Source organism: Drosophila willistoni (genome assembly GCF_018902025.1).
Source record: "Drosophila willistoni isolate 14030-0811.24 chromosome XR unlocalized genomic scaffold, UCI_dwil_1.1 Seg105, whole genome shotgun sequence".
Classification (NCBI taxonomy): Eukaryota; Metazoa; Arthropoda; class Insecta; order Diptera; family Drosophilidae; genus Drosophila; species Drosophila willistoni.
The window spans coordinates 698,151-835,316 of record NW_025814054.1 but is presented as its reverse complement, the minus strand read 5'-3'; the positions used below and the strand labels follow the sequence as shown (position 1 = coordinate 835,316).

Here is a 137,166-nt window from a genome sequence, read left to right as displayed (position 1 = left end):
TGTCGATATGTACCGTATGTCATGGATTGTTTGACTTTGGGATTGCCTGCAACACTGCTTGCATTTGATTTAAATTCGTGGCAAACCAATAATATTCGGTGGCCCCTGTTAAGAGGTTTCCATCGCAAGTGCAACATTGAAATGGATAATCATTTCAATGCCAGAATTTTCTTAGGAAACCAATAATGGTCGGTGGCCCCTGTTAAGCGGTTTTACATTTTTCCCTGTAGTCGGGTGCGAATGGCTTCGACAGACCCAGCAATATTTATGTTTTGTTCAAAGTAAGTTGCCGGCTTAATTGTGTCCTTTTTGTCTCTGAAAAAACCCAATCCCGACACTACTTTTGCTTGCTGATAAACCCTTTACAGTTCATCATTTGATGGAAACTTTTAGCAAAGCAATAATGTTCGGTGGCGCCTGTTAAGCGGGTCTTTTTTTTCCCTGTAGTCGGGTGCGAATGGTTTCGACAGATCCAGCAATATTTAAGTCTTTTTCGAACCAAGTTGCTGGCTTAATTGGGCCCTTTTTTCTCCGAAAAACCCCATCCCGACACTACTTTTGCTTGCATTTTACCTGATATGGAAATTTTTAGCAAACCAATAATATTCGATGGCCCCTGTTAAGCGGGTTCCATCCCATGTGTATTTTTTATGTCAGTATTTTTAAATGCGTTTATTTTGGCAAACCAATAATATTCGGTGGCCCCTGTTAAGCGGGTTTAAATTTTTCCCTGTAGTCGGGTGCGAATGGTTTCCTTTTTGCTTTGACTAACTAATCGCTAGACTAGCATCTTTACTTGTCACTTTTGACATTAACCCTTAACAGTTTTTCATTTGATGGAAATTCTTAGCAAACTAATAATATTCGGTAGCCCCTGTTAAGCGGGTTGAAAATATTTCCCTGTAGTCGGGTGCGAATGGCTTCGACAGACCCAGCAATATTTAAGTCTTTTTCAAAGTAAGTTGCCGGCTTAATTGTGTCCTTTTTTTCTCTGAAAAAACCCATTGGGTTGGGATCCCGACACTACTTTTGCTGATATGGAAATTCTTAGCAAAGCAATAATATTCGGTGGCCCCTGTTAAGCAAGTCTTAATTTTTCCCTGTAGTCGGGTGCTAATGGTTTCGACAGACACAGCAATATTTAAGTCTTTTTCAAGCTGATTTGCTGGTTTAATTAGGTTCTTTTTGCTCTGACTTACTAATCGCTAGACTATTAAAACCCAATTAATTACCCGATTCCGATACTACTTTTGGAACAAATTACTTCGCATTACCTATCATTTTGTCAAATGTTTTGCCTATAGCTAAATATTTGAAAAAGTCAGTATTCATTCTTTTTATCGAAAAAAAAACGAAATTAATAATATTTCCATCAAACACGTTTTAAAAACGGCACTAGCTGTTGGACGACTTAACCCTGTGTTGGATCAAAATGGAGGTCTTACCAACCATTAAATGTATTAAAATTAGACTTAATTTTGAATTTATTTATAATAAACAAATAATAATATATAACATTATTAGTGGATTATTATTAAAAACTAATTATGCAAATAGTTTACTATTTTTAAGCAGTTGCGATGATGTAGGTAAGTGATGATACATGAGAAAGAGATTGCATCGCCAGTCAGCAGCGGCTCTTCAGGATTTCGACAGAATTCGGATTCGAGCAACGAATCGCTGGACAAATCTCAGCTCTGAAGAGGAAGATGGATAGTGATATTCCTTTGCAGAGCAAAAGATGGCTGTATGAGGCCAAAAATTTACCATCTATGGTCGATGATTGTGATTAGATAAAGCGGCGTGCATGTTCTCATGCCACATGTCGTACATGTACATGACATGACTAGACAAAAAATTCTGTAGGTAGAGACATAAATAGTTTGTAAAAAAAAAAAAAGAGACTCTAAAAGAGACGCACATTAAAATCTGTAAGTTAGAGCCAATAATGCACCAAATTTAAATTAGGTTATGAGCATAAACGTTTTATTCGGAAAGATGTTTTAGTCCAATTATTTGTAGTCTTTAATTAGAAAATCCATCTCCGGCACAACCACTTATCTCCGGTCTTGCCGCTGATATGACATGTGCTTTAACTTGCAAAGGTGCTGTGGCTAGTGATGACAGCGAAGGATAGTTATCGATTATTCAATCATTTCAATCGATTTATCGGTGAATCGAATAAAAATGATAGCAATCGATTATTTAATCATTACAATTGATTTATCGATGAATCAAATAAATGATAGATGATAGTAATCGATTATTCCAACAATTGTTTTAAATTTGGTCCGTTTTTTAATATCTTTAAACTTATCTGTAAAGTAAACGATATTTGAAAGCAACAGCAAAACTATAAATTTTTATTTACGCACAACATTTATCTGCAGGTCTCCCCTTTTTTTATAAATAACTTGACAATTTTAAGTTAACAACAAATTTTTATTTTAATTTGAATTTTCAAATTAAATTTCATTGGCAATTCCAATTTAAAACATAGAAAATTTAATTGGCGTATGAAAAAACTAAAACAATTAAGAAACCAACTATTCGGTTATTGTTTTTTCGTAGTTTTAATGTTACTTTTGCCTTAAAATTGCATTTAGAAAATTTCAGTGACTTGTTGATAAAGCTCATTTCATTGTTCATTGCTTAATTCAAAATTACATATATGTACATATGTACACTGAGATTTGTCTGCAAACACACAATTTTCATAGAAGACCCAAAATAGGCCTTATGTTTTGTACTCTGCTGGAAGATTTCTTTTCCAACTTCGGCGATTTCAGGAACGTTGCATGCATAGAATTTAATGAAGTCACTCCAGTGACGGAGTACAATGGACGGCTCTTTAATAACACGAGATCAGAAAAAGAAGATGGATAGTGATTTTCCAGAGTTGCGTGGCCAAAGGTCGAGTCTAGTTTGCAGCGCATTTTCAAGTTTCTGAAACACAAAAATTCTGACATTGAGACAATAAAGGGGAATCGTGAGCCGATTAAATTTGTAATCTATGGCCAATCGCAATCGTTTAAAATACTATTTTTGGATGATCCAATTTGATCAGACTTTTATATATGATTGTTATGGAATTTATATGTAACAAAAAAAAATCAGATCCAGCATTGTCCTAAATGAGAAAACTTGTGTGAAATTAATTAAATGATAAACTAATTGTCGAAAATTCAAAGAAAATACCATCCATTTCGATGGGATGGAAACCGCTTAACAGGGGCCACCGAATATTATTGGTTTTACTGGATAAACGAATTTCAAACCACCGAATATTATTGGTTTGGCATTATAAATAAAAAAAAAAATAAACTTCTCATTAGTTTTTAATCGATACAGGGACTCGTAAAACTTGAATTGTTTTCTGAATATTTAGATAATGGGAAACAAAGTTTTTATTTACAATTTAAACAAAACAAGAAGAAAATAATAAACGCTGAAACCAAACATTAATTCAATGCTACAGCTTATTTGACCCACGCTGTTTAAATCGCGTAGATGGGAAAGACTTTCTTGAGCTGAAGCATAGAAACACGCGTTTGCGATAATAGCAAGGCAACCATAGAGCAGGTGTAGTTGGTGCTAAACCACTTTAAAAATACGAAAGACAAGCACCTAAAACCCACAGTTAAGCATGGTGGAGGGCCTTGAATGTTATTAAAAATTTGTATGCCAGTATTATGTCCCGGAATATTTCCAATAAAAGCGATTTCAAAACGCCACTAGTCGGGGGATTTGAGTAAATTGGGCCGGAAACAACCAAGCATTTACAGAAAAGGAGGTATTACCAACCATTAAAGGTATTAAAACTAGCCTTAATTTTGAATTATTAGTGGGATATTAATAGAAATTAAATTAAAATGAAATGAAATTTAAATAATTTACTATTTTTAAGCAGTTGCGCTTTAAAGCATATGAATAATGGAAACCAGCAGAAACATTGAATACGTTGCTATTGTGCTCGTAGACATCTGTTGGCTTTCTTGTCATAAAAATGTACAGAAATGAAAAGTATTAGTCTGCGATGCGCATCAGGTATTAATAAGGAATAAGGAATCGCTGCGCTCAGAGTACGATATCCAGATAAAGATGAAATCTTAGAAAAAGAAATAAAGAAATCTTAGGTGATGATACATGAGAAAGAGATTGCATCGCCAGTCAGCAGCGGCTCTTCAGGATTTCGACAGAATTCGGATTCGAGCAACGAATCGCTGGACAAATCTCAGCTCTGAAGAGGAAGATGGATAGTGATATTCCTTTGCAGAGCAAAAGATGGCTGTATGAGGCCAAAAATTTACCATCTATGGTCGATGATTGTGATTAGATAAAGCGGCGTGCATGTTCTCATGCCACATGTCGTACATGTACATGACATGACTAGACAACAAATTCTGTAGGTAGAGACATAAATAGTTTGTAAAAAAAAAAAAAAGAGACTCTAAAAGAGACGCACATTAAAATCTGTAAGTTAGAGCCAATAATGCACCAAATTTAAATTAGGCTATGAGCATAAACGTTTTATTCGGAAAGATGTTTTAGTCCAATTATTTGTAGTCTTTAATTAGAAAATCCATCTCCGGCACAACCACTTATCTCCGGTCTTGCCGCTGATATGACATGTGCTTTAACTTGCAAAGGTGCTGTGGCTAGTGATGACAGCGAAGGATAGTTATCGATTATTCAATCATTTCAATCGATTTATCGGTGAATCGAATAAAAATGATAGCAATCGATTATTTAATCATTACAATTGATTTATCGATGAATCAAATAAATGATAGATGATAGTAATCGATTATTCCAACAATTGTTTTAAATTTGGTCCGTTTTTTAATATCTTTAAACTTATCTGTAAAGTAAACGATATTTGAAAGCAACAGCAAAACTATAAATTTTTATTTACGCACAACATTTAGTCAACATTTATCTGCAGGTCTCCCCTTTTTTTATAAATAACTTGACAATTTTAAGTTAACAACAAATTTTTATTTTAATTTGAATTTTCAAATTAAATTTCATTGGCAATTCCAATTTAAAACATAGAAAATTTAATTGGCGTATGAAAAAACTAAAACAATTAAGAAACCAACTATTCGGTTATTGTTTTTTCGTAGTTTTAATGTTACTTTTGCCTTAAAATTGCATTTAGAAAATTTCAGTGACTTGTTGATAAAGCTCATTTCATTGTTCATTGCTTAATTCAAAATTACATATATGTACATATGTACACTGAGATTTGTCTGCAAACACACAATTTTCATAGAAGACCCAAAATAGGCCTTATGTTTTGTACTCTGCTGGAAGATTTCTTTTCCAACTTCGGCGATTTCAGGAACGTTGCATGCATAGAATTTAATGAAGTCACTCCAGTGACGGAGTACAATGGACGGCTCTTTAATAACACGAGATCAGAAAAAGAAGATGGATAGTGATTTTCCAGAGTTGCGTGGCCAAAGGTCGAGTCTAGTTTGCAGCGCATTTTCAAGTTTCTGAAACACAAAAATTCTGACATTGAGACAATAAAGGGGAATCGTGAGCCGATTAAATTTGTAATCTATGGCCAATCGCAATCGTTTAAAATACTATTTTTGGATGATCCAATTTGATCAGACTTTTATATATGATTGTTATGGAATTTATATGTAACAAAAAAAAATCAGATCCAGCATTGTCCTAAATGAGAAAACTTGTGTGAAATTAATTAAATGATAAACTAATTGTCGAAAATTCAAAGAAAATACCATCCATTTCGATGGGATGGAAACCGCTTAACAGGAGCCACCGAATATTATTGGTTTTACTGGATAAACGAATTTCAAACCACCGAATATTATTGGTTTGGCATTATAAATAAAAAAAAAAATAAACTTCTCATTAGTTTTTAATCGATACAGGGACTCGTAAAACTTGAATTGTTTTCTGAATATTTAGATAATGGGAAACAAAGTTTTTATTTACAATTTAAACAAAACAAGAAGAAAATAATAAACGCTGAAACCAAACATTAATTCAATGCTACAGCTTATTTGACCCACGCTGTTTAAATCGCGTAGATGGGAAAGACTTTCTTGAGCTGAAGCATAGAAACACGCGTTTGCGATAATAGCAAGGCAACCATAGAGCAGGTGTAGTTGGTGCTAAACCACTTTAAAAATACGAAAGACAAGCACCTAAAACCCACAGTTAAGCATGGTGGAGGGCCTTGAATGTTATTAAAAATTTGTATGCCAGTATTATGTCCCGGAATATTTCCAATAAAAGCGATTTCAAAACGCCACTAGTCGGGGGATTTGAGTAAATTGGGCCGGAAACAACCAAGCATTTACAGAAAAGGAGGTATTACCAACCATTAAATGTATTAAAACTAGCCTTAATTTTGAATTATTAGTGGGATATTAATAGAAATTAAATTAAAATGAAATGAAATTTAAATAATTTACTATTTTTAAGCAGTTGCGCTTTAAAGCATATGAATAATGGAAACCAGCAGAAACATTGAATACGTTGCTATTGTGCTCGTAGACATCTGTTGGCTTTCTTGTCATAAAAATGTACAGAAATGAAAAGTATTAGTCTGCGATGCGCATCAGGTATTAATAAGGAATAAGGAATCGCTGCGCTCAGAGTACGATATCCAGATAAAGATGAAATCTTAGAAAAGAAATAAAGAAATCTTAGGTGATGATACATGAGAAAGAGATTGCATCGCCAGTCAGCAGCGGCTCTTCAGGATTTCGACAGAATTCGGATTCGAGCAACGAATCGCTGGACAAATCTCAGCTCTGAAGAGGAAGATGGATAGTGATATTCCTTTGCAGAGCAAAAGATGGCTGTATGAGGCCAAAAATTTACCATCTATGGTCGATGATTGTGATTAGATAAAGCGGCGTGCATGTTCTCATGCCACATGTCATACATGTACATGACATGACTAGACAACAAATTCTGTAGGTAGAGACATAAATAGTTTGTAAAAAAAAAAAAAGAGACTCTAAAAGAGACGCACATTAAAATCTGTAAGTTAGAGCCAATAATGCACCAAATTTAAATTAGGCTATGAGCATAAACGTTTTATTCGGAAAGATGTTTTAGTCCAATTATTTGTAGTCTTTAATTAGAAAATCCATCTCCGGCACAACCACTTATCTCCGGTCTTGCCGCTGATATGACATGTGCTTTAACTAGCAAAGGTGCTGTGGCTAGTGATGACAGCGAAGGATAGTTATCGATTATTCAATCATTTCAATCGATTTATCGGTGAATCGAATAAAAATGATAGCAATCGATTATTTAATCATTACAATCGATTTATCGATGAGTCAAATAAATGATAGATGATAGTAATCGATTATTCGAACAATTGTTTTAAATTTGGTCCGTTTTTTTTTATATCTTTAAACTTATCTGTAAAGTAAACGATATTTGAAAGCAACAGCAAACCATCAATTTGTATTTACACACAACATTTATTCGTACATCCGCAGGATTCCCCTTTTTATACCCTTACAGAGGGTATTATAAAATTGGTCAGATGTTTGTAACGCACAGAAAGAGACCTTTCCGACCCCATAAAGTGTATATATTCTCGATCAGCATAAACAGCTGAGTCGATGTAGCCAATTTCGTCTGTCCGTCCGTCCGTCGGTGCGTATGCGTTTTACTCAGCCATCTTAAGAGCCTATTAGGGTAAGATAAAGTATGAAAATTGTCAGGATCGGTGTATCCACAGTCGAATTTGTTTTAAGTTCGAACTTCGGATGTGGATAGCGGTGTTCGCCGACCGTGTTCGCGCAAAAAGTCAGAACGTGCTCGTGCAAACATGTTCGACAATGGATTCGACTCTTCGCACGAACATGTTCGCGTAACAAATTCAACTGTATGTTCACCACTTAAAACAAAGACTGTTAAATGATCTATCAATGAAAACGTGAGTTTATCCTAAAAAATTTATACGCTTGCAGAAGGTATTATAAAATTGGTCGGATGTTTGTAACGCACAGAAGGAGACGTTTCCGACCCCATAAAGTATATATATTCTTGATCAGTATGAGAAGCTGAGTCGATATAGCCATGTCCGTCTGTCCGTCCGTGTGTATGTGTTTTACTCAGCCATCTTAAGAGCTATCGGGCTGAAATTTTTTTGTGCTTGTTATTATCTGGAGCAGATCAAGTAAGAAAATTATCAGGATCGGACCAGAAACAGAAGAAACATTTGCATAAAAAATGGAGTATCCCCATGAAATTTCTTAATGTGATAGTATTGGATATAAAACATCAGATCCAAAAATTTCAATCCGATCGGATAAATAGAACATAAGTTACAGACAATAAAAATCGGCTAAAGCGCTGCTTGCTGCCTACTACGTCCGCATCAAATCAACAGAGCACATGCATACACACACAGACGCAACGCTACATGTGCTACAGGTGCTTTGCTTAGGGAATGATGGAAGAAGAAAAAATGTAGTAAATAGAGTAATAATTTGAATGTTTTGTTTGCGTATTGATGAATTGAGTTGCAGGGAAAGAAATTTCAAAAAGTAAAAATATTATTGCCAAGGACTGCAAGGGTATGTAAACTTCGGCATAGCCAAAGTTAGCTTCTTTGATATTTTTCTTTTTATTTTTCTATTCTCTTTTGTATAACGGTTTTTTTTTTGTTGTTATTATTGTTTCGGACTACGGTTGTTGTTGTTGTTATTTTTGTAGTGGGTACACAGCAGTAGCACGTCTTATCTCCAAGAGGTTCAGAGTAAAATATTTACTACTATTAGAAGAAAAAAATTATAATAATATCTAACGTATTCAAAGTTTTTTTTAAGGATTTTCTTGAAATTCTCAAAAAATACTCGAAACTGAAAATAGCACCACTTGCAGTATTTTGCAAAATACCGTCATATTTCGCAGGATTGCATTGTAAAAAACACATGTTTAACAGTACCTGGATCGAAGTCAATAATAGAAGCACTGAAATTGAAATGAAAAAAAATCGCATGTAGGCGTGTATTTACTGCAGGGATTGTATATCTCGGATTCAGCCGGATCGGACCACTATATCATATAGCTCCCATACAAACGCCAAAGTCACGAACAGAAATTTAATATTGATGAGTTTATTATACATATAAACGACTATGCCAAATTTGATCAAGATCGGGTGACTATATCATATAGCTCCCATAGGAACGGTCGGTCGAAAACAGTGACTTTTGTCAATAACTTCGTTATTTTTAACGTGATTGCTTTCAAATTAAATATTTGTTAGTTTAATATATCTATTATTGTCTGTGCCGAATTTGATAAAGATTGGGTAACTATATCATATACCTCCCATAGAAACGATCGGTGGAAAACAGTGACTTTGATCAATATCTTCGTTATTTCCTATGCTAAGATTGAAAGCCGTTCTTTCGCAAACAATAACCTTTTTAGATAAAACGTTTTTCCACTTTGATGGCTATATATAAGAAAAAAGTTACAAAACATGTTGCAAGGGTATACAAACTTTGACTCGGTCGAAGTTAGCCCCGGCCCTCTGGTTATTAATAAGATGTCGGTCTAAAATAGTGCGTCAAGTCGATTATGGATCAGCATGTTTATGTAGATAACTTGGAGATGGTGATGCTACCGTACGCTGAAGATAATATGCCACGTATATGGGTCTTTCAACCACTAAGAAAGCCAAGCAGTGTTTCTCAGAGAATTCTTTAAATATAATAGTGTCCGGCACGGTCACCAGGCCTAAACTCTATTGAAAATCTTTGGTCTGACATTATCAAAGCAGTTACTGTTGCAGAACCGTTTAAAAATAAGACGTTTTGGGAAGTAATCCAGGAGTCCTGGAAGAAAATACCGGTCAAACGCTGTCAAGGCCTGGTTGACTCAATGGCAAGACGTTGTGAACCGAATTTTGCCACTAAGGGCAACGCAACGAAGTATTGAGTTTATAATGTATTAATATTTTGAATAGCTTATCATAACTTATTAATGAATTTTCTTTTATTTTCATTTTTAATAAATATTTAAAAAAAGCACCACTTTTTTTATTTTCGAGTATTTTTTTTAAATTTGCAACTATACATACATATGTTTCGTGTTTGTTAAAAAAAGTCTTTATTTAAAAGAAACTATAGTTTCCATATCAACGAATATTCGAGCAACGAATCGCTGGAAAAATCTCAGCTCAGAAAAGAAAGATGGATAATGATTTTCCTTTGGAGAGGAAAAGATATAAGATGGCTATATAAGGCCATCGGTCCCATAAAATTCATATACCTAACCGCGTCCAGAGTTGCGTGGCCAAAGGTCGAGTCTATCGCGCCAAAATTCTGACATTGAGATAGAGAAATGGGGAGTCGTGAGCCGATAAAATTTGTAATCTATGGCCTATGAAGAGGTGGATATCTGAATGGATGCCGATAGTGCGGATGTCTTCAAGAAGAGGTGCAATCGTTTAAAATACTATTTTTGGATCATTTAATTTGAAGTTTGCGATTAGACGTTTATTTATTATTGTTATGGAATTTATATTTAACAAAAAAAAAAACAGTTCCAGCATTGTCCTAAATGAAAAAACTTCTGTGAAATTAATTAAATGATGAACTAATTGTCGAAAATTCAAAGAAAATAACATCCATTTTGATGGAATGGAAACCGCTTAACAGGGGCCAACGAACATTATTGGCTTGCTAAAGATCTCGAAATATCAAAGAAATGACTATTTCTATGGCCCGTGGTAAATTATTTACGAATAATTACGACGAAAGATGAATTGATCGTCAATAATTCAAAGAAATTACCATTTGATAGAGTTCATCGAATATAATTGGTTTGCCAAACGAATACTGACATTAATGCCAAGGTTTGAGGGAAGAGTTAGGCAATAGTTTTTGTTGTATGTGCTGAAACAAATGTTAGTAGAATGAGTACGATGAATGTGATAAAACAGTCATCTCTTTCACTCCTTAGTTTCTACCGTAAGATATTTTGGCAACTTCCTTAACTAAAATTAAACACTAAATAAAACTTTGTTTTATTAAGATAAATAAATGATGAATCGTCGAAAAATCAAAGAAATAACCATCCATTTCAATGTTTTCTAATACATCATTTGCGAATCGACCACGTAATTGGGATGGAAACCAATTAACAGAGTTCACCGAATATTATCAGTCTGCAAGAAGCGTAAGAAGCAATCCCAAAGTCAAAGGAATGTTTGGCCAAATGTGCATTCTCTGTTCTTACAGTCGTCTGACGGTAGCCAGTCTTCTGGCATCGAGCTTTCTCTTTCCTGGACTAAGCCGTGCGTTTTTTGGAATTAAGGTTCAGACAGGCCCTCGAATCCAATGAGGAGAGCTTGCAGAGCACCTCGTCTGGAGCTATGGTGGAAACCATTTACTTCAATGATCCAAGGAAAATCATTTATGAATGGACCATGTAATTGGGAGGGAAACCATTTAACAGAGTTCACCGAATATTATTGGTCTGCCAAGAATTTGCATCAAATGATAAACTGTTAAGGGTTTATCAAGTAAAATACAAGCAGTGTTGCAGGCAATGCCAAAGTCAAAGGAATATAATATAATGCAAATCAATGCTTTCACTAAATTTGTGAAAAAAGTTATAAAAAATGCTTGACGCACAATATTTTAAGAAATATAAGTTGTGCAAAAAAATCTGCATCTGTCGAAACCATGCGCACCCGAGTACGAAAAATGCCTTAAATGGTCATGCGCAAAAGTTAAGCGCTTTAAAGGTACTCTTTAAAAACCTTTTATCCGCGGTCGAATAATTAGTAGAGGCATGTTCTCTTTATAATGTTTTAAAAGGTTTTTTGGACTTAAAGCCTTACCTTTCCGAAAATGTTGACGGGTCTGAATTTAAAATCATTCTGATTATTGCCGGCTGCGCTTTGCTCTTTTATTCAGCTCAGTTCGATGCGGTTGTTCGGAGATGTTGCGTAAGGTTTGACTGAGGTTTGAAGGAAGAGTTAGGCAATAGTTTTTGTTGTATGTGCTGAAACGAATGTTAGTAGAATGAGTACGAGGAATGTGATAAAACAGTCATCTCTTTCACTCCTTAGTTTCTACCGTAAGATATTTTGGCAACTTCCTTAACTAAAATTAAACACTAAATAAAACTTTGTTTTGATTTTTTTTAGGAAGTTGAATGTATACCCAAACTAATGAGAATAGATGCGATGGTCAAAAATGAATCCGCATTTGAAATATATGTATCCGTACAAATGTATGGAGCGTGTATGCGTCTGGCCAGACCCATGTTTGCAAAGGTTTTAAAACGGTTTACCACGGAGAGTTCAAAAGAATTCACCTTTAAAGTAAATGAATTCGCCGCACATGCCATGATGAAATAACATGACGTGGTCCCGTCTGCAAGCGACATATGTACATTTAACGTATGCTTGCATTAAGTGCGAGTGAAAGGAATAGTATACTGACATGAGTGTTGTAGTATGAGTGAGATGGTAATGTGAAAGCTTCGGCTTTCGACAAGACCTCCCAATGTTCGTGTGGTTCGTATAAAAGTTTGGTTCGCGAATAGCGACGAACACTTTTTTCCGTTCTCTTTTGCTCTGCTCATTACACATCGTAACGACGTTTTTTTTTTTTGCGTATGGTGTGTGTATGTGAAGCTTCGTGGAACAAAAAGAGACAAATTATTGAAAAGACCGTTTGAGTTGACTTTTTCAGTCAATCAGAGACTTGTTACTCTGTGCGCGAATCACTCAAATCTCTGCTTGTGCGATGTACGGTACGAGATTATTTCACGAACAGCTCAATGTAAAGCGCTCAAAACATGATGAAATAACATTGGCTGGTCTCGTCGGAAGCCGAAGCCTTCCGAAGCCTTCAACTTCAGTGCTCGTTTGCTCACTCACATCACTATCTCACTCACACTCAATACACCACCCATGCAGTATACTATTTCTTTCACTCGCACTTATTGCAAGAATAAGTTAAGTGCATGTCGCTTGCCGACGGTCCTATGCATGATAAAATAAGTAAAGCGACAACTGACGACAAAGTCGAACGACAACTGAAATAAGACCTCGTCGTGAGCAGCGCTGGGACCACCTTATGCTTATTTCACCATGATACGAACAATGTAATCGGTTGCTCTTGGAAGTTTCAGTAAAGAACATTTATTCTGTGACCGCACGAATAGGTCAACACTTATTTGCCAGCTATAACAAAAACCATTATACGGCAGTAAATAATTTTTTAAAATGTATTATAAATAGAAATTGAGCGACAGCTCTTAAAATCAATTTGCAGAGGGTATTATAAAATTAGTCAGATGTTTGTAACGCATAGAAGATGACGTTTCCGACCCCATAAAATACATATATACAGTTTGGCAAGAAAGTGTTTACACACAGGGAAAACATTAAAATTTTTAGCTTTGAAGCGAAAAAAAAGCAGTTAAAATATGATTGTCCAAACTTTTTTTTAATGAAAATAGGTAAACTAAACTATAAACTTATTAATAAGTGAAAAAAAATTAACAATATGTTTCAATTAACAAAAGAAAATAACAAAAAACAAAAAAAGGAACAAAAAGTAACTGCCAAGTAACTGTACATATGTATGTAGTATATGTATTCTTGATCAGCATGAGAAGCTGATATAGCCATGTCCGTCCGTCGGTGCGAATGTGTTTGCCTCAGCCATCTTCAGAGCTATTGGGATAAAACTTGATATTTGAGCTACTTATAACCCGGGTAATATAAAGTATGAAAATTGTCGGGATCAAACAACAATATAATATAGGTTTTATAGAATATCCTATCAAATTTACTTATAAGATAGTTTTTTATTTAAAACATCAGATCCGAAATTTTAATCAGATCGGATAAATAGAACATAGGTAACAGTCAATATAAATTGGCTCTGCTTAAGCGCTTCCAGCAGCGCTACGTCATTGGTCGAAATGAGCAGAGCAGCAGACCACACACACAGACGCAACGCTGTATAAGCTCTATGTGCATGCGTGGCGAATGCTGGCATATGTACATATGTATGCATAGGAATGCAAACATACAAGTGTCTTAATATTTAAAAAAATCTTTTATGAAACCTGATATTATGGTGGGACACCACCTAATCTAAAACTAGAAAGTTTGAAATTAATTTAACCGAAATGTCAAGACAAACGCAAAGTAGTACCGACTATAATGTATGTAATGTATTAGAGTTAAGTAAAAGAGTTTGTAAATGAAAAATTAGTACCCTTAGTAGTGACCAAAAATTTAAAGGTAATTATTTTAAATGGTAAATTTAAAATTAAGACTTGTTTTAATACATTTAATGGTTGGTAAGACCTCCTTTTTAATCCAACGCGGTCTTGAGTCTTGCATTGAAGCCACCAACTGTCTTGTTGGTTTCGGCTGAATTTCCCCAAATCCCCCTACTAGTGCCGTTTTTAAATAGTTTTTGTTGGAAATATTCTTGCTGGCGTAGCATACGAATCCGGATACTGTGCTGACGGTTTGAGGTTATGGGCGCAGTGCCATACCAGCTTTGGGTCGCTGTCCTGATAAGTAAAATTTTTTTTTTATTGTCAGTTTTTTAGCACTTTGCCTAAGCTTTTCTTTTAAAATGTTTAGGTACATATTTATATCTATGATACTTTTGAGAGAATGCATCTTTATGCGTAAATTCAAAATTAAGGCAAGTTTTAATACATTTAATGGTTGGTAATACCTCCTTTTCTGTAAATGTTTTGTCGTTTCCGGCCCAATTTACCCATATCCCTCGACTAGTACCGTTTTGACGCCGCTTTTGTTGGAAATATTCCGGGACATAATACTGGCATACAAATTTTTAAACATTCAAATCCGGGGTCTCTGCTGACGGTTTGAGGTTATTGGCGCAGTGCCATACCAGCTTCGGGTCGCTGTCCTGAAAAAAGTGTAAAGTTTTTTAAATGGTCAGCTTTTCAGCACTTTGCCTAAGTTTTTCTTTTAAAATGTTTAAGTTCATATTTATATCTATGATACTTTTGATAAAAGCCAGTCTTCCAACTCCAAAAATAGATATTCAGGGCTTTTTTCGATGGCTGCCTGTTACTGTTGCCAATTCTTGTGCAAATTGACCAGGGAGTAGCTGGTGTCCACCGCCGGAGAATACATCTTTATACGGCTATTATACTGTGAGCGCAGCGATTTCTTATGTAATACCTGATAGGCATCGCAGTCTCTCATAAACTCCTCCGAATTGCCAGTTCTTGCATTAGAATCTGAATGATATTTTTTGGATAGCTCAATGAAGGCCCGTTTGATCTCCTGGTTATTACTATTTTTTGGTATTTTCAGCACATCATACAAGTTTTCCTTGTAGAGTCTCCCATGGCGCATATGGGCAAGAATTTTCCGCATTTTACTTGAATTTGGTGAACACCGAAAAAAAATTGTTACGAAAATATTAGAATTCTTTTCATTTTTTTTTTTCATTTCATAATATGCTTTATTTTCTTATTATTAAATTTAGCTTAAAGAATATATTCAGAGAAAATAAAAAAAATGCTTGTGCAAATTGAGAACAGTAACTGAACTGAATTTGACTTGTTTGAGCTTTATGTCGAAACCACCCATACCGCTAGCTTCCACCATAGCTTCAGACGAGGTGCTCTGCAAGCTCTCCTCATGGGATTCGAGGGTCTGGCTGAAGCTTAATTTCAAAAAACTCACTGCTTGATCCAGGAGAGAGAAAGCTCAATGTCAGAAGACTGGCTACCGTCAGACGACTGTGAGAACAGGGAATGCACATTTGGCCAAACAACTTGCAGTGGAACGGAAGTTACTGTAACTCTTCTTGGAACTACCTGCTTCAACACGATGTCGCAACCCCAAGAGATCCTGTTTGAATCTTAATTCTATTGCAGTTTGACAAAAAAAATTAAAGTGAAAAATTTAAGTATAAAATTGAAATGAGAACAATGGGTGTAGAGAAAAAAGAGACAATTTGCATTAGTTAGTATATTGTAGAGGTTTCCTTCCCTATGTTCGTGATTTTGCGGAATTATATTTATTTATTACAAAACATTCACTAAAAGTGTGAATAGCTAAATTCTGACATTATGATGGGACACCACTTAATTTAAAACTGGAAATTTTAAAATTGAACTAAAATGTGAAGCCAAACGCAAAGTATTACCGACTATAATGTATGGAAAAACTATAATGTAATTGGAAAACTTTTGATAGATTTTTATAACGAAAATCTCAAGTTAAGTAAATATTTTCAAAATAATAAAAATAAATGCAATACAATTTACAAATATTTAAATTGAAGGAAAACAGGATTTGTAAATTTTTGTATCATACCATGGCATTAAATTTAATGCTAATGTTTTATTTGTAATGACGTACAAGGTATTTCTGAGGATATATGCATCTATGTGCAATGCATTGTGCATTGTGCATATTTTCCCATTCAAATATTTTTGTCCTCAATTCTATACAAGTTATTGAACACATTTGGATCAAGTAATTGAGCGGGTGAAGTCATCTCGTATGGGCAATTGTAAATGCTCCAGTTTAAACCGACGTATGTTTGTGGTAGTTTTCTTGATAATATCTTAATCCGCTTCTAATTCCATGCCGTTAAAATCATCTCACCGACCACGTGCCCCAAAAACCAATCTTACAACTAAAAGGCCTTACTGCGCTCTCCTTACATTTGATTGCAAATTAAAGTACCTTAACTGTGGTCCAATTATCTTGAGTTGAATATTTACAAAATATATTTTTGTAATTTCAAAATAATGTAACGTCTTTGACTTTTGGCGCCCTCTATTTTTATGCCATTCCAACCAATAGGTGGCGTGTGCACGAAAAACAGACTCGAATTTTCTCGTTATTAACAGACTCAAAATAGTAGACGCTGTTAAGAAAAGACTCAAAATAGCTGAAACTGGTAAAAGCAAACAGCCCTGGCAAATCTTCAAGTTATAAAAAGCTAAATTAACATCTCAAGCCGGCAAAACCTACAAATAGCAATATAATCATCATCATATTATTGTAGTTGAATTAAATAATTTTACCTGAATAGGCTTTAAGGAATGCTTGTTTACACAGTAGTTTGACCCAAATACAAATGTAAATATTTTGTTTACATAAAACATAAAACATTTACAACATTTATTTCACCCATCTTCAATTCTTCAATATGCCATATCCAAGTACTCAACTTCTGTTTTTTTTTTTTTTTCACCGATATTTAAAAAGAAAATATGTTAGCATTTATTAAAGCTGAAATTCCCGTCATCTGCGTCCGGCATTACCAGAACACGCGGTTAAATAGCTAAATGGGCTGCACTGATAACAGTCAGTAGATTGTTGACTTTTCATACGCGCGGTTGTCGCGGCCGCTTAGCTTAAATTTTTTTTTTTAGGATTTAAAAAAACCAAAATTAAATAATATCAAAACAAGTGAAAATTAAAAACTAACGCAGCAAAATAAAATTGAATAAAAATTATACGTAATTGAGTCGTGTGTGCTTGTGTGTGTGAGTACTAGTGGGTGGTCAGTTGTATAGAAATGTTGCAAAAAGTTTGACAAGCCGAATTTGGATAGTGATAGAGAGATAGAGAAGGAGACAGACAGAGAGAGAGAAAGAGTGAAAAAAGCCGCTTGCTTTAAAATGTATTTCCATTATAATTATTATTATTAATTATCGACCAAAAGTCACAAATTAAAAATTCAAGTGCCCAAAGTTGACTTTATATATTTGTGCTTATTTGATGATTAACTCTTTATTTTAAATCGAGTTCAAGTTCGATTTAGTGAGTCTGAGAACCGGTAATTCATTCGGTATCTCATATCTCCGTTTTGGCGGTCTGCCTCCCTTCTCACACCATCCCTCCACCATTACACGTGCTCGAAAGTCTTGTTGTTGTTGCAGCTTGTTGCTTTTGTGCTTTTCTTTAGATGGAAAACAAATAACATTTGTAACTAAATTCAAATTTTTTGGGTTCTAACCTAATTTTACCTGTAAATGGCTTAAAGTAAATCTTAACGGTAAACCTATAGCTCAAAGATTGTCGCCGGTGGGAGGAGTAGGACATGCGGAGTTGGAAAGGTCTACGAAAAGCAAAACAACAAAATAACTTCAATCCTATTTTCATAACAGAATAAAGAGGACCCTCCGTTCCGTTAAAATGGGTCGTAATTTGGCAAAGTTCTGAAATCTGCAAAACTCAACTTACCGGGTGGACACAAACTGAAATTCACTTGCTCGCCACTCACTTGCCTCTCTCTCTTTCTCTCTTTCTTTTTTTGGTATTTAACCCCACAGTGGTGCGTGCGTGTGTCGTCTTCGTCGGCGTAGCGTCTATATTTTTCCCCCAACACGTTTGTGTTTTTGTTTTTGTTTTGTTTTTTTTTTGAGTTTTCTGGTGTTCTCTCAGTGTGTTGCAGTTGCACCTTGCTCTATTTATCCTCCTATTCCGCAACGTCCGCTGCCAAATCATGTCCAGAACAGGCGCCGCTGCGGTCAGCACATTTCGCATACTCCTGCGCCATTCGTATCAGCGGCAGCGTTTCGGACGCTGTGGATTCCGTTTAGCGCCAACGCCAACGCCAATGGTCACGACCTTTGCTCTGGTAAGTGAAAATCAATCTTAACCCATAACCAGCTCCAGGAGGCCAAAATCTTAATACATATATGTATAAGGTCTTAACTATGTATATAAATATATGTATATGTACATATAAATAGAGAAGAGAGCGAGAGATAAGCATGGAACACACTCACACACACATACCCCCACATGTGGGTAAAAAGTGCGTACGTCTGTCTGTCTCCCCCTCACTGTCGTCCAGCGACTGTCAAGGGGGAGTAAACGAGGGGAATTTTTTTCTCAAATTATTAAAATTTATGCAAAGAACTGAACCAGTCAAGAATATACACCAAAAATGCCTACGTATGTATGTGAGCATATAACACACACACACACACACATGTACAATATATACATATATAATACGCACATATAGCACGTCGGTGTATCTTGTGTGATATTCCAAGTGTTGCCAAGAGTTGCTTTCTTTCTGACATCTGCCGCAAAGAGGCGTAGGCAAGGAGTCGGATAAAAGGGGGACTAAAAGGTCTAAAGTGTATTTTTAAATTCTGTATTTAAATAAAGAAATCTGGCGATAAAAAATCTTTATTGATTTTTTGTTTGTCCCGTGCATTTATTATAATTTTTATCAATTTACTTTGGAAAAAGTCTCCAACTTTAAATACTGCAAACTTTAATTTGAGATGTATATGTATACATATACACACAATATAGCGATTTTATACTTGCATTTGTCGTATTTTGAAACGATAGATCCAATAGATATTCAGTTCATTAAAAAGTGTTAAAAGTTTCACTTTACTTTCAAGAAAAGGTGAACTTAATCCAAGTATGTATATTGGCGAATTATTCAGTTCTTTAAAAGTTTTGATGCATTTTAGTTAGTTTCTTTCGATAACAGTTTAAATTGAAACATTTAATAAGTGTATTATTCTTCAACCTGGAACGCATTCATTGATTTTACATTGATTCATATGGGAAAACAAGACAAGTTGCTGGAACGAATTGTGTTCGTCAACCGGGGGTCCACTGTATGATGTTTGTAATACATAGACGCCATTGAATGAGAATCGTTTTAGTTTCTTATAATGTATGCATACTTTGCTTAAAACATATGGTTACGAAAATCATTTTGTCGAATCAAACAAAAATATATCAGAGAGTAATCACAATTTAATAATGTACTCTCTATTATGTACAAAAGAATTTCCTTACCTGATGTACTTAACGATTAGATCGTATTAGATATGACATTATTTTTCACAATTCAACCGAATGTGGCGACGTTCTGCAAAAAATACAGCGAAATAATGCTAAAAATTTTGAAATGTATGTATTTATCAGAATTAGCTGCTTATTCTCATGTGATATTGAAATAGAAAGGGAGATATTTGTATTGGCCTCGGCAAGAGCTCCGAAAAAGCTATCGAAGAACTGTGGGGAACCTTCCGAAGATATTTTAGACGACGGGCAGGACAGCAAAATGAAGATATGTCAGCACTTAGCGTTTCGGAGGCAATTTAGTTTGCAGAAATTCTGGATGAAGCTCTAATGAGCTTAACGTACAGCATGTTCCGTCTCTTAAAATAAGATCTCGTGATCTATTACTGAAAATTTAAACTTAGTTTTTTCATTTTAAAGAGTTTAGTACCTTAAAAGTGCAGGTTGTTGTTAAATTTTTGTGCGCTCTAGTTTCTAACCTTCTATGCTACTGTAGTTTATTTATTTGTTCAATTGTGAAAATAAATAATTGGCCAAAATGTGTTTTTTTTGAAGCACAAACACACACACACATATATATATATATATATGTATATGTGTGCATAAGTGTCCAAATGCATTATGTGTCCGTTATCGAGCCATTTATTTCTGTTCAGAGGTCAGATACACTCATGGCCAGATTAATAAGTGTGAGCCTGAGGGTTTGAGAACAATTGATATTAAAATTATGTGGCAAGTTCTGCGAAATTTTACCTATTTTATTTAATTTTTTCAATAAAATCTAAAACATAGTTTTTATTATCTCCACAAACAAATTGTATATGGCTTACACTTATTAATCTGGCCATGAGTGTATACGCTAAATTTGAAAATTGAAAAGAAATTTTGTGTTTTAAATACATATTACATTATAGAGCCTGACTTTGTATCGCATGCAAGTATTGACACAAATTGAATTTAATGTATTTCTAAAGGCAATTTTAAAATTATACCTATTAATAATATGTCTATAATAATAAAAGGATATAAATTTTATTTACATTTACATACCTACCGTATACGCCCCTGACTTTTGGCCAAAAACCAAGGTTCTCCGTTCCTCTCTCTCTGTCTTTCTTTGTCTCTCCCCCGTTTTTTCGCTTTTGGAGTGTGCAAAACTCAAGTTAAAGTTCTGCTTTTATCCTCTCTCTCTCTCTCTCTCTCTCTCTCTTTCTCTCTCTCTCTCTCTTTCTCTCTCTCTCTCTCTCTCTCTCTTCGGCTTGCTTTCACTCTCTGTTTTCTCCCCTTAAGCTCCATTTTTGCACCTGTATGGGTGTGTCGGTGTGTGTGTGTGTCCGTGCTTCAACTTGTTGTTGAATTTGGCACCTGCGCGTCTCCAAACAGAAAACCAAATTTACTAAATCCAAAAAAAAAAACAAGAAAAACAAAACAAACAGCTGTCTGAAATTAATTCACATTGCAATATACATGACAGACACTGCAGCGGGTTAACGGACAGATTGATTGGTGGCTGACAGTTTGAAGAGCACTGAGAAAGGCTAAATTGATGAGTCATACTCTGTTCGCTGGTTGGCTATGATTACTGATTGCAAGTTCGGTTTATTCATTCTCATCAAAACAACAATGAATACAATATAGAGAAATATAATAACAGGTTGAAGGGGAGAGAGAAAGCAAAATAGAATCATTTTGTTTTATTTGTTTGTCTTGGCTAAAGGCAAATAAAATTTGCATATAAAATGATTAGAATCGCCGTTATCTAAAGAGCGTATTTTTTTTCTCGGCGAGAATGTCGCCGACGTTCCAGAAGTGGTGGTTGGTGGGTGGTCGGGTTGGGTTTGGGTGGTGTTGAAAGAAGAGAGTGAAAGAGAAGCAGAAGCTTAACAAACAAAAGTGTCAAAAGCAGCAACACCAAATGCAAACAAAATGTTGATATTATCAGTGGCGTTAGGCCTTAGGCCAAGTAGCAATAGCCGGCCCTTTCTTCTCCCATCTCATAACGTATACGCACGGTGTGACAGCTAACTAACTAATAATATTCACGACAAAATTCGATTCATTTGAATGTGTATAATGTTTATGTCAAACTACGTAAATGATGATGGAAATGATTCAATATTGCTTACCGCAATTGCGTGAGCTTCGAATACAGAAGGGAATATTGAAGATTCTAACATTAGGTGATACTAAATTTGGTAAATGATTGTCCATTAAACCGCAGAGTAGTTCATGTGACACTTAGCAGTTATCCCATATATCTGGATGCCTTATTTCCGCACTGAGCCAAAGTAATCTTGTCATTTTTGACTTTGTTGGTCAGAGAGAGCTTCTCTGGGTACGAAGCTAATAATATTGTGAGGCCTTGGACATCAATTCTTTCATCTCGGTTAAAAGTGGGACGACGATCTAAAATGAGTCCAGAATAATACAGGGAATCACCTGGACAGTTGGATGGACGATTGGCAAAAGTGACATTGACACTCTTGTAAATATTTAGTCCAATGTTCCAGTTTTGGCTTAGCTTAAAAATTTGTTCAGGGCTTGCGAGATGAAAGGAAGAAAAAAGGGTGTACAACGTTCTCTAGTACCCTGACTTGAGGGACTCCCGCCTTTATAGTTCTGGACTGCGAAGATAAACTATCAACAACAATTTAAAAAGAACGATCTTGCAGGAAGTTTATGATTATTGGAAAGAGCTGCTGAGGGAGCAGACAGACCAGGGAGCCAAACTCTGTTGAAAGCTTGCTGGATATCCAGGTCGAAGTTCACAAACCGGTTAAGGCGTTCTGGAGTACGATGTTGCTTTCTAAAGCCAAATTCGTTTACAAGGTTTAGCGTCCTGTACTGTTGGAAAGTTGATAGCACCATGTAGTATAAACTGTACCATTCCTTTGGCCAGAGCCGGAAGTAGATTAAGGCCTGCCTGTAGATTAAGGCCTGCCTCAGTATCCCGTTTTTCAGCCTTTTGTAGCATGGTGACTATGAAATAAGAATACGAATAAACTAACGTACTGAGCTGTTTTAACGTCTTCTTTTCGATTTCATCTTCACCAGAAGCTTTTCGGTTGTTGGATTTGTCAACAAGATCTTTGAGCTAAAGAGGTTATTTCAAGGTATTTTTCACTCGATTACGAATGGCTCCAGAAAAAAGGCTCTCTTGCATTCTTTCACTCTCCTCATAAGATTTAGTATTCCCAAAGATAGTTGCAACAATTGCAATGTGATCACATAATTGTCACAGAGGTTTTCCAGCGGTGAAGGGGTCATTTGGATGTTGTATGAATAAAAGGTGGGATTTCCCGCAGATAGCATCATGCAAGTTTCAGCTAAAGTTGCCCCCCCCCCCCCCCCAGGGGTGCTTAGCATTGAAGTCGACACTTAGAATAAATTTATTGGCAAGCTGTTGAAAAAGCTGTTTATAGTCGATTTCCAGAGAAGTTTGCGGGAAAATCCTTGATGTAGAGTAACATTTGCGAGCTGGATGTCATTTGAAGAATTGTCATTCAACTTAAAATGCTCCATGCTATTTTAATTGCTATGGCAACTTAACCACACAGAATGATACACCTTATAACACACAAATCCAAGAAAACAAATTTTGCGGCGACCTTGTAAATGGGTCATAGTAATAAGCATCACATCAATGTTAATGAATCCTGCTTTCATTCGCTCCATTTCGTTCTTATGAAATACATGACTAAATTTTTCCACTAATTGTAGTGCTCTTAGGTTCCAAATTTATAGGTTTAACATGTCTTGTAGCATTCGAAATGAAAATTAATATTTATATGCAACTTTCGTCCTCTTTTAAGAGGACATCGAGATGTTGTAATGGGGCATCTTTGGCAATTGTGTCCCCTTCTTCCTTTATCGTAAAAGTCAGTCGAAAGTTCAGCGGACTTCCTTCGACCGCAAAAGAGTGTCATAAATATTATTATCCCTTTTGGCCACTTTTTTTGTGCTCTTCGTTGCCAATTTCGTTTGAGTTTTTTTTGTTTTATTTACCATTTTTAATGCACTTTCTAATAGAATCCGTAGCTCTAGTCCGTCGAAGCCCGGCCTCTACCCGAAAATCTATTATATTTGCTTTCTTTTTGTTTTATTTTTATGTTGTTATTGGCAAAAACTTTTCGGCGCCATTCGGTCTACCGCACAATACCCAACATGTGCTCCCATCCTTCGTGCTCTCGGACTGCCTACAATAGCCACGTTTGCTTTTTTATCCTCAATTCCTTTTCTACGTTGTTATACCATGCAGCCAGAGAGTGTGATGTGGTATATAATCGTCGGCAAAATGTACGTAACAGACGAGTCACCGTCTGTCTATATGAACACCTAGATCTCGGAGACTACAAGAGCTAAAGCTAGCAAATTTGGTATGTAGACTCGACTAGTGGGTAGGCACAGCAAGTTTCTTAAAAATTTTTACCACGTCCCCTTTCGCCGCCAATTTTATTTCATTTTCTCAAAGACTACCAAGTTCGGTCTGTAAATTCGTTCAGTATGTTTATTATGTCACTATGTGAACCGAAATCGCGGAATTTGGCGGTTGCATGCAAATTTTAAATTATTCTCTTGGTGCATGGTACACAGAATTCGGCTCGATGACTTAACTTTTGGTTGTATTTTTGCTACGGCCATTTTTGGCCTTGGATATATTTTGTATGCATTTTATTTTTCGGATTCTGTGCAGATTTTGTGTCTTCTCTTGCATATATATATGTATATATAAGTACATATGTGTTTTTTTTTTGTGTGAAAAGGCATTGGACCATGGTGCGTATATTTTTTCTCCTCTCTCTCTTCCTTGCTCTCTCTCTCTCTCTTTCTGTCTTTTGGATCAGCAATTATTGAGAGCTCTATGCGAATATTGGTTCAATTGATATTTAATTAAACTGGATGCATTGAATGAGTCTAGTTTTGATTTCCGGCATCGGGCTTAATTTTTTGTACTATTGTACTCGTCATGCTGTTGCTTAAACAAATACATACATACGTACGTACATACATACATACATACATACATACATCAGCAAAGGCGAGAAGAAGAGATAAATTAATGAGGAAAAGCGAAAGTCGGACAATTATGTACATAAATGTCCCTGCTATAGATTGACTTTAAAGCAAATATATTTTTCCAGTTCTCAACACATTAAACATTTCCGATTGCATATTGAAAGTACATCTTTTGAATGGGCAGGTTCAAGGTCATGTATTGTCCATACAGCATAGAAATTTCAACATCGTTAAGTCAAAAATTTCAGTCACAGAATTTTTTTTCAGGATACTACGTATTCCTGACAGTGAATATATAAAGGATATAAATCTGGGATCTTCTGAGTTTTATTGTATTTTTCGCCCTCGACAAGGAGCAAATTAATCTAATTTTTTCCTTGAACCAAATTGAGTCCTCCTTGGTCCATTAAAGTTTCTGCCCCGAAAAAAAGAAAAGTCGACCAACAAATTTCTACTAAAGTACTCTTTCTCTTGAACTACGAAAAAAAGTGAATTAAAACTGAATCAGATACAAATGAGATGGTTTTCATCGCCATTCAACTAGTTTCTTTATATCTCTTTGACAATGCCTTGTTCATTGTTCTGGGAGATTTGAATATATACATGTCAATTTTTATTAATTATTATAAATGTTTATTGAAAATATATTATTTAAGTGGACCTGAGTGATTAGATTACAGTACTTGAATGAACGATAGGACAACAGGAAAAGATAACAACTAATATACGACATAACTAAGACAACCTTTAGGCTGACGACTGATCCAATCTCTTTGTGTTCTCTCAAATACCAATGACAGTGATAGGCATCCAGATCTGAATACATATATTTTATGTATTTGTTTATGCATTGAGACTAGAGAGCATGAATGATAGACAAATCCATTTGAGTTAGCAATGTTCAAAACGAAATGAATGAATTAAAATAGACTTCAAGTGAATGAGTACGCTGACGTAAAAACTAATTGAATAAGTTAGAATGTGAGACAATAAGTTACCATGTTTCAAATGCATTCCAATCCCAATTCTGATTTAAGTAGTCCGTATTTATTTGTGATTAATGTATGACTGAATTAATCAGTGGTCTGTGGCCCCTTGGGGACCTACTCAGACTACAATCATGTTGTTATCGGGTTCTTAAACCAAACAACTAGTGAAGTAATACTAAAAGGTATATGATGGATTAGCGAAAAATATTTTGGTTTGTATACTAGATAGACTTATTTATGTTTTCTTAATTAGTTTTCCCAAGATTTGTTTCAAAATGTCAAATTTGAATAGTCCTTTATTTCTTGTATCGCTTCACTTCATTTCACCAATTATTTTTCTTACATTTTTGATCAAATTATGTGGTTGTTGCTTCAAAATGTCCCAATCAAAATAAGACAATTCGCTCATTTATACTCAATTCACTGCTCTTTATTAAACAGAGTTTCGTATTTTTTTGTGATTTGGCAAGTACTTACATTCACACTCATTCATTTCATTGTGTAATTTGAATTCAATTCGAAAGGATTTATTCTTTATTATATATGCATTAATTAAGACACACATAAGGAATTGAATGTAGACATTGAATAATCTTTTGCCAAAGGCTGCAAGGGTGTATAATCGTCGCCATAGCCGATGTTAGCTTTTTTAATGTTTAATATTTATCAAGGTAACTACAACATGGTAAGCTTATCAGTCAAGTGTCGGTTAGAGTATGCATTAGACTTTTATTTCAAAAGTTTAAGTTATAATTATGAAAAAAAATATAGATTATTCACTAGAAGGCAAAAACCGTGCGATTTGCCACAGCTGACTTGTGTTCTGTCTTCCCTCTCCCTCCCTCGTTGGTTCAGGTCAGAGCTAAGCAAGTGTTTTGTTGTTGATATCGCAATTTCTTATAATCGTGCCGTCGACTTTTCTCAAAACTCAAAACACGCCTATGACTATGTTCTTTATATATTTATGTGTTTATATACACTCATAGCTTGAATTTAATCTGATGAATCATGGAAATGGAATATATTTGCTGGGTTCATGACAAAGGGGGGGAGAAAAAATTCACATTCCTAAAAAGTAGTTTGAGATTGTGCCTATTGGAATGTTTATTTGCTTTATTTATGAACAAATTTTCAACCTGAAAGCTTTAAATTGCCCCCAAAAACTCGGCTGTCGCTCTCCGTTGTTGAAACACGAACGCCCAAAAGCTTTCGACTTAACCCATTTCATAAAAAAACACAAAGAAAACCACAGCAAATCTGCATATTATGCGGAGGAGCTTGTCTTCTCAGACCCAGCCGCAGCCTTAGAAACTCCATTACATCTAACTCTTGCGCCCTTTGCTATCTCTGGGGTTTTTCGTTTCGTTTTCAGAGAAAACTTGTGCACGTTTTCTCACACACACACATCGGCGTTAAAGGAAAATCTTTCGCTAGCTAAAAGTAAACATTCATTCTGAAGCAGGGAAAATATTTAGGCAAATGCGGAATAAAATCGCAAGGATATGCGTAATTAATGCTACTTAAATTCTGCGAATGTATGCCAAAAAGGATGAAGGATTATAAACAATGTGCTGGGAGAAGAGGGTTGGAACGGGTTGGCGGAAGACATGAAGTTGCGAGTCTAGATGGAAGCTGGCAAAGATTCGCCATTAGGCCTTTTTGGCCTCATCGTCATAGTTGCTTTGCTTCATCAGCAGAAAACTTTCAAAATTGCCAGAGTAATTTTGCTTGTTGTATTAATATTTGTGGCTCGAAGGCAAATATGTAAGAGCATCGCGTGAATTTATGTAGGAGAAGGGAATGTTAATGATGGTAGATGGCAAAACAGTACACTCCAAGACTTTAAAACTAATATCACTAATAATTTAAGACAAAAGCATTTCGGTTTCATTGTCTGAAATAGAAATGAAAAGACCAATCGAAGTTTCAATTACAGTCGACTAAACTTTTTGACTATTTCAAATTCATGGAAATTTTGTTCCGGTTTTGAAAACATATAAAAATGAATATTCCGTGGATAAAAAAAATATCCTTAAAGCAAGTATACGAAAAGGTATATAGTTTTTTATACTCAGAGGGGAATGAGGAAGTGGTGATTATAAATCAAAGATTTATAATGTAAACACTTGTCAAAGGTCCCAACGCCGCCACCATTTTAAGTGACATCGCTTTCTGAGTTGCCAGTTTCATTTCATTTGTAGACTATGCAACGTTTTCAATTGCAAATATACCTAAAACCAATTGATTGATATAGAATGGCCTACGATCAATTCGAGTTTTTCCCAACTAAGGAGGGACTCAATGATCTCTTAAATCAATTATCTACTGTCGATTGCCATCGCACAGTAGACCGAATTAAAATTTACCTAGCAAAAACCAGAGAGTCATTCCAAAATGGAAATCCAAATCTTCAAATATGTATGTATAAATACACTTACTGTACGTCGTTTATTCTTACCTACTATACATATGAAGATGTGCCACTAAGATGAGCTTGCTAATAATTTGACATTATAAGTTAGCTGTATATAATAGTAATAATTATAAACTGTTCCCGCAATGTTTTCTAGATACTTATCAACTGCACTTGAAATAATAAGCGTCTAAGCCAACAATAATAATGGAAACAAAATATATAATTTTGCATTATATTTTGAATTCTATAAGCTTAAGCGGCAGGTCAAAAAAATTTCAAATAATAATAGTGGTTTTTTCGCCTAAAATAAACAACGGTAAAAGTGTCTTGAAGAGCACTTGGGATCAGCGTAGAGGGTTAAACAAAAAGTATCATTTCGGTTAAGACCCCAAATATCTTGTTTACTTTATTAAATCAGCGCATTTCAATTTATAACCACGAAGAGAAGAGAGGAAAATACGGTTTTTGGGGTCATTTTGTTTATGTTTCTGATTTTAAGTAAATTTATTGACCGAAGTTCTTGGCTAATGTGTTGCAGGGTCAACAATCTTTTAAGCACAAAAAGCAGCTAGTAATTTATACAGTTAATATTTGTACTGGAAACCCAAATCCCTTTCAAAAAGGGTATATTCATTTTGGCAAGAAATGTGCAACGAATATAAGGAAGTGAATATTATCTTAATTAGCATGACTTCTGCTGTTAAAAGTATGAATTAGATAGTTAAATAGTGAAATAGTTAACTAATGCACAGAATAATCCATAATTCTGTAAAATGTTATCAAAATTGATAACACATTCACACATTTGCCGTATAAACAGAATGAATTAATTGTTTGTTTTGGCAGAAAGGGTATACAAATTTTGGCAATGCCAAATTAGCCCTGCCCCCTGGTTTTGCATAAATTTGTACGCTTTTTCCTGAGCTTATTATTCAATGGGAGGAAATGCTGGGAAACGCGAAGGAATTGGTAAACACCGATGGGGACCCTTGACATCCCTCAACCAAAAGTTAACTGCATAAGAGTCTAGTTAATAATTCAGTTCAGGTTCGCTTCACAAAAAAAGAACGTATAGGGAAGAGAGCTGGGAAGCATCTTCCCGACGACAGCACACGGCCTGCTGTGGCACTCAGAAGCAAATTTTCCTATTATATGCAAACTTGCCACAAAACAAGCTACATAAATTTACAAAGAACTGTTGTCCTTTTTTTATTCTTGGTAAAGGGCTTTGTGATAAGGTTTCTATAGAAAGGGGTGACTGAAAAGGATTTATATTTAGACGCCTTTTGCAACAAAGTGAAAGGCTTCGACTTTGTAATACCCTCTGCGAATTCAATCGACAATTTGACATGAAAATGCACTCTTTTGAAGTTAAGTATTTTAGAAGAAAAATCGTTCCAAGCTGTCAGCTTTGCATTTTAATAGCCAAAGGGACTCTGTTGTGATTCCCTTTTCCGCTGTAAGTGCTGCGCTTTAGAGCGTATAATTAGCGGTCTTCTTCTAGGACCGGTCATTACTCTGATTACTTCTGCGACCAAGTTGCGAATTTTCTCTCTTTTTTGCTCCATAGTTGATAAGGTTGCCACTAACAATAAGTCTATACTAGATACCGACCTGAAAATAATGCTTTAAAATGCCTGATTCTTAGATATATGTATACGTAGAATCTACAAATTTTTAGTAGGTATAGGCCAACCTTTAACATGGAACACTCACAGGGCGCATTGGGTGCTTAGGGCACGTGGCGAGTAGGAAGAAGGAGCCACCTGAATTATGTCGTTTGCATGTCGTTTCGAGTGGCAACACTTGCACAGCTTGTGGGCGCACTTCAACACTTGGCCGCGTTTTGTTGCCCGGGCTAATTGAGAACACGCCGTTGCCCTTGGGTGTGTCCCGCTTCTTTTTCTTCCTGCCTGTTTTTGGGCTGAAAAGTAAGCAAATTAAAATTTGGTCGCTCATGTTACCGAAAAGAAGGTCGTATTTTGAGAAATTGCTCATGCATGGGCCACTAGAAAGTAGGATAGGAATCAAAAAGAGATCTGGCTGAGAGAGCAAAAGGAAAACAAAAACAAAAGAGATGGAGCGCTTAAGAATTTTACGAAAGACCAACAAGAAGCTGTAAAAGGATAAGGATTGGCTGGTTTCTTGATGTTCTCCCTTCGCTCTCGGGTTCGGCCATTTTATGAATTTAACATCAAGTGGCGCCTGCCTACCTTGCTCCATTTGCTCCGTTTACAATCAAATAAATTCCAACTGAGTCTAGACACAAAAGTATTTTGCTAATTAAAGCCACCCTCACTCGTATCTCCTTTGCTGTCCTTGGTCTTGTCCTGGTTTGTTAATGAGCCATTATTTTGAGTGAGTAACGCAATTACTCTGATGTCGGTTTAATTCCCCCCACCCTTCCGCATGTCATATCATGCACCACTTCTTTCAATTTCTCTCATTCGGGGTTCATTTGAGTTATTTACCATCCGTAAGGCGACTCTTTACACTTGCACAGAGTAGTAGCCAGTTTCCGAAGATCAACCAACCTCACCGCTTCTGATATTTGGCATGAATATATGTTTAAATTGATTGGAAAAACATTTTCGGAGCGGGGGTTGAAGAGACATCCAATTTCACTAGTAGTTTTTATCTATCTAATTACTAAGCAAGTAAGTCCCAAAATTAATGGTTTTTTATAATTTTAATTGTCGAAAATTATTTTCTATTTTTATTGGCACGGTTCACGTGAGTTATCAACAAATAAACAGAGAAATGCTAAACATTTTCCTCTTCCACATTTCTAATGCATTTTCATTTTCGAAATTGACTTAAACACATACTTGCATATGTACATCAAAGCAAACGGATAGGGATATACCGCACACATGACGTATACGTAACATACACATTACGCATACGAAATGCAAATACAAAATGTATGCCAAACTACCAAACTGCCATCGAAACCAGACAGACCTACAGACAAACAGGCAATTCCCCAAACATGTTCCGAACAAGAACGGATAGAAACGGATAAATGTATTGCCAAAAATGAGACCATAAAACATATTTAACAAACTGCTTGCATAAATAGCCCATCCAACCTCCAAAGAAAACGTTCAAATAAGTCCAATAAGCCCAAAGTTTGTCTCATGTGTGTAAGATGAAAATTCCTTGGTCATACTTAACTTTTGTGCGTGCTCTCTCTCTTTGTGTGTGTGTGTGTGTGTGCGTGTGCATGTGTATGGCTACATTTTATGACTTTCAGACAATCAAATGGGCAATATGTCTACGAGTGTAGTGTGTAGAAAGATAGTGGAAGTTAGAGAGAAAAAGAGCAAGACAGTAAGATATCTCGTCTATTAAATGAATAACGAAAACCGAGGCAAGAGCAAAATATTAAAGATTATTTCTATTTTCATTTTGCTGAAAACTTTTCTCACTCAACATTTGATTTTGTATATGTATGTATTTATCTATGTGAATGTATAGTACATACAAACATTTCTATGTGTACGTGCATATATCGTATATTGTACACGACTAATTTTAGTCTGTCTGCTTTCAATTCATTTCATTTTATCTTGAATTTTTGATGTTTGTCGTTGACGTTTTTGTTTTTATTTACCCGTTTTCTTTTTATACCCTTACCGAAAAAAAACCCAAATACTCTAATTCAGTTAGAGTTCACAATGATCCGATATCTTTAATTTAAAATCCATCTTTCATCTCTTACTTTTATCTGTACTCAGTGCATTAAAAATTTGTTAGTTTATTCATATTAAATTACTGTTATTAAAAAGCGACCTATAAGAAATGGGTTCAAATTCGCTCACAATTCGATATAATTTTTGTTTATTAATTTTACGCTTTCATTGTTTTAATAAGGGTATGCAAACTTCGGTGTAGAAACAAATGTTTCCTTGTATTTGATTTGGTAGCTTGTGTTCTTTTTTCCTTGCTAAATATTTACTTGCAGAAAAATTCACAAAAAATTGTTATTCACTTTGAACGAAAAGAAGCAAAAATAAACAAAAGAAAAAAAAAGATTTTGGTACAAGTGTACATATATATGTCTATCTGATCTACATGTATATACATATGTGGTGTGCGTGTGTGTGTGTGTGCGCGGTTTTGTTTCGACATTTTCAGCATGTGGCTAATTTATTAGCTTTTCCACTTCCACTTTCTAACTAAATATTTATAGAAATTTATCGACATTCATAAACATAGATAAATGTATTCTGGTTTATTTTCGAGCTCTTCTCTGGGTAATCTTAGGTTTATAATAATTTTAAATTTAATCCCCATTATTGAATAAAAATTTACAGAGATGTGTATGATTTGATTTATTATTACAATATCGCAGTGGAAATTTCCCAACATGTTTAAGCTGTCGAGTTGAAAATAATTTGTTATGCCATTTAGACACTTTGTTTTTGTTGGCAAAATGTGCAATGAAAAAGAGAACTTTGGCTATACCGAAGCTTAAAAACTCTTTCAGCCTTTTACGATTATATTGTAATATGTTTCAAAAAATCTATAAGGTTTAGTTTACACAACCGTCAAACTCTCAAAATCCCTCTTTCTCTTTATATTTCGCTAGGCCCTCAAATATTTTTTTCTTCCGCATACCGTTTTTTCATTTCAGGGAATAGATTTTTCAGTGTATTATTCTGTCTTTTTTCGGATCTTCATGACCCTCTATAGAATTTCTTCTTCATTATATTTGACAAATACTTTAGGTATATAGACGAAATTTGGAAACACAACGCAAAATAACGAACAAATAATTAAAAGGACTGGGCTAACCTCGGCAAGTTTTTCTGTCACGCTTTTTTTCTCCCGAAGGCGTCAAAGCGAAAAAAACTTTCTCTTACAAATCGAATTTCAGCCAAAAGAACGGCTTACATGAAGCTGCGGCCCAAATAATATGCTATTTTATCGAAGATAGCGGTGTCTCAGACCGATAACGGCCTGGAACCAACCCAAAAGCAATTGTAGCGTTTCACAGATTTGTCTTTTTGACAGTTTCGAAAATGTCAATTAACGTTAACCCGGCCTTCTGGCTTTTTCTTGCTTTTGGTGGAAATTAATTTCTAAACGCCTGAAGGTACCTGCCCATAAGTATGCTACACATACTTCATATTGTGTATTTTTCAATTTATCTGGTATTTACTCTAATTAAATATTCCAATCAACAATCGCTTGAGAAATAACGAAGTTATTGAGAAAAAGCACTGTTTTCGACCGATTGTTTCTTTGAGAGCTACATATATAAAATAGTAGACCGATCCCACATTGGGGCAGATTTTGTTTCTATTAGCATAAACTACAATTTAAATGCTAGAAATTTCGAGAATTTTTTGTACTTTTAAAATATTATGTAAATTTTCTAACAACACAAATATATATTACTTCAAAATTTAGCTTTAACGTTAATCCAATGCGTTTTAACAACAATCCGGTCCAAAATTGATAAAAATCTGCCTAACCTATCGTCAATATTGTAAGGTTGTTACATCAGCTCTACCACAGCTTTCGTAAACACTAATGAAAATGCTTCTGCCATATTGCAAATATTATAAGTTTTAATGAATGTCTTCCTGCTTTTCAGTCAGAAATCTATGAGACTGGAAACGTGCTGTGTAAATAGTAAGGCTTACGTAAGCGATTACTTCATATACAAAATAACTCCAGGGTAGTGACTAAAATATTCAAGAAATTCGTCAATTTTTGCAAAATGAGTTCTTATGCATATAAACAAGCGTGCCTTCTCTAGTCCTCCTTGTCTCTTTCTGTGCTATTCGGTTCTTTTTTATACCCTTGCAGAGGGTATTATAAAATTGGTCAGATGTTTGTAACGCACAGAAGGAGACGTTTCCGACCCCATAAAGTATATATATTCTTGATCAGCATGAGAAGCTAAGTCGATATAGCCATGTCCGTCTGTCCGTCTGTCCGTCGGTGCGTACGCGTTTTACTCAGCCATCTTAAGAGCTATCGGGATGAAATTTTTTTTGGAAGCTTTTTTTTACCCGGGTGAGATAAAGTATGAAAATCTTTGGGATCGGACCACTATATCATATAGCTCTAGAAGAAACATTTTTGCAAAAATTGGAGTATCCCCATGAAATTTACCAATATGATAGTAATAGATATAAAATCTCAGATCCCAAAATTTGAATCTGATCCGATAAATAGAACACAAGTTACAGTCAATATAAATCGGTTCAAACGCTGCCGGCAGCGCTGCTTGCTGCCTACTACTGCCATCATCAAATCAACAGAGCACACGCATACACACACAGACGCAACGCTACTTGAACTGTATGTGTATGCGTGCCGTGCTTTGCTTAGAAAATGATGGAAGAAGAAAAACTTGTGGTAAAAAGAGAAATAATATTTTGTTTGTGTATTGATGAATTGAGTTGCAGGGAAAGAAATTTCAAAAAGGAAAAATATTATTGCCAAGTATACTGCAAGGGTATATAAACTTCGGCATAGCCGAAGTTAGCTTCTTTGATATTTATTACCTGGAATGATGCTCAGCCGACTGCTCCTGCTGTTACATCCCCTTCCTGGCCCCTTCCCCACCGACCTGCGCCTCTCTCGAGTATCTTTTGTCAAGTCAGCTTGGTTTTTGCCTTTCAGCTTTCTGTTATTGTTTTTGTGAAAAGAATTATCCCAGACAACGACCACCACGTGCGGCCGCATTGTCAGAGGCTGATTATGAAGCAATTCCTGGCAACATATCCGTGAGAGTATAGTATAAAGGTAGGTGAAATGAAAATGAAGACAGAGATGAGGATGATGATGATGGTGATATTTTCTGATGTTTGTTGTCGGGTGGGTGGGGGACAACATGTTTAAAGTTGTTGGCCCCACAACACAGATTAAATTTAACTTGATTTGACTCGAGTTGCTGCTGCTTGATAGCACCAGGTGTAATTTTATAAAATAACATTTTCATTTCCGACAGCGAAGTATCCGAGCTGCGATTCCTATTTACTTTGACGATCATAAAAACAAAACAAAGCGGACATCAAAAAACTTTTGTGCAGCATACTTTTGGGCTCATCTTGACTTGGTTGAGCTGTCTGAGCTTGTTAAATTTATGCCTTAGCTAATGTTTCATCTGCTTCGCTTCAGCGTGTAAATGCCTTTTGGGTATACTTTTCTGCCACTTCTTTCATTTATTTTCTTCCTTTTTTGCTTTTTCTATACCCTTACAAAAAGCGTGTATGAATTTTGGTCAGAAGTGTGCAACGCACACTTTTATAAACTTCCAAGGGTATAAAAATTTCGGCAGTGCCGAGATTTTAACCCCGGTCCTCTGTTTTTTTTTTTTATAGCATTTGATCACGAGGCCAGAAAGTTGCTGCTAAAAGGCAGCAAGTTGTTTGTCTTGTAGTTGACCAGAAATGTTCATCAATAATTCGCTCTGGCAAATCACAAAAAAGAGACGGAAAAAAAGGAGAAAAGTTTTGTGAATGTGATTTATGGGTAAGACTGGCAGCCTGGCCGTATGTCGGGGGTTTTGCAAACAAAACTTCGCGTCATTTATTTGCCATTTAAATTTCAATTACCTTGGGGATGCATTTTCTTCTTTGTACTATTCTGTTTTTTCATGGGTTTTTTTGTTTTTTTTTTTTTTTGTAGAGTTTCAAATTGCTATTGAATTATTGAAACGGTTGATTGAAGTCAAGCGCAAAATCCAATCAGCAGAAGTTGAAAATGGCATGTACACAGTGGTGGCTCTGAATTTAGCAATCTTGGTTTTTCTTTTTATAAAAAAGATTTTATGCGATGTCAATACAATGATATCAAACAGTTTTAATCGGAGGTGTCACCAAAATCTTTAAAGATTTTGTGGCAGTTTGTTTTGGGAATCTCTCAAATTAAATGTTGCTGAGTCGAAAACTAACCGTCCGTTCGTATGAACACCTATACTTCAAAATATATTTTATGTAGATGAAGATCAAGTTAATTTCACATATTTTGCCACGCCCCTACGCGATATACAATGTTTGTTTCATAAAAATCAGGCAAAAAATAGCTACGTCAAATTTAAATAATTTTTCAAATAGACGAAATTGGTCTCTTAAATTTAAAACAGCTATTTGACTTGGTGCATGGTATAGCAAAGTCGCGAAGACGACTTACTTACATAACTTTCTTTCAAAAGCCCTGTGCTATTTGCCAAACGCTTTGCCCCGCACGACCCTTGTGTAAATTTGAGTGTGATTGCTCATACGGAATGTGGGCTGAATAAGATGTTTGCTGCAGTTGAGGGTGAGTTAACCTCAGGCACTTGTTTCTTTACATCTTCTACTCAACTCCACTGGAGCTCATCCATTTCCATCTCACCTCCACTCCAGCGCACCTTCAACTCACTTCCAACTTAACAATAACTGTATTTACGCCCGTTTTGCTTCGTTCGTTTATGGCGAGCACGTGATTTCACTGGGGAGCATTTTAACTTAATTAGGTAGGGCTCGGCACATGCTAGGAACAAGATAGCAACCTGAGAATATGAATGAGAAGGGTATGCAGATGGGTGAAGGGGATGCGAAATGCGGAGATGCTGCGGTTGTTTAACGTTTTGTAATATATTTATTTTGTTTTGCCCCAACTGGTCTTCATGAAAAAGATCTTTGGCTAATTTATGGCACAATCAATAAGACTGAAAATGGAGTCTCATTAATGTTAATTGACACATTTTCTATTTTTTCCTTGCAGCACTTGCAACAACAATCACACAGAACATTTTCATCATCAGCATCATCGACAACATCGCATGATGACGAGCCAAATGGAAGGAAAAACCTTGACAAGCATAAAAAGCAACTGGATATGGGAGGTGAGTAAACAGGAGGAAAGGAATGTTCAAAAGAAGGAAAAAGAGGGAAGACACGTAGGAGAAAACACATTTTTGTAATACTTGAATTTAATATGGAAATTTATTGAGATTGACGTTGAGAGATATGGCAGATGAGGACAATGATAATTTAATTATATCTGTCACACAAAATAAAATGGGCAACCGAAACAAGCCGAATCAGGAAAAAATCAAAACACAGTCATCGAATTGTTTAGTAGCATCTAACACAATAAAAAAGAAAAAAGATGAAGCGAGTGGGGAAAAAGTGAATAATGGCGAAAGCCATGTAGAAGAATCTCTAGGAAAATCATTTGACAAAATTTTATACTTTGTGTTTAGGAGTCTGACAGACCCAGAAGCCCAAATGTAAGGCGTAAGTAAATCTTGATATTGGTCCTGTTCTAAGACCTTTCTTAATGGGTTTTTTTTTCTGAAATCGATAGAGAGTTATATTATAGGAAACTGGCTGGAAACACAAGGCGCAATCTATGGTAGAAATATGTTAAAATAGCTTTCAAAGTCGGAAAGTTGGCTAGAGCCAATGAAGCAGAAAATATGCGAATTGACTACAAATTAAACTTGGTGGGCCCCCATTTTCTCGATCGTAGTGGGCTGGAAGCTTGGGCGTCGGTGTCGATCGGGGCGTGACGTTGGCTGTGGTCTTAGACTTTGGACCGTAGGACTTGGGCGTGGCCTGAGCGAGGCTTGATCATGGCCTTGGATTTCGGATTTGGGGCATTGTGTGTGTCTTGATAAGAGAAGACTAAAACAAAAGTGATAAGTTTTTATATATATTCATAATGTTCTATCTCTTGCTGTTGTCTGTACTTTACTTCTAATTGAAGGGTTTGCTTTTGGTTTATAATTTTAAAGGCTTTATGTTACTGGAGCTGTTGCTTGATTGTCCTTGGAAAAGATTTATAGTTTTAGGTGTTTTGTGTTGAATAGGATTTGTTTTCTTTAGGGAAGGTGTTACCGGCAGTTTCCACTTTTCTATTACAGATTGATGTTGTTGTATGTTTTGGTTGCGGTATTTGTGTTGGGTCTGATGATGTGTGGTGCCGAGTAGGATATGTCCAGGTAGTGCAGCCGTCGTTGGGGAGTTTCGTTGCTGCAGTGGCGCTTACAATGTGTTGTAGTAGTATTCAGCTGTGAATATACAAGGGTATTGGATTGTGTGTTGTTCGATTTTTGTTGCTGTCCAGCGTGGAAGATACCAAGTGCGGTTTTGTGGTCGACTCTTTCGGTGGTTTCTATTGCCTTTAGTTCTTGTTACATGAGGAATGTGTGTGGTTGAGTGGGCTGTGTTCGTGGTCAATTTCGGAATGGTTTATCCAGATTATCCAGTTAAGTGTATTTTGGCAAAGTTATCCTTTGAAAAGCAGTTTTTGCACGTTTCTGTGGTATTCTTGCAAATGATTGTCGGATGTCCAAAGCAAAGACTTTTTTTTATCGATGTGGCATTTAAGATCGAACGCAAACTGTTTCATCACCAATGACTCAAGTAGTGTATGTGTTCAAATGTTTTTGCAATGTTTTGCAAGTCCAGTTTCTACTAATGTATTGGTTGGCGTTTCAAAGTTTTTCTTACTTGTCTTAAGTTCTGTGTTTGTAATTCTTGGGCTTCACTTATATTACGTAGTTAATTGACCCCTTTGGTAAAGTTATATGTTTTGTTTGTCATTATCTTAAACTTAAGTATCTCTAAGATTGCAGTTTGTTTCTTAGATTCGATGAGAAGGGTGCCGTCTCTTGATTTTTTACATGTTTTGACTTCTCCTCCATATAGTCTTTATTTCTTTAATGATAAACGGTATTATATTTTCCAATAAGTTGATCTCGCTTCGTTTTAAGCCAAAAAAGTTTGGTTCGCATAGCTGTCTGTTGTTGTGTTCTGAGTTCTATGAGCTTATATAGGGTTGTTCTAGCATATTAGCGTTTGCGTCGCAGCTTTAAACATAGTTTTAGCACGTTTTATTACCAGAGGGGTTAAAGTTGTACTGACTTACTTCATTATTAATTGGATTTTACTGCTGTAAACCAACAAGCACGAATTTAGCCACGTCAATACCGATTTCAATTAGTTTTCGCATACAAAATACAAAAACTTTGCTTTTATGTCTCTCATTAAAAATATCGTTTGCAATTATTTATTAAGGAAACTTAGTTGATTTAAGGTTGTCGTTTCCATAAATAACGTTGTCAAAGACGAATCTGATAAATGAATGTCAGTCAGTCGTGGTGCTTATTATTCAGGCAGGCTCGAGATGATATATTGAAACAGTTGAAAATTGAACTTGATATGGGCCCATACCACACAACACTCCTTATAGAGTCCGACATCTAGGCGTTCATGGAGACTAACAGTTCGGAAAGGTTTCTTCTGTCAGTTATATACGTTTTGGTAACATTAATATAGCAAATACATGGTACAATGGTTTTACTGCACTCGACATGATCAACTTCTATATACTTCCTGTTAACAATTGAAGTTCTTTATTAAAACGAAAGGAAGAAATTCTTCCCTTGCTCATAAGTTTTGAATTTAATTACAGGTTAGTTTTGCCTAATTTGCGTTTTGTATGGATTTTTCTGACACTGACAGATGCTAGCGGTATTCAGAACTCTATGTTTGTATTTAATATGCTCCTGCCCTCACTTTTTCCTGTGACCAGCGTGTGCCAAGTAGCCGGATAAGTCCGATGGATTTTGGCGCCATTTAATTAGCTTTCTGGTTTGACTTTAATTATATGTATAACAGCGACACATGCTGTCACAGTTTGTTAAATAAATTGCGTATTTATTTTACGATCATAAAATATTTAATTTACAATTTATTAATGTTTAAATTTTGCACACTTTGGATAATTGTTTTTCATTTCATCTTGATTTTTTTTTGGCTTGAAGTAATAGTACTAAGATTAACTTAAAATACCCAAAACCCGAGAGAAAATATATCGTTGATTTCTGTTGTGTATGTATGCATTTTATTACACCTACATTCTGTCGTCCAGGCTATCGTAGGGTTCATTATCAACTGTAGGTTTCTCCTGTCCCTGGACCTGTTGCTGTTCCTGCTCATCCTCCAGCTGCTGATCCTTGCTAGGATCATAAACCTCAAACTCTTCAAACTCAATGTCATCGTATTTGCGTCTCTCATATATGGTTTTATCGTTGGCTACGTAATGACGCACCACCACAGCTTTGTCCACAATGGAAGCGGTGGAAGTTGAGGCTGCGCTGCTGCTGGCATTACTCAAACGTCTTTCAGGAATAGGAGCAGGAGCAGGAGTAGGAGTAGAAATGGGAATAACCTGCTGCTGTTGCTGCTGATGATGAATCTCTACGGGAACAATGATTTGTGGTCTGGTAACCTTTGTTGTGTCATATTTCGGCTCTTTTGCACTGCAGCTGATATATTGTTTTCCGATTTTCTGACTCTCCTGGTTGTCATGGCTCGTGAAGTGGCGACTTGCCTGAGCTCCCTGCACACTCTGGGCAGATAGTCCTGTTGGTTGCTGCTGCTTCACCAAAGTGTAGGCCAAGTCCACATTTTTATTGCGACAAACTTTGCCATTGCTGGAAGGCTGCTGCTGCTTATCAAGATGAATGTTCATGGCCTGGCTTTGATATGTGACTGATGATGATGATAGAATCTCATCGGCCTTGGGCGTATTCTCCTTATCATGTTGGCTAAATGCCTCTGGCAATTGCATTGCCTTTGTCACCAACGTTTCCGTGGTCGCCTTCTCCTCTTTGAACACATTGATGTGATTATTTACTGTCACTTGACGACGATTTGCTGCTGTGGGTAAAACTGTCTCTTGGTTGGTTGTGCTGTGACTGTTAATGGTCAAATCGTTAAACGTTGTTGGTTGAGTGCCTCCTTCAAAATGATGAACCATTTTGCGTACAACTTCGGTTTCCAAATATCCAGTTAAAGCATCGTCGGTGCCAGCTAGTTCCAGCCGACTACTGCAGCTATTCGATTTAACCAATTTAAATTTAATGCCTGAAAAGAGTGAATCCCCGTTCAATTCCTAGGTAACTTCAACTTAAATTTAAAACACAAACCTTGATATATATCCTCATCTACTCCTCCTTCGTGCTTTGTTTGTAGTTGATGCTGGCATCTTTCAATTGGTAGGCACACATTGCAGGCCTCAATCTGCCGTATTCTCGAGCGGGTTCCATTCTGTATCTGACTTAAATGCGATGACCTTTGTGATTGGTGCTGCTGTTGCTGATATTGCGGTTGAGTCCCCTTCTCCAATACACGTCCTCCATAATAGGTGACGGTTGAACCGCATTCCCTTATCTTAGCCAGCACGTCCTGGGTGAGAGAAAGAGAAGATTAGTGAAGGGCTGATTTAGGCAGCATTAGGGCCACACCCAAGTGTGAGGCTACTTACATTGCTGACATAATAGTTCTCGCACATATCCTCTTCCTCATCCTGCTCGTCCAAATCCTCCGTCACGTTTTTGCCGTCCGCCTCGTCATCATCATCCTTATGCTCAGCATGGCTAAGTTTATTCTCATAAATTTGACGATACAGCGAGTCACTGGCTCCACCGGCTCCCCCACCCATGCACCAAGTTCTTCTGACCTTGGCGTTGGCATTGGCGGCATTGCTATTATGACGTCTTATCACATCTTGGACGTGGACGCCTTTGCAGGCTTGCACGGGCGTATCCTCCTGGTGTTGATGATGCGGATGATGATGATGTTGAAGATACTCCCCGCAGGGTGAGCTGAGATCTCCGCTAGAAATGCCGCTCGATAAGCTAGCATTATCCCAATGCTTGGGCATGCCCTTATGCTGGTCTCTTTCTTCTTGTAACAACAAGTCCATGCCCTTGGGTTGCTCCACTGCTTCTCCAAAGCTGGTGTCTATGGTTAAGTAACGATAGCCACGTACTACGCCTCCTGCCTTTCGGGTCTCTCGGGGACTCAATTGATAGGCCGACCCACCGAATTTTTGCTGCGATTGGATTAATAAACCTCGTCCAGGAGTGGGTATAATATTTTGCTCAAAGAACTGACGCACATTGCGCACTGTATCGGGATCAGGGAGCTCGTCTTCATAGAGTTCACGATTGACTCTTACAGGCTGATAGAAGAAATGTCGTTTGGCTGCGGCCGAATTACCAGACCGGGATTTACGGATAGGCTTAGTACCTGATGCATGGATCTCTTTTGGTGGTTTTGGTGGTACATTGGCAGTGGTTTGCCCATGGCCATTGGAAGTGACTGTTAGTGGTCTTTCTATTTTGGTTCGCACTGGCTCCACAATTACCACATTATTGTTACTCAATAACTCCTGGAAACTATAATCCTGCAGATATTGAATCAGTCCGTCGAATTGAGCTTCCTTTTTGTTGCGCGAACTTAAAATATTGCTGCGTATCAATTGTTGCGACTTAAGGACCTTATATCTAATGTGATCAAATTTCTCTTCCTCGGTATCGTCATTCTGATTCTGAACTCCTCCCGCAGCACTTACAATAGTGGCCTTCTGTGAGCCTTCGCCAAGCTCAACAATCTCAATAGATGGGGGCATTAACATGCTGCAGTAATCTGTAGAATTAACAGATGGTTTTGTGGGGTTAATCAATTGGGTTGTAGTCTCACCCCCCAACTGAAAGCTCAAGCCAGTGGAAGGGGATTCCTTTTCCGTTTTCTTGGCTGGCCCTTCATCAGATCCGGCCAGCTTGTTCCAATAACAACGTACTGCATCCACTTTCTGTAAATATTCACTGGCCATCTCACCATTGGCATGGCTCACATTACTTGCCATGCTGCGACGTCTGAGGGTAGCTTCGCCTCCACCCCTACCATCAACCACATGCAAAATCTGTGGACGAGACATCATGCGAAATGAATCGACCAATTTAACGGGTCTAGCCTTATAGATGGCTGTTCTGCCAGTACTTAAAATACGTCTTTCGGTAGGTTTCTGTTGTTTGCCACTGAAAGAGCCGGCACCTCCACTCCCACTACCACTTGAGCTTACTGAACGACGGAGTGGCGAACGTTGCCCACATTTTGGGTTAATAATGTGTTTTGTGGGCTCCGACGGCTTGTGCTGATTGGCTTCCGTTTGTATATTATTCTGAATGTCTTTAAATTTAGATACGAATTCGCATTGAAATTGCGGTTGTACTCCTCGGATTTCCTGGGCTCGACGTTCGATTAGTTTACTAAAGTTGGCCACCTCAATAACGGGCGCTTCTTTGGGTAGTTCGGGTTGGCCAATTGATGACTCTACCTCCTCTTGCTCCTCCTCCTGCTCTTCGGCTTCTTCTTTTGTCAAGGGCGGCGGAGGTGGTGGTAGGGGTTCGTCTTCTATTTCCACTTCATTAGGTTTCACCTGCTGGTTGTTATTTGTCTTTGGTATTTCCGTTATCTCTATGGGTGGGGGTTTTGTTTCCGCTGGCTTTTCGGATTCCTTTTCTTGTTCCCGTTCCCTTTCACGCTCTTGCTCACGTTTTCGTTCTTTTTGTCTAGCCTTTTGATGGGCGCGTCCAAAGCGTCTAATCGAATCGTAAGTTTCTGCTCGGGTCACCACCTGCTGGTGATGATGACTCTGACTCCGTTTCGTTTCCTGCTGCTTGCGTTGCTGTAGCTTCTGTTGATTGTACGAGGATCGCAGCTCCTTGTCAATACTTTCGCAGACCTTCAGACTAACTCCAATATTGACATCTGGTAGACTGTGATATTGGTTCTCTTGCAGATTGGAATTCGATTTCGTCGTCAAATGTAAGTCTGTAACTTGTCGCTTTAATTCCAAGTCCTGGGCAGGAAAACTATTGGCTGGTTTGAATTTTCTTTTCTCCACCACACTCAAGATATTCGGCTTACTGGCAGCACCAGAGCTCACGCCGAGATTGGATTCTACTTTTAGAACTTGCGTAAAGATCTGAGAAGCTTCAACTGTGGTTGTGGTGCTACTGAGAAGTGTTTGCTCCTGCTCCTCCTCTGACTCCTTCTTATATTGTTTGGCTTTTGTTGGCTCATAGACGGAATCATCTATTGATATATGCAAAAGGCTTCGCGACTCCAAATCACCCGTGGTTTCTAGGCAGCTGGTAAAAGATTCACAGCAACTCTCACCGATAAGTGTGCACTCGGAGCTGTCTTCAGAGGACAGATAAACCGAATCGTATGCTATTATTTTGTCCAAATGTGACTCGTTATCGGCGACAGAGACTCTCAATTGACTTTCCTCGTCTCCAGTGGGTGTGGCCAGACTGTCTCCTTCTTCTCGGCCCTCTTGCTGCTGCTGCTCCTGCTGTTCTTCTTCGCTGGTGTCAAAACGTGTCCTTGTTGTTGTCGTTGTTGTAGTTAAGCTTATCAATTCGTAACTCTTTTCAATATCAAGTTCAAGATCCTGATGTGAATTTCCTTCCTGCTTGAATATCTCCTCGATGTGTGTTAGATCGTATTCCTGTTCCGATAAAGAGGGGCTCTCATCGGTTTGTTCATCTGCCGAGTTGCTGGTGGTCGTCGTCTCTGGGAATAGACTACTCTGGCTTTGGCTATGTTCTGGACAAGATTCCAAGCCCCCCGTATCGATGTGTCGAATGCAATGATATGACTGATGGTGATTTCGTTGTTGTTGCTGCTGTTGTCGCCGCGACTGATACAATCTAGGACGAACTTCCTTCAATAACGTTGATACCTCCTCCAAAGAGGATGGCAGCTGCTGATCTCCCAAATGCTGATGCTGACTTAGATTCTGATGCAGCGAGTTCTTAAAATAATCAGAATTAAGACTTTCCAAGTCGCTTTTGTCGTTATGCCAGGGATGCTGCAGATGTTGCTGCTCCAGATGATGGTGATGATGTTGCAGTTGTAATTTTTGTTCACTCAAACCCAAGCCCAAACCCAATGCCAAGGCATCCAAGCGTTTTAAATTATCATAATAGATATCAAAATCACGCGGTTGACGTTGCTGCTGCTGCTGCCTTTGAATCGCATCTGCTGCTGCTGTTGCTGCCACTGGCAGTGTTGTCTGCTCCACTGGTTGCTCCTCAGTTGTCGAGGTTGTCGTCTGTTGATGTTTGTTATTTAAGCTGTAAGATAGAGGAGGGGAAACAGATGGTGATAGAGAACATAGAAATGTTGGTAATGGTGCTATTGTTTGCATTTGTTTTCGTCGCCGTCATTGTTGTTGCATATCAAAATTGAATTATAGCTTAAAAGTCAATTTGTTGGCCTTGTTTGACTTTTGATTTTAATTGAGTTACCTCGAGATTGAAGAACAAATACACACGCAACTGATGTTGATTAAGTTGTCATGTGATGTGATCAATCCATTGGAACAATAAAAAAAAAACCAAGAGCTATTTTATTTGCTTGTCAAGAACAAAAATATGTGCATTTCAACTTAAGCTCATACGTCAAAATGGTTCCAGACTCGGCTTTTCAGAGTCTCTTCTCTGTCTTTTCTCTTCCCTCCACACTTTCTTAACCCATTGTTCTACTCAAGGATGGGATCAAAGTATTAGCCGTTCAAATGCTGCTGCCTGTCATTGTCAACATATAAGCAGGATAATGTCTGTGATTCTCTCCAAGCTAAAAGCTTTTCCATCTTATGTTTCACTTTTTCCCTGCAGACCATAAATCACTCACAACAAAAATGAGCAGAACCCAAAACATTAAATGTGCGTTGCACAATTTTAAAATTTCCTAAAAAAGTATGCGAAAAATTGTAAGCTTCTCACCTCAAACATTTTAACAATAACCTTGACCATTGCCACAAACAACTTTGCCACAATTGCCGGCGGAAATGACAAAGTAAAAGAAAGCGAAATGCAACAAAATAGAAGGGAAAAAATGTCGACTGCAAATTGCTACCACAGGGCGATAGCGAGACCTGTTGAGTTTACTTAGACCGTCACGTAAAAACTAACTACAAAAGCAAGTCGGAAAGCCAACAAAAGCCAACTCGTCTATGGGGCGTATACGTATTGTTAAGCACTAAAATCAACATATTACGACTACCTACCTCACAACATTCACGCATGGTTAAAAGTAGGGAGGGGAATCTAAGTCCAAAAAAACAACAAGAAATAATTACAAACAATAGAGAGCTTTCAAGCTCGAGAATTGAATTGCCCTTTTGGCGCTGTCACTCTTTAGTTGTCGTCGTACCAAGTAGAAGTCTTGAGTGTGGTTTGAGTCTCTCTTATCACTTACTTACCGTGGCGATTCACGGAAAAAACCTCGATTAACTAGCCGAGCACGCGGTATTAACTGTGAACGACGACGTCGACTACTGTTGCTCTTATTGTTGTTGATATTGCTGTTTACCGAACCAATTTGCAGATCGCTAAATGTCTCCTCACGTATCACAGCCAAGCTGCGCGATCGCCTCAAACTGCACGACTCTCCGCTGCCCAAAATATCAAGAAGAGTCGCTGTAGCTGTAGCTTTACTGGTAGTCTGAACAATGGCTTCCTCAACAGTTTCAGTGGGCTCTGCTAGTGCTGGATCATAGTCGTCATTAACTGAAAATCAATTTCAATTTAATTAGTATTCTTCAAGCTTCGGTGGTTCTTTTTGAACTTACCCGCTGCAACTTGATCATGCGAACCTGCTTCCGCATCAAAACGCCAATAGAACTCGGCTATATCTAAGGCAGAATTCTCCTCACACTGCTGTTGCTGCTCCTCCAATTGGGTGTAGTCCAAAGAGCGTGCGTTTCTTAGCTGACCTCCGCCCACATGACATTGGGTCCAATGTGGCTGAGAGTGGGCATGAATATGATGATGTTGATGATAAGTTTGTTGATGCTGGTGCAATCGCTGATGATGATGGTGATTTAAACCATTGCCAGCTGCTGCCGGACAGCTGGTGGCTAAATCAAGATGGTTAACCGATTTATGCGAATGACGCCAGCCGGCGTTTGTGGCACGCAACTGTTTCTGGGGACAGCCCAAATCGTGCTGGTGATGGACAGTGGTGTCCTCTAAGCGGACACGATCCACGTAATTATGTTGATAACTGTATATCGCTTTATCACTAAGAGAAAACAGAAAGGGGGGGGTGAAAAAAAAAACAACATGTAAGAAAAACTTTCTTTGCAAATTTATCTGTATTTTGGTCCCTATTCAATTATACAAAAGCATTTATGATTTAATATCCTGGCAAACTGCCTGACAGTCAGTCATTCAAGCATGTTAAGTTGTAAGCCCTCAATACAGTTAGAAACATCCATCAAAGAAAAATAGAAAGGTGAAATCTATTTGTTTTGACTGAACTTGCAGAAATTCACACACAATACAGACTCTAGAGTACACACTGGGTGTTTTCTTACTTCACTTTTAACGAGTCTGTGGAACTTTTACTTATCGAAGCATTTAAGCCAAAAGCAATTTCTTATTGCCCTGCAACCTTTTGGCATTGGCCATTGACAGCACCAGCAAAAGCACGGGTAACAAATGAAGCGTGTGATTCGCCGCAATTTTTCATACCTGAGTGGCAGTGGAAAAACTATTGAAGTTGAAGTATTTGGACAACTGCAATTTGTAAATGGAACCACCTCTAAAGTAAACAAAAATGAAAAAGTTGCAAACTCTGCCTGGTTCATTCTTGTTTTTTTTTCAAAATGTGTCGAATAGATGTTCGAATTAGAATACAATATTGGAATAATCAAACAATTATATCATTGCACAATGATACTATCTAAAATATATAACAATGAAAATTCAATGCACAAACTAAAAATGCCTTTTGAATAATCACTCTCTTAGCCAGTTGTTGCAACAAGCAGTTATTTGACAGTTTTAGTTTAAAAAACAACAGCAAAACTATTACATGGTCAGATGGAAATGATTCGTAACCAGGACACTTAAATTAGTAAAAAAAAAAAAAGAGTATAACAGTGCAACAGATACATATATTTATTCTTTTCCTGTGTATTATATGTAAAAACTGACTGTATTTTATCTGCCAAGCGATTGTTCGAATTGATTGATTAATTCCGTTATACCTATGTATGTATATAGCGTAAAACCACGTTGTCATGGGCAATGCAAACTTAATCTTCTATTTTTTCTGTTTGTTTTTTTTTTTTTTTGTGGAAAATCTCTACAAACATTTCTTTAACTGGATAACAAACTATCTCGCTCGTATCATTTTACATCTCATACACACACCCATATACATACATACATGCATGCCTTCAGCTTAAAAGTGTTTCCGTCCATTTAGTGCCGACTAATCTCCATATAATTTGCTTTTTATTCTACTTTGGCCACAATAAAAATACCTTTTTCTAATACAAACAAAGCATATATGTACATACATAGTTTCAACTTCATTTTCATTCACACTTTTTCTCTATTTCTATCTCCTTCTTATTCTATTTCGATCCCTCTCTTTGTGGTGATGTTAATGCAGCACTTCCACTGTCCCCTGCATATATGATGGCGATAGCAAAGCCAAACTGGGTGCATAAGTGAAAGGGTGAAATATAAGGGAAGGTCGTGGGTGTAGAGGAGGTGGGAGCAACCCACTCGTCTACCTTAACACATTTTACCAGTTGGTTGCATTTTAGAAAGCAGCAGCAGCCATTACAATTGCAAATGTTGCCAACTAATGCTTAACTACGTGGAGAGGATGCCATGAAAAATCCTGGCGCGCCATCGAGGCGACTGCAGTCAGACGAGTCTCTTTTCCACTCGCTCTTTGCCGATCCCTTTCTAATTATACCCTTGCAAAAAAAGGGTATATTGATTTGGGGTATATTCTTGATCGGCACAACGAGACGAGTTCACTCCTCCGAGACGGTTAAAGCTACAGCGCTAAAATTTTAAATGTAGGCCTATATACTGCAGGTAGCTTGGATTCGGATCGAACCACTTTATAGTTTAGATCTCACAGAAAAGGCAAAAGAACTAGTAGTGACTTTTCTCAATAACTTTGTTATTTTCTAAGCTATTGTTAAAATAGTGTGAAATTGTGCGAAATTTCATAAAGATCGAATACCATATCATAGAAAAACTTTTTGCCTCTAATGCGACAAAGCTAGGTAATTAACTTACGCACATAATGCATAATTCTAGCAATTTTCTGGCAAATCAAAAGACAATATGATAAAGCTGTTCTAGGGAATTAGCGTATTGCTACAGATTGAGTTTTTAGGGTATACAGACTTCGACATGACCGAAGTGAACCCCGGCCCTTTGGTTGTGTGCTTGTTTTTGCATAGTTTAGCTTAGTTTGAGAATATTCCGACGTTGCCTAACTTGGCTCTTTGTGTTCTATTTATGGAGCGAACTGCTTAACATTGGTCTAACCTGACCTGGCCTGGACTGGCCTCATTTGCCTGGGCTTTGGTTATATGAATATATACATTACTATATAAACATAGAATGCTGCTTTTTGGTTCGAACTTACACATATCATTAAGCGTTTCAGCACGATAAATATAAAAGTTACGCATTTTGTATGTTGCGTTATGTAATTCAATTAAAAAAGTTAATTAAACGACAGTGGTCGGTCTCTTAATATTTGTGTGATTATCTAGCTGATTACACTGGACGACAAAAAATTAAACAAAAATATGTTTTTTTTTTTTCAACATCACCGGTTTAAATAGGATAATGTTAATCCAATACATGAAAAATTTACAAATTGCCTTTCAAATTGGTTTGAAATGTGATGTTGCACTCTGACTCTTGCTCCCTTCCTTTCATCCACCTGTACGTACCATAGATCAGCCAGCAAAAGCAAAAGGGTAATAGGCAGATCCGTCAGAAGCTATTTTGGGGTCTCCACTAAATTCCAACTAAATTAATAAATATCTTTTGAAAACTATTAAATATAAAGTTGAGAAACCTATGAAAACTGCTGATTTATCTATACTCTAGATTCAAAAGTATTGTACTTGCATGTACTGAAAGCATTATCTTTTAATTTTAAAGTTCACTAGTACGTGAATCTTTTGAATTGAAGGGAAAGTATCCGGTTGTGGACCGGGGACCACTCAATTGTTATACCATGCACCCATGCTGTGAAATTGTACATTGAAGGCGCCAAAAGGCAGCAGAAAACTTTTTTACCCTCAAAAGTATATATGTACATATATTCTTGATTAGCATAAACAGCCAAGTCTGCCAAGATTGAGCCATATCCGTCTGGTGTGTCCGTCCGTCTGTCCCAATGAGACTTAGATCTTAGAAACTATAACAGCTAGAACCACCAAACCTGGTATAATCCTTAAGAGCGGAGTTGGCCGTTGGCGCTAGAGTGCCCTTTCGCTTGTAAGAGTTAACGAAATAGCATGTGTTTGCTATGTTTAAAGAATTTTATTTACATATCGTCCTATAAACAGTTGTTTCAATTGGTACATGGTATACCGAAGTCGTCGAGACGTCATTCTAACTTCGTTTTAATTGTTGTCGGCAACTTGTTAATTACCTTTAAAGCCAATTTTGATGGCATTTCTCCACTTGTCTGTTTCATTTAGAAACATTTCGCTCTCAGGTCATGTGCTTAGTTTTAATTGTTGTTGATTTTATTATTACGACTAAAAAACATCTGCATAATATAACACAGCCCAAGGGCAGCTATAAAACGAACAACAACAGAAATAAAATTCAAAATAAATAAAAAACGAAATAGAGCGATTTGCGTGCAATTAATCAGCGAATTAAAACGCATCAGAATGTTGAAATGGAAAAGTTTAACAAACAATCAAAAAAAAGAAATCCAAGACAATTGTATCAACTAATTAAATTAGACTCAAAAGATATAGCAAAAACAAATTTTTAAGATTTCATGCGAAAAGTGGAAAATGACTAATTCGCATGACCGCGCGAAATTAATTAACACAGAAAACTATTGAATGAAAAAACACAGCAACCACGATGATTTACATGAAAAGTGAACAAACCAAGCATAAATTTAACCAAAAAGCAAAAAAAAAAAACCATTTGCCATTGGCGTTTTTGTTTTTCTTTGTTCACACAATATTTTTAAATGCATAAAAAAGAATTAATATCGGACAAAAATGAAAACCATACATATGAGAGAAAAACACAAAGAGAGAGAGAGTGGGAGAGGAAGACCGCCCTCCTTCGCTACCTCACCTTGTCGCTTCAAGAGCTACTGAATAAATTGGCAAATGCCAACGGCCAAAAACCTGTCGACATCATCCCAATTACTGGCATCAGCAACAACAACAATTACTACCAGCGACTTTTAAAGTGACATTTTAGGAAAATTTGGCAATATTGCGCGAGACGGTGATGATGATGGCGCTAGCAGCTATGGGACATACTAAGGGAAAACGGCAGAAGTTGGACAAAAAGATGCTCAATCAATTTATTGCCCTTTGGCTAATGCTTCTGCAGTGGCCACCACTTTTATTGCATATCTACTATTGCGGTTTTCCGTATATTGGATTGCCATTTGCCAGTCTCTGTAGATGGTATACATACACAAACGTATTCTTTGACAGTCCATTGAATAGTGCAATAGTATAAATCATGTTAAGAGCTTGCGGTTTGTCGCAGAGTATTCAATCAACTCCACACTTAAAAAAAAAGATTCAACCATTGGACGATTGTAGTATATAATCCCCTGAATGCAAGTTTATATATACATATAGGTTTGCAGTATTTTATGGAAGCTATATGCCAATAATTCATTTTGGCTTTTGTGACGGTTTCCTTTTGCTATTAATATCATGTATAGAACATGCACGAAACATATTGTCGCCTGTTTCTGGGTCACGTGATTATAGTTTCGCTGAAGTAACTTAAGACTAATTCTAAGTAGTACAGGAACATTACAAGATATTTTTTGAAAACAAATTGTTCTCCATCATGACAAATGCGAGTTCTTACACATCTCAACAAAGAGTCGAATTTTTAAGAAGTCAAAATATCGAGTTGATGACTTATGTGCCCTGTAGTTTTGAATTGACACCTAATAACTTCTTTTTATTACCTAACTTCGGCTTAGCCAAACTCTTCTTCGATGGCTAAAACTCTTGTTCTGTCACTTTCTATTTCGCTATTGCCGCTATTTCTTTATCTTCCCCCGTCCCACATCCCCATTGCCAAGACTTTTACTAATTACCAAGTTTAATAAAGATACTTCAACTCTTCCACCGATGTTAGATATATCATTGATGATAAAGTGCCAAAAACGAAATTGGAGGTGTGAAGTGCATTCACACCGATGGATAGACGGGTATGGCTATATCAACTCAGCTTCCCATGTTCATCAAGAATATATATATATATACTTTATGGAACCGAAAAAGTTTCCTTCTTAGTGTTACGTATGTGTGGTGACTTGAATATACCATTTCACCATATGGGTGCATGGTATAGAATAGGTTTTTCTCTATTCGCTCACGTTTTGTCTCTCTGATTCGAGTCTATCCATTGACTTTGACTGAAGTGGCGCCTCTTTTTTTATGGTTATAGTTTTTGCACAGTTTGTTGATTTTTGTGGTTAATGAAAAATGATGAGTTTATTGTCCATGAAAATTACGGGCGTTTTTCTCTACATTATCGTTGCCTTTTCGTGTCGTTTTGTGTTGTGTTGTTGGCGGCTTTGCGTCTCGCGGCGGACTAAAAACTAGCATTCAGCGCAAGCGCTGCTAGCTGAGCCCACCTGTTACCATGACTTCGCTGCCACTGCTTCTGCCTCAGTTGACGTCGCTAGTTTGTGTGGTGCTGCTCTTGTCAATCTGGCCAATATTTTTAATCAGCAAGTTTCAAGCAGATCGGATAAACAGAACGCTTCCATAAGACTATAAAAATCGGCAGTTATAGCTCTGCTGAAATGCTGAAAAATGGTCGTCGGAGCTCGATTGAGCTCAGCAAATGCAACCAGAAAGAGAGAGGAGAGAGCAACAAGAGACATAACAAAGATGAGACTTGCATTGATCACCCTATGAGTTTATGGTATAAAAACCTTTTTTTATTAGTTTCGCTTGCACATAATAATAAAATTATTGGACATGTAAACGTTAAAAAAACTAAAACTACTTTGAGATAAACACATTAAGAGAATTTACTAAGCAACAAGTGAAAAAGATACAGATTTGAAATTTGCACGAGATATTTTTAAAGGCTATAAATTATCGACTTTAACTATATAACCCTATAAATACATTAGGTGAGAAATTTGGATGTTCTAAAACAAATTCTTAAAACAGGTAAATAAATTTAAGCTTAGTTTTTATTAAAATCCCCCATTGTCTTTACTAAAGTATTTGCTAGAGTATTCTTTCCTCACAAACAATTCGTATCATTATGGATTGGTAGATTAAAAAAGCAAAATTTGTTAATTGTTGTATTTATGTATAGCTTCAGAATGTAAGAACAAAAAATAGCAGCAAAAGTCATATTTATGTTGGATTTGAATCCGCCATCGAAACATTGTGCTATCTACGAATTAGTGTAGTGTACGAATGTTTGTGACAACGTTTGTGAATGAATAATGCACAGGCAACAATACCCTTTGGTATTGGTCGACAACAATGATGATGATGATAATAGGTCCCAGCAATGAACCCAAGTAAACTATGGGAAAGGCACGAGTGCTTCCACTTACTGACTTACTTACGACTGACTGTCACATTCCTCTGACACTCTCTCACCCTTTGTATGCCCTTTCAAAAAAGGGTATATTCATTTTTGCCAAAAGTGTACAAAGCATAGAAGAAAGCATATCCGACCATACAAAATGTATATATGATCAGCACGACGGGAGAAGTTTCATCTCTCTGTCCGTCCGTTTGGAGCTGAGATTACTGCAGGCATTCTATATTACGGATGTGTACATATATATAGTTGGAAGTCTGTTAAATATATAGTTCGTAAGCCATTTATCGTGGATTTTCAACATTTTAGATTTAAAGTTTTGTTCGCTTTAACGCCTTTGGACAATGAAATTGTAGCCGAAAAACATGCAAGGGTATTCAAACTTCGGTACGGCCGAGGTTACTCCCGGCCCTTTCGTGTTTTTTTGTCTTTTTTGACCGCGTTAATTGAACTTTTGGTGTATGTACACACATATGAACATGTGTGAGTGTGTCTGTCTGATGGCAAGCCGTTTCATCATCATTTGCTAAAGTTACCTACTTGTTTAACTGTCATGCCGAGGCGAACAATAACAAAAGCAGCAACCAACGGAAATGCGTTGGGCACAGTTGCCGGAAGTCAGTCAGTTGTTGTACATCATATAAAAACCCAGAAGACTGGGCTAACTTGTCGCAGCTTCTATACTCTACCTATTGAAGTGAAAATAAAAAGTCAAAATTCTAAAAAGACCTACAAATTTAAGCCGAAGTCAGGCGGCCCGATATAATAAGTAGTTATACCATGCATCTATATGGCGAATGAAGGTTGTATACTTTATGTGGTCGGAAATGCTTTCTTTTATGTGGTGCATATTTCTGACCAAAGTTAATGTACCCATTTTGCAAGGTTATAAAAACAAAACCAAATTTTAGCTTGCAACATACGAAATTTTGTCACCAAAAACACAGTCTGAGTCAAAGGTGGAGTTGGAGTCGGAGTCGGAGCCCCAAGCCAGTGAAGCGCCAAAAAGCGAATTTACTAAAAGCCACATAAAGAAACTGCTCCCAATAGACGTAAATGTCGTCACTCTTTAACTTTATACCCTTGCATAAGAGGTATATTCATTTTGGTTAGAGGAGTGTCCCGCATAGAAGGAAGCATCTCTGACCTTTTAAAGTATATATTCGTGATCAGCACGATGAGTCGAGGATCTCGATCAACGCAAACTTCTAGACTGCTAAAGTTATAGTCCTGAAACTTTCCATGTGCGCTTCTACAAATATATTGCAGACACTGTATATTTTAGACCACTATAAAAATTAATATTGTGTGAAATTTCATTAAGATCGGGTGACTATATCATATGTATGTACATACATATATGTAGATCTCACAGGAATAATCAAACAAACTAGATAATTAAACGAAAGCATGTGCTCTCTACCAAATCTGATCAAAATCGGACAACTATATAATAAAGTTTTTATAGAAACATGCGATAAACTAGCAGGCTATATGCGTTTTTAACTTTAACATCTATTTACAGTTGGGGAAATCCAGCAAGGGTATACAAATTTCGGGTTTTGAAATGATCTGTAAGGTTTTTCCCAACAACGTGGACGACGCATGGAAATGGCATGTGTCCAGTGTTGGAGTCCCCATACTCCCTCTCTCTCGCTGCTTGACTCGTACAATTTTTGTTTTAGTTTTCATTTTCAATGGTTGCATGAGTTTTGTCTTTGGCTTGCCATTTTATGTATAAAGGGCCCGAGTGGGCTTTTGTTTTTGCTCTCTCGGTCGCGCTCTCTGCTTACTCACCTATGACCAATTTCTGTTCTGTTCTTTTGACCATTTAATTTTTTTTTCTTAGTGCTGCAGAAATGAATATATTCTTTTTGTTGTGCTGGTATATTATTTTTATGTATAGTATAAATATATATATTTTTTTTCGCTTTTTATGTGAGCGGTTTTTCGTTCCTCGATGTGGTGTGGTGGTGTATTTGGCTTCTGCGTAATGAAATACGTCAACTGTAACCGCGCGAGATATGTACATATATGTCCATATGTAGGTATTTTAGATATTTTACTTTCATGCAGATCTAAAATTGTTGGTTCGAATATGGGTATTAAAGTGTTGTGATAGATGAGAACCTGCGCCATGTATCTGATAAAGTTTTCCCTTAAAACTTAAGGGTGTTTATTTTTGAATCCAGTGATTGTCAAAATAAAAGTCAAATCGCAAGTGGTTGTTGATCTTCAAAAAATCCTTAGGAATATCGGACAATTTGAAATTCCCCTTTAGTTGAAAGCTTTGGGCTTGTGTTCATGCTTATGAAGTTGTATATGAAAACGAGAAAGATTTAATTCAAAACATTAAGAAACTGAGTACACAGCCGAGTATACCATACGGATCTGAAGAGTGTACAAGAAGACTTCACCTGTGTTCCAAGTGGCACAGATACATATGTATATCAAAATACTCATTATCGGTTTAAGCCAAATTGGATTGATACATATGTTACATTTGATATGTTTAATATTTTAAAAATCGCATCCAATCCAAAACGAAGTAAGTGACCTCGCTGACTTCAGTATACCATGCACCAAATGAAACAAATGTTTTGAAATAAAAAGAACAATTAAACAGTGGTAGGCAGACGGTTATTCAGTTTCCTGCTTTTATAACATCACCCATAGAGTTAAATGGTATATTAAAGTCGCCAAAATGTATGTAATACATAAAGTATATAAGTATATTCTTGATCAGCATCAACAGCCGAGACCATCTAGCCATGTCATTCCGTCCGACTGTCCGTATGAGCACCTAGATCTCGGAGATTACAAAAGCTACAACCTCCAACCTCGTATAGTATGTAAAGTGATTAAGTTTATTTCAAAATAGTGTTTTTCTTAAATACTATTTTAGCTCTCTATTTAGTATGTATATTTGCTTTTCGCCCTATTATAAATTTGAAATATTTGTTTTACTGGTGTATGGTATACCTAAGTCGGCGAGACGACTTACTAACTTCATTAATAACATTCTGAATATATCAATTATTGAGAAAGGAAATCAATATTTTTTGATTTGGGGACAAAAGAGGGCGTGCACAATGGGCCCAAATTGTTTTTCGTCATAAAGTCGAAAAAGTTATAGAAACAAAACTCAGTTTTAATGTTACAGACTTGACGTTCATGGTCCAAATATGAAGAATCAAACGAAAATATTAATACTTTTTAAGCCATAAAATTTTAATCGAATTTCAAAGTCAGCAGTTTGCTTTAATAGAATTTGTGGGAAATGCTTTTCAACTTTGTGCGCTTGCAGATTTTTAATGCGTAAACTGAAAGTAAATGTCAAAAATATTAAAAGCCAGGGTATGTTACAGTGAAAAACCAAAAGCATAACCAAAGTGTTTGTTCTTTGTAGACCATAACTAATTTGCCGCATTATTAATTATAAATATTGTGTTCATTCCATTTCAAGTGCAACAGATTTTTGTAAAAGCAATACCAAAAGTAGTCATGAATCTGTAAGCTGAGAATTACGATTCTACGTAATGGAGAAAGACTTGGATCAGAAGAAAATAATTTGCAGCTTGAAGCATTAGTTCATTTCAAGAAACTTCTATTGCCGTCCCTTCACATAAAGCTAGGATTAATGAAGCAGCTTGTGAAGGCATTAAATGAGCTAGGCAACTGTTTTTTATACTTGTCCGACATGGTTTCTGCACTTTCTGAAACAAAACCTTAGGAAGAAATATTTGTAGGCCCACAAACTCGCAGTTTGAAAACTGAAAATCTCCAAACTACCCAGAAATTGTAATTGTCAGGACGTAAAGTGATACGGAAAGGAGACAATAAGATGACGTTTTTGGTGAAGAATGGGAATTATAAAGGAAATCATAACCAACATAGAATGTTTAAAGCAGATTGGGTAATTATTATAATAAAATATTTTCATAGCATACTTCTAGGTGCTGATGTGTGATTAGCACATTTATTTGTCATAGATAAAAATAAATTTTATATTGCGTCAGATACGAGACATTTGTCATACGATAACATATATATTCTTGATCTGAGTCGACCTGTCTATAAACATTTAAATATCAGTGACTTTAAAAGCTAGACATACAAATTTGTTCTTGCAATATTTAAACTAATGCAATTGGATTTGCATTGCATATTATCTAGTCTGATGAGTTAAAATCTTTATTTAACTTGGCATGTATGTATGTATATAGAATTTTAAGGTGCCTCTAATGTAATGAAAAAGGGAAGAAGTGTTGGTAACTGCAGGGGCAAGGCTTTTTTCTAAATTAGACCAATGTTGCAACCTTTTTTCTGCATGGACCGACCCCTTAACTTTTCTTTGCCGGCTCCGATGCACTCTCTAGTGGGTTTAAATTTTAAATGTTAAGCAAATCATGCTGATGCAGTCATCTTTCTCCGCATTCTGCTGCATTCTCCGCCCTTTTTAGCTGTCTCTTCAAGCGTATAGGATTGTGCAGTCTTCCCCACAACTCATCCTAGTCCTCTTATTTTTAACTCTCCCCTGGAGGCACGTTTTAGTCAAGCAAAGATGTAATAGGATGGCTGTTTTCCACGACTGCTGATGCATTTTTGACTCGCTCGCTCAATTGTCCTTGCTTTGTTTTGCTTTTTCATTTTTCTAGCTGTTTTCTAGCAGTTTTCTTTTTTTTTGGCTAAGTATACGCCTTTAAAGTTGCGCCAAAGTTGAGTAGTCCTATAAACCGACTTTAGCAGGTCAGCAACAATAAAAGCAAGTATGTATGTTGCAAAGAACAAGACCGAGATGCAGGGAATAATAAATAAAACATGTGCATCATCTCCTCTCCACTTCTTTATTCTATTCGTTTTTAGAGAATTCACTTTAGTTTTATTCACTTGTACACAAAAGCCATATGCCAAACATTCTTTAAAAAATGTCACATTTAAAAATTGTTTAAAATCAAGCCTAACGGATAGTAAAAAGTACTTCAATTTTAAATATGGCGTCCTTTGGTCTGCATTAGGCCAAATTCCTCCTAGACCGTAAAAGCTAAAGTTCTGAAAATTTGCACGATTTACGTTATTATTAAATATCTTAATATATGATTATGCCAAATTGGATAAAGATCGAATACAGCTATCAAAAAATAGTTTTGAATAACTATATTACATAGCTGACATATAAACATACGATAAAATCGAATGCTATATGCTTGATTTTGTAAGCCGTTCTTTGGCCAATATTCGACTTTTTAGATTTTTTGTTTTGAGTGGTAACAAAAAAAAACTTGCCAGGGTATACAAACTTGGACAAGGCGGAAGTTAGCCCGGTGATCCACAGGATATATGGATATATGGACTCGGGTTCTCATGCTAATCTAGAACATACATACATATATACCCTATGAGGTCGAAAACGTCTCCTTTACTGCGTGACAAAGATCTGACTAATTTTATAATACCCTCGGCAAGAGTAAAATGAAATCAGATTGTAAATATGTCAAACCGTCAGTTAATCAGAAATCAAAGTAAAGACAGATACAAAAAGCGAAAGATGGCAATGATATCGATTCGATTAAATTGCAATAAGTGCTTGCGGTCGTCATGAGCTTTGCTTTACTATGTAGTAAAGAAGATGTGCACTTAAATGTACATATGTATGCAAATGAACACATGTGTGTACGGATAAATTATCAAACGTCAATTTGTGCTATGCATAATTTTAATTAATACACAGCAATTGCAATTTGTGCGAAAGATAGAATATGCAGTTAGATATCGGGCAGAATGTTGTTCTTCCCCTGACATTGACAATATCAAAGCCTGTTTGTGTAATGTAGCGGAAGAGAGCGGAAAAGTGTGAGGGAGAACGTTTAGCATGGTTACCGATGGAAGATGGGTGGGGCCACAGAAGAAGAACATTGAGAGATTTCCTCGTTACGCCAATTGCCTGTTTCACCTTCAGCTTGGTTCTCTGTTGGCATTTTATGTAGCCTACTTTCAGGCAACGGAAATTATCTCAAGTTGCGCTTTTACTTTATTTTTGTCCTTTTTTTTTATCATTTTCTGCTGCTGTCATTTGCACACATTCTTGCAGCAATTTGTAGCTCTTACAGCTTGTGCAATTTACTGGAAAATATAAGAATTGGGCACGCTGAGGAAGTAAAGGGTGGGGCGATTTGTTAGTGGTGGAGCAAAATAATTGTTTCTGCTTGTTGCAATATGGAGGGAGGAAGCATAACAATGCTTCGTGTTTTGCAAAACTATAAAAATTTCGTGTACTCAAAATGTACCCCAAATAAAAATTGGAAAAACATTTTTAGGGTGAGTTTAGTGATATGTTTGAGTCGATTTTCTATTCAAATGCCTCCTCTCTATGTGTCTCTCTTTAGCTGACAATTCGTCGCTCTATTTTGGCTTCTGTCCATCCTCATATATTTGATTATTTCTACGCCAGGAAATTCAATTTTGGCACTCTGAAGTGCTGTTGTGTTGTTCAACCTCTTTAAAATTATAGTATTTTTGGGGCATTTCTTTTTATCCAATTTCGCGATTCAATAAATTTAGTTTAGTTGCCTTCTAACACAACAATTTGACTAACGATTTGTTTTTTTCTTGTCTTTTTCTATTTGCAGGTGAGTTTACATTGCCGGTGAAAGGGAAATGCCTAACACGTAGTGCTGACAGCACAAACACACAGATACATCGCCACACACACAGATGCATATTAAGACATTTTGGTGGCAATTTCAATAAAAAATTCAAAGCGTCCACAAAACGCGTCAAAATGTTCCATGTATTATACATATAGATGTATGTATAAGTTGATTTGTTAATGTTCCCGACTTGTCAGTTGACAGAAAGTTCCTCACTCTCATTCCCCTCGTCCTGTCGTTATGGAGCTGTCCTGTGCTAACATCTTTACCCCATCTCACACAAACACGCACACTCACACTCACACTCACACACGCACATTTTGTCAGCGAGTCGTTAACGTTTCCCTGTCAATACAATAAATTTTACTGTTCTCACACAAAACCCGCCCACTTTATATGCAAATGAAGTTAACATCAATGCCTGAACGCCTCTGTGCATATGCAACGATGCCGCGATACAACAACATCAACAAAAATCCAACATTCCTGCTGTCCATCATGCATTGGGAAAAGGAACAATTCAATTTTTGGCTGGCACCTGGCCCGCCTTGTCAGTCGGGTAGCTCCTGCTAAAAAAAAAAAATAAGAAATTGCTACAATTTCCTTTTGCCTTCAGGTCAGGGGAGACACAGCGAGGACAATTTTAACATTTGCAGAAGGTATTATAAAAATAAGTCCGATCTATATGTATAAGTCTATTCTTAATCAGCACAGGAAACCATAAAGTCATAAAGCATCTAGGCGAATCAAACCCCGTCTATCAATTTAAACGCTGACATAAAACTGACATAAACTTCTGAAATAAAACCTTGTATTTAAGCTTTTTATTACATAATTACTTATTTCCAAATGTACAAAAAACTTAAGAAGTGCAAAAATTTATGGAAAAACAAATGAACTCAAAGAAATTTATTGAAAGAGCTAAAGATATCTTCTTTGAATTTTTTGTCTTTAAAGTTGAATCTTAATCTTACAAAGAACTTTAAGTTTTCTGTCAGATGAAGGCATTGCGATTCGAAAGTGAACTCAATGGATCCAATGGCCGATTTATCTATCTAGTTGAAACTTTGTATATGTATGTATATAAACAAAACAATTAGTATAATCTATTCCAGAACAATTAATTTGAACTATTTTGGCAACGCCACGGCATTTACATACAGCTTTAAGTTAAAGGCACTATCAATGCCAGATATATACGTAATCAAATGTAAACATTTATCATCAAAAAAAGTGAATTATGAAATCGTCTCGCCGAATTCGTCACCATGTTCCAAGTGAAAAATATATCTCGCTTACTAAACTAATATACATACCAAATTGAATAGCCCTAACGCCCTTTTAGCCTCTGGGGTCTGGGGTTCATATGGAGAGGGACATGGCTAGATCGACTCGTTTATTGATGGTGTTCAAGAATATGTATAAAAACGAATTGTATGCTTCCATTTCACATACCTTGGCCTTCAATACTTTTATTACTTTCTCGCTAATTCTGCCAATGATACGAGCACATTTCTGCCCATTTTGGTTTGTTTAAATTTATACGTCGAAAAAATTTTATAAAATTTGGTAAGCCAATGGAGATTTTTTCAAATATTGCGGGAGGACTCTCTATTTCCGACTTATGCGGGCAGGCGTGAGTATATCGGATTTATACGGATAATCAAGCTTTGCATACTTTAATATGCCCTTTTTCCCTGGGTATGATTATGAAATTTGGTGGAACCTTATATGTATATGTAGATGGAAATAGCCAAGTGAGGAGACTGAGGCACTTTGCCAATTAAAAAAAAAAAGAAAGAAGACCAGACATAGGAAGCAGCCCAGCCGCAGCTTGTGAAAAATTGGGAGCCAGCGCCAACAAACGGCAATTAAAATGGCTAACTGTAAGGGTTGGCTTGTTGGGTCCTGCCTCTGAAATAAGACTAGCACAGATGACTACAAGAAGAGCATACATATCTATGTATGTATGTATATAGTAGTTTATAGTTTGGGAGTGGCATTGCTAAAACGAGAGGGCAACACGAGACACAAGACCAAGACCATGTGATAATCAACATAGAAATTTGTGAAATTATAAAAATCGATTTCAAACACACAAAAGTCAAAAAGTTGGCATTCGCTGGGAGTATGGATTGTGTGGGCCTCTCCAAAAAAAGATAACTTATCGGATTTAATTACGCAAAAGAACACAAAAACGTAAGAGGCAACGAGAAAAGATAAAGTCTGAAATGGGCAAAGAGAATTTAAGAAGAAGTTTTCCTTGTGCCTTTGTGTGGTGAATGTCGAGTTGATTTCGGCTCGAACTTTATCTGTTCGACAACATTTTTTATTTGTCCTCTGGCTTTTGTTTTACACGAAGAAATATTTTGCTTCTACCGAAAGAGAGAAACCCATATTGGGCACGAATATCCGAGAAACCGGAAGGCGAGAAAAAGAAACTTTTTTTTTATTTAAGTCATTTTTGGTTTGTCCATTTAGTTCGTTGAACCCTTTTTAAAGCTTTTTAGCTCGATATTTTCAGTTCATTTGGTCGCAGGCTTTATGACACATGGCCAAAATCATCACTTAACCAAGTGTGTGTGTGTGTGTGCCCCTCTAAGGCTTCTATTTGTCAAACGTGTCATAAAGTGTCACCCGCCCATAACTAAGCCAACATAAATATTGATGTCCAATTTGGATCAGAGCCTGGTTCCAGCGCTTTGGGATAAAACATGTAACTTCAATGTAATTTTATTAGCTGCAGTCTCTCAAGACTTATTCACTGAGGCATGACTTACCGCTTGTCCCGCTGTTGTTGCCTCGGACTCGACGCTGTTGACGTTGTTTGTGACGTTCGAAAATATCCGTTGCCCATTGTGCCGCCATAGCAGAGGCTGTGACTTTGTCCGGAGCCTATTTTGACGTGCAAAATGTGTCCCACAAAAAAGTCAGTTAAAAGCTAGCCTTAGTTTTGTGTTGTAATAGCTTCTGCTCGTCCTGCCAATAAATGTATTAAATTAAATAGTTGATATTTAATAAGTTGAAATGTAAAAAAACAAAGGGAAAGATATAAAATATTGTCGCGTCCAGCATAACTTATCGCCTACTGGTAAATAAGACTAGAGCGAGAGAGAAGATACGAAAATGTTCATGTCTTCAAGTAAAGTTTAAAGTGTTTGTCGTCATCGCACTCGTGTGTACAGTGTTTGAAAAAAAGTTTCCCTTAAAGCAAGTTTTCTTTTTACTTCTCCAATCATCTTTACAATGTCTATCTGTTAGTTAATCAGTTTGGTAATAACCGCAAAAGAAACAAAACTGTTTCTATATTTCTCCTCTTGTTTTATACCATGCACCCACAGGGTTAGGTGGTATCTTAAAGTCGCCAAAAGGTAAAAAACAGGACGAAGGGAACTTTATATATAAACTTGATCAGCACCAATAGTCGAGTCGATCTAGCCATGTTAGGACAGACATGTCCTGTGTCCATCCCGAGTGTTAATGTGCTTGTAAGACTGAGCGAGATAGCATATGCTTTGGCATGCAGCATCAGAATTTTAGATACATACATACATAACTTTAAAACAGTTCTTTCCCTTCGTGCATGGTATAGTGAAGTCTGTGAATCGACTTACTGCATATTTTATTGTCCCAAAAAGAAAGAGCTCAAGGTAACTAAAACACGACGAGAATACACTCTACGCCACATAAAATATGTGTGTGTGTGTGTGTGTGTGTTTTTAGAAGAAGTAAAAGAGCTAACGCAACTAAAATATTAAAAGGCTAAGCACAAAGGAAAACACAATGCGGTGAATTTGCTGTTCGCAAGGTTGTGAATTGCACCCGCAGTTCTAGTCTCCCGCGCCCTAGTTCTTGTTTCGTTTTGTTTCTGGCGAGACCTTCAAAATTTGAAAAAGGCGCTCAAAAATAGTTGCATTTCGGCGAGGGCTAGACCTATTTAAATGAATGCAAAGGCACCTGAATCTGTGGTTTGTGGTCATTATTATGCCATGGAGCCAAAGGGTGCAAATGTAGGAAAAAAGTATTTACAGAGACTAAATATAAGAGCTAGATCCACATACTTTCCTATTTAGTATGTGTAGAACAGAAATTTTATGCGTTTTCAATCAATTTGATATATAAAATTAAAAATACATTGCTTCATTGTTTTGTTTTTGATCATCTATACGAATTTATGCATTTATAATTCCAACCATACAACATTTTTTCGTTATGGAGAAGTTGTAAAACCAAAATCCAGATTTCTGTTTCTGTTTTGCTGTGCCACATAAAAGTCTGTGGAATTTATTGTCAGCAATATCATAAATAAAATGGGATGGAGGGAAGGATATAATGTTATGCCGAAATACATTTACGGCTGGCTTCGGGCAGCCGGAACCGGGACTTGTGCCTGCTGCTGCAATTTCATAAATTCTTTATGAGCTTAAAGAGAGGTGGCATATCGAAGTTTTATGTGGATTTACGCATATTTTGTATTCTTAAATACACCCAAAAGTTATTCATATTTAGTTCGACTTATTTTGCCCTTTCTTTTTGGTGGAAGTTTTTATACCATGCAGTTGTATGGTAAAATGTCGACAAAATGTACTTAACACGCGGAAAGAAGCGATTATCCATATCAAGATTATTTCAAATTTTTGTCAAATTTCTTCTCGAACGTGGCTAGAACGACTCAGCTGTTGACGTTTATCAAGCATATATACATAAACATATAAATTTACACTTTAATATGCCTTTTCACTCTATGGTACATGGTACAATTAGTCACATTCTTGTAACGCGGAGAGGGATATATATTTTTGTTCAGCCTGAGATGGCGAGATGTTTGTTTCTCTCTCAATTTACAAGCGATTGAGACAGAACTTCGTACCATGGTTAGGTCAAAATGGAAAGTGCCCAAAAGCTGGAGTATCTCAACGAAATTTAGCTTTCAAGTATTTTTCTTACATCATATCCCCAAAATTGCTCGAAAATCAGATATATTGGTTGTGTATACCATATGCCATTACTAATTATGCTGTGCCGATCTATGACATACATAAGTATATATGTACACTCAAGGTTGTCTTTTCAAGGGGAATGGGCAAAATAGTCGACAGTGCAAAGTGTTTTAAGCTCTTAGAAAAAGGTGAAATAGATATTGATAATAAATTTTAGTGTACCAAATTATGACTCAGCTGATCAAGAATCCACATATACATATATATTCTTTGTGGGTCAGGAAAAGGTTCCTTTGGCATGCTTCATACATTTTGGCGACTTTAAGATTCCAAACATTCACCGTACCGTGCATGGTATATAAAAAGTATGCAAAACTGGGAGTGTAGATACATAAAAGACTTTTGATATTATATCCTTGGAAATAGAGTATATTAATTACAAATGCAACGTATCTCCGACCAAATGAGTTAAATACATATGTATGTTCTTAATAAGCACCGTTGTGCTCGTCTCGTTAGACGAGTTCATCTAGCCATGTGCGTTCTTGTCTTCGGTCTATAGGACGTTTTGCTAGGGTGTAGGGTATAGGTACTTCGACATGGCGGATTTAAGTGTTGGGCCTCTGGTTTTACATCAACTGTTATTAAGAATTACGTCGTTACTCCGATTTTAAATTTTCTTTCCACTTTGCCGCGTCATTCTCATTCTCTCTTATCGTTTTCTTAGCTCATTTATGTGGTGCGTGCCATTTCCGGGTTTTGATAAGAAGATGTCAACCGGGGTAACTTTACATTTACACTTTTCACCTTCCTCGCTCCCATCACCATAAGAATCAGCATCATTTTTTCACAGCTTCAAGCCTGTCCTTTTTATGCGACTCTTTTATGCTTTGTTTTTTTATTTTCATACCCTTGCCAAAAATGGTCTATTCATTTTGATCAGAAGTCACAAGCTCTCATGGGAATGATCGGTTAAAAAATAATTTTGGCCAGAAAAACAAACTAGGCTATTAATGGAATTTGTCGGCTTTTCGTAAGAGTTCGATTTTTTTATAAAAACGACTTCCACTACAAGGATATACAAGCCTTCCCTTTAGTTTCTTATACTCTTGTAAAGGGTTTTATAGAATACAAGAACATTTTCGAAATCACATGAGAAACAAAGACGTTATTTGGCCGTCTGATTCACTCTAGCACTCTCAGAAAAGCGAGCAAATTAAGACAGAATATCAACATATATGGGAGATATGGCATCGACAACTGATTAAGTGATATAGAAATCCTTCTCAAGAGACACAATTTTTTGGTGCTTTGAAGGAAGAGACAACAAGATGAGTAATTTTTGAAGGGCATTTATTTGTACGACTTTTTGGTATTTGTGCAAAAAAGAAACCATTTAGAAACATAATAATAGGCCATGAAAAAGGGCAAAGAGTATATAAACTTCAGCACAACCAAAGTTATCTTTACTGATTTTTTTTTTTTTGACTGCTTTTGACGTTGGCTGCACGTGCCGTCATTTTTTTAACTGCTCTTCTTTGTGGGCCTCTTCATTTCTGTCGTATTTTTCGTTTCATTTTTTATACCATGTAACTAATGGGATAAAGTAGTATATTAAAGGCGCCAAAATGTATGTAATAGAAAGTTTTTTCGACACCATAAGGTATATATATATATTCTTGATCAGCATCAACAGCCGTCCGATCGTCCCTTCGCATGTCCGTCTGTATGAACATCAAAGTCTCGGAGACTATAACAGCTAGAGTCACCAAATTTTGAACGTAGACTGCTATAGTTGATAGGGTTATCAGTCTAGTTCAAATTTTTGACACGCCCTCTTTAATTACTTTAGTTACGGATCTTGAATCAATATTTCAAAGGGGGTGCAATCGAAAAATGCATAATAAAACGAAATCGATATAAGAAGCCTTCCTTATTTGGTAGGCATACGATTTAGTCTGAATGAACGTGTGCGGCTCAGAGTCTGAAATTTGAAATTTCAGTGAGGGTCCGGACCCTTGAGTCCCTCTCTGAAAATGTTTAGAAACTTAAAACAGTTGTTTCACCTGGTGAAAGGTATACCGAAGTCGGGGAGATGACTTACTTCATATTCTTTTTTTGAATTCATTAGTGGGGGAAAAATGCTTTGTTGTTGGTATTATTGTTATCATTATTGTTGTTTTTGTTGTTGTTGTTGTTGTGTAATTCCTGCTTAGCTTATACATTGGCACGCCTCTTTACTTTTGTTTCTTCTTACTTTTTATTTTATTTTTTCTTCGTTCTTTTTTTATTTATTTATTTTCTGTTCATCTGCTGCTGCTGCTGCTGCTTCGTCCCTCCCCTTGCGATAATTTAATTCATCATCAGGCAAGGACGATATCCGACGACTTACACTGACTGATCTCCGGACACGTTTGAGAGAGCACGGATTAAGCGTAACGGGTAACAAACAAACGCTCATTGAACGCTTACAGGCAACTCAGCCAGAGACGCCACAAAAAGCGGCAACACCAACAACCACAACTGTATCCCATTTGTTACGACAAAAACTCACTCAGCAGCAGCAGCTTGTAAATATAAATAGTCCATCCTTTGCCAAGAACACGGAACAATCGCCGGGTAGGTAAAAAATTAAACAATCCCCCCTCCAAATACTTCTCTAAGCCCCAGTCACACAATTTTGTCGTCGTCCTGCCATGCATTACTTTTCTCGCTTCACTTAATCATATGTTTGTCTTTACACCATGCACCCATAGTGTAAAATGGTATATTAAGCTCGCCAAAATGTATGTAACAGACAGAAGGAAGGTCCTTCGACCCCATACAGGATATAGGTTCTTGATCACTGTAAGCAGCCGAATCTATCTAACCATGTCCAGACTATAAGAAATAGAGCCACCCAATTTGGTACGTAGACTCGTGTAGTATGCACAGTGATTGAGTTTATTTTAAATTTTAGCCACGCCCTTTCTGCCCCCGAAACAAACCTGCTTTTCTCAAAGGTCTTAAAATCTAAAAACAGTTTTTCTCAATGTAATCCGTAAGGGTGGAGTTGGCCTTTAAATGTGAGATAGCAAAATATTCTTGCTAAGCAGAACTTTGAATACATACATATGTATGTACGTAGATTTGTTATTATAAATTATAAAATACGGCATGGTATACCAAAGTCGGCGCGATGACTTACTTCATTTAACTAATGCATTCAAATTTGTCACCTTAAAATTTCTCATTAGAATCTAGACAACACTCCAAATTTGATCAATATACTAGGCGTGGCATAACGGCAGAATTGGCCGTTTGCGGAGTGCATATATGCTTGAGTGAGATAGCATATGCTTGCTATATAATTTTAAAACAGTTGTTTTGCCTTGTTACATGGTATACCCAAGTCGGCGAGACGACTTACTTACATACTTCATTTTCTTTTCACTTCTTTTTTTTAATATTTGATGTATGCAAGTTGTTTTTGTTGCTGTTTTATTAATGCATTTAATGCTGGCTCTGATTGAGGTCTTCTCCTACTCCTGCTGCTGTCTACGGATTGTGTGCGGTTTTATAATTTAATTCAAATGCCGAGCCCACGCCCAAAAAAACAGTGTATAACTGCTGCCGCAGACTTGAAACGCAAATTTGCACGCATATGTAAATGTCGTATGTGTATGCACATACTAACACCCATACATACATAGGTAGGCATAAAAAAGGGAAAAATTAAATCACATACTCACAAAAAGGAAAATATGAAAAGAAAAAAAAAACAACCATAAAGCGCTGGGCCACGGAATTTTTAATAATGCACAAAGGACACTTTTCGCATATGTCGAGAGAAAAACCAGCGAACGGTGCAGGGAAAGCAGAATGCGGCGGAGGGAGACGAAGATTGTAGGTGTGGTAGTGATTTAGGCAGCGAGACACTCCCTTCATATAATCATCAGGAGCTGTGTATCTCCTACATAAAATCAAGGCGAAACAGCCCGAAAGAATGCTACACATGTAAATTAGTGGACGGGGCGGAATTGGGTTTGGGGGCGAACAAGGCATAGCTCCCTACCTTCGCCCACTTTCTGCCGGCAATATGTCGCTCTATGTCTGACGGAGTATGTATGTATGTACTTTTCCAACGACATAACCCCGACTAAAATTCCGGCGGAGATTTGAGTGAGAAGGCGTCGATATGTCGACGTAAACATGATTTTTCGAATCTGAGTAAAACTAAACAAATACAAATTCGGAATTAAAAAATTTATTTAACAACGCATTTCCGATAGAGCACATTAAATGTCAAACGAATTTATAAAGTCCGGGAAGGCGTTGTTCGGCCCGATAATGTGAAATGCTATGTATAATGGCATCCAGATGACATGGTAGTCCTAAGGGTGGCTGAAGCAGAGGTAAACATCTTGTGGGTTGCAAATGCAGGGCTGCAACTTGGAGATAATCAATCTGAGGCAGCTTTAATCAGCAGCCGACAATTGAGAAAGCTTAGTAGAGTGACAGTCACGGTGGGCAAACTCCCACAAGGACAGATGGTCTGACTGAGCGAAGTCATAATCGAGCTCATACAATGACTTGGTGGTCATGCCTGCTTCAGGTACCACTTTGTGCAGACAATGCCTGGGCACGTAATATTCGAATGCTCGAGGTGCGATATCGAGAGGCAAAAGCTAGAAGAAGTTTGTGGAGTAGCACCTGCATCAGACCTGGTGCAGATGAACATCCCAATCAGCATGGTCGGCATCAACAATGAAAAAATTACGAGAGGTGGGCCAGAAGCCACCCACTCTAGACGAGGCACAAGGCAGTTCCGCAGGATTCAACATGACAACAAATTTCCTCACTTTTTCCTATTCTTCTGGTCCGGCTGCCTGTTCAATTTTACTTTTTCTACCTCTAACAAATTAATTAAAGGAAAACCACTCAAACACACTGTATATATAAGAGGAAGGAAAACAGAGACAGGATAGTTGACCTTTATAAATGTATATACTGAGAGCCGCTTGCATTTCCGGACAACATTTCGGAAGTGACCACGACATTTGCGACACTTTGCTCCCGTTTTATTCGGGAACCACGTGCGGTAACAGCACCAACAACAACAACGAAACTTGTAGAACCCCATGCGGTTGTGTGGCTATGGGTTGGATTCGTTATATTCTATGTGGAGAGCAAAAAAGGGCCTATTCAGTTTTCGATGACACAGTCGGAGGCCACCTTCTGCGTGGAGGAATGTCGTTATGTAACCCGCAACTATCATGATAATATCAATGTTTGCACATCTATTTGCTCAGTGTTTGCGGTTTTTAAACAGACGCAAGCAAGGACGTTAGCGAAATTTAGTGAGCTTAGAAGCAATGCTTCTAACTTCATTCAAAGTTTAAAGCCGAAAACAAAAATTATTCACGCAACTTTTGGTAAAAAATATAAATATACATATGTCGGTTTCAGATATTATCCGAAGGTTCCTTGAAAGAAAAGTTTGTTAGGACGGTCATCAGCGTCACAAAACACAGAGATCAAAATCTAAAAGCTAGAAGTCAAAAAACGTTAAATAATATCAAAGAAGCTAAATTCGGCAATTCAGACATCAGACCTCTGCGTGTTGTTTTATGGTATCGTTATATAATAAAGTTATAACTTTAATAATAATGGCCGGAATTATAGTTTATTATATATTTTACAACAACATATTTATGACCAAAATTATTTATTGACCGGTCATTCTTATGAGAACTATATGATATAGTCATCCGATCTTGGAGGAATTTGGGACACTCATAAATACGTACATAAATCGGAGAGCCGGGGTTAACTTTGGCGATCTTTATACTTTACTTTTTTTTTTGTTACTTTTCGCTTACATACGCCAGTAGAAATAAATAATTGATATTTAATATATCCAAACAAATAAAACATTAAAACTTATGAAGTCAAGTCGCAAGAAATAGATATTATACGTTTTAAAATTTTTCCAGTTATCCAGAATAAGAAAAAAGTGTCCTTGGAATCTCAACTCTTTTTAAAACAACGTTAGGCTTTTATTATAGAAGAAGTTCATCCTAATCCCTCAAAGGATATTTCGGGTTGTTGTTGATTGATTGATGTTTTTTTAAGCGAAGAAGTTCTTTTAGCTCAGCTTTTTGCAGGACTGTCTAGGATCTGATAATGTCAGTCGGTGTAAATCAATATGCACATCAATCTGGCAAAAAGCACTGGACTCCACATGCTGCGCTTTTTATGCTTGGCAAACCCATTAGGATACACTGCGCAGATGGGTAGCAAGTTAGTTACATATGTGTTATTCATATGCCATATTTATACCCTTGCAAAAAAGATATATTAGTTTTGGTCAAAAGGTGAGCAGCGCTTAGAAGGATACATCGCCGACCATATAAGGTTTATATGTTTATTCTTGGTCAGCACGATAAGACGAGTTCATATAGCCATTGCTTTCCGTCCGTTCGTCTGGATCAATGTTGCATGCCAGCTTCAAGATACTTCAGGAGTTGTATATCTGAGATTCAGCCTGATCGGACCACTAACTAAAATTGCTTGCTATGGCTTTTATGAAGTACTTCGTTATTCTGTCAGTTTCATACGCATACTAATAAATGTGTTTAGTTCGAGATCCCGTAGGAACGATCAGTCGTAAAATAATTTTCGTCAGAATTCCACAAACGATAAAATGACTTGCTATATTGTTTTGTGGAAATTCGACTTTATAGATGATATGTTTTTCCGCATTCACCCCTGAAGATAAGGAAAGCGTAATGGAAAAACTTGCAAGAGTATGCAAACTTCGGCATCGCCAAGCTTAGCCCGGTCCTCAGTTTTTTTTTTTTAGTTTTCATAAAGTTTTTGCTAGGCCACAAAAACCTAACAACTTTTTTCACTAAACAAAATTAGTGACAGGACTACACAAACTTTTCCATCTCTCTTGTTTGTAATCTATAACTGTGTGTGTGTCCTGGTCCTTATCATAGTTTGTAAATTAAGCTTTTTTTGCTTGTTTTTTGTTTGGATGGAGTTGTTACCGATGTTATCTGTCTTTAACTGCCAACAGCTGATGCACAAAAAACACACACAAAAATAAAAAAGGAGAAAAAAAAATATATGAGATATATGAACAAGTTTATATATACTTAATTGCAATTTTATTCACTTTTTGATTTTGTTTATTTGCCACGCACACGACTAACTGACTGACTAAGGGAGAAGCGAGAGTAACGAAGCAGAGAGGGCCGGGCTAGTGGGCAGATTAATACACCCAAAAAGCTAAAACCAAAACGCAAGACACACGTCTGTAAACGCGAAAATCTGAAAGTTAACTGAAAATTAACACGAAAAAATCTTAAACTATCAATAAAAATGAAAAAAAAAAACTAACCAAAAGAAAAAATGAAGAGGCATCAACAGCAGCAGCAGCAACAGAAAAAGAAAACTACAACCAGCACAATAACAACAAAATTAAAGAAAAAAAAAAAAAACGAGGCAAAAAATGTTAAAATCCCAAAAAATCAAAGTCCATGAAAATAATAATCGCGGAGTCGTCTCTCGGCGGTTAGCCAACCAACAACAATAACAGCAACAGCAAAAGTAGCAGCAACTTAAGATCTAACATTAGTTACCCACATTTGGCGCCGACTACAATTGCTTGCGATTAATAAAACAGACCCAACTAAAGGTAGACCCGGGATGGTGGTGAAGGGGGAGCAGCGCAGACAGAGGCGGGCAAGCAGCGGGCAGGCAGACAGTAGGTAGGCATTATTAATCTCAAGTAAATGCGATTTACACGGAAAAAAATATATAAAAATAAATCGGAGCAACGACTCTCAGATACCCTTTAGCAAAGGCAATGCAATGGAAATATATAATGCCTTATTTGTTTTTGAGTGTTTGGCGACTTTTGACTTTCTGAATCTATAATCTATTGGAAATAATTTTAAAGTAAATGTTATATGAATTCAATATAGACCATTTTCCCTATGCTGGGTGTAGGATGAGGTATCAAGCAAAAGAGATGAAAACAATCATCATTAGAAGTTAGTTGGTCGACTTTGTGGCGTGTGTTGTTGCATTTTCTAGTTGCATGATATGCACCGATATATATATATATATGTACCAATATATATATATATATATATGTATATGTATGTGTACTTGTGTTGTTTGTGCTACTTTATGGCTGCCTAAATCCCCAACCTAACTGCCTGCCTCCATCCCTCTTACACTCTAGAGAAAACAATTTCTTTCTGCGTTTTGGTTGCATTTAAGAAATGCCGCTAATTGAATTGTTACCCACACTGTCAATAACATTATTATTATTTCTTTTATTATTGTTGTTTTATGTCGTTTTTTTTTATGTGTCATCCATGTCTCATCTTACAAATAGCCAAAGATACTATATGCTGCTATGTACACAAATTGCACTTGGTTCACTCTCAAGAATGCCTTCATGCTTCAGCAATCAATTCGAGCGTCTAACTGCATTTCAACCTGCAAACTCAACAAACTAAATAACCTTGAGTGTTGGAAGTGATGATAGTAATAGTGCGTGGGAGGGGGAGATGAGTCGTCTGACTGGGGGGGAAGTAATTACCAAGCGAGCGAAACTAACTCGCCATACCTTCGGTCAGTGTTTTCAATTTAAATCGATTTATTGCTGAAACTCAATCCAATTTGTCCTGCCACATTTGAATTTTGATTGAAACCCCAGAAAAACGTCGCACGTCCCCTCTCTCGTAATACGATAGCCTCTAAGAACAGGGAACAGATTTTCAATTTTCCACATTCCAGCTGCGGACATTGACTAATAGACGGCTTAGTACGTATGTTCTCTAGCTGAAAATTGCTCTTGGAAATTTCTATAAAATGTGGATTTATGTAGTTAATACAATATCTGCTAAATATGTGTATTTACATCGGCATATTGGAGAAATTTCAAACCAAGGTGAAAATTTAAAGTTGTCAAACTAATATTTTTTGTTATTGGGCTTATATTCATACTTTAAATTCTCTAAACGACCAAGTGGTCCATTTCAATGCTCTTCAAAGAGTTTTGTAGGTGGTCATAAAAATATCCCAAATGAAAATATCAACAATATTCTACGAGTAGGAGTGACGGAAACCATTATGAGATATTTAAAACATATAAAGTTGTATAACCTTTTTTTCGTTTACGATTGTTAATTTAAAAACTTTTTGTAAAAAAGACAGCTTGGCAACGCAAGAAAGAAACAGAATATCCATTTGTTTATAAGGCATTTCATTATAAATAACAACTCTCAATGCCTTTCGTTTTTCGCTAGTTTGAATTTCCAACTGCTTTTAGTCTTAAAGATATGGTATGGCCATTACAACTCTGGATTCTTTAGCAAAGTGTCAGATGATATAATTTGGTGGTTCTTAAAATAGATATACAGACAAACTGCTCACCTTTGCCACCTGCCTATGATTAAAAATCTTATGAACTAGTAAGATTTATTGACCTTAAGGCGGCTAAAACCCAGTTTCACAAAATTCTATTTTAAAAGACACCTTGGACTTTCATTACCTGCAACTAATATAACATTAGTTATTTGTTATCTGTATTTTGGAAAAGTATGTTGACGTTACAAGAAAAATAGCTCACAATACAAAATGAAATCAGATGTGAAGTCAAATTCATTTTTAACTACATACTGCAACGATTCCAACATCCTTTTGACACATATTGCGGGATCAATAAGAAAATAGCAAATTAATTTTCTAATAAATTCTAATTTTAAAAAGTGTTTTGTGTCTATGATGGATTCGTAAAAAATTAATGAAATACATGTCCACCTATAAAATGACTCCCATTTTTGTAACTAAAAATATTTATGTCTAGAAGACATATTCAAAACTAGGGCTTAGCCTGTTTAATGTAACTTCTAATTCAATTTACTAAAGATTAAATCACAGGCACCCTAATATGAGTAAGCAGATTGTCTGCTTAGTTATTTTAAGAGCCACCAAGTTCTATCATCAGCACACTTTCCTAAAGAATCCAGAGTTGAAATGGCCATACCATATATTCCACGCAAATATTCCACGCATTGATCTCATTTAGGCAAATAATTCAATTTTTAATCGAAATGCGCTAAACTTGGTTGTTAATACACACTTCACGGACGATTGGTCCTAAAATATGAACAACATTTATGGCTGTCGTTAAATTCACACGACACCTTTTGAAATCAACCCTTTCCCACATCGAATGAATTTTAAATCAGCATTTAATATTTTCCTGGAAATATTTAATCCAAGGCCATCGGAATACTTTTTCATGCAGATAAGAAGATCAGGCAGTATAATAATAAGTTTAAGTCGCCAAGCCATTTAAAAATGCCAAACTAAAAGAAACAACTCAACTAACTGTAAAACGCTGCGATAAAATTTACTATATCTTCATATACCATTCATTGATGTCAATAAAAAAGAAGGTTTGCAATGTTTCTAAGGAGAATCGTGAGTTGTTTGATTAAACTTAACATTTATGTCGATTTGGGTGCTTAAAAGAAAGTGTTTTCTTTTGTCTAAAATCGCTTACCGCAAGTCAGTGATTTCATTTTGCAAATTGTTTGGATGAAAAAGTGGATACACCCTTGATTCTCTCGCGATGGCATTTTACCCTTTTGTTGCGATATAAAATTATAAGTGAATCCTTTAGAACTTAAATCTAATCGAGTTGTCTTGTTACCTGCTTGCTTTCAGATGACATCTTTGTGGAGTACGTTAATGGGATGCCTCAAATGACCATACGCCTGCCTAGCCGCAATGAACTGTGTCAATTTGCATTGAAACCGATTTCGCATTGCGTTGGCGATCTGTTGGCCATGCTGAAGGAGGAGGATCGCGGCATTGACCGAGCGGCCATAATAAATAAGCATGGCGTGCGTATTGCCTCGTCCTGCACTATCGATAGTCTGCTAGACGATACATTTAGGTAATAACAATCGTTCATTATTCCAGTCACTCATTAACCCAATCGTTCCGTTTCAATCCCATCACAGCATACAAATCAATAATCGCACTTTGGAAGTGCATCCACCGAAACGTGATAAGATCACTTTAGAAGCAATGGACAAGGTGGGCGATGTGCGAAAGGTTATAGCTCAGGTGAGTTTCCCACTGATGTCAATTGACTGAACATTAAGAACAAGTCCAATCCTACAGCTCTACGAAGCATTCAATGTCGGTGAATATCAACTGGAGAAGAGTCAACAATTGGCCAAGGAATTGGAGACCATTCGCTATGAACTGGAACCACTGGAAGAGGTCGATCCAACTAGCTCCCAATAAGCCAAAGCACTTCAAATTAAATACATTCATATGGTTTCTTTTTTCGTTAACAGAAAAGATTAGCATTGAGCAAAAAGGCGGCTCGGCGTACTAACATAATGACCTGGATGGGACTCGGCCTCATGTCCGTGCAGTTTGGCATTCTGGCACGTCTCACTTGGTGGGAATACTCTTGGGATATTATGGAACCGGTTACCTATTTTGTAACCTATGGCACAACCATGGCCATGTATGCCTACTACTGTGTAACCAAGAGAGTGAGTTATAATCCCCATTCCCACTGGACAATAACTATTAACTCGTTTGTCGCCATTCCCAGGAATACATCATGGAACATGTGAAGAACCGGGAATACGCTCTAACCATTTACAGGAATGCCAAGAAAGTCGAGTTCGATATCGATCAGTATAATCAATTGAAACGCAAAACGGCCGAATTGGAGTACAATTTGAGGCGCATCCACGATCCGCTCAACATGCAACTGCCATCGCATTTGGTTCGCACCCAAGAGAACACCCCACCCCTTGACCAAAGCGAGAAACTACAATTGAAAGATGGGGATGTCTCCACGACGAAACGGACTTAAATGACGACAACTTGTTGGCTTTCCGCTATTAGGTTTGGTTCTTAGCGCAATGATGAAACTCACATATATTTATTTATTTTCTCGCTCGCTCACTCGCTGTATTCTCTTTAAATGTGCAAAAGAAAAGATTAGTCATCCAAAATTATAGTCATATATATTTAAATTTTAATTTTATTCTTATACTTTATTTTTATTTGGAAAGTCTTTGGTTTTTTTATGTTTCGATTAAGCTTAAGCCAAAAACCATACGCACAAAAAATGTTGTTGTGCATCAGACGCAGAGACGGACACAGATCGATGATTGATTGATTGATTAATTAATTACTAGTATACAATCTCTGACATAGATACTCGGTGTTGGAGTTTTGATGCACCTCTTATTTTACGTACATAAATATAAATTTTTGTTTAATGTTTAGTTAACTATTTATTTAATGCAATGATTCGTTTTAAGATTTGTGCAAAGTCCAGTGGAAAAATATATGAATTCTTTATTGATTGTTTTAATTGAATTGTAAAACGTACGCCCACCTGTCCGTCCGTCCGTCCATCTGGATGAACAACTAGTAAATGGGGCCCGAAATGCCAATGCCAAAACTGGAAACAATCAAGTCGATTAGATACCACTGGATGAAACGCTATCCAGCTGAAGTCTAAGTGCATAATCTGAGAGTAATCAAGGATCCCCGCGGCAGAGGGAGGTTGAAATTTAGTTAATCGGAAAATTTCCTAAATTGTACAACTTAACTATGTTAAAGCGACATTTCAGTTTGTCCATTCTTCTCCTTTTATTGCTTTGAAGTGTGGCTTACTTATACATGAATAGGTTGACATTCGAATAGGGGTAATTTGGTAATACCAATTTTTGGCTTACAATTGAAATTAACTAATATATATATAGATATATATATAACATTCATTTCAGATTAGTGAAATCTACTAACTTCCTAAGCTTTAATATTATATACTAACAAAGAAACAAAAAAACAAACAGGAACAAACAACAAATTGTAAATAAAAACGCACCAACTATTCCATTAAGATTTTAAACATAAAATGTCAAAACTTCACACAAATTTGTAGCTAGTTAAAGTAAACAAAACAAAGTATAACAACAAATCCTAATACTATCTATATAGACATATAGATACCTATGTAGGAATACCATTATAGAGATATGTAAATATAAACTGCTGTGTTTCATGACAACGTAAATGGTTAAATAAGACAAAGAAACAAAAACCAATTCATTTTATGCAATCGGCTAAAAACTAGGCAAAATGAAATGATAATGGAAACGATAATGCTAACAACGTTTATAAAATACAACATTAAATATACATATATATATATATACACATACATATATATAAATATTATGTAGTTTAGTGTAAGTTATTACAATTTTGACTTATTTAACGCTTTCTCTTCTAACGATTTAACGACAAAAACGGTTGTGTTGGAAACCTATACACTGATGCCTGTACTATTCTATACACTATACCCTACTCTACTTTACTCTATCTATCCGACTCTACATCAATCAAGACACGCTGACATACTCTCGCACACACACACACACTTTTATCTAGCTTTTAAATTGCACAAGCCAGAAGAAAACCTACTTAAGAAAGAAAGAATCTTACCATTAGTCTAAGCCTTACCCAAACTAACTTACTTATATATAGCATTTGTGATTCGATTTCAAATTATATATATTAAATTTAGAATTGTGTTTTGTACAACGTTCAATATAACAAGAGCAAAAATTAACTAAACCAAACTAAACTAATTAACTTTAAAAGTATCTAAACAAAATATTTATGATGAAACTAAAAAGCGAAATAAAAAAACGAAAAAACCAAAAAGGCATACCTCCTAAACTAACAAAATGAAAGAAACACAAAAAAGTATTCCAACATATTTATTATTATAATCAGCGCCCAAGACTTATGATGAACAAAAACCAAACCAAATCAAACCTAACCTAACTTATTATTATTATTATAGATATATACTCGTAAATGGTATATATGTACCTATATATATATATAAATTTTTGCCCTGCCTTCTATTTGAATATTCTCTTCCCAGTCCCCCGTTTTACGCTCCTTCGGCAAAGTTTGTTGACGTTTTTTATGTCCTATGTCCTAAAGCTATTGTTATATATACTTAAATTTGTATTACTTACATAAATTATACATACATACATACCTACTTACATATATAAATACATAAATAACACTAGTTTACACCAGAAATGAACCTTCAAATTGAACTTGTATTTAAAATAATCTAAAGTCAAGGAACACTATGGTAAAATCCGTTTACAGACGGCCTACACTTAAGATGTTTTTATCATTGCAAAGGCCAATTCAATATCTTTCGATTTATGTGGCGTACATATATGTTCTCGAGATATTTAAGAATATTTGAATCATGTGCCTAAAAACTTTTTCTTTTCACGAATATCTCGAAATGGGTGGTTATAAAAATGGATTCTACCATCGTGTTCTTCGACTTTAGATTATTGTAAACACGTCTTCAATTTGAAGGTTCACTCGATGTCATTTATTTTTGTAAACTAGTATAATTCTCAAGTACCTTTTTTCATAAAATCACAAAACCCAACACGAAAAACATACAACAACAACAACAAAAACCAACAAAAACAAAACTAATAACTAATCTTTTTAACGAATTTAAACCAACAAGAATAAACAAAAAAAAAAGAATACGATAACAAAAATTTAATTAAGTGCTTTAAGTGCTATGATTGTTTGAATTTCGGAAAACAAAAAAACAAAATAAGCAAAAATAATTTTTTTACATTTATAAAACCACCCAAAAATTCGTTTGTTAAACATAGTAAATTCAAAATCCAAGCTTAAAACTAAAAATACAAAAATAAATAATTACACGAAACTTGCGCCACATAGTAAACTAATTAAAAATAATAAATAAAGAAAACAGAAAAGAAAATCAAGCTTGTTTATTTTAATAGCCTTTAAGTTTGAGAGTTTTTAGATTTATTCCTGGTGACTTCATTTTTAAGAGTTCTTGTGTCCCCTCAAAACTGCGACATATATTTATAAAATTCGAACTAATTTAATAACTTCATCTTAATAAAATCTTATGATTAAATACCCGTGCAGTTCTCGGTGGATGAGTAGTCTGAATGGACCAATCATAAAGACCATTAAACAACGAGAATCCCTGGCTAATTAATGGATGCAGTTATCGTCTAAGCCCATGGCGACAGTTGTTAGTGATTATAAAAAATAGTTGGGTTGATAGTTTATAATTATATCCACTACTAAATAATAATCATAATATACATAGTAATATGTATAATTGTATGTATATAGACGTAATGGGTGTTTTTTTCTTTTTTTTTAAGATATAGAGCTTTCTCTAGATATATATGTAAAACCATCTTACTCTTTGCTCAGTTTACGTTGGTAAATTGTTCGAATTCTTGTACTAGTTGGATCTTATATGGATGTAAGCCAAGATCTCTCCAAAAAATCTTCCCCTTAGTAAACGGAAAGAGGTCAATTTGCCAAAGTATATTGAACAAAAAGTCTAACAATAAGACAGCTGCCTGGGACCAACTGTCTGCTGGTTTCACAGTTTTACCAAGCGAAAGTTCTACTTATACCTCTAAAAAAAACATTTTTTATATAAAACACATATAGTCTGAAAGGGTTGGCTTCATACGTTATAAAAAATGTTCTGTTCGAAACTGAACATCTAATTGGTATAACCTTAGGAGGGCTGTTTTGAAATTTAAAAATTTTAAAAGTTCGTAAATACGTTTATTCTCTAATCGGCATAAAAAGCCGAGTTAATTCCCATGTCCGTCCGTCTTCTACAGACCTTCATCTTGCCACCATTTCTCAGCTTATTATTTTTATAGTTTATGGGGTTTCCGATCGAACTACTGTAACATATATAGGAATAATCGTTTGTTGGACTCGGTGAAACTTTCTGATATCTATATTTTTTACACCTTGTCACCCAGTTTTGTACTACTCCAATAATAACCAGATCAGAAAAAGATTAACAACTACATATGTACATGGTTATAATTTAGGCACGTCTAAATATTATATTAAATATCAATTATATTATTTAATCGAAATGAATGCATTCCAATAATGCAGCTAGTTAACCCTTGAATGATTTTATGGATTATTTTAAAATCTATAAAATTTTGAGACAATTTCCTTTACAATTAAAATTAATATTCTCTTAACAGTTAGCACTTAAAAATGATTGTCCAACTTATTATTGTGTTATTGTGTAGGGAGTTCTTGATTTACAACTTAATTATATTGAACCAAAATTAAATGAGGTGACCGAATGAAAATGGCTCTATTTCGCTTGATTTGATTATATTACAAGAACTGACAATACTTTTCGTTTCAATAAATATAGTAATTTACTAATTATTAGTACTGATATAGCTGGAGATAAAAATGTGTAACTTATAAAGGAAGTGTAGTCAATTAGAGTTTTTTAATAAATTAGAGTGAACGGCGAAATTCTCAAAGTTTTAGTCACTTGGATCGTTGGTTGGCAAGTGGTCCAAAGAAGAGTAAATAGTTTAAGCGTGAAACTTCAGTTAAAAGCGTATCTCGCATTTATTTGCTACTAAAACGTACAAAAGACAATAGCGAGAAATATTTTGACGATGGGGAATGCCTCAAGCACATCTTATTTCCAATCTAAAGCAGCTTGTTGAATCGGTGGCATTCCATTTGACCAACTCAGCTATGGGTCTGCTGGGCTTTAGGAAGAGCGTGAGACGCTCATTCAATTGTAATGGTGAAAATTTGCTCATGATCACAGCCTTGGTGGACTGGCGATATTTGCCCACTAGGGTCTCGTTGCTGAAGCTTCGGCCTCGCTGGTCGGGGGCCATCTCGTAGGTATAGACGGCCTCGTTGGTGCTGTCATCGATCAGGCGATAGCTGGGCTGGCGATATGGATTGTAGCCAAGCTTCTTGCAAATCTCACGAACTTCTTCGCTTTTGGGTGGTGAGCTCTTTGGAAAGCATTTGGTATGCCAAATGCCATAGGTCTGTTCAATTACCTGTCCGTATTTAGGAGTCGTTTCCTGCTGGCTGTGTGTGGGAAATTGACAGTGATCTAATAGTGTCATACATTGAGCCATAATACATACTATTGGTGCTGCTGCAGGCCATCAGTCCAGAAATCCATCTTTTGCTGATGCATGGGATGCTCTATACCAAAGCAATAGCGTTCATCTTCCCCATTGGGACAATCCGGTTCCTTGTCGCATACGAAGTCCCGTGGTATGCAGTCGTCAGGGGAACTGTTTATAGAAGACATTTAGTAAGAGCCTCGATTAGCAGCATGTGAACTTACGAGCTGCATCTAAAGTGCTCCGAGGTACAATTACAGAGGACCGAACTCTCGTCGCTTTTGTCCCAACAATTCCGCTTGCCATCGCATATTTTCGAGGGATCTGTGGCCCTATAAAACGAAAGTTAAACACAAATCGAACCCATCAAGTGGAAGGGTGCTCACTGTAGGTAGGTAAAGCAACTGCAAATGGTGGGCTCATCTGTCATATCCTCGCAGTCGGGTACATGATCGCAGAACTTGTTCTTGTCGACACATTTGTAGGTCGAACGACATTTCATCTCGCCAGGGCCGCAACGCTGATTGGCCCGTCGACATTTGGTGTGCTCCTCGTCGCTGCCATCATGGCAATCACTACGATCATTGCAAATGGCCGATTCCGGCAGGCACAGACCCAAAGGACAGCGATGAGTGGAGCATACTGGAGCCGCCTTAAAATTGGCACAGGTGGGTTTGTCTGTGACAAAGATAGATGATATATCATTTGACTCAATCTAACGCGAATCCTACCTATAGCGTCTTGCAATGATTTATACGCGTTTTCCAGAGTCCTTATTTCAAACGGTGCCTTGAAGCTCTGACAATTCGTATTATTGTAGCTGAAGAGGGCTGTGGGAAACCAGCCCGAGTCCGTATCTCTACAGACCAACACTCCTTGATCGACGGGACTATGATCGGCCATGCTTATATTCTTTAGACCAAACTGTTGGCAACTCGTGAACTTGGTCAGGACCGGCTGCGTAGGAGGTTCCACGCCATTTATTAGTTCCACTTCCTCCGATATTGATGCCATATCCTCGGAACTCACATTAAGCATTCTCATCAGATGAAACGGTGGCTGCTTCTCCTGCAGCTGATAGCAGGAGGCTTGGCAACTGGAATCGTTCGTTATTTGGGCAATGCCCACTGTCTTGATTCGTCCACTAAAGTCATCGTGAAGCACACTAATGCAATCTCTGGCAGCTTCATTATTTTTTTCATTCGAACTGCCAAAGAGAAAAATGGTGTAAAAATTACAGATTTGGGATATGCATAATTACTGACCCATCTGGCAGGAAAGTGGGCAGAACATGGTGGGTGAATCGGGCAGGATGCTCTAAATGGAAGAGCAAGACATCTGAATGGGGCACATTCTCAAAGCAATCGATCCTACCAATTTGTTCGTGGTTGCTCCGATGAAGGGAACGTTTAGTTTTGCCTCCGCCCAATAAAACGCTGATGTAGTGCGTTTCGAAACTGGAATAAAAAGACGTTGAAAAATTAGCTTTTTCCATGGGAGGGGTCCAGACTCACCTTATGCCTGAAAGGCAACTTTCATGAACCACTAGCCAGTGTCGGTCGAGGAGCACGCCCAAACACCAAAGTTCTCCATTGGCATAGACATCCGCCAGCCAGGGCCAATGGAGCTCTTCGATGGCTTCATGCAGTTCCTCCTGTACCAGTAAAGTCTTGTTCTTTTTATTCTTAATTAACTTGTCCAAACGATCGTATATCTCATCCTTCTTATTGACCACCTGGGCTGGCACAACATTGGGTTTCAAATGAACATTCGGCTTATTGTGCGTCTCAATAACAGGCACAAGCAATGGCTGCACCTCATCCTGCAGGGTCGTCTGCTTGACCACCGGCTGTCCAGCCGAGAATGTTTTAATGGGCTCCGTCCTATTCGAAAGCGGATTGCACTCCACATAAATTCCAAGACATTTGTTTGGCAGTAAGCGATCCTTCTCTTTCCTTGCCAGCGTGGGATAGCCATGTTCCGGCAGGACCATTTCATTTCTGGTGAACTGAACATTATCCCTTATCCCACCCAAGTGGCTGTTCAAACGCGACTTCTTGTCCAGCTCCGGAGTGATGGCATGCATCTCTTGTTGGCTCACAAACTCTGTGCTATTGTAGAAGTGGGCACCTTTGAATCCCAGCAGGGCGCACACAGCGTCCGCCGTGTTCGCCTGGTGCTCATGGAAGCCCGTCTCGTGAACACAGACCACACGCCACACCCCATGGGCATTTTTCGAGAAGATTCCTACATTGCTGAATTTGGGCTGCTGGTGTGCATTATAGTGAACATCATGGCCATTGGTCAGAGCAACTGCAAAGCAAATACAAGGGAAAACAGTCTTAATGTTTCCATTGTCATTCCATCTAATTATGGCTTACAGCAGTCGCTTTCATCCTCCTTGAAAGTGCAATCGATATTGCCATCACAACGCTTGGCCATTGGCAGGCAGATCTTGGACAAGGGACAACGAAATTCATTTTCCTGGCAGCCTTAAGGGAGAGATATTGAAATGGGAGTCGCTAATGGTTCTTGCCATTCTTACCACAATCTTGTTCATCGGTTAGATCCTCACAATCCGCTTTCCCATCACAGAGAAGCATACTCATCTTACCCTTCAAATAATCGCTGCATGTACAATCTAGCTCATCGGTGCCATCTTCACAGTCCACTTTGCGGTCGCAGCGATGCTTTAGCTCAACGATTTGTGCCATCCTTTAAGGAGTTGTGATACAACAAATAAATCAAATAAATATATCAATTATGCTACACAGAATAAAACTTTTTACATACAAAGTTCAAATATTTTGCAGTAGACTTTTGTTCAATGAGAATAAATTACTTAGTTTTCTAAGTTTCCCCAAGAAATATAAATGCTCCTCTGATTTTACCATTCACTCATTAATTTAAATGATATATTGAAGTCGCCAAAATGCAACAGGCGAAAGAAAGCTTTTCTGGTCCCTTAAAGTATATATGAATATTCCTGATTAAGCATCAAGAGCCAAGTCGATTTAGCCATGTCAGCCCTTCTGAAATAAAACTATTTTCTCCACTAAAATGTAAACTATCGCTATCAAACTTGGTATATAGATTTTGTTTTGCAATATCCATTAATAAACCGATTTCAATTTAAATTGGACTAATAATAGCCAAGTTATATATGTACATATACCGTGTTCATTAGATGGACCATAAAGGCTAGAGTAAGAGTGACGCATCGCTTGTATCAAACAAACTGACAGACGGTCGATAATAATTCTGTGACACACATTTGTGAACTCAATTATACCCTTTACGCCTTATAGATTTTAAGATTAAGAAGAATTTTCAAGTATTTCCATATTAGATCATTTTGATTGTGTAGGGATTTGTCTTTAGCAGCTATTCTAGATAAACTGGGAGAATTGAGCTCCTGTGCAAAATGTTATAAAATAATTTTAAAATACTGAAGAGGATCATCAACTTTAAACTAATGAGACCTTGAGGTTTTAACCAATTATAAACAATTTGCAAGGGATTCGAGAATCAACTTACTTTTTGCACACAAATTTATTGGGAATTTCAGACTTGAATGTGACCCGATGAGTTTGTGTAGGTGCAGTCGTTGGCTTGGGGGTGGTGGTGCTTGTGCTGGTGCTGGGGCTGGTCTCAGTCTTGGTGGTAGGTGCAGATGTTGCTCTTTCTGTTGTTGTTGATGTTGCTGCAGAGGCAGTCGTTGTTGACCATTCTTGTGTTGAGGTTCCAGTTGGGTCAGATGATTTGGGAGAAACGGTTGTAACTCTATTGCTATTTGTAGTAGTTTTTGTTTTATGTGAAGGACTATCCGTTGTTATCACAGTTGTTGATTGAATGGTTGTTGGTTGAATGGTAGAGGATTGAATAGTTGTTGATTGAATGGTTGTTGGCTGAATGGTAGAGGATTGAATGGTTGATGCTTGAATGGTTGTTGGTCGAATGGTTGATGCTTGAATAGTTGTTGGTTGAATGGTTGTTGATTGAATGGTTGTTGGTTGAATGGTTGATGCTTGAATAGTTGTTGGTTGAATGGATGTTGATTGAATGGTTGTTGGTTGAATGGTTGATGCTTGATTGGTTGTTGGTTGAATAGTTGCTCCAGCTTCAGTTGTCAGTAAAGTAGTTGTCACTGTAATAGTAGGACCATCAGTGGTAATTGGCCAAGCAGTTGTATCTACATCCTTTGAATCCATCAATTGATGAATCGTCGAGCTCTCCTCCATTAGTTGCGAGACCAAATCTGTAAGTTTCCTGAAATCTTCTGTCGATGTGGGAAACGCGGAATTTGAAGATGGTGAAAATGTTGCTAAGATAATAGGTGTGCTCAAGTCATTTTGGGTAAAGGCGTCTGTGGTTTTCTCATCGATAGAAGGGAAAGTGGTAGTCGGCTTTTCTCCATCATCATTCTCCTCGCTGAATTCGGCTTTCAAGGGTTCCTCTAGTGAAGTTTCTTGCCGTTGTTTCTTTACAAATGGCTGCTGCTCTTCCAATGGATGATAATCGCTGACGATCTGGCAAGATGCATTCATTTTGCTGCAGCCCACCATATCGGGTATAAAATTATAAGTACATCCCACCTCGTCTTCACCGCCAAGACAATCCGCTTGTCTGTCACAGCGTTGCCTCTTGGCTATGCATCTCTCACCACCCCAAACGCACATGAATCCCGGGCACGATTGAAGAGGCTGCCTTGCTGGCAGCAGACGCGGGTGACTAGTGGCTAAGTCCAGCCAGTCCAGGTAGAGGGCAACTCGGGTGTACACCCCGAATTCTTTGGGACGGGCACAACCATTGCCATGGCTGACCACACCAGCGAGATAGAACTCTTCTGGATCACTGACGCTGCGACAAAAGAGCGGCCCACCCGAATCTCCCTGGCAGGCGTCCCGCCCGCCACTGGGATCGCCGGCACAAATATCCTCGGAGGCTTGATCTTCGGGCTCTGTGCAACGTTTTCGAATGGGCACAATCACCTGACGCAGTGGATCGCCTGCGAAGGAGAGAAATGAGAATGAGACTTTAACGAAATTCAGGGTATTTTTATTCTGTACTCACTGCTCGGACCCTTTTCGCGAATGGCCCCCCAGCCCACAACAGTGCAAAGGACTTGCTCCTCGGGTCCCCAAATCCAATCATCCCCAGATGTGGTCCTGCCCTTGTCGGGCAGACAAATCGGTTTGACCCAACGGTTATATTGCAAAGCTCCAGCCAACCGTAGCAGGCTGAGATCGTTGCGCATGCTTCTCCTCTCGTACTCCTGATGGACAATCACATGGGAGACTTGCTGGATCTGGGTAGACGGGGCATAGCTCGAGCGCCGCAATAGGCCAGCCCTCACCTCGTAGAAATATTTCTGATAATTGATGACGCAGTGGGCGGCACTGATTATCTGCGAATTAAATGGCTTATCAATCAAATCGATTGTTCGTCTGAGGAAAAGTAGCATACCCAGCGTTCTGAGAAGATGGTTCCGCCACAATGGAACTTTCCATCTCTATAAATGGCCACCACGAAAGGCCATTGAAGCGGTTCGGCATAACTTCCGCCCACAATGCGTCCATCATCCGTTGCCACCAGACGCTTAGACTTCTTCGTAGGCTTGGAAATCTGAGCTAGACCGCATTTCATGGGTGAGCACCTGACATATGCCACTTGATCGACAAGAGATTCTTCGCTGTTCCGACCGTGGCAAGCCTGGGCAAAGTGTATGCCAGCCTGCAGAGATGGTTCGATGAAGGGCCCAGGCAAGGTCTGCGGCTTGAAGGTCACATTGGGTGCCATTAACTCCCCCAGGTGGAACTCCGATTCGCACGCTGCCGCCGCCCATTTGTCACCATTGTTGCACACTGGATACCAATCGCCACGATGATTGTGATATAGAAAGCCCTCCGAAGCGGAAACGGCATGTGACTGAGACGACTGAGAGGATTAGACGAAAATCGTGATGGGCTATAGAATGACACCTACCATATGATGATCGACGTTGGTAACCAACATGCTGCACTGCATCTCGTCACGTTTATTGAAACAATTGAGGAATCCATCGCATCTCTCCAGGCGACTGTAGCACATGGACAGACTGGACCGATTGTGTCGCTCGAACTCGGCGGCGTTTTCGTAACAGGAGTAGGCCAAAGGCTCACAGCCAAAGCAGCCTAGTTCATCCTCGCCCATGGGACAATCGGCATAGCCATCACACAGACGCTCTTCGTCTAAGCGGTTGGCACAGGTGCAAGAAGACTCGTCGCTGCCATCGGAGCAGTCGACAACATTGTCGCACCAACGTGAAGAGTCTATACACTCCTCCTGGTCCTTGTTTTGCTGGCTTGCAAAGCAGGCCACTTGGCCAGGATCCCGGCACTTGGCATGCTCCAGCTGAGCCTCCAATTGAGGTACTCCGCCTGCATAGCTGGCATAGACCACCTGACCCAGGCCATGCTGACCTGATCCCGACGTCTGATTGGAATGTCGCATCTTAAAGTTGGCATTGGAGAAAGCACTTTGAGCGGGACGTTGATGGATATTCTGATTGGACTGCTGGCCCGACTGATTTTGCATGTAGGCGCAGTAGACCGGCTGCTGCTTCTGCTGCGGAGAAGCGTTCTTTGAGAATATATTTGCACCCCCTTGGCCTCCTGCTCCGGATCCGACGCCCCCTCCACTGACCCCACCGAAGAAACCCGCCGATGGGGCGAATTGCTGCTGCTGTTGTGGCACAAAGAATATGCCGCCCGCATTGGAGGAGCCACCGAAGTTACCAGCTGTTTGCATACCACCCATGGCATACGTGGGCCACATGGACATGCGGAAATTGGCCGGAGTCATGTAGAAGCAGACTGGTATAAAGGGGCTCGGCATACCGAAGTTTGGATTAAACATGAACTGGGCAGAGGCTTTCATGGTCTCGCCGGAGACGGGAAATCCACCGCCGCCTGGACCACGACTGGTAAATTGGAGACTGGGCGATGCTGTAATAGTCTCACCGCCAGCTTGATCCAACTGATCCTGTTCCAACACGTTGGGCAATTTATTTCTTCTCTTCTGGGACATGCGCTCACAAAGATAGAGAAGCTGTGCATCCGCAGCTGTCAGGATGAGAAGAGATGATGAGTTAGCTGACAAAAAACCCTAGATAATAGCTCACCATTTAATAGATTCCCACTGGCTGGATTTAGTTTAGGGCCCAAAGACGTTGCATTGGGCATTTCAGAGCCAAATGTGTCCATCAACTCATCTTGTGGAGGCGGCCTGGCCTGCTCTTCAAACTGGTGCAACCAATGCTTTAAGTCCGAGTCGTCTTCTCTTCCATCAGTTTTATTTCCGTCGACGATCTTAATGATAGGTTTCTCCTGCTCATTACGCTCGAAACTCTCCAGCATGTTCTCCATGCTGCTGGGATTATCCAAGGGATGGGGTTTGATGGTGGTAATGCTGGCAACTTCACTGCTGCTGGCATCGCTATCAATGATCCAACTGATCTTCATCAACTTTGGTTTGGTGGGATAGGCCGTATGATTGATGGTCTCTGTTGTGGAGCTCACCGTAGTTGGCAGCGTTGGCTGTGAAAGGGTTGAACTAGTGGACAGCGGCTCCGCAACGTCATCGCCATCTACGATCCAGTCAAACTGCAGCTTGCGATTGCTTGGATTTGGATTTGGGTTTGGGTCTGGGTGTGTCGATGTGGCGGTCTGCTCTTGATTTAGTATGGAGCTAGACGCCAACTCCCTTGTAGTTCTTTTGTTGGGTTCTTCTGTAGAAGTCTTAAATATCTGCTGGGGCTTTTCAAAGCGATCCAAGATCCAAGTAATTGAGTCTGTAGAAGATTCAGGTTCCAAGCTTTCAGAAGTGGATGTTGTGTTCTCTGGTAAATGCTTGGTGGTGGTGGATGTGGAGCTGGTGGAGGTGGTGGAGGTAGAGGTAGATGTACTAGTGCTAGTGCTGCCCAAGGTGCTGGTCGGGATAGTTACACTTTTTTGTGTATTCTCCATATAGTGTGCTTGTTCGTCATCATCCCCATGACCGTCAATAATCCAACTGATTCTCTCTGGCTTGATTTTGGTGCGAATTGGTTTCTGTGTGCTGACGGCTTGGGCTTCCTTATCCTCTTTGCTGGTTTTCTTAGGCGCTGCTGGAGATGGTGATGGTGTGTTTGGGATGGGCGTTATTACTATCGTCTGCTGGGTAACCGTCTCCTGGGACTCGACTTCCTGACTAAGGGATTCTAAATGCGGCTGATGCTCCCTCATAATGGCCTTCATTTTCTCTATTTTCTCCGTCATTTCCTTAGCCATGTTGTACATCTTGATGAAGGCAGACATGCATTTGTCGGGTGTCCGTTTCTTGCATTTCGTGTATTCACTTTCCAGCTGGCTCAGAGCCTCCCTGGCCCGCTTGCTTCTTATCCTGGCATACAACTGCTGCATGCTCTCCTCCACCTGAATTGGATCAATTGAGCTGATCGGATGGAGATCGGACTCGCGGCGTGTTCGATGTTTTTTATCCAAACGAAACTTAAAGCGCAAATGCTTTAGCCTTTTATCTACGTCCGCTTTATCATCCTTGTGTATCTTGAAGTGAATTGTCTGGGGACTGACTATTAAATTACCATCTAGATCCACATCCTCGTCGATGGGTTGTTTAAGTTCCTCATGCTTTCTATTCAGGCTCTGAATTTCCCGGTCTTGCTCTAACGAAAGAAATTCCTTATTGAATTCCTTAATTGTTGAAATATATTTCAATTACTCTTACCCATTCGCTCGATTACAATGCCATGATATATCAAGGAGAACAAAAGGATTATAAATAATAATACCGATATGGCAAATATCCTTTTACAGTGTAGCAGAGTCCAGCATCTACGTGGATTCCGCAGCAAATAAGTGTGTTCCAATTCTACAAAAAACAAATTTTATCAGTTGGGATCACTCAAAAATCAGTGGATTCTCATAACAGTTGCGTTTTTCTACAGGACTTTCAGAAGCAACTATTACACATATAAGCTGAAACAAATAGCTTTAATGTTTAAATTCTCGATGTGTCCACTTAAAGAAGTTTCCAGATAGAAGTTACCAATGAAACAAAATATTTGTATATGCAGTCAAGGACGAAAGTATTAGCAATTTTTAGCACATATGCATTTCAACAGGACAACGATGTTACGCACATGTCGCTACAATATTACAGACCTTTATCCGCATCCCACTATCTATCTATTTAGAGACACCGTTGGTGCCAATACTTTTGTTTGTGACTGTAGAGATACATAGAACATACAAATTATTTTATCCAAAGGACAGAAAACGACTTATTTCGTTTTGGAGATCGGCTAAATCCAAAGAATTGGCATATATTGCTTAAAAAGTAAAAATTATGTAAGGATATGGATAAGATATGGTCCTTTAACCAACAGACGACTATAATTTTTTCCAAATACTTGGGATTCCAGAAAATCAGAACCAAAGTTTGAAAAATAGTCAATGTAATAAATTTGTGGCCACAACTGTATAAGAAAATCTCTCTTTAACTATAGCCATATATTTTATATATGTACATCTAAAGAATCTTTGAAAATGAAAATGAATTAAAACAAAAATGTTTTATATTGAACAAACATCATAACTTGATGGTTAAAAACATGTTTCAATTTAATCCACAAGTTGATTTTGAATTATTATTGTATAAAGAGCGGACCTTTGCATGAAAAAAAACTGGGACACAACAATTGGACTATTTTGCTTAAAAATACTTATTTTTGTGAGGTAATCAAATTTATATAGTTTCGAGATTAATGTTGAACAACAATAAAATACTCGGCAATGAATTGAATTCTCTTTCTTTCGTAGTTCAAGTAAAATAAAATCATGAAACCAATTAATGACTTAAAACCGGGCTATGTCGAAAATATCAAAAACAGATTTTCAATTGGCTCAACATAAATTCTATATGGCTTAGTCTTATTAGACCTACGATCTTGTCAATCATACACAATTTGAGTAATGTGCGGAACTTAAACTTTTTCGGAATATCGACTTCTAGCACCAGTATCTATATTAAACCCATTTCAGTAGGCTGACTAAGTCATACACCAACCGAGAGGACTCGCCGAGTATACATGCCGAATAAACATGCTTTGATCCATAATAATAGCAATAAATACATCCCCAAATTCGAAAAGAAATTCGGTATTTAAATGGGTATAAAACCATTAAAGGTACTTCACATTTAAAAAGGCGAAGGCTAGAAGCATTAGATGGACGCCGATTTATTTGGGAGATAGAAAAAAAATTATATCGGAATATAAAATATATGAAAAAATAAACCATTTTTTATATTTCTTGAAAAGAGTTTTGACCTCGAGACGGCAAAGCGAGTTACAAACAACTTGAGGGTGGCTAAATCCAACAACTAGATGAATAATATGACGACGAATACCGAATTATACTATCAAAAACCTATGTACATATATTGAAACTATTTTAACAAGAATGAAATGGAGCCGCTCTATGAAAAGGAAAGTAATGGCTCAATTTCTGGATTCTTTAGTTCTTTTATATTCCTGAAATATGCAAAACACAAAAAAAAAATGTCGTTAATGCTTGCAGAATACCTATACTTAAATTGGTTCTTTCTGAATATGTGTATTGACAATTGTTTCTTTTGACTAACCCATTTTCATGGTTTGCAATGCTAATCGGATGCATGCGGATGTTAAAGTACTATAAAAAGTTTTAAGTTAAATCAAAGCAAATTTTTCTATGCTAAAAATTTAAAGCGTCAATCTTCAAACTCGCCCTCTTGATTGGTATAACGTTTATTTAGATCGTCACTTATCGTCTTGGATACTTGCCTTGTTAGTAGATAGATATTTGGCCTATATTATAATAAGACATGGGTTTGGATCATATGACACTTAAAAACATAAAAAAGGGACTCTACGAAAACACAGTGTGTATGATTACCTTTTTGTTTTTGTTTTAAAGTACGCTAGGATTTAGCCAAACTATCTCTAAAGCTGCGATTTAATCGCAGTACTGACCACAAAGATAAGGCACACGTAAGCGATTACTTAATTAGGACTAGGTTATTGCCTTCAAATTGGGAGTGAGTTTAGTCTAACATTAATTAGATTTCTGCTGATATGTGCAATTTTGGAAATGTAGGTACATACATACATACTCGTTATGGGTTAAACTACACTTGTACTCAGATATTCTCCATATAACTTCTGTTTACTGCAAGCAATATTCAATATTCAGTCGGATCAGGTAACTATGTACATCACTTTGCTCCGATAGGAACAATCAGTAAACAAAAACAATGAGTTTTATATAAATTAAACATTTGTTCATCAATTATGATCATGACCATGATTAAGATCGTACTAGGAAAACATTTGTGGCATCGATTTTTTGCTTTTATGCGATTTTAATATAATAAACCAATCCAATGTATTAAGATGATGTAACTTTAACCATTTCTTTTGTTCGGGTTAGTTTTGATGCTAGAAAACTAGATTATAAATTTTGAATATAGACAGTATATTGACCCTTGGAAAAGGTTCTAGGTCAAGTAGATTAATGGTTTATTGCTCTCTTCACCAAACTTTGTATTCATAAATTACACAAAATAAGTAAGCTTTGATTTAAATCTGGTATAATCATTTGTGTGCCATTTTCAGGTGCAGGTTCAAGGTTTTTCGTTTTAGAAAAGTAGGAAAAAAGAACTAACACAAGAGTATACAGACTTCGCATGGCCAAAATGAGGCGGCTCTCTGTGTTTGTCGTGTTTTTATTCTTTTTTCTGTTTTATTTTGGTCAGCAAGTTCTTGGCTGATCAGCAATTTCGCAATAATTTTTTAGAGAAATGCTGATAAAAGTCGAACTAAATTTTTGTTTTAACGATTTTAATTCTAAGCAAATTGTTGTAGAATATTGTTTTAAAGCACTTATAATTAATATTTGTAGCAAGAGTTATGAAAACCTACCCTCCATAGAGACTCTCATTTTGAGATGAGTATTTAAATAGTCATTGATGAATACTAGTCGGTGTTTTTTCTTTTAATAAGTTCCAATTTGTGATTTCTAATTGCACTTCACATAAATAGTTTGGTTTTTTTACATTGAACACTTTGTCTATGTTTTCATTGTTTCATCCAAAAGATAGTTGAAGAGTTTATGATCCGAAACGACAACCGAAACGACAAGAAAATATCTTCCGCGCACTCCACTAAGGTAAACTGGCAAATGGCAACTGAATCCATCGACGGCTGCTCGCCGCGCTTATGAAGCCTTCCGGAAAATGGATCAGCGACGAAGTCGACCCACTTTCAGTGCTTCTTTTCCTTCTTTTTTTGATTTAACAGTTTTTTGGTTAATGAAATTTTCGCGAGGTCAGCGGAATGAAAAGTGCAAGTTGAAGGGGCAATTTTGCAGAGGCAACGAACCAATGAACCGCCCAAGCAACAACAACCAACACCCACTTATGGCCAAAACTACACAAAAAACAAAAAATTAAAAAACCTAAATAAAAAATCTATATATATGTATGTATATGTAGTATGCTTGTGTTGGTGTGCGTATGGAAAAGGTGTTGACTAGAGTCAAAATCATCGGTAGAATGTAAAACTTAAGCAACCTTCGACTAGAGTGTTCGTTGGAGAAATCTATTGATTGATCATTTCATTTTATACAAATTCCGTACACCCCAACCTCAGAATAATTCCAAGAAAAGTATTTTTTAAGTTTAACATTTTAAAGAAGAATAAGAAAAGGCCTATCAACTAAGTAAATGGAGAAAAATAAATAAAAGTAAAAATAACCAAAAAAATAAATAAAAATACAAAAAAAGTAACAAATTGCGAGAATATATATATCAAGTCGTCGTCTTCATCATATTTATATATAACAACCAAAAATCTATATAAATGAATATTCACTAAAAGAAATTGTCAAAAACTCTTGTTTACTTTTATAATCAAAATTTTACTATCAGACATAATTGTGAGTAACCGCGAATCGCGAAGGCGCAGCCGCAATCGGCTAATGCAATGATTCTCAAAAAATCCCATACCGAGAATTCAGTGACAAAAAAATTGATGCTTAAGCCAGGAAAGTGCGTGCCCCAGGCCCACCACCTGCAACACCGACATAGCTATTACCGGCAACCCCGCCACCAGCGGCCGCCCCCTCACCCACGGGCAGAAGCCAGCGGTAACGGCGTGTGCGTGACTATCGTGCAATCGGATAAGAATCGAGACGAACGGTGAGTACCCCTCCACTCCCCCACTTGAGGAACCATCGTCAACTTTATCTTCAACTATCAAGCTCTAGCAGCGACACGTGGACCAAATCGAGCCAAATGTTCAGGACCGTTGGACGATTCCAAAGGTAGGTGAAAAACCAAACGCTTAATAATCAAGAAATTATTCGAAAATCGTGCCAATAGAAGGGTTATATACTGACTATAACCCCCTTAGGGGGGGTAAATGTCTTCGAGCAGAATATTTCCTCAAATGGAAATGTTTTAGAATGATTTGCATAGTAGGAAAATGCTTTATACACACTTATTGAAGTCATACGAAAATGAAAAGGTACACTTTATTCATAAATTTAGTTATTTTCGGTTATATAATTTGGAAGTACAAAATAGTTAGAAATTATATATAGTTAAGTGTCAATTGGATAGTTTTCATATATCCATTTCGAAGAGCAAAAAATATGTAGATAATGCAATTTCTGATAATGATAATGTTTAAGGTAAATCGGAATTTACCTTGCCAATCTGTTTCGATTCGATTATCTTTAAACTTTATCCAATTTGCCGTGACGAGCGGCATTAAGCTGATTGAGTAGTTTTTGAAAAATCTCCGGACTTATGTTATTACTCACACGCATTAGGACGAACCAGTCGCCATAACTGAAATTGCATAAGGCGCTCTCCAATTCCGATTTAGTCATGTTGCGGGCCTTGGCGTAGACCAACTGAAAACGTAGGCCACGATGGAACAGGATAACCACGCGATAGAGCAGCTTAAGGCCGGCCAAAAGAGTCATCAGCATAAACCAAAGCCAGAGGAAGGCAAAGATCTTTTCATTCAGAATGTTAAGTGGCAGCAGGCAGAGATTGTCATACACATTGGGCGATCCACTGGCACCAAAACGGATGACTTCGCATTTGGCTATTTTGGGGAAGACGCGCGAGGTCATGCGGGTCCATTCGTTCCAGTTATACGAGGGAATGGCTTTTAGAGCCTCCACATATTGAGACCAGAAATCATCTAGGAATATGTTAAGCAACAGCATGTTCACCACCTAGAAAAAGGGAACATTTAATTGGGTTTCGGGTTGGAGACATTCTCTCCTTGTACTACACTCACTCCAATGACAAAATTCAGAATCTCGCAAAATATGTAGAAGGAAAAGTAACGAAAATGTGTCTCCTTGTAGTTGGAAGTAAAGTAGTGAACCAGCTTACTCATCTGATCCTCAGACTGTTTGCCCACATTGCTGTGAAAGTCCAGGCAGAGATGCTTCAGTCGGCCGCCCTCCCAGGTCTTCCATAGAAACGCTGGCAAATAGAAGACAAAAGACTCGAGCAGCAGAACCAGAACTACCCATTGATAGTAGCGTAGATATTTTCTGTCCTTGGGCACGTTCAAGAGCGGCGTGGTGTTCTCCGCTATGTACAACAGATTCATCTCCAAGGATCGGTTGATCGTTTCCCTATAATTCTTCTCCACTATATGGCCACTCAGTTGTAGCAGGGGCTCCTCGTAGTTCATTATGTAGGTGCCCAGGGTCCAGCAGTAAGAGTGGACAAAATCCATGTTACTGAAGTCGCTCACACATTGGATCGGCTCACCGAAATACTGTTTCGATGACAGCAGAAAAGTGCATGCCAAGAGAAAGGCCACGGTGCACTTCGAATGAAGGGTAAAGACGCCGTCGTATATGTGCACTGACTTGAATTGCAAGTATTTCGATAGCGGTTTCACGGCTGTATACATTTTGTGCGCAAAAGTTTTGAATAATGTTTAAATATTCAATTGGTTGGCGAATGACGCCTTAACTTTTCCTATTTAAGTTTTAAGATAGCACGCGGATTGTTATAACGGTTATTACGGCTGCTTAACCGCTGATCTCACTCGCACTTGCGAATATAAAGTTCAACAGAGAGAGAGCTCAATAGCAGCAACAAATGTTACCAGATCTTCGGTGACAAAAAAAAAAGCGTAGCTTAATAAACAACACTAACACTATAATGACACATTTAATATTTCTTCATATAATTATTTTGTGATAATGTATCTTAAATAATTGGCGCCAAAGAAAATTGGGAAGTATTGACTCAAAATGAGCCTGTTAACGCAACGTGGTCGTTGCATTGTTTGCTAGAGGGCGCTTGCGTTTCTAGCGCTCACTGCTCCCTCTGGCAAAACGAGAGTAACACAAAATGCGTTGCCATATCGCATAATCGGTCAGTTTTTTGTAGCTTTGGAACACATGTGTTTGTTTTGGAATTTAACGTGGATAAATTGTATTAAAATATCATTGCTGAATGTTAATATATCTTGCCGCTTTCTTGCAGCTTAAACATTAGGCGCAACAGAATGAAAGAGCAGCTATCGTCCAAACAGTTGGAGCGTTCAGAAAAGAAAAAGAAGAAGTTGGCCGCCCTTGCGAATCTGATGCAGCTAAATGACCGAGATCGGGACCGTATACACGAGGCGGAAGTGGACAAAAGCCCTGAAGTAGTAGACACCATTTCGACAAAAACCGACGACCATGACGATTCAGGATTCATCATAGTGAACAACAGCAAGCGCAAGCCCAGAAATCAGTTGACCATCCCTACAGATGAAGAACGCGGCGATGGAAATGACAAGGGAGAGGACATGGAGTCCCTCAATGAGCCGGATATTAAGAGAAGTCGGAAGACCATGGAAAATAATGAAGCTGGTGGAGATTCTTGCACCATACCTAATGTCATTGGCGGTCTCACCCAAGAGCAATACAAATCCTTGTCAGCTCAGCTGCGTCGTCGCAAACGTGAACTGGAGGATGTGCCAGGTTTGCGACTGCGTGAAATGGGTCAGCGTGCTTCGCTAGAGACACCACAGCATGCGCGGACTCCCATCTTCCTCACTGACATTCAGCATCTGTTGATGTCTGCTTTGATTGGCCAGAAGAGCCCCTGCCGTCCGGACCGCTGGTGCTCAGTGGAAAAATGGCTCAGTCTATCCCACAGTGTAGTGGTGATACTAGACGGACTCTCGCTTTATCACTATCTGTCCAACGAAAGTAAATTTGAGGCGACGAATCGAATTTTCGATACTAAACTAGAGATGCTTCTCCCACCGCAGGATGAAGGCAGCATTATCGACGAGATAGCTCAGGTCACTACAACACTCTGTTCCCCCTTCGATTTGGATAACATTTTAATCGATTTAATTTGTCCTGTTTTCTTGCAGATTCCCCTGACCAATGTCCAGGCCAAGAAGCTAATTGATGAACATGGCTCTTTGGAATCGGCTGTAGAGCTGAACAAGGACCCCACTTTGTTTGTTAAGACCATATTTCCCATCGAAAAAGTGTTGGGCGACAAGGACAAGGAAAAGGAGACACGCAATGATCTCCATCCCGATGACAAATTTCCACGGACCAAACTGCTGCTGTCAGCCCTCCAAATGGTCGACGAGGGCTATCCAATTCCATTGCAGGGCGAACTGCACACCCGCTTCAGATCCTATGTCTTCACTAAGAAATCATATGCCCCAGTCACAGATAAGAGTCCCATGTATGGCGTGGATTGTGAGATGTGTCGCACAGTTGCGGGAGTCAACGAATTGACCCGCATCTCCATAGTGGATGAGGAATATCGCACAGTCTATGAAACTCTGGTTCGTCCAAAGAATCGTATTACGGACTATCTCACCCAATATTCGGGCATCACAGAGGACATTATGAGAAAGGTCACCAAAACTCTGAAGGAAGTCCAAAAGGAGGTGAGTGAATTGCTGCCATCTGACGCCATTTTGGTGGGGCAGTCACTCAACTCTGATCTTAATGCCATGCGGATGATGCATCCCTATGTGATCGACACGAGCGTGTGCTTTAATATCTCTGGTATAAGGCGGCGTAAGAGCAAGCTCAAGCACCTGGCCCAGACGTTCCTCAAGGAGAAGATCCAGGAGAAGGAAGAAGGCCACGATTCTATTGAGGATTCGCTCGCCACTCTCAAACTGGTTAAAATGAAACTGGCCCATTGCATTGAATTTGGCGATGAAATTCTGATGAACCACAAGCGCATGCAGGAACTGGCCAGTGCAAGCAGCGGCGACTCCATTAACAACAATCTGTTTGCCCATGTGGCCAAGAGGGACAAGCGCACGGCCATCGTCACAGTGGGCGATCTGCGTCCACGCCTTAAGCAAGTGATTCAACAAGCAAAAGAGGCCGTTTCCAACGACAATAGTCGCTCGGTTTATGTCCACGAGGTCTCCTCATCAAAGGAAGCCATACAAAAGGTGAATGAAATTGCCCTAGACAATGCTCTGACCATTGCCAATATACAGGTCGCCGAGGAGGACTTCCTTGTCGAGAGCGCTGAGCGCAATGCGGCCAAACTCGACAAACACATCGAACGCTTGTGGAGCTCGGTGGCCCACAATGGCCTCTTTCTGGTCCTTATGGGGGGTTCAGCGGAGTGCACAAAAGGTGTGGCTAAAATTGCCATCAAGCGGCTGAATGGCCAATCTAGAGAATGATCAAAACACTGCCACGGCTTTCACCCCACACACCCACACCCATGCACACACGCACACCCACGCGCGCGCAGCCACACACACACTCGCACACACACACGCAGAGAGAGAATCCCATCTAGATTTAGTGAATCAAAAAACAAAAACAAATGAAAATTCACAAAGCTGAAGTAAATTTTTTTGTTAATCCCCCCAAAACTCCATGATACACCAAACACAAAAAACTCTACACAGACACACGCACACACACACACACATACACATACACATACACATATATATATGTATATATACATGTTTATATATGTATAAATATGTAATTATGTCTATCGGAAGCGTTACTTTGTTACGTAAACAAAATGTATCCATGAGGAAATTGTCAAATTTAAATGAATTGTCTCCACAAAAAGAGAGAGAGAGAGAGAGAGAGGGAAAGAAACGGAACAAAACATTATTATAATAAAAAAAAAGAAACATGCAAGAAAATCTAAACAAATCACACACACACATTAAAAAAAAAATTAAATGTACATTTATTTTTTCACATAAAACAAAATGTTTTTCTTTATTAAGCGACAATGGAAAGATCATCCAAAACCTTTTTGTAAAATTTGAACATAAAACCGTTGCCAAAGGCATAAGAATTCGCATGTTTGACATAAGATAAATATGATATATAAAAGTCATAGTGTTTAAATTAAGCAGCATATAAATCTGTAAACAATACACACACTTGTATGTAGTAAATAATGCAAATGGCTCAAACCATATTCTCATATTGGTCTGTTTGTCCGTTTATCAGTTAGAACGAAATGGTCTAAGCCATTTATTGAGCAGGCTCTAGGGATCGCACTGAAAAACATTGGGGCAACAAAAAAAAAAATGGAAACTCTGTGTGGAAAATGGAAGAAAATTTGCGTTTCTCATAAGATAACGGCAGGAGGAGGATTAACTTATGAATAAAAAACAAACTCATTTGTTGGCTAAACTTACGATAAAGTCATTCGATTTATTTAAAAGATATTCGCATAGAACACCGAAACGTTTTCTGGACCACGATCGATCTATATGATACGACCGTTGATGTGAAAGATATATTGAATATATTTGCTCGATCTAGACGAAATAAGGCAGATATTCCTCCTCAACCAAAAAAATACTTGAAAGATTTAAGTAAACTTTAACTAACTCTGAATTTTGTTGTATCCTGAAGTCTTTTTCAATTCAAATAATTTATAACTTATTGACCCTTTAAAATAAAATATGTAAGTTGAAAACTGAAAGAGTTATTAGTATTAAGTTTTTTTTTTTATTTAGAATTAAGAATTATAGAATTAAAAATAAATAGAAGTGAAAAATTCCCTGTACAAGGACTGTTTAAAAATTTAGACCAAAAGTAAAGTATGCTGCTGCCAGCAAGGATAACTCGAAGCAGGATAGCCCGAAATTAAATTTGAAGTCGGCTTTGGATTTACCATGAATGTAATTCTGACCCCAAACACATTCAGAATTTTTAATTATTATTATTATTATTATAGGATATAGTTGTAAACTATCAACCTAACATTATTTTACAAGCACTGGCAACTAAGGCCTTCGGCTTATGTTAGACGAAAACTACATCCATACACTAGCCTGGGCTGAGTTTTTTGACGGGTACCCGCGAGAGTTGATCCTTGGACTTTCACCTTGCGAAACACATTGATGCCTATCGCTAAGCAACTGTGAATGTAGGCGCCAAATCCAAGAACCATAAGCATTGGCTGACTCATGTTACCCAGCGATCGTGGCCACTGCCAATATTGCAGATGCATCAGCTATACCCTCTTGTCCAATTTGCATGTTGGATTTATCCCTGTTGTGCTCCCAGTTTGTGGAATTACAGTTTCCTCTGAATGTCCAAATTTTTTTTAGCTTTCGGGTGCGGGTAAAATTTTTAGCCCATGGGCTGAGTTGGGTTGGATGTCACATTTCGGCCGATGCCCACCTCTAGTACAGATCTACTACGAGAGCGACTACGAAATTGCTACGAGAGCAACATAAAAGGAAATGCTCCGTAGGAGTAGAACAAAAATTTATTTTGTTTGCTCCGCTCTCATCTCTCAAAGGAATACTTTGTGTTGCTTTTGCTTCCGAAAAAAACGGAAATCAGAAAATTTTACAGCAAAAGCAGCAGCAAATAACTGAAATAGAAAATTTTCACAGCAGCAGCAAACAGCAAAAATGCGAAAGCAAAAAACCCGACAGAAGCAGCAATAGCAAAAACCCGAAACAAATTGCTTTGATAGCAACAGCCAAGTTATACATTATAATACTAGGAACTGATTCGACTGTTGCTATTGACCAAATTCGGAAGTCGACGAAAGCAGCAGTCGGAAAAATAGTCGCAGCAGACTACTTGATTCTTGATTTTTGGCCTACTTTGATTTCACCTATACATACACATGAAAGTACACATACTCAATACTGTTTTCTCTTTATTTGAATAAACAAAAAGATATACAAATGATAAAAAAAAGACTTTTAAGAATTTAATTGAAGAAATTAAAAAAAAAACATAAAAAAATTAAATAAAGGGAAATGAAAAATGGAATTAGTCACGGTCGTCGTCCTCAAACAAGGGCATGGTCTCTATTGCTGCATCAAGATAGTTTGGATTAAGTTTGACCAGCAAAATATTTTCAAGCATGTCCTCGCTAAGTCTGTTTCGATAGTCGGTAAGCACAAGCCTCAACATCGAAAATGCTCTTATAATCGTCACCTGTTATAAAAATTAAGCATAAAACTTTGACCTTAACACACAATATGTGCATATTTTGGGAACTACATAATTACCTGAGTTGGTGGAACTGCAAAGCTTTAAAGCAGTCTTTATCGGTATGGTACTTTGCTCGCCAAAATGATAGAACATTTGTGTCACTTCTTTGGTACTGAAGTTGCAATTTATCAATTTTGTGTGTATAACGAAGTTCACTTCATCAGCTCATTGAAGTAAATATGCATTTAACAGTTCATCTTCATCATTGAAAAAAATTTCGTGCGAATCTTTTAAAGTCGAATTTTCTGATATGGTGGAATTTTCCGATTTATTGAATTCACTTATTTTGTTCCAAATCGTTTTTAAATGAGTTGCTGCTTCTGCTTTTTGGTTGTCAGTCAGTGTGTGTTGGAAGCGTGGATCCAAATATAGACAAGAAATTAAAAACTTGTTATTCAACGCGTCTCTGTAGAATTTAAAATTTTTTGGCCAATGACTTTTACATTTTCAACACGTGATTCAGCTGCAATTTTCTCCGTGCAAATCTTCATTTTTAGCCACTGCGCATAAAAATAACTAAAGTGCAATCACTCTTCTTGGAACTTCTTTAGTGTTTTTTGCAATGGTGTAAAAATATTACAAAAATCTTCTATAAAGGACCATAATTTTGAATTGACTTCAAAATTCTCTTCCTCAGATTTATTTTTAATGGACTCAATTTTGAGCAAGACCTCTTTGGCTTGAATCAAATCATAAAGCATGTTATAAGTTGAACCCCACCTGGTCGGACAATCTAATTGGGGAAGTTTCAATTGTTGCATTTCGAAAATTTCGCGAAATCCATTGGAAGACTTCCTGACGTACTTCGTCAGGTTGCGGCAACTCAGCAGGTTTTGCACCATGGCAGATGATTTTACCACGTCCAGAGCAACTAGCTGAGTTGTATGTGCGGCACATGGACACACTTCAATTTTTCTCATTTGAAAACTAGGCACTGCTTCTATAAGCTCAATTTTTTTTAAATATTCCTCATTGTCACAGGTTAATTTCTTCAGATAACACAGACAATATTCTGGTCGCTTTTAGCATATTCGCGTCGTTGTCTAATGTTATAGAAATTATTTGTTTTAAATCTATATCATACTTCGTAAGGACTTTCAGTATTTCAGTTGCAAGATTTTATGCAGTACTTGAACGGTGTAGACCTTTCAGTTCGACCATTCCCAAAAATGACGGATTTGATGTTATGCGTATGCATAAATTGTGCACTTACACCGAATATGTTGCGCGTTAACCTTGTTGCACTGTCTATTTTTAATGATATCAATTGATTTTTCACCTCTTCGCTTATGTTCTTTTTTATATTGTTTGCCACTAGTTTTGATGTTTTTTTTTGCAGTTTGAAGCATTTAACATCAAGTCCTTTCCACCCGCGGCTTTAAGCCCTTCGAATAAAGGGTCTATAAGCTTTTTTAAGTTTGGCGAAGTCAAAACATTAAAAGGAATGCAGTCTTCCGTAACTAAGCCTATATAGGCTCGTAATAGGTCTTTTTTATTCACTTCCACTTTGACTTTAAATTTTTTGACACCTCTGAGATGCTTTCCTCAGCGTTAACGTTAACAGTAATATTATGCAGTTTCGATAGGTGTGATTTTAAATTAAACACTCTATTATTTCTTAGCACACTTTTACACGTTTTACACACAGCGACTCTTTCTTTTACATTATTATCAAAGTACTTCCATGTTTCTTTGCTTTTTGCCATTTTTAGTCTCCGAATTTTCTACACATCTGGGGTAACGGGGGTTGAACCAAAGATTCTTCAATTTTAGGCAACACCTCTTGAAATCCACTCGGTGTTTTACTTATAAGACACCAAAGCTATAACTTTAAAGCCGATTTATTAGGAAAATATAGAATAGTGCGCCGAAATATTTCACACAGCTTCAAATGACGGGGTATTCTGCAACATATTCAAAATTCATCTAAAGGTATGCGAACCTGAAGTTCCCCTTGTTGGATATTATCTTGCCGATCTTACGATTTATTTTTAAAAAAGACTAATTCGAGATGTTTAGTAAGTTTCACAAGGGGTATAAAATTCAGTTGATTTGTAGGCAAAATTGTTTTTCATTCCTAACACAGTTTGTTTCCAATACTCATAGACTAACCCTCTCATTGTCAAGTTGCAAATAAAATAAGTTTCCTGGCCCATTTTTGAGAAGTGTGATGTATCACTTAGCTAGTTATTGGCAAATAATAGCAATTATTTTCTAATCGCATTCTCAGCTTTAAGCACTTGACCATGTCGCCCTTTACATTTAATTATTTATTGATTTATTGTTACACTGTGACGATACTAGTTGAACCTGTAAAGTGAGAGTTGATTCACCTGAATGAATTGCAAACAAAACAAGGTTCCTGACCCATTTTTGAGAAGTGTGACGTATCACTTTGCTAGTTATTTCTAGTTAACTAGTAACTGATGGATAGTTAACTTATCCATGTTACTGTGTAAATGTAAATACATAGATGCGTGTCAATAAAACTCACTGTACTAGTTAACTAGTACATTAATTAGAATTAAACGGTAGGGCCAACTTTGCTAACATCGCATTGAAATTATCCATGTTACTGCCTAAATGTAAATACATAGATGTGTGTCAATAAAACTCATTCCAGACTAAACTCATTCGAGACTAAAGATTATATAAGTTGACTCTGAGAAACTCAAAGATTGCATGATGTCACCTATGTATTTCGAGTTTGAGGTGCATAGAATATTATGTGAGTGACTGCCCCTTATCCTAGACAGTTGCTTTCATTTCACAAACACAAAGGTTGTAATCGTCGAAACGAAATGTCTACGACAAACTTTTTAAATATTGAAAATATCTAACACTTCAAAACAAGCATATAACATTTTTATATTAATATGCATTTATTGAAGTTTAATGTCGTCGATTCAATGAAAAATAACCATTTCGGGTTAAATAATTTTCTCAAATCTTTGAAATAAAATTTCGTTGGAGAAATGCTTCACATTTCTTGACTCACAATTTTTGAAATTCTTTTATACATAAATACACAAATTAGCGCAAATCTCTTGTCCGGGAATGTATGTATGCATGTATGTATATGTGTATGTACATACACATGCATAATATACAAGTACATACATACATACATACATATTGCCTTAATTGCTTATAGACGCCAGAATCTGAAAATAAACATCCAAAAATTCGATTAATACTTTGGTGAATTTTCAATTTGAAAAGAAATTGTAAATTTGTTATAAATCCCTTTATTAGCAATTGGTAATTCCAGACAAAGAGTTTCAGCTGGGAGTTTGACCTAGTTTCCGCTGGTTGCCGTTGCCATTGCCCGATATTTTTGTTTTGCTCTTCCCTATGCATGATAACAGCAATAAATTTCCTACCACACTCAATGCAACGCTCAGTTGTCTAGGGCCAGAGGCCTAGAATGCCCACGCACTGTTGCTCTCCCTTTCTCTCTCTCTCACTCTCCCAATCTCGCCCTCTTGCATTCACACACAAGCAGCAACACACAACTCTCCATTTTGAAAGGGAAAGTATTTGCTGTGTGTTATCACACGCTCAAAAATGTTGCGCCTTTTTGGTTAGTTAGAATATTGCTCATACGACCTGTAGTTCGGCCAAAAATTGCTCCCTCGGGCCCTCTTTCTCTCTCTCTCATTTGGCTTTGCGCATGTCCATGAAATGTTGCCAGATGCTGCCCATTTACTCCCAATTAGAAACTATTGTAAATTTCATCAATTAAATCCATGTTAATACATAGTTTCGAAATTTCCTAAATAGAGACTTAATTGTAGGCTTATTCGGATTGCTGATCAGGAATCGAAAGGTATGTTATTGGTTTTTATATGTCCAAAATGTTGGCAACTCTACAACGAGGCTTGGTGTGTGTTTTTCATTTTGGTTTTCCCTTTCGTCGTGGCTGGCGTCGTGTGCTTTCGTTTTTGGCGCTCTCCTCTTCGCGTTGTGAGGAGGCCTCACGAAATATTTTGTTGTATATACGCTTTTCGGCTCTCGAGCTGTCGAGTTGTCGCAACGAGGCGCGCGAAATATACACGGAAAAACATAGATCATCATTTTCTATATCTAGATAATATTGTCTTTGTGTATATCTGATTCCCCCCATTACCTCCTCAACTCCCCGACCCCAAATAGACATTGTTATAAACAAAAACAAAATAGAGTCGAACGTGCCCAATCATTTTTGCTCAAAACAAATTAGCAACAAAAAGAAAATAAAATAAAAACAAAAAATAAATAAAATCAACAAAAGAAAAGCAGAGGCAGAAAAGTTTATCCTTACTTTTTTGGGGTAAGTTGATATGAAATCATAAAGGAAAATGAAAATTGTGTATAAACATTTGTGAGTAAATGTCCTAACATAAATTGTGTATCCATAAGATACACAAACATAAAAAACTCACACTCACAGTAAAAGGATGTCTTTCGTTTTGTGTGTGTGTGAGTGTGTGTGTGTGTGTGTGTGTGGGTAGGGGGAGTGGAAATTCGTTCAGTGTGTCAGTGTTTCAGTTCATTATTATAGTCATAATCATCAGCTGGTCACATTCATCGCGCATACGCCGCATTATCAATGGTTTCTAGTAAAAAGGCCAGAGAGCCCAGAAGTTAGTTAGCACCGTCCGCCCTTGGCACCAACTGGTTGCCCATGTCCGACCCCAATCTTTACTCTGTGCATTGTCGCGTTCTTGATATTGCCTATTGGCCTAGCCCAGCACTTGCATACCAATCCGAATCCCAATCTGCCTTCTCAACAATTGAAAATTTTTACGTTTCCCTTTATTTTCTTTCCATTTTTGTGTTGTGGCTGCTCCAGTTTCCCAACCATTTACCTCCCACACATACACACACACACACACACACACACATACATATACCAAAACATGCCCAAACCCAAACGCCCACCCACCCCTTGGCAGAGCTAAACATGGAACATGTTGCGTAGGGTTTTTCCTCACTCACTGGGTCGCTCTCTCAATCACCCCCTCCATCTTCTCATATTTTCCTTTTGGAGGGTGAGTTTTAGCTGGCTTTGTTTGATTTCCTTTTTTTCTCTGGAGCTCAACATCAGGTGAAAGTTTTTTGGCTTTCATTTGCCAGTTCTTCCTTTATTTGCCATCTTTTTCCAATTGAATTTCCCAAATGAATGCAGTGAAAGAAACAAAATTTATGTATTTCATCTAACCCCAAACAAACGAAGTTGAATTTTCGTTCTTCTGACTTTTACATTAATGACTCAAATTCATTACCCCCCGGTGATCAAACACTATAGTATATACATACATATGTACATATGTATATTCGACGATTACTAAGACAATTTTGGCCGTCTGTTGTTACATTTGGCAATTGGCCAGCCACCAACCACAAAACAATTCCATCTGTCTGAGAATTTTGCTGGCCATTTTAATTCATATTATTGTTATACCCTTGCAAAATGGTTATATTAATTAGGTCAGACATGTGCAGTGCCTAAGAAGACAAATGTCATTCCTCTTAGTCCTTTAAAGCTGAAACACTAAAGTTTGTGGACTTTTCGATTATATATTGGATTCACACAGATAGGAGATATATATCTAACATAAGGCCAATCGGTCGCAAATTAAGATCTGTTAAAATTAGATCAATGACTCAAGAAATCATACATTCAAACGTGCATGTTGTACTGATCATCGATCTAATATTATATTAATTTAAATTATCAGAATAGTCCAAGAGACTAACTTAACTTTGTCTTACAATTTTGATTAAAAATGGTTGGACTTTTGATGTTGTTTCCCAAAAAAAACTAGAAAACTTGACAAATGCCAATAATAAGCAAACCGGATGACTATTATGTCTTGGTTTACTTGGTTTATATTTGTATGGTAAAACCAACAAAGAAGGGTATACAAAACCTCGACACGGCCAATGTTAGCTCGGCTCTTTGGTTTTTTGTTTTTCCGGATTCCATATCTGCTCTGGACACCACGACGATGATGATGATGATGACTAATGCAAGTGCAGGAGCACAAATATTCTATAAATATATGTATATATCTCCTACATTCATATAGGTATAAAAATGACTAAAAAGCACCTCTTCAAATCACAAAACTGAATTACGTCATTTGGCTATTGTAAAATCCTGTCTGAGGCACCCCCCCAGAAAAGTGACTCAGTCGGCAGTAAATGCATTACAAATTGAATTATGGACACTTGAACAACAAAAATACCGAAATCGGAGCTAGTTATCAGGTTTCTTCTAATAGAATATATTTTTCTAATGTCGAAATAATCCAATTTGCCACGATTAGATAATGCTTAAAATTTGCAACAAAAGTTAACAACAAATTCAACATTTGTGCAAATATGAGGGAAAATATGAGAGAAAATACTGGCCGTTCGTTTCAATGGATGTTCATTATCAGTTATTCGATCTTATTATCAGTATTTTATAATATGTGTATATTTCATTTCACAAGAATCGCTTGAAAATTTCGAGTGAACGTTCCCAAGTGAGCATCTGCATGAGATGAGATTAAAGATGCTCTAGTATATATTTGTTAGGCATACCTGAATATCGAATTAGAATCAAAATTTTTAGTGAAAATGAAAGTCTTTTAATGTTGCCAAGACAATTTAGATCAGTCGTTGAGTAATGCCAGAAGAGATTCTAAGTATATGAGTTGTAAGATTTTGTTTTGACTGACCTGAAGTTGGTATATATGACATTTGGCTATATCCGATCATACAGGTGCACCATAGAAGGTTATAACTTGGAAAATGGACCTGAGCAAGTTTCGATTTATGAATGGGCAAAGATGGACATAATTTATATGGTTTTTTAACGCCAGTCTCTTATCTGGCGTGATGCCCAAGTAAACAGTAAACAATATTGACTCATAATATGCAGTTTGTTTTTAAGTAAAGCAATTATGCAAGTACTAATCAAATATATATATGTGTTTAGGTATATCGAATTGTCCATTGCCTTTGCATGAGTTGTCATCATAGTCAAATGAAAGTTATTAAAAATTTTGGTTCTTATATCTTTTTTTTGTTGTTTTCTATATCTATTTCTCGCCTAATTGTGGTTTCTCCTGAGTATAGAGAATCTCTCACTCTCTCTTGCTCTCGTTCTAAACTCTTTGCCTATTTGTTTTGCACCTCATTATAAATAGAGAACGGGGCCCTGGGCCATGGATGAACTTTTTGGAAAGAATGTGGCAAGTAGTTTATTTTTGAACAACTAAGCTCTATTCTAATGGCAAGCGTATTTTGCCGTATGTGCCACCATGGTGCATAATGCAAGTATTTAGATGTTGCAATTGCTCTACGAGGTGAGAGTGTGCATGTATGTATGTGTGTGTGTGTGTGTGTGTGTGTGTGTTTTTGTGTGAGTGGGCGGGGCGAGAGATTTATTAATCATCCAAAGAAAAGAAAAAAAAAAACGTTTTTCTTTGTTGCTGTCGTATGTTTTTTTGTTTGTTTGTTTGTAGTTGCTCTACTTGTTTACATATATTTAAAAATTGTGTTTTTTTCGTGGATAGTTATGTTTAATTTCTCAACTAATTAAATTGAGACAGATAGAGCTATTGGTATTGTTGTTGCTAATTAAATTTTCCCTTTATGAATGCAAATATTTGATCTGGTCGTAAACGGGTTTAACGATCAACATATGGAGCACAAACTGGGGCTGGAACTACCGGCAAGCGGCGCAGTTTCTAGTGTCAAGGTTGGGCGTGAGCTAAATCCAACGGATTGTCTCTGTATGTATGTGTGTGTGTGTGTGTCTGTGTGTGTGTGTGTGTAAGGGCAGGTAGTTTTCATATGACTATGCGTCTATATGTCTGTTGTTGTCGGGGAAGTGCGAGTGCTAACTGTTACTGTGGCTTCCGCAAGTGGAACAACGCGACTCATTAGCAGGCAGAAGCAGTTTTTAGCCCAAGAGTCAACATAATGAAGGCTTATGTTGAGAGCGAGAGCTGTCGCTAAAGTTATCCACATGTTAACCTTTCTTCTTTTTTAATAACTGTGGAACAGTAGGAAGCACGGTGGGAAATTGTCTCACGGTTATTTCATTCACATCTGTGCCGGATTAACCATATAGCAGGATTAGCAAATTTTTATTTTAAAGAATCCTTGTTGGATATCCTTGGCAAATCAAAGTAATTATTTGTTCTTTCCCAAAAGATTCCAGAGGGCAAGACACCCAAAAAAGTATCTGCCAAGTTTGGGTTCAATATCCTTAAAACATACTTGTTATGTCATTAAGATCTTTATTATGAATGGTAATTTCATTCATATATTATATGCATAAAGCGGTCCGATTCAAAATACTTTTTTTGAGTAGGAATGTATGTATGTATGTATTGAGGTTAGAAAATACATACATAGCCCGAGATATTTTAGTTACTACGAATTGGTCTCCTTATGAGTTGTTAATAGCAGTTCCGTTTACTAAGAGTAGACACAATTTATTAAAGTCCTACATTTCATATCAGGAAAGTTAAGTTTCTTCCACATTTATTGTTTGAGAATATGATTCGATTTTCGAGAAAACATACATAAGTTTATACGACAGTTTTCCAAATGTGCAAATACTTCTTCATGTTTGTTAACAAACTAACTAAACGAGATAAAAATGAAGTGAATCGGCGCACCGACTTTAATATCTCTCGAAAAAAGTGAAACAAATATGTATATCAGCTATATAAGACTAAATATATGCACTAAAATATCTTTTAAAATGCTTTGTAGCATGAAAAGGTCGTCTCGCTTACTCTTTTGTGCCGCGACCGGGCAATATCCAACTCCGCGATTATGGGAATGGGCTATTTCCAGTCTGATTTTCTTAAAATTTGTTTTTTTAAAAGATTTTAAAATTTAAAATTGATGTACCAAGTTTGATTATGATAATTTAAATATTGGGTGCGAAATACTGGGGCGAAACTTAAAAACAATAAATTTTAGATAAACTATGTAGAGTCCACCAAATTTGTTGGCTCTAGTTTGTGTAGTCTCTGAGATATAGATAATACTGATAATACTGAGAAATGGATGAACATGGCAAGATAAACTTGGCGATGCTGATTAGGAATATAAGTATATACTTTATGGGATCCGAAATGAATTGAGGCACGCTCCGCGCTGTCTTAATCCGGTACTAATGGACATGCATATATGTATTTGATTTGCTATGGGAATGCGTATCGGTTCGTATTTGTATCGAGACTTGGTATAGCCCAGAACTGTGTTTACTATCGTACAAATTGGTCGTAAGGACTGGCATATGGTAAAAATTGCGATTGAATGAAAACTAATTATCCCTGACACTATTCTTTAAAACTTTAGCTGAAAATTTTGCAATATTTTTTCGAGCATATCTTTTTAACGATCCATTTGTATATTCAGTGTTTAATTCTAAAACTCAAATATTCAGATTGATATAGCATAAAAGAGAGAGTTTTTTTTAATAAATTAGTGAAAAGTATGACATGTTTTTCTAAATCCTTTTTGGTTTACTCGAATATCTCTCTTTTTCACTGAGATTTTGCACTTTAAATTTTGCATAATTGTGGTCCTAAACCTTAACTCTAATACAATAATCGGACTAGTAAACAAAAAGGCTATACGACTTGATTAATTCCATTCATCTCATCGTTAAGAGCACAGAAACTGGATTAGTTTTTGAGTTATTGTTATTTATTATTGTATAGTTTAAGTTTAGAATAAGGTTGTTAATGTAAAAATCTAGAATCTGGGCAAACAGCAAATAAAGTTTATGTTCCCAGTACAATCTGTGTTATATGTGCTGCTAACTAGTCGATTAACCCTCGCCTGGTGCATAAATACAAAAACACACATCACAGAATGACTGACGCAAAGGCAAACAGAAAGACAGAAACTCACAGGGATACAATGTGAGAGCGACAGAGATAGGCAAAGCCAAGCGAATGCAGCTTTGCCATGACCTTGACCACTGATAAATATCTTCATCCGGCGCCTCCCACCCACCCTCACCACCTTCATCACTCAATTCTCAAACTATTCGTAGCACACTTCTTAAACTTTTCGGTATTACATACATATAGGTATTATTATCATCATTCTTTCATTTACATTTCGATGCCATAGGTTTACAATTTTCGTACTGTTGACTATTCTTTTTTAATAAATATTGACATTACTTATCAATAAAATAAATTGTTCGTGCATATATGTATGTATGTATGTACACACACAAAGAAGAAAATGAACTCGGCAAACTGTCATAATTACAGTTGTTAAATATCACACGCACAACCAACACCCACGCCCACACCCACACCCACAATCACCCACCCAAGCACACACAAAAAGAAAGACGACAATAATCATGTTGATAATTAGAAAATCCAATAGATAAATCTTTCAGACGCTGCTGCTGCTGCTCCCTTTTTAACAATGGAGATTTTTCATTTTACTGGTTTTGTACTTCTTCATCATCTGCCAATTAAGAAGTAATTGAGTTGTCACTGATTCCTGGCTAAAAGTTCTCCCCCTTTCACCCCTTCCATCCATTTACCCATTGACTGTCCGATTAGATATTCCAAAGATTTACCCATCTATCATTTGTCAAACCAATTTACTGGCAAAAAACACATAAGGCCAAGGACGCCATCGAGATGGTTATTAGTACTAAGAAAGGGTATTATGATATCCAAATTGATGTTGTTCGCCAAAACTGTGTAATAAATGCGGGCAACCGGATGTTAGAACTTTGTCCAATGAATTTTTATGAATTTTAAATTGTCCTTCTCAAGTTCTGCAAACTGCATATTGAGGAGGGGTCGACCACTGACCGCCCCGCACCCTTGATCAAGATCTACTATATGCGTATACATACTTGTTACTCTTATCATATAGAAATGATAACTATTTATGGATCTTGGATGTATCATAAATGTATATGATTCGCGTGAACCCCTCGCCACAATTAGAGCGGCAACCCCAACTAAGAAGCATTGCCACCACCAACACCATCACTTCCTCCCACCAGTTCCCCACAGCCATCGCTACCGCGGCGCCGCCGCCGCCTATGACTCCGACTACGAGTCATCGTCGTCATCGAAGCAGACGACAACGACGCTAAGTAACAGTTGAGGTTCTAAACTCGTGTTGTACGGTTCGCTGCTCCTAGTTAAAGGAAATATATAGATACGTGCGAAAAAAAATCAAATGATTTATATTTACGCGAGTCGAAAATAGTTTCGAAAAACTTATAAATATACTTATAGACAAATTAAACAAATGCCAGGGCCAACAACATATCTAAAGTCTAAGGGCAAACGAAAATAAATCGCATTTGATTGATTGATGGCATAAGACCGTAATTTTAAAGGCGATAACGGAAAGCAAACACAAGAAATCAAATGTAAGAAGTGAATGATAATGAAATCAATTGATATAGAGTGATAAAACACTTGTAAAGCTCCAACACACACACACACATAGAGAGAGCGAGAACCTATGACAGACAGACTTCCTACTCTAGTACCCTCACACCCCCATCATCAAGATTGCTGTCTGATCATCGGATCATCATCATCATCTGATCATGACCAAGTGTTAATTTAACGCCTGTGTTCTACATAAAACCCCAAAAAAAAAAAAAAATAATAATAAAATGTGTGTACACATACTGAGTGTGTTCCAGTGGGCAGTGGGCAGATGATGATGATGGTGATAACAACAAAACCTCAACATCATAAATTTATTTGCATACGATAATTTCTTAATTGCACTATCACAAATCATCGTCATGGTTGTCGCCATTGTAAATATTTAAATATACTATGTATAATATGAAATGTTGCGGTTTCTCCTCCGGCCTGCCCGGGAGTTGGAGGTTGATAACAGTCGACGCCTTGGACAGAGACTCAAGCCGCAGTTCGGTTCAGTTCTCTTCCCTACAACTGTGTAAACATTTGCCATTTATTTCTTTTCTTTTTTCATTTTTCATATTTATTTAATAATAGCAAATTTTATTCTTATTTTTTTCCCCCCTTGTTGTTGTCGTTTGTATTTTATTTCTTTCATAATTTATACTATTTACTTTGTTCTTAAGGGCAATAACTGAAAACAGAAATTGTGGCAAATGGCAAATCGAAATGATAGCAAAAAATGAATGGATCGCTTTTCATGGACAACAAAAATGACAAGTGGGGAGTGCTGAAAGGGGGGGGCCAAGAAAAAGGTTTGCCAGTTCGATATCATTAGATAAACATGGGTGACTTTATCTGTCGGCTTCGTTGCCACTTTTTATCAATACAATCTAGGATTATTATTAAGAATATGGTTTTAATGGGAAATCTCTAATATACATACTTTTCTCTTTAATATTGGAAATGCAAATAAGCTCTATGAGGCGAGAGAATGTATATTAAATAATTCTAGATAAGAATTTATAGTAATTAGTTAGTTCTTTCGCGAAATTGTCATAATCGCTTTGGATTGGTTTGTGTTATCTATGAATCCGTTTCATAAATTCTAAAAATTTCATCAAGTCTTTACTTTTATTCGTTGGACGACGATAAGAATCTCAGTGCATTAAAAGCAATCGTTTTTATTGCTGGCCAATAGAAATGACCATATGATATATATGGGTCTTTAACAAATAGTCAAGAAGCTTTACTACTGAGACAATTTGACAACCAAATTTGACTGACCGCAGCCCGTTGCTCTCTTTCTCTCTCTCTCTCCCCCTCTCTTTCTGTCACTATCTTTTGCTATTTTCAGTTTTGTGTTTTTTTATGGTCATATCACGCGCTCGGTTTTGGGTGTATCTGTATCTATATCTGAAAAACCATTCGCCCATTACGCCTTTGCGGAGAAGTGTATGATTTATGGGCTGTCGATGATGAATTGCAACCGATTTGCCAGTTACCAGTTACCAGTTGGTAGCAATCAAACGATTGACCCCTAACAAACGCCAATCCAAAAAAAAACAAAAAACAAAAAAGGAACAAAAATTCGGCAAACACCTATTAACTAATGTAGATTCCGTCAATGGTATATAGTTTTATTGTCGCGTGCAGAATCATTAAACGATTTAGGTGAAGTACTGGCCAATTGAATTGATAAAGCCGTGCCGATAAGAATCCGATGGAATCTAAATCGAAATCGATCATTAGGCTCGAAAGGGGAAAGTACTACAGTTCCCTGATTGTTTATGGGTCGCAATAATTGTTCATTTCTCACTGTGGTGTAATAATAATATTTCAAATAGCCGGTTCTGAATGATTCAGAAACGGGACACTCTGCGGCCGTAATAAATAGCCGGCAGATAGCACTTGTGAATCCCAAAAGAATAACACGATTTATTTTACTCATGATCAATAACATAATATATCGTAAAATAACTTTGGAGAATTTCTTACAACTCAAATAAAAAAATACACAATGTCAAGATCAATCGAATTGAAATAGTTCTCAACTCTCAAAGTGTCGGGGACAAGTACTTGAGAACTCTAGCACGACCTTTGCTCCTCCTTCTACTTTTCTCAAGTGTCCAGGAATACGAAAGCAAACGCCATAGAAACACAACACAAATTTGTATTGAACACTCGACAGTTCCGTTTTGCCATTAGTCTTACATTTAATTGGCTAAAACCAATAAATGTTTACTTCAGCTTCTAATTACAAATGAAATTTTAAAAAATCTAAAAAAATACTCAAGTATTTTTTGAGTTTTATTTCAAGTCTACTTTGTAAGAAAGCAATGAAAAGAATTAAAGATTGACCTCTTTGGACAAGCGTAATAATAGTTTAAACAAATTATGAAAGAATATAAATAGAAGAAAATAACCAAACTCATCGAAACTTTAAACAAAAACAATTTAATTAAGGAATTTCGAGTAATGAATGCGGTGTGGGCAACGTTAGGGCAGGGGCGATTTATAATAAAAGTATACAATATAAATTTGGCACTAACTTGTGTTCTAGATATTCGATCTTATTGAAATTTGGGGACATGATGTTTCACAGTAAAAACTGTCACCTTTTATTATTGCATAAAGATACTTCAAGTCCTTCACCTGTTTTTCGTGATTTTCATGCTTCATTTCACCTAGGTAATAAGTAGCTTAATACCAAGTTTCAACCCAAAAGAAAGGGAAGAGTTATACTTTTGGTACGAGGGCTGTTCAAAAAGTCGTCGGCCTTCAAAAAAGTATCCTGCTGGCATCAAGGATAACTCTACGCAGGATCGTCTGAAATTATAATTTAAGCCGGCGTTAGATTTAGAATAAAAGATAAATTCAGTCCCGATCTCAATCAGAATTTTGAAATTTTTTTTTTTGCAAAAATGCGGCCGTACAAAAATTAAAGTCTGTTCTTAGCCCATTTATTTCTTCTTAAATATTAAAAATAAAATAATGGACAAAATCCTAAAATTCAGATTAACGTCGAGACTAAAATTATGGATATTCTGCGTCGATTGCATTTTGTTTCATTAAAATCGGCTCAGAATTACGAGCTGTATCCTTGCCGCCAGTTAAAAAAAAAGTTGGTTTCACCTATTAATTTTCAAGTTTGCTTTACATGAGGTGAAAATTGTCCCACAAAAAACATCATAAAAGTATTTAGAATTCGAAATATCCCTTTTGGGAAAATATTCTCAACACTCCAAAAAGAATAATTTAAGCTAAAGAAAAAAGAAAACGAAATAAATTGTTCCCAACCAAGAATACCCCGATTAAGTTTGCAATATAAAGTCGATACGCATAGACGGACGGATATTGCTTTGTCTATCGCCTTCTCATGCTGATCAGGAATATATATACTTTAAGGGGTTGGAAAGTATCTTTCTCTGTTTTCGACACATTTTCTTCCAATCAGTTGTGCTTTATGTTTTTGAGCAAAATGTTATTTGGAAAGTTTTGCTCAAGTATTTGAAATCTTTATCAATATATTCATTTCAGTTTGATATCTAAACATATATGTATATAGAAACCAGAATATCAAAATTTAATAATCAATGTCTGACAATTCCCACCAACAGTTCTCCGGTGCAATAGAGCCGCGCTCTGGCAATAAAAAGCAAGAAGATAAACAAGTCCGCTGGTGCAGTCGCTTGGAGCAGCAGCTGACCAGGCAGGAGCGCTCAACAAAGTTTCCTATAGTGGGCGCCTTGGTCCATAAGGCTCTGCGGCGGCGTGAGAAGGAGAAGGCTGAGGCCCAGTCTAGAAGCGACTGCAACAACAACAATACCACCACCAGTGACAGCGAATCGAAGGAAGAGTCGGGTAAAATGGTTCTACCCTTTGGTCTTGGCCCCGATGGCCATCATGTCGATGCCATACAAAGTGCTCCCAGTGCTCCGAGTGCCCCGGCAGCGCATCTGGTGATGCCACCGCCATATGCCCGTGGCCAAACGAATATCTACACGGGAGTTCCGATTATTGTGAATCCTTACATCGATTTTATTGTCGTCAATGGTGACGACCGCTACATGATCCGATGCGAAAGAAAATCGGTGCTGGAGCGCAGCGTGGAATTGGCCAAGCTAATACACGCCGGACCGAATAGCGGACGAAAGAGCGACAACCATTTTCAGATACTCAATGTGGATAAGAATGACTTTGAGTTAATTGTGCGATACATGGAAAAACATTTCATACCCTATCGGGATCACAAGCATCTGTTGAAAATCTTAGAACTAGCCGATCGTTTCAATGTACCCGACCTGGTAAGTGTTGCCTCTTTATTCTGTCATCAAATCCATGGCTAAACGATATTCCAATGGGCTCCACAGATCATCTACTGCATCCGCGAACTTGATCTCAGCATCTCGAGTGCCACAGCCCTGGACATATTTAAGGCTCTATGGTTCTACCAGGGCATCGCTCTGACCAACCAGCATCAGACGGTAATCACCACCCAAGAGACAGGATTGCAGTTGGCTCGCAAGCAGGCCTCCAAGGCCAAGGCCAAACAGGCGGCGGCCGCCCAGAACTCCACTGCACATGAAAATGGGGCCGATGGCGATGGAGCTCAAAAAAATCTCATACCGAATCCGAATCCCTTTACCACCGAGGACTATGGCGTGGCTCTACTCCACAACACCCTCCAATTGATTGACATGCATGCTGAACTCTTGCTTTCGATGCGTGAAATCGCTGATCTCCGTTTCGAGGAGCTGGAGACTCTAGTGAAACGCGAAACGCTGCAACTACGCTCCGAGCTCACCCTCTTCGAATGCCTGGCCACGTGGAGTCTGGCCGAGTGCGCCCGCAAGAATCTCGATGCCACTCCAGAAAATCGTCGCACTGTTCTGGGACCCTTATGTCTGACACCCAGATACTTGCGCATGAGCTCCGCCGAGTTCCGACGTTGTTGCGAGAGAATCGAACTGCTCCCGCCCCTGGAGACTTCACTGGTCAGCGATGCACTAGAGGGTAAGTTGGATTTTATTTGAACTCGATTAATGGGACTGATTGGTATTATCTATCTAAGTCATAGATAACTATATCAAAGATCAGAAAACCATAACAGATATCTACATATATAGTTAGCACTTACTTATTCTTAACCTACATTATAAATTAATCTTGATGAGAACGACAACTGCCTTTCATATTTGTCTTTTTGGTTAATATGCTTTTACCATATCAAATCGGGATATTCCTAATCCAAACCGATCAAATTGTTCGTCATTTACTATATCAAATTAATATATTCCATAAACCTATAAAGCAATAAGCTATAGATTCCATATCGAACATAAAAATTTACAAAATCTAAACTCGATGGAAAGCAAAAACTAAAAGTTTGTGATACAAAAACAGGATTTTACACGTCATTCAAGTCGCAATGGATTTCTTTAACAATATTATGAATTAGTATGTAAGAAGTGAAAAAAATTTCAAAGATTTAAACGGTTCCGGCAGATTGGGCCTGGGGCGATAAATACCCTTAAATATTTCTCTATAATTTTTGAGACGCAAAGTTACTTTTGAAATCGTTGAAACCCAAAGAAGGTTTTAATATCTTTCCTGAGCGAGGTTCTAAATCATCTTTGTAAACCTTTACCAAATCCTACAGACAGATTTATTTCTTGAACTTTTGTATACGCCCCCAATTTGATACAAAATAGAACGTTATTGACAGTATTTTATATCGGTTAGCGGCCACAGTTTGGATTAAAAACTGTGGCATTTCTGAAGTTCACTTTGTATTTATGTAAATTTCTCTTTTCTCATTGCAGGCAAAAAGCTGAAAAATCTGACAGATCAGCAAACAGAGCTGCTGGATAAGTTCCGACAGCCACGAGCTGAATATGCCCGCATGCCAGTGCATCTCAGTGATCGGAGTAGCCCAAAGAACTATCCAAAGAAGATGAGATTGGCCCACGAGGGTCGACCCACAGAGGAGGGTTGCTGGGAAAAGGCTGGCATGAATTGTCTGCGTGTGTTCGTTTGCATATTCGATTGATCCGAGGATGATGGGGGGGAGGATGAGGACGACGATGATGAAGATGAGGATGAGGATGACGATGAGGAAGAGGCGGATGAGGAGTACGAGGCAAACGACGATGAAAATGAAGATCAGAACGATCCCACATAGACTTGTTGCATAAACGAATATTAGCGCTTATGAATTACATATAACTATATAGATATATATATATATATAGTAAATGATTAATAAATTAGTCTTATGGTTATAGAAACAAACAAATGGGTTAAGACCTCACAAAACAAAAACTTTTACAACTGCAAAAAAAAAAAAGAAAATGAGGACATACCAAGCTACCAAGTGCTGACAGTGATTTTATAGCAGCCAATTCTAACAAAAACTATATAGAAGAAGTTTGTTATATATATATGTATGTATGTATGTACGTAGGTTAAATAAAACTATCAACCGATCGATTGAATGTTTTTTTTTTTTTTAAATTGCTAGTCAAATAAATAAAACTTTTATACAACTTTATGCAACGTTTTGTAGCTGGACTCAACATACATAAATAATAATGAAATCAAATAAAATCAAACAACAAATTAACTAAACTTAGGCATTTATCACAAATAGAAACTACAAACTAAACAAATTAATCACCAAAAACAAAAAAACAAAACAAAAATATTATGAAAATAGTGCAAAATCGTATTTGGGCCCGGCCATAACTAATTAATGAACACGAAACAAATACAAATACAAATTGTTTAATTTTACCTAATTTTAAAACGATATGATAAAAAAGATGGAATTTATATAGCAAAATATGTTACAACTTTAAAACTCTGTTGGCTTTAATTACAAAAAACAAAAAAAAAAAAACAAAAAAACATGAAAAATACCAAAAAATCAAATGAAACTCCTATATACGAAAGCGCGTAAACAAATTTAAACAATAACAATCAGATTAGCATTAATTAAACACGAAATTGTTAAGAGAATTATGCATTTTATTAGCTGTTTAATACTTCTGTTGCAATTGTGCGAAATATAAATTTAATTAAGAAAATCGAAACCAACTAAAACATTCAAAGCAAAATAAGTTAAATAAACAGATTAACAAACAAACAAAAAAACAAAACGCATCAATAAATATATGTACATAATTTTCTAAAATACATTTTATAAACTCTGGTCATTTAAATCTATCCAATTTTTAATCTAGTTTTGCCCAATGCCCAATTGTATTCAATTTTCTTGTATATGCAAATCTATTTTTGTTTTATAATTTTAACAAATAACTTGTGGATCAAACAACTAAAATGTGTCAATGAATGAAAGCCTTTTCTAGTTATGTTTTCTATATTTAGATCAAATTTTGTGATTTTTATTAATTAGCTTAAGAAGAAAAATATATTGTTATCCAAAATTTTTCGTTACATTTTTTTTTCAATTTGGTGTATCAGTTTTTAGTTGAAACCTCATATACTTGAATTTTTACCATTCACCTAATTCTTAAGAAAACTATCCTCATGTAGGTGAAAATAATAAAAAATTACAATTTTGCAGGTGTTAAACAACAAAACATTTTTAATATATCAACGTACATTTATTTTGAAGCAATCAGCTTATTCCTAGAGATGAATGAAGATTATTTCGGGATCCAATAGTTGAAAAACATAGGCATAACTTTTTTTCTCACGCTCTTTTTTACAATATATTTTACAAGTTCATTAAAATTTCTGACTTTCAATTCAGTGAACGATCTGTTGGGTATAATTTTGTATTTCTTATTTTGCATGTGCTTCATCTTCAAACATTTTTAAACTAAATATTTTACATTTCATCAACGTCTCACAATGATCAACAATCTTAAACTGTAATAGTGTGGCTCAAATAGCATGTAATTCGAATGTTTTAGTTGATCTACGGGAAGATATACGATTTACTCGATCAAACTTGATCAAATTCGACTCGCCATTATTAAGTGTATTAAACTAATAAAGTTATTGATCTAAATCTTCACTTTCGATTGGATAAATGTCAGACACACAAAGTCGAACAATATTGAAGCTTCCATGCAACATTTTAGCACTGTGGCTTAAATTAGCTCCCAAGATGGAACAGATGGACCACCCCAGGAGACTATGAGACACTCGTGGATTGTTCATGAGAATGTTTAAATAGTAATGAAGAACTATTTCTTACTACTCAATAGTATTTGTATTAATGAAATGTTGAACAGCTGGCGATTCAACTTTATTTGGCATATATGTACAATGGTGGTCAGAAATTTATGACATGTTCAATTCTCGGACTTTAGTTTTGATTTTCTCGGCTACTAAGTAACTTAATTATCTAATTTTGAGCCGATTTAAATGAAAAATATATCATTCGGCGGGAAATTCAAATCACTTTCTTACCTAGTTTAAGGAAAAAAGTACTTTGGTATAAATTAGTGTCGTCATGAGTGCCCACCACAGTATACGAATTGTGAAAAGTTAGAGAGGAATACTAGAGACAAATCAAATAAGTGGTATTAATGAAGCTACTGCAATGTTGAAAGAGCATCATTAGTCATGTTAAAGTAATTTCACCTGAAGAAACTGAAATTCACTCTTTTATCCATCTACAATACAGTTAGAAGTTTCTTGAAAGTAAAGGTTCCAAATTAAAGAAATTCTTAAAAGTAAATGCAGATCTTGACTTAAGGACAAACTTGGCAAAATGAACTGGATAGCGCTTAAACAGGCAGAATATGAATTTGAATGTCCTTCTTGATGACATAAAAAACAAATTGTACGATATTCTGGTTGAAAAAATCTCTCGTACGGTTTCTGACCAATTGTGCAATAAAGGTGAAATTTAAAAAAAGGGGATATTTATTAAGACCGTTTGTCTATGTATTTATATCATATAGGCTTCTTAGATAAAGCGTTTATCCAATTTGACGTCTGTAGACAGAGGAAAGTAACAAAATCAAACTTTTACGTGTATACTAACTTCGGCATTGCCAAATTAGCCCGGCTCCTTGGCTTTCTATACCATCCGAGGACGTCCGATACACTTATTACTCCTGATCACTTTCTATGAATATATCCAATGTGTAGATTGCATGTCAGCCATTGAATTTCGACCTCAAACGAAACGGAATGTCAAACAATGACTCTTATAAGGCACCCAGGATAAGGCCAAAGGGTTTTTCGTCTGTTGCAGATTATAAAGCAGAGAACATTTCTATATGAGAAATATGCCAGCACCTGTCGCACAGTTACCTGATGGAAAAGGCATTAAATCAATTCAAAGTAGTTTTTCTCTTGTTTAACTTACCTACATTACAGTAAACATTACAGAAATAAACATCATCATAAAACACATCAGAAATAAACAACTTAACCATTTGGCTTCAGCGCAACTTGTCAAACTATTCAGCATCACAGAAAAGACAGAGATAGAATGAAATCAACAATAAAATCGAGAGGGAAGAGAGATGAATGTGACTGAAATGGCAACAATTGAATGAATTCGCCACTCTTATGTGTACATACATTTATTTTATTTATTACCTATTTATGCTAAGTAATTAATTACAAAGTATGAACAGTTCTACTACTAGATAAAGGTGGTGGGCCTTAAGGTATGTCCTAGATTCAAGCCTACAAAAATCATGGTTCACTTATTATTTTAATTATATAAAAGATAAAGCTGAATTTGTGCAAAATAAGTATGCAAGAATTTAATAAAATGGAAGTGATGCACAAATCAATTAATTGTAAAAAAAAAAATGCTTACCAATTCGGTCAAGCTAAAACTCTTTTTTGATCCAAATCATCTTAAAAATTCAAGTTTATGATGGTTGTCATATAGTTGAAACATCGTTAGCTTGCACGGCTATTTCTGGCATTGCCATTGTGAAGATAATAGGTCAAAGGATTTCTTGTGTCCTGTCTAATGGCGCGAAGTCTCAATGATAAAATGAAAATAACAAAACAGGTTTTGCCCCAACGATGTACTCATGAGTCTCCATTTTGCTACACAAAATTTGGCTTGTCTGCAATAATTAAATTATTTTAATTAATCGTTACAGAACACACAACATCGATACGAACCGTTATATTTAAAATATATGTACTAGTTTGAGATTAGAGTTACGTTCGATTTTTAAAAATGTAAACATTCTCATTTGATAGAGCTGACAAAAAATTCCGATGAATATGTTTGTTTTATTCGATAGAGAGACTTATCGATAATTATGTCGATGACGACTAGTCGATTAACGAATAGTTGTTTTTTGCAATAAGTTCACTGCTTTTCGTCTCTTTTACTTTGACCATCTCTAGGGAAACTGACTACGTAGGAAAATTGTTCAGTGGAAAAAGTATTACAAATATACAGGAATATTCATTAAAAAAAAATTAGGCATTGAATTGTGAGCTTATTAACAAACAGCTAGGAAAATGAATATGTAAGTAACATTAACCAATATCTCAATCATTCTCCAGCACCACGAATAAGTTCCGCTAATCGGTAATTTGCATGGGCGAGAGATTTGTGTGAAAATCAATAGAATTCAAAATGGCAGAAAAAAAGAAAAGAAAAAACAGACAACAACAAAATTCACATTAGATACGAAAATTATATAAAAAGCATTCAGATTCCGTTGACCGAGACAAAAAATTTTCAATTTGGATCTGCTTTTTTTTGCTCAAAATTTCTAGCTTATGGCACAAACAAGAAACATTGTTAATGGTTACGGTCATTTCAGGTATAACGGACAAATGAACGCGTACGGAGGCGGTGGCATTGGTGCTGGCATGCCCACTCAACGCATGGGTCCGCCTGGAGGTGGCGGAGCCATGTTTCAACGAAATCGGTCAGCTCCCTATCCGGGATTTAATGGCAGTGGTGGCGGCAGCGGGCCGATGAATGGCGGTGGTCCTCGGCGCCCTGGTGGCCCCGGGACCATGTCAGCCAATCGTGACAATCAAAATCGTCCGCCTTCAATGCATGGCTCCTACTTGCCAAAGATTGTGTGGTCCGAGGTCAACTTGACGCCATTCCGCAAGAATTTCTATAAGCCCTGCGATACGGTGCTGGCTCGCACCCAGGGAGAAACGGACAGCTATCTAAGTAGCAATGAGATCACCATCAAGGGCATAGAGGTTCCGACGCCCAGCATTGCATTCGAAGAGGGAGGCTTCCCCGATTATGTGATGAACGAGGTGCGCAAACAGGGATTCGCCAAGCCCACGGCCATACAAGCTCAGGGTTGGCCCATTGCTCTTAGTGGCCGTGATTTGGTGGGCGTTGCTCAGACTGGTTCGGGCAAAACTCTGGCCTACATTCTACCCGCTGTGGTGCACATAAACAATCAGCCTCGTCTGGAGCGCGGCGATGGGCCCATTGCTCTAGTATTGGCGCCCACCCGTGAGTTGGCCCAACAGATCCAGCAGGTGGCCAGTGAGTTTGGCAGCAATACACAAGTGCGCAACACTTGCATATTTGGTGGCGCTCCAAAGGGGCAGCAGGCTCGAGATCTGGAACGCGGCGTAGAGATTGTAATTGCTACTCCAGGTCGCTTGATTGATTTCCTGGAGCGTGGAACCACATCGCTGAAGCGGTGCACCTATCTTGTCCTTGACGAGGCCGATCGAATGCTTGACATGGGCTTTGAGCCTCAAATTCGTAAGATAATGCAGCAAATACGACCGGATCGGCAGGTTCTGATGTGGTCAGCCACCTGGCCGAAGGAGGTGCGCCAATTGGCCGAGGAATTTCTTAATAATTACATTCAGGTTAATATTGGATCTCTCTCGCTGAGTGCCAATCACAATATACGTCAGATTGTCGATGTCTGCGATGAGTCCGAGAAGATAGTGAAGCTCATCAATTTGCTGACCGACATCTCAGCAGAGAGTGAGACTAAAACCATTATTTTTGTGGAAACCAAGAAGCGTGTCGATGAGATTACCCGCAATATTTCGCGACAGGGTTGGCGGGCCTGTGCCATTCACGGCGACAAATCGCAGCAGGAACGTGATTTCGTATTATCCAGCTTCCGGAATGGCCGACACTCGATATTAGTCGCCACAGATGTGGCTGCCCGCGGCTTGGGTAAGTAATCCCATCACTGCAGCAGGAGGATTATAGAATACTCCGTTGTTTGCTATTATTGTTGTTGTTCTTTACATACATCTAACTCTCTCGGCATAACCAAGCAATTGCCCATGTGCCTCTGTGCGTGGATCGAATCAAATCTCTAATCCCCCAGAATTAAAAACAAACCAATCCAAAAAATAAAAAGGAAAAATACCAACTACGGCATTTTTCCATCATTACTTATATGATTCGTCGCAATTGTCGCTTTCGATTCGATTTCGTTTTCTAAGCGATCAGCGATGAATCGGTCCAACACCGACACTCATTACACTTCCTCTTTAACAATCCTCCTTTTCCTTAATTACTACTTCTACTTCTTCTTAAACTTGCATATATTTTGCCACTTTTTGCAGGTTGAGTTCCCTTGTTAAAGTCGATCTCTTCCAGCTCTTTTTTAAAAACAAAAAAAACGAAAAAAAAAAAACAAAAAAACGTTAACAACAAAAACTAAATCATTTGAAAAGATCCTTCCCTGCTTAATGTTATACGTTTTTTCTTACTAGGGATGCAAATCGGTTTAAAGAAAATGTTACTAATTGGAAATTTATAATGGATTCAGAAAAAAAACAGACAGAGCTCAGTAGTTCCTTAGGATTAGCTTAAGTCGATTGAATTGGAGCCACTTAACCAAAAGAGAAAAATTACAACTTTTTCGCTCTCGGACAGAGAGAGAAAGGTTTAGGTTTAGTAATCAAGATAGTGGAAATGCAGAGAGAATTGTTAACCTCTTTGGATGAAATTAGGACTTCTAGTAAAGATGTTTTGTTTATATAAAGATTGGTCGTTATTCCAGCTAGTCTTTCTTCAGCCTTACTCCGATTATAAATTGAAATTATATAGAGTTTAGAACATATGCATCACTTAATTGAAAGTCGCGACCAAATCGCACTGATCCGGACCCTACGTTGGACAAAAACACATGGGATTATTCGTTTTGTCAGACATGCATATTTTTTTGATAACCGTTTGGCATCCCTTTAATGCTTTCTTTGCCCTCCTCCACCTTACTACCTACTTCCCCACCAACCACCACCATCCTCCCCACTTCCTATCATATATATATATTTTTTTTTTTGTTTTTTTTTACTTCCTTTCACTTTGTGTTTCTCTTTTTGCTTACAATTTTCTAAATCCCATTTCCTTAACCACTAAGAAAAAAAAAGAATAATAACATTTACAAACTAAAAGAATTTAAAGAAAAATTTAAAACATAATGGTGTGTGGGCTTAATAATAATGAGGGGAATGTATTTGTGTTCTCCATGCATTGCTGGTTATATTGAAGTTGATTTTATTTTTTTGTATTCTGTATCTGTATAAATATTACATTATGTATTTTTAGTTTTGTTGTTGTTGCTCTTCCTAATTGCTCTATTCTCTCAATCATAGTCTTTAGTTGTGTCTCGTCAAACAAGAAAAAAAAAAAGTAAAGAAAGGAACATTTTAAAAAAAAAAAAAGTGACAAAATCACATTGATTAGAATTTGCAACTCAGTCAAGGAGTCGTCGAATGGCCTAGCAAAATGAATATCTTGAAAAATAAATGTAATTAGTATATGGTTATGCACTTCTTATACACACACATATATATATATCTCATATATGTATGTGTAAATATTGATATAAATATCCTTGCAGGAAATATTAATTTTACCTATATACATTTTTGTGTATAGTTGATAAGCATTTCAAAAGTCGTCTTTTCGTTCCCATCAAATTACATAAAAAAATCCATTTTTAGATTCCCGCCAGCAAGGGTATACAAACTTCGGTGTTCCGATGTCCGGTATATTATTTAAAACAATTTTTTTTTATTTTTGTTTTTTACATTTTGCGGCCCAAACTATTTTTTGACTGATGCTCAATGTTTCGTAACTTTTTATTATGCATTTCACAACAATCGAATAAAAAGGGAAACAAAAGATTAAAACAAAAATCTATTCTAACTTAAATATTATGTCGCTCCTTTACTATTAATACTAAGAAAAGACAAAAAAAAAGAAACCTAAAAATTTGTGTGTGAACAAAAATATCATCAGCACTTTATGAAATGGACTTCGATTTTTCACAAAACAAAAAGTTAAAAGTTAAGACAAACCAAAAGTTATATACACAAAAAAATAAGAAAAAACAAAAAAAAAAAAAGAAAAATAAGCTAAATATACAAGTTGAGGGTTGAAATTTTATAAGTTTCTAGCATTTCGCGGGCCACCCATCTCTCTCTTCCTCATAGCAGAACTCGATGGACAGGATTAAGTGTAACAACAGCCGTGGATCAAAGTAGGCACACACCCAGCATCAATCTTTTCGCTATTTCTGCGTAAGAGTTTGACTATTCATTTAAAAATTAATTAAATCGTTCGTTTCTCATATATATATATATATAAACATATAGATCAACTATAGCCAGGGTAAGTACTAGGCTAAATCCAAAGACTTACTTTACACACATAGTTTTCCTTGTCTCTCTATCTCTTCGTCTTGTCTCTTATGAAATCCTGCAACCCCCTTAACACCCTATCCCAACTCACACACAACTCCCGAATATATATAACCCAAGCATCTGAACTATATAATATATCTCTATCTGTTTATCATAAGCATTCTTTTCCGATACCCTATTATATATATATATATATACAATATATTTTTCATTAATTATACATTTAATATTTAAATTTATACTTATAATTTTAATCAAGCCGTCTCTCTTGTATGCATTAAGCTTAAAAAAAAAAGATTTTTTAAAAAAATCTATGTGAAAATTTGTGTATTGATAATGAAAAGGTCGAGGTCCACATTTCTGCAGTATAAAAAAAACATATATCTGAAATTGATGATGATACAAAAACAAAAAAAACAATGAAACAACAAAAGAGAAAAGAAAGAAAAAAATAGCAAAAAAAAAGATGTATAGTTATTAATATACGCTAAAATAGTATTGATGGCGAAATTTTTGTTCAAAGTACAAAACATAAGATAAAAATCAAGTAAATCCAAAAAAAAAAAACCAAAAAACAAAAAAAAAACCGAAAAATATAACAACAAACAACCAAACACAAAATATGATTAAAAAAAAAACGAGAAAAGAATCCATTTAAAGTATTTTTAAGTTTTATCCCACAAATCGACACACACAAACTCACACGTACATAGAAAAATATGCATACACTCCAACATCAACACAAACACATACAAAAACACATAAATTAATGTTTTCGTTAAATAGTTTTTAAACTTTTGTTTTTTTTTTTTTTTACTTTTTTATTTTTGAAGTACATATTTGAGAAAGATTGTTTCTTCCGTTTAATTCGACTGAAAGATATATTTTTTGTGTTAACATTTTTATCAAACTTCTTCAATTTTCAAATTATATATATCGTATCGAATCGAATCGAATTATACGAATTACGATCATACAAATCGAATCAAACAATAAACACAGATGTTGACGATGTCAAGTTTGTTATCAACTATGATTATCCTTCGAACTCGGAGGATTATGTGCATCGCATTGGACGGACAGGACGTTCGAATAACACAGGGACGGCCTATACCTTATTCACCCACTCCAATGCAAACAAGGCCAATGATCTGATTCAGGTTCTGCGTGAGGCAAATCAGGTAACAAAAAAGTGCGAATTTTTCGAATAATTTCTATTTAACAATCTTTTTCTTTATCACTCCATTTAATAGACCATCAATCCCAAGCTGATGAACATGGCGATGAGTGGTGGAGGCTATCAGAAGCGCAATGGTGGTGGAATGGGCGGCTATCGCAGTGGCGGCAATGGTGGTTATCAAGGACGAAATCAGCAAATGGGCGGAGGCTATAACAACAATTCAAATGGCGTCAACAATTATCGAAACAACAATAGCAATCATAATATTAATGGCCGCATCGGTGGATACAATGGCGTAGGAGGAGGAGGTGGAGGAGTAGCTGGTACACCACCCACACGCTATGATCAGAAGCAGAGGTCGTCGCCACCTAACCTGCAGGGAGGCTACCGTAATGGCTACCAACAGGGTCCACATAATCCACACCAGCCCCAGCAGCAACCCAGCAGTGGCGGAAATGTGCCCTTCTCTAGGTTTAATCCCAATGCAGCCTGCTTTGAGCCCAAATCACAGAATCCAGCTGCAGTGGCAAGCGGCCAAGTGAAACCCCAGCAACAGGTGGCACCAGACACAGCAGCAGCAATTGCCGCTGCCAATTACGGTGCAGATCAGAAGCGTTCCCGTTTCTCGCCTTACAATATGAACTTTGCTCAGATGCCGCCGCCGCCATTGCCCCACCAGCAGCAACACCAGCAACAGCAACCTCAACAGCAGCAGGCCCAACAGCAACAACAACACCAACAGCACCAGCAGCAGCAGCATCAACCCTATGGCCAATATTCATCAATGTCCACAGGCATGGCCACTGTATCATTAAATGGCAATGCAGCAGCAGCAGCCGGTTATGGGCAAGTTGCTCAATATGCGGCCATGCCCACTCAAGTGGCTCCTTCTTATATGATGACGAATGGAGCTGGTGATATCTTTGCCTATCCGCCGCCTCCGTTGCCTGATCAAAACTAACGCAACACTAAAACACTAAGTCGAGAAGTTCTGCAACAAAAGCCAAATTTTTTAGATGATACTAAATTCTAGGTTCTTTGTTGTACGATTTCCTTAACATCCCCTTAATGGTCCGGCAACCTCCAACCCCCAACCCCCTATCATCCAAGTCCCCTATCAGAAACACCAAACAAACAAACAAAGCAAAGAACAGACACCCACACTCATACCAACACTCACACACACATACACTCATTTTTGGTGTAGATCTCTCCGCCCCATATCTTAGCTATATAATATGGTTTAATTTGAAATCAAATACGCTTTTCCAATTTGATACAAGACATGGCCAACAAAATATGAATTTGTTAACCCTCAACATACCCACTACCTTGTCAATTGCCCCGCTCCCCTCTCCCACTCATAACGTTAGTTTCTAAGACATTATAACTAAGTGTTTTACTAGGGCATTCGAGTGCCGCTGCTTTTGGCATTTAAACAAGAACACAGGAATACAAAAACTTTTTTCCAAGCATTTCCAATGCAAAGTCTCCCAAAGCGTATTTGATTTCCATCTTTCTATCTACTATCGCTATATATTTCCTTTTCAGTTTGTTCACACAAATATATATATATATATATATATATATATAATGTGTATATATATGTATATTCACAAACGATTCTCTCGAATATAACATTTTCAATTTTGTTAAATTTTAAAACATTTTCTTTTTGTTCCTTTTTTTGTTTTGCAATTTGCAATGTTTCCACTTTCACCCCCATTCAATACCTTCTTTACACTCACACCATCCACAGCCCAACCCACAAAATCAATGCAACACTATGTCAATTTCTTAGAATCAAATGCGTATTATTATATCATCTTAAACCATATAATGTGACTAGTCTAATTGATGGCTTTGCTGCATAGTAACAAACAGTAAGAAAAAAACAACCAAAACAAAACATAAACAAAACTGAAAAAAAAACAATCACAAAAATTCACTATGAAATGTAATTCCATTTTATGTAAACACAAATGAAGATGAATCCATTTCAAAAACATGCGAAAATAACAACAAAAACAAAAAAAAAGATATATAAATAAAGGAATTAATTAGACGTTATAGATCGGTTACATTGTCATGTGTCGGCTGGCTATTGGGCTTAGTGAGATTTAAAAGAACCTTGACAAAACAAAGTTTGACTACTCGTTTAAATGGAGATCGTAAAGGACTATGATACTTCGAAGATTTTTATAAAAAGGTAAATGTGTTAGACTTCTTTTTAAATCGAACATACAAATATCTTAACTTTCTGGTTAATATTGCATTTTACCGTTTAGATAGTATGCTCTTGCTATCTCTCTCATTTTAATCTGCTGTTCTCTATGGCATTTAAAAAAAAAACTATTCAGAGGGAATCCAGAGGGCCAGGGCTAATTTCGTAATTTTGTAAACATTTGCAAATTTGTATTATTTTTTATTTTTATTAAAGGAAAATTAACAGCATACAGACTTAGGCTGGAGCAATGAAGCGCATACGTATATAGTGGTAATCAAGCGATATAGCACATATTAAATTTAGAATTTGGTCAGCTGTGTTTCAGCTTTTAGTGTAATCCCCAAAATCCTTAATATTATAAATGCATATACCTTTTTTGAAAGGCCATAAAAAATAGACCATTGAGACTTTTGGAGAATATTTGCGCAAAATTCCGTATGACATCCTACTAACTATGTAGAAAAGTCTTCAGGAAAGAGACAATGGACAACCTACGGACATTGGGAATAAAGCCAGCAGGACATTTGGCGTACCATTTCTATTCTAAGTAACCAACTGAACTTCATTTTGGATAAGAGAGTAAAATGCATAGTTCGAAAGTCAAATAAAAGAAGAATATGAGCTACTCAATTAAAGACTGCAAAGACTGGTGTTACCGTTTTGCCCGTCATTGTATACCTTATTCGGTCGGAGATGCATCTTTCTATGTATTACACACTTATGATACTTAATGTACTCTTTCTGGAAGGGTATACAAATGAGGTTGAGTTTAGACCCTACATAAGAATGAACCAATTAGTCGCAGGCTCGACTACATTCCAAAAACAAAAGCTGACCATTCTTTTTTTCAGCTTTCCATATAGTAGATTACTTTATTAAAACTAATATTTCATAAAAGTATGCAGTTTTTAACGCAAATGTAACATATGGATATTGAATACTTGGTTATGTAGTTTCCAAAAAAAAAAAACAAATATCTGCTCGTAAATCCAAAAACAGAAAATAGCCTAAAGTATCTTTTAGCTGTTACCTTTAGTTTTAAAGACATAGACTTATACATTTTACTCGGCAAACTTTCTCTCAAAGGAGAGAGCAGCTTAGCTTAAGGTAAAGGTCAAAGTTTCGGGTGAACTTCGTAAGTGAGAGAAAAGCAGAACACAAATCGGGGAAAGGCCTATAAGTATAGAGCACCATAGGCCGCCATATGTATATTACATTTACTGCTTCTGATCATTTTCTTGAGTTATATCTAAACATACATATGTATGTATTAAAGAAAAAATTGAAATATATTTAAATTGTAAGGTATTTGCATACAACAAAAATAAACTCGATATTAAATTTTAAAGTTTCTGTCAGGATCATTTTTGGTAACAGTGTCGTCCCGGCTCTCAAAGCAAATTGGCCATGACCAAGTCTCGGCAAAGCGGGGGAATGTCTGTTGATCACTTCCAAATCGTTGTAAAATTCCAAATGTTGAACAGATTGGGAGGCTATCTTTTAAATAAAATCTGGCCCACGCAGTTTGCCAGCTATCCAGTAGCCAAAGTAAAGGAAAACACCAAACTGGTCTTGCCGAAAAGTGTTTACCAGGCCAATGAAAAGTGATTAAACTGAAGTAGAATCGATGTAGACATGTTATTGCTAATAAGTTTCTATTAGACTTTATCCTGCATAAAGATGTATATATGTATGTATGTAAATGGTTCAATGTAATTTGATTATTACGTATACGCAATGGACTTTAATATCTTTCTCCAATTTTTAATCATTTAGCCATATATACCAAGATTCAACTCATGTTTTAGACTTAATCCCAAAATATGTAAATTTCGAAATGATGAATACGAGTTAAGTTTTGGATCCTGATGTGAAATTACATATGTAACTATTACTGATTATGTAATAAAATAAACAGTTTGCACTGTCACAAGATTTATGTTTTGGCCATTCTACTTTGCTTTACAGTTTCGACTAGTCGACCACTCTCCTTTGACTAGTTCCAAACATAGAGACCATTTGCTTAACTTATATTTGTTTTGTAGGTTTGTTTGGTGCATTTTATTTGTATATTCCTCCATCAATTAATACGGTGTCTCATTCCAAACTAAGAGAATTAATGTATTCTAGAAGTCCTTAATGCTAAGAAAATGCCAAACAATTATGTAGATGGTCGTTGCCAAACAAAGAATAATTGATTTCCTCTAAATGTAAAGTCAGCTAAAAAATGGGAAACATTTTTGTAGAATTTTCATGTTTGAAAAAAGTGACAATATCAGAAAAAAACATTACTTACAGATTTGGTTCGGTGGCATTCGGACCAAAACTTCTTCAACACTTGCCCAAACTTTTCTGCATTCAGTCCTAGATCATCCGGCTATGTGTAAACTTGACCCTTTCACGTTACTTTTTTCCCTTATAGGCGCACTGCAGGTGACCATAAATTTATCACCATTGCTCTCAATACCAGACACCGAAAGGGTGAAATGGTATATAAAGGCCGAAAGCAAAACGCATTATGGAGACAGCATTTTCGACCCTATAAAGTGTATGGAGACAGACTATATTTTGTGCTCAGGGGATCTAATTTCAATATTATATATCTAAAACCATCAACGCTTTTCATGAAAATTTGCAATTTATGCCGACCAAAGTGCGTTGGGAGAATTTTCCTAACTTATTCTTTTTTAATCTTTTAAATTGGTAGATCTCTGGACAATGTTTTCGTTGTTGGTTTTATGAGTAACTTTGACAGATAGCGAACAATGGAGAGCTTAGTCAGCTTATTTGTTTCAGTTTGAACTCATAAATTGCATTTGCTTTTCCAATAATGGAATTATGGATTTGTTTTCCTCATTTTCATGCTCTGCTCTGTCTGCTCAGTCATATTTTTCCACTCACTCTTACTCCTTCTTTCCCTTTTTCTTGTTGTGGCAACTTTTCTCCAAACTTATCAAAAACTTTCACGTTCATCATTTGCAAATATTATGAGTTTTCATGTGAAACATACAGAACTCACTCACACACACACACCCAAATTATATGATTTTTTTTCTCATTGGAAATGCGTGGCTTACTAGTTGCGGAGGTCACCCCAAATTCCTTTTCTTGGAAGAATCGCTTCCCCAGTAGATCCTGTAGCTTTTTTCGTTTCCCTCCTGCTGAGTTAGTTTTTATCTGCCTGTCATCTTGTAGCGAGTTAAGAGGGAAATCTGCTGCGATTTTTGGCCATTATCCAACTGTATACAGACATATGTATGCATGTATGTATGTACGAGGACATTATATCTTTATGCAGCATGAGAAAGTTTCAACATAAGGATTGACAAAATAAATAAATATGAAAATTTACGGCAAAAGTTATTTTTGTGTTTCATGCATTACATTTCAAAGTCAGCGGTGGGAGGGTGGGTCAGGAGGTAGGAGCTGCTGGAGAAGTCGCGTGTGGCTTGTTAAATTTTTGCTACTGTTGAATTTATTGAAAAATCGATTTAGGAGCATTAAATGTGGCATGCAAAAAAGGAACCAAAAAAAAAGTCTCTGCCTACTGTCACACAAATCCTGCGGCTTTTCAGCAAATCATCACAGTATGCGGAGAACAGAAGAAAAACTGCCGTAGGTGACGGCGTAAGGGGCGTCACGGAACGAGGCAAGGCGGGTGGCTCGGTATGCAGCTTGAAAACTGGCGCGTGACTCTGTCGAACTTAACCTCGTGCTGCTGCGTTTTCCTAGCCAAAATTTATGCAAAGCGCCAGCCAGTTACTTAAAGTAAAGCCAAAGCTGTTGCAAGTTTTTCTTCCTTTTATTTGCTTCGTTGTTTTCCCCTTCCTTTCGTCCTCCTCCCTCGCTAACGCTTTCATTTTGGTTGTTGAACTGGTGGCAGTTGAGTTGAGCTTTTCTTCTTTTTGATTTTCTTTTACAAAGGGTTAGAGGTGAAAAATTGGGCCAAAGGATAGCAGGGCCATTTGAAATGGAAACGGGGCAAAGAGTTCAAAAAACATTTCCCAGTGATATATGTACATACAATGTAGTTTCACATATTCTTGTATGCCTATGCAAGTTTTATCAATATTCTTACAGCTTGATGGCTTAGCCGATTTTAAAAACAACTAACCGACTTGGCCATTCAATGCGGAAAATCTCTCTCCGGCTAATTGCCATTCTATCAGATCTGTATCAGAGTCAGATTTGGTCCTTACGTACATTTATATTTTGCGCTTTTCCTGAACGCTTTGGCAGGTGGAGAAGGAGAAATTCAAATTGCTTAGTTAGCTTTGTTATGAATCTTTCTCTTCTCCGTATGCTTCTCCTGAGGTTTTTTCATATTGCCGTCTATTCCTGTTATTTTGCATGACATGAGTCTGGCTCACTTAAATGTTGACATTTTATTTAGCGCTTTTTATGTTTTTATACCATGCACCCAAGAAGTGAAATGGTCCATTAATGTCGCTAAAACTGCAAATCGCTACCACATTACTGATCAGCCATGAATGTATGTCTGCTCGTTTTTCCATCTGTAGAAAGTTCATATCTATACTATATACACCTAGATCTGGGTCACTGAAACAGCTGGAGCAAAATACAAAAGCAAATTCGGTATACAGAATCATGTAGTTAGTTGAGAATTGAGAAAGACCAAGTTATCTAACAACGCTTCAAACTTGAACCAACTGAAATGGCCAAGTTATACAAACCATTAAGGTGAAATTGGCCGTTCTTTCATTTAATGCATGGTATATCAAAAGTCGGC

At 37.1% G+C, this 137,166-nt stretch overlaps 7 protein-coding genes and 1 long non-coding RNA gene across 15 annotated transcripts; 4 read left to right on the top strand and 4 right to left on the bottom strand.

Moving 5' to 3' along the window:
* Positions 1-17,377: 17,377 nt before the first annotated feature.
* On the top strand, positions 17,378-77,712 carry LOC6645051 (calcium uniporter protein, mitochondrial). Of its 3 annotated transcripts, XM_047011766.1 has the most exons (9): positions 17,523-17,541; positions 18,443-18,638; positions 36,989-37,109; positions 67,660-67,911; positions 76,027-76,258; positions 76,326-76,431; positions 76,489-76,590; positions 76,668-76,871; positions 76,934-77,712. In XM_047011766.1, the coding sequence occupies exons 2-9, from the start codon at positions 18,504-18,506 to the stop codon at positions 77,198-77,200; spliced, it is 1,419 nt and encodes a 472-aa protein (XP_046867722.1). In that variant the 5' UTR covers positions 17,523-17,541; positions 18,443-18,503; the 3' UTR covers positions 77,201-77,712. The 3 variants fall into 3 exon arrangements, with proteins under 3 accessions (XP_023032916.1, XP_046867722.1, XP_046867723.1); XM_023177148.2 differs by lacking the exon at positions 67,660-67,911 and having other exon boundaries at positions 17,378-17,541; XM_047011767.1 differs by lacking the exons at positions 17,523-17,541; positions 18,443-18,638; positions 36,989-37,109 and adding an exon at positions 67,314-67,368.
* Positions 40,095-63,209, bottom strand: LOC6645052 (protein javelin). The gene is made up of 6 exons (XM_023177217.1): positions 63,133-63,209; positions 46,706-47,157; positions 46,337-46,643; positions 41,543-45,206; positions 41,205-41,463; positions 40,095-41,142 (listed from the first exon to the last, which is right to left on the bottom strand). Exons 1-6 carry the CDS (start codon positions 63,207-63,209, stop codon positions 40,127-40,129), a joined length of 5,775 nt encoding a protein of 1,924 aa, XP_023032985.1. The 3' UTR covers positions 40,095-40,126.
* Positions 77,713-81,822: 4,110 nt separating the features above from the next.
* LOC6645050 (serine protease nudel) lies at positions 81,823-94,684 on the bottom strand. The gene is made up of 16 exons (XM_023177240.2): positions 94,372-94,684; positions 91,137-91,280; positions 89,533-91,074; positions 88,356-89,473; positions 87,837-88,298; positions 87,444-87,777; positions 85,908-87,378; positions 84,916-85,085; positions 84,752-84,862; positions 83,885-84,683; positions 83,636-83,827; positions 83,102-83,577; positions 82,757-83,048; positions 82,595-82,702; positions 82,389-82,541; positions 81,823-82,329 (listed from the first exon to the last, which is right to left on the bottom strand). Exons 1-16 carry the CDS (start codon positions 94,388-94,390, stop codon positions 81,909-81,911), a joined length of 7,812 nt encoding a protein of 2,603 aa, XP_023033008.1. The 5' UTR covers positions 94,391-94,684; the 3' UTR covers positions 81,823-81,908.
* A 614-nt stretch (positions 94,685-95,298) lies between these two features.
* LOC6645013 (RNA exonuclease 5) lies at positions 95,299-101,141 on the top strand. Its single transcript, XM_002067703.4, has 4 exons — positions 95,299-95,648; positions 95,711-95,773; positions 97,974-98,781; positions 98,857-101,141. The coding sequence occupies exons 1-4, from the start codon at positions 95,434-95,436 to the stop codon at positions 100,150-100,152; spliced, it is 2,382 nt and encodes a 793-aa protein (XP_002067739.2). The 5' UTR covers positions 95,299-95,433; the 3' UTR covers positions 100,153-101,141.
* Positions 95,953-97,699, bottom strand: LOC6645049 (innexin inx4). Its single transcript, XM_002067704.4, has 2 exons — positions 96,763-97,699; positions 95,953-96,697 (listed from the first exon to the last, which is right to left on the bottom strand). Exons 1-2 carry the CDS (start codon positions 97,390-97,392, stop codon positions 96,188-96,190), a joined length of 1,140 nt encoding a protein of 379 aa, XP_002067740.2. The 5' UTR covers positions 97,393-97,699; the 3' UTR covers positions 95,953-96,187.
* A 15,860-nt stretch (positions 101,142-117,001) lies between the features above and the next one.
* Positions 117,002-124,732, bottom strand: LOC111518931. Of its 6 annotated transcripts, XR_006954486.1 has the most exons (6): positions 124,519-124,726; positions 124,202-124,460; positions 123,976-124,065; positions 123,740-123,909; positions 123,413-123,684; positions 117,002-117,219 (listed from the first exon to the last, which is right to left on the bottom strand). It is a non-coding gene; the product is annotated as an uncharacterized LOC111518931 (long non-coding RNA). The 6 variants fall into 6 exon arrangements; XR_006954487.1 differs by lacking the exon at positions 117,002-117,219 and having other exon boundaries at positions 123,269-123,616; positions 123,744-123,909; positions 124,519-124,732; XR_006954484.1 differs by lacking the exon at positions 117,002-117,219 and having other exon boundaries at positions 123,269-123,684; positions 124,519-124,731.
* Positions 117,910-120,641, top strand: LOC6645012. The gene is made up of 3 exons (XM_023177163.2): positions 117,910-118,697; positions 118,764-119,406; positions 120,216-120,641. Exons 1-3 carry the CDS (start codon positions 117,987-117,989, stop codon positions 120,440-120,442), a joined length of 1,581 nt encoding a protein of 526 aa, XP_023032931.1. The 5' UTR covers positions 117,910-117,986; the 3' UTR covers positions 120,443-120,641.
* On the top strand, positions 124,729-131,671 carry LOC6645011 (DEAD-box ATP-dependent RNA helicase 20). Its single transcript, XM_002067701.4, has 4 exons — positions 124,729-124,874; positions 125,175-126,523; positions 130,012-130,190; positions 130,263-131,671. Exons 1-4 carry the CDS (start codon positions 124,867-124,869, stop codon positions 131,148-131,150), a joined length of 2,424 nt encoding a protein of 807 aa, XP_002067737.2. The 5' UTR covers positions 124,729-124,866; the 3' UTR covers positions 131,151-131,671.
* The last annotated feature ends 5,495 nt before the right edge of the window (positions 131,672-137,166 follow it).

Coding starts and splice junctions, on each gene's coding strand:
- LOC6645051 (XM_047011766.1), top strand. CDS start 18,504: ATGTCCAGAACAGGCGCCGCTGCGGTCAGCACATTTCGCATACTCCTG. Junction 18,639..36,988: donor TGGTCACGACCTTTGCTCTG/GTAAGTGAAAAT, acceptor TTTTCCTTGCAG/CACTTGCAACAACAATCACA. Junction 76,591..76,667: donor AACTGGAACCACTGGAAGAG/GTCGATCCAACT, acceptor TTTCGTTAACAG/AAAAGATTAGCATTGAGCAA.
- LOC6645052 (XM_023177217.1), bottom strand. CDS start 63,209: ATGGGCAACGGATATTTTCGAACGTCACAAACAACGTCAACAGCGTCG. Junction 41,464..41,542: donor AGAACTATTATGTCAGCAAT/GTAAGTAGCCTC, acceptor TCTCTCACCCAG/GACGTGCTGGCTAAGATAAG. Junction 41,143..41,204: donor AGATGAGGATATATATCAAG/GTTTGTGTTTTA, acceptor CACTCTTTTCAG/GCATTAAATTTAAATTGGTT.
- LOC6645050 (XM_023177240.2), bottom strand. Junction 89,474..89,532: donor CAGTGGGAATCTATTAAATG/GTGAGCTATTAT, acceptor TCATCCTGACAG/CTGCGGATGCACAGCTTCTC. Junction 84,863..84,915: donor AACCGATGAACAAGATTGTG/GTAAGAATGGCA, acceptor CTCTCCCTTAAG/GCTGCCAGGAAAATGAATTT.
- LOC6645013 (XM_002067703.4), top strand. CDS start 95,434: ATGATTCTCAAAAAATCCCATACCGAGAATTCAGTGACAAAAAAATTG. Junction 95,649..95,710: donor GATAAGAATCGAGACGAACG/GTGAGTACCCCT, acceptor TCAACTATCAAG/CTCTAGCAGCGACACGTGGA. Junction 95,774..97,973: donor ACCGTTGGACGATTCCAAAG/GTAGGTGAAAAA, acceptor GCTTTCTTGCAG/CTTAAACATTAGGCGCAACA.
- LOC6645049 (XM_002067704.4), bottom strand. CDS start 97,392: ATGTATACAGCCGTGAAACCGCTATCGAAATACTTGCAATTCAAGTCA. Junction 96,698..96,762: donor TTCTGAATTTTGTCATTGGA/GTGAGTGTAGTA, acceptor CCCTTTTTCTAG/GTGGTGAACATGCTGTTGCT.
- LOC6645012 (XM_023177163.2), top strand. CDS start 117,987: ATGTCTGACAATTCCCACCAACAGTTCTCCGGTGCAATAGAGCCGCGC. Junction 118,698..118,763: donor GTTTCAATGTACCCGACCTG/GTAAGTGTTGCC, acceptor TGGGCTCCACAG/ATCATCTACTGCATCCGCGA. Junction 119,407..120,215: donor GGTCAGCGATGCACTAGAGG/GTAAGTTGGATT, acceptor TTCTCATTGCAG/GCAAAAAGCTGAAAAATCTG.
- LOC6645011 (XM_002067701.4), top strand. Junction 126,524..130,011: donor TGTGGCTGCCCGCGGCTTGG/GTAAGTAATCCC, acceptor CAATAAACACAG/ATGTTGACGATGTCAAGTTT. Junction 130,191..130,262: donor TTCTGCGTGAGGCAAATCAG/GTAACAAAAAAG, acceptor TCCATTTAATAG/ACCATCAATCCCAAGCTGAT.